Source organism: Photinus pyralis, unplaced genomic scaffold (assembly GCF_008802855.1).
Source record: "Photinus pyralis isolate 1611_PpyrPB1 unplaced genomic scaffold, Ppyr1.3 Ppyr1.4_LG1, whole genome shotgun sequence".
In the NCBI taxonomy this organism is placed as follows: Eukaryota; Metazoa; Arthropoda; class Insecta; order Coleoptera; family Lampyridae; genus Photinus; species Photinus pyralis.
Genome location: NW_022170249.1, coordinates 13431339 through 13575517, shown reverse-complemented (window position 1 = coordinate 13575517; position 144179 = coordinate 13431339). Strand labels below are relative to the sequence as shown.

The following is a 144179-nucleotide window of genomic DNA, read 5'->3' as shown; positions in this document are numbered from 1 at the left end:
CGTCGTACAAAATAATAAAAAGTCTGGTGAAAGGAGTTGAAGGAAACATCCGAGATGGCGATTCTTCTTGCATCTAAAACTGTTCTACTTGTGCGCCCTCTCTTGGTCGAAACACCATGCTGACCGCCGCTACCTCTTATTGTATAGATGTGTGGATCTGCCCTGTAAGGATCCATCCTAGTTCTGAATTTTGACCTAGGTAGTTGTCTTCTTTTCTCAAGCCACCCGTATGATATTGGTGTAATCAGCTGCCTCCAAAAGTACGTCTATGGCGCCCAATTTGTTGAGAGTGGGATCAGCCAACACTTGGTTCGTCCATCGATTGGTATAGAATTCGAATGGTTTCCTCGGAAGATCTGTGGTAGTCGTCTTCTAGACGTCCGTCGTTAGTATGAATGTGGTCGCATGACGTGGCCGTAGCTGGAAGGTGATTTTTGAGGTTGCCTTTATTGGTTCTGACCTCCGTAACCCGCTGATATCTGCCCGTACTGTTTGCCTGGGCAGCCTTAGCAATTGTGCTACCTGCTGGGTTATGCAGAACGCATGGATAACTGGTCACACAGTATTAAGAGGGCCCCAAAAGAGACCACATACGCAAGTACCACTAATACGGAAACCTGATGGTTCGTGGGCCAGATCTGAACAAGAAAAAGCTGATCTGTTGCCGCTGCACCTGACAAAAGCATTTATGCCCAACTCAGAAGCAGCAGATGTAGAAATAGATACCTTCCTTGAGGCTCCACTACAACTTTCACCCCCAATACAAAATCTTACAGTTGCTTAATTACGTCAGGAGATAAAATTACTAAGCAACAAAAAAGCACCAGGCTAACGACCTCATAACTGGGCCGATCTTTAAACAGTTACCCGAAAAAGCAGAAAGGCAACTACCCGCACAACTGAAGGTGGCGCAGATAATAGTAATTTTGAAACCAGGAAAAGCACCAATCTCATAGCAAAGCTTCTTAACCGGAGAGACATTATTAGGAGACTTGATACCAAAACACCAATTAATGGATTTAGACAAAACCACTCTACTATGCAGCAGTGCCACGGAGTAGTAGTGACATTATTCAAAAATCGAAAACAACAAAAAGTACTGCACTGCAGCCTTCCTAGGTGTTCGACAGGACTAGCCAAACTTAAAGCATTGGTCCCACACCAGTTTTACCTTCTGTAGTTATGTTCCAATCCTATCTCACCAACCGCAACCGCAACGCCAAATAAAATTCGGTAATAACACTTCAGAATTACATTCTAGACTAAAGATTTTAATGGTTTTTGCTAAGGAAATTTTTATAAGTATTTTTAAAAAATGCGTTGAAAGAGAAAAAACAAAATTCCGATGATGGTATCCAAAGAACTTTCCAGTAAGAAGAAGATTCACAGCAGTGGGGTTTCCAATATTTCGAGTGTAGGTCTTAGGAAGACTAGCCGATGAAAGTTGCGAAATAAATTTTTCAGGTTTTGCAAATATATTTTTCAAAAATGGACTATATTTCTAAGAAATATTTTCGATGACAATTTCGAAGAGGTTTTTTAGAAAAATTCCCAAAAATTGTATAGACATATCTACATTATAGCAGAAAGCCAGTCAGCCAAACATCCAGCCATAACGAATATAATAGCGTGTTTTTTTTTTCAAAAATGCGTTAAAAAATAAAGGACCCAAGACCCACACAAAAAACCGTTATCCGTCGTAATTAAGAATGCTCCTCCTTCAATTTCTGAGGAAGACATAAAAGAAGAACTACTACGGAAACAACTACCAGTGCTCTGAGTCACTAAGCTTGTAAATAAACATAAAAACCAATTCCCATCTGCGCTATTATCCCAACGGCAAGCGAAACAGCCAGTGAAATTTACAAATTAAAAAAACACCATGCCACTGTATCGTAACTGTTGAATCAAGAAAAAAACCGACTACCATACCACAGTGCCAGTGATCTGGTCATACGAAGAACTATTGTTCCGTGAAACCCCGATGCGCAAAATGCCCCCGCCCCCTACCGTGTCAATTGCGCAGGAGCATGTCCTGCATGCTATCGAGGATGCCCTCACCATCAACAGCTCCTACAAACGCGAGCTCTAATTCGAAACGCATGGAGAAGACCAAATACCGTGTTTAGTCAAGATAACAGTCAACAAAGTATAACACATTCAAGGCCTCCAAATAATTCCAACACAAACCCTCCTACAGAACCTCATCTCAAAAACACAACCTCCCAAAGCCCTTCCCTATCTCTAGTCTAGACATCATCCTTCAAATACTCCAACAACTAATTATCCCTTATCTACCACAAATCAAATCCTTTATACTTCAACACATTCTTCCTAGCATTATTAATGCATAATCGACAAAAATCTCTTCCAAACTTAACACTCCTAAACTGGAACTCAAATGGAATAAAATCCCAACGATCCCTCTCTTTATCTCCTTCCTAGCCAGATACAACGTGGACATCGCATGCATAACCGAGACGCATCATTCCGAAGGTGAAACACTTCGAATTCGTGGCTAAATCTCAAGAAAATTCAGGCCTTCCAAAATAAAGTACTAAACATTGTGATTGACGCACCCTGGTTCATGAGGAATCAACAAATCCACTGCAAACTAGGAATTTTTTAGAAAAACTCAAAACCGCGGACCAACTCATTCTCCTATTAGGATTTAAAAACATACACACAAGATTGAAGAGAAAACTACCCCAAGATCTGTACTCGGAAGACTTCAACCTTTACCAATCCACTATTATTCATTAACAACTAAACCAAACCGGATCAGGATCAACCCCAACCGATATCGAGGAGGCACTCGTCTCAAAGCCATTCGAAACATTAACACATAGGTTCATAACAACTCAACCGTGTATAACAATTTTGTCTGTTGATCTGGATATTAATAAATTTAAAAAAATATTCATATGCCATATAAATGAAATTAAAAAAACCTAAGGATGTATTAAAAGAACATATACTAGAATACTTTCAGGGACGATTTCGAAGGAGAAGTGTAAAAAATATTTTAAAGGAGATTTCGTGTCCTAGAAACGAATTTTGAACAAATGCCTTGGCTACACCGAGACAAAATCATTTTGACGACGTTCAGATTTCGAACGAGTGCCGAATCGTTCATCTGCCACCACGTTCAAGTTCGCCCTTTCAAGTTCACTACAAAAAAGGAACTGTAATCTAACAATTTTATTACCGAAATTCTTCAGCCTTTCCGATTGTGACTTATAACGCAATACACAATATGCACATAAGGAATTATCTCTCGTAATTTTGTCCGTAATTATCCCTACAATTGAATATGAAATCTTAAGTACAGGGAGCTTTGCAAGAAATTACAACCTAATTTAAATATGAAACGTAGTTTTTTAAGACATTCATTTAAATATCTAAGTCTGTCGATTTCGTGAGAACGGTTAACCCTCACCACCCTTTAGGGCGATAAAAATTTTGTATAACGTCCGTCTTAACAGGTTTGGTCAGTTACATATCATCGCAACATCCTTGGTCCAAGTCTAGGAGAAGCGAGATGGCTTTTAGTAAGGGATGACCGTGGGATTGCGGCGGCTGCTACCCGACCCGTTGAGGTCAGAGTTCGTTTTGACCTGTTCGTGCGTGTTCTCCTCTTGTTCCTTTAAAATTTTTATGTTAAATTTCAGAACGCGCACATCTGTGACATTATGAAAACGTAACGTGAGATCTGCTCAGTTTGCTTAATAATTTTAGTTATTTAATATGTTTACTGGGCGTCATAATTAAAAAATTACTTTTCAAGAAACTTAGTCTTGAACAAACAGCGTATAAGCAAACATTTAACTCGTTCATTCATGCATATACATTAGGAATATTTACAAAATATAAAATGTCGCTAATGAACGTTCAAACCCTTCTTCTTAACTCTTTTTAAATGTGCACGTTAGGGTAGTAGCCAATTGTCCTGCTCATTAATCATGGCGGGCCGGGGCACTCTTAAACGTCAAACGCAGTCTGGCTGAAGAGCCGCTTTGAGGGTTTCATCTAGCTAATTGGTGCCAAACGACGTTTTTAATTAATCAACATGTAATATCACGATGTTTAAAAGTCGCATGCAGTCGCGATTAGTTTTTTTTTCGTTTCTACAAATACGTCATTTACATACCCGTAAAATTTTTAAATGCGGAAGGGATCAACTAAAACCTGCCGACACGTGCCTAAAAGGTCATTCCAGAACGGGACCCTCTACCTTTAACCCCTTCGCGCGGGCCTTTTTCTAAGCGCGATTGTTACCTGACGCGTGGCCACATAAAATTAAGCGTGACACTTATTCCTATACGGGACCTTTTTTTAAACGAGTTGGACGTGTGTCGGTCCCCTCTTTCTAAACAAGTGGATGAAAATTGATACAATGCAAAAGTTAATGACAAAATCATGATATTTTGCGACTTGCGGAAGTAGTATAAGCCAACTTGTTAATGCATTTCCCCACTCGGCATTATATACGCAATAATATTGTAGCTAAAGTAATGAAAACAAAGTTAATAAAATGTGAGTGGTTGTATGTGGAGAATTAATGCAGCTACAAAAGTTTGTCTGCACTTACTATAGCCCAGTAGTTTCAGTAGCAATTACTGCGCTTAATGTTTTGCAACCAGGCCATTTAATTGTAACGCTTTAAGCAATAAATAGAAAACAATTACATTAAAAAAATGGGGAAACTTGTACAAGTTCAAAGCAAACGAACGAAGCATTACGAATATGGCTTCAACAAATAGATCGCAAGTTAGATTAAACGCAGAATTCTGCTCGATAAAGCTGCTGCTGGCTCTCATTGCCCCCGTCCTCACATTACCACCCCTGCAACCCCTTATAACCCGTATGCCGAATATCCCTGTATAACTACAGCAGCGAAGCACCCTTAGGAGCGCTAATATTCCCCCCTCGGTGCTGCCAACATTTGCACAAAATGAGAACTCGAGATGAGCTCGATTAAAACAATGGACGCTCTCGAATAGTTTATTATAATTAAATGTGTTACATTAGAATTTCCGACGAAGATATACCTTCGTTTGTGTATTTTAAAATGGACGATCTTCTGTTGACTGAAGTTTTGTACGAATTTTATCATTTTTTCAAATCTTTTGTAACGGATTTTGTTAAATTAGGACGAACAGTACCAATTCAATACATCAGCTTGGCAGAACGCTACCCTCCTCGGAACGGTAACGTCTATTCGTCAAGATAAATGATGAGAGTCCATGGAAGTTGGACTTACGCGCATGTCGATAGTGAAACTATGAAAACCGAGATTGATATTTGGGCAAAGTGATCAGTTATGGTTTGCAAGTGGAGATACCTCTTTGTGGTGAAAAAACTCTTTATGAATTACATGAAACTTTTCAATTACATTTAACCGAATTGTAGTTCAAATAGATATTGAAATCCTATATTACGTGCACGAAATCAGTCATCTGGTATCTGGTTCTTAAACTAGATGATTTAGTCGGCCACTAGTTAAAACAGAAACGGCTTTTTCAACTCTCATCAACTTCGTTTGTAATCTATTGCAATCAATTTCAAAGCAACAAAGAAATTATCGTCTTCAGAGTAGACCCCTTCCAAAAAAATACACTTACCCCAACCAATCAACCCAATCCTCAAAACAGCTTTTAAACGCGGTTTGGAATCGACTTCAGTAATCGCGGTGAATTCTCTTTTATTTAATCTATCGACTCAAAACAGATGCCTCGAAATGGTAATCTGAGTTTTAGAAAAAAAGAAATTCGTAAACCCATGTTTCATTACCAGTTACAATGCGTTTTATGCGTGTTGACTCGTTCTAACATGTCTTTAGCGACCTTTACGCAATTGAGTTTTTCCAAAAAATTCAAGTCTGTTGGCTCTAGTTATAACAAGTCTCTGACCATGAAGGACAAAACCAGCCCCCCAACCCTCTATTATACATATGGTGCAAGAAAGAAGGGCGGTATTTGGTAGTAAAAGTTTCTTTTTTTTTTTGAGTTGGATCCATCGTTCCTCGAAATGGGGGTTGAAATATATTATGTTATCAAAAATCTCTAAACCTTCCCCATATAGTTTTATTCGTTGAAGTTTTTAAAAATAAAAGCGACTATAGTTTCGGCGTACTGCCATCATCAGGCGATGTGAAAGTTAACAGGAAAACGGTAAATTACAAACGTTGAAGACGAATAAGACGAACATGTTGTTTTTTAATTATTAACTGGCCGAAGCCAAGTGAAAAAACCTGAAGGGTGGTTAAAACGGAAAGGTTGTCCTAAGTTTCAAGACGAAATTATTATCAAGCCTTGTTAAGACAACCAACTGGAGGGTTGAATTTTTACATTAAAGGTTGAAAGTTGGGTTAACACATTTCAAAAGAACGGGGGGAAAAAATGAACTTATAAAAGTATTGAAACTATTAAGATGACTACATATTTAAATTATTTAAGTAAAGTTTAAATTCGAGATCATGCAGACGGCATGTCTCGAAATGATGTCAATCATACCGTTTTCCTGTTAACTTTAAATGATCATTTCGAGACATGCCGTCTGCATGATCTCGAATTTAAACTTTACTTAAATAATTTAAATATGTAGTCATCTTAATAGTTTCAATACTTTTATAAGTTCACTTTTTTTTTCCCCCCCGTTCTTTTGAAATGTGTTAACCCAACTTTCAACCTTTAATGTAAAAATTCAACCCTCCGGTTGGTTGTCTTAACAAGGCTTGATAATAATTTCGTCTTGAAACTTAGGACAACCTTTCCGTTTTAACCACCCTTCAGGTTTTTTCACTTGGTTTCGGCCAGTTAATTATTAAAAAAACAACATGTTCGTCTTCAACGTTTGTAATTTACCGTTTTCCTGTTAACTTTCACATCGCCTGATGATGGCAGTACGCCGAAACTATAGTCGCTGTTATTTTTAAAAACTTCAACGAATAAAACTATATGGGGAAGGTTTAGAGATTTTTGATAACATAATAAGTAAAAGTTTCTTTTGTTGAAACCGATTACGATCGTTGAGACCTTTAATTAGACTACCTACCATGAAATATAAAATCAATCCCCCCCCCCCCCCCCTTTTCTATCAACCAATGATCTGAAAAAGGAGTCACGCAGTATAGTTTGTAGAAACCAATCGCTTTCGATAAGACCTTTCATTCGAATACCATGATGGGGTAGAACGTGTGCCCCCCCCCCCTTCATGTTTTAAGGTATGCGTATGCAAAATTGGTCGTCGTATGTAAAAATTATGCACGTTTTACTTTCAAAAACAGCATCTCAAGAAATAGGAGGGTTCAAAATCGCAGCAGTGGGTCCGGATGGACGGAAGGGCGTACAAAACCCAAACAATAGCAATTTTTTTAATTTTTAAGAAAAATGTGCCAAAAATTGTGCATTTGATTGTCCAACGTTCTACTAGGCTTTGCTTTTAATTAATTATTATCATAAAACCCCCTTTTAGACAGCGAAATTTGATGGCCGTCTGACACACCTTCAAGGTATAGGCTACCTACTGCAAAAAATTCCAGGACTCTAGGACCATTCCCCTAAAAGTAGTTCAAAACGGTAGAAGTGGGTCCGCACGGACGGATAGGACCTTAGAAACAGGTCAATGTGAACTCAATAGCCCCTTTTTTTAAAGGATTTACGGGGAAAATTTACACACACACTTTGTTAAATTATATATTAAATTAAGTTAATGATCAATATGATCAATTATAATAATAATAAAACGTGGCCTTTATGAAAGGTACTGAGGCGTGAGGCCTGAGTGAGTTGGATCTAGTAAATGTTAAGGCATGTACTAGCAGATTCGATTCTTGTTGTGAGTTTAAAGTTAGTGAGGAGAGTGTTGAGTATACCATATAATCGTTCAGGGTGATTCTTTGTCTCAAAAAATCACAAATATATCATTCAACATGTTTATAAATCATGAGATGGGATATTGTAATATACTGGAACGTATAAAGAAACCATAAATTATGTTCCCGTCCACTACCGGCCATGGCCCAGGACCACCACCAATAACAGCTGTAAACAATCAATTCATCCCCCTAAATACCGGCTTTATGGCTCAATGGTAGAGAGCGTTGGGCTATAAATCCGGAGGTCGGGTGTTCGAACCTGGGTTGAGGTGAATTTTTCATCTGTGGCAGAGATGGAAATTACTTTAGACCAGTTTGGAGCATTCTGCCGGCTACTCCGATTAGGTTTTCCTGCAGTTTTCCTAATTCGTAAGGTAAAACCGGAGTAGTATAGAACAACTTGAGACCTTCTGCAGAGGCACCTCGAAAAAGCATTATGCGGGTCACTCTGTAAATAAAATTATGGGTTTACATATACTATCTCTAGTATACCGTACCCTACAAACCTGTACCTCAGAGGTAAACTGTCCATTTTTCACCAAAAATTACTTTTTTGTACGAAGTCACATAAGTTTTGTTGTTCTACACGAAATTTATGGATTTAGTATTGTTTGATGATAAGCAACAGAGTTTGGGAGTTTTAAACAGTACTAAGTCGCAGTAACATTGCGAGGTAAACTGTAATAAGTGGACATAGTATCAATAGTTGTATTGTTTTGATGGACTTAGTACATTATAAGGAATATTTTTCAGGTTTTTTAGCGCATTTTTTAAGAATAAAAAAATGTGCTATTGTTTGCGTTTTGTCCGTCTGTCCGTCCGTCCGTCCGGACCAACTTCTGCCGTTTTGAACTACTTCTAGAGCCAAGGAATGTTTGCAGTAGGTAGCCATATACCTTGAATGTGTTTCAAATGGCCATCAAATTTCGCTGTCTTAAAGGCCCCCCCCCCCCTTCAATTATTTCCTGTGATGGGAGTGGAACTGGTTTTATCCTTCATGGTGCCCTAATGAAAGGTCTCAACGAAAGGAATTAATTTCTATCAACCCTAGTTCTCCTCCTCGACTTCTTATCGTGTTCTCTTATATCTCCAGAACGGATTATCGGAAGAGGGGACTCACAAAGGGCGATGGGAACATCTGCAAGAAATATATCCATTGGTGATGTCAAAACTTTAAGAGCGAATATCTCGAAAACGGTTTGTCGGAGGAACGTACTCTCAAAGGCAAAATCTGCAGAATGGAGTCTCGTAGAATTTTGAATGTATGCCAGGCGGTCTTTAAATGTTTGTGTGTAAAGAGCCTCCTCCCCTTATAACCCAACCATTTACTAAGCTAAATCGGTTAAACAAAAATGTGCTTTATCTGCACAAGGGTTGTGCACAATTTGTACTTGTTTATTTATTATTTTTATAATATCCCATTTATGGCTGTCATTTTTCAATTTAAGTGTCTTATTAAAAATCTGCTTTAATCCTCAAAAAATTTATACTTGTTTATTATCGTTTATGGAGGAAATTTTCTACAAAATGATGACCATTTCTTTCTTACAACAACGTGAATCGCTGAACAGTATTGATATATTTTTTAATTTCAATAAAATTATTGATTATCAAATAAATAGGTTTTTTTTTCTAATCTGAGTTGTGATTTCATACAGGAAAAAAATTCTCCACGCCCTGTATACATGATGAAACATGCTTGCTTCCCCTTTTCGAGCAGAAATGTATTAAAATTGGTTTACACATAATAATAATAAGTCCATCATTCGAAACAATTTATAAGAGGTAAACAGTACTAAGTCCCGTAAAACAAAAATTTTTGATAAAATTTCAAAAATTCGATCGTACATATGTAAACTTACTAGTTATAAGTAACATGGTTCTTCATGATGAAAGTAATCAAATGTATATGTTAATAAGGTCAAATTATTCCTTTTTGCTTCTTATAATGTGGTTTTCTGTAAACTTTTGAATTTGTGACTTAGTATACTTTACCTCTGAGGTACAGAAACGCAAAATCACTATAATCCTCAACATCCTCAACTCCCATATTTAACCAACAACCAAATGATGACGACTTCTCGTTTTGTAACAATTCCGAATATTGCCCCACCTTACCCCCTAAGGAAATTATGAATGTAACGGTCACAATTTTAGGAAATCTTAAATAAAACGAAAAGCATAGCAGATAGGTATATAGGGAATGCCATAATTGATTGATTGATTGAAAATAAAGCAGGTTTCATTTGAAAAAATCATCTTTTTAGGATGTGAAGTTATCAAAATTGACCATTAATTTTAAAACACCCTGTAGAAGGGCGATCAAAATTTAAATCATTTTCATGTAGCATCAAGAGTCAGTATTGTTGATTTTGGAAAACTTTTTGAAATTCAAGTCAACGGAGTCATAGGTACAGGGCCCTAAAGAAAATCAGTCAAACGTCAAAAATGTTGAAAATTTTTGAATAACTTAATAACTTTGACGCTGGGTAGAGGAAAAAAATGTTGTTGATGATGATTCCTCCGAAACGAAACTTCGTATTCACTCTCAACGGCGGTGTGTTGTAGAGCTCAAGAAGTGGCAATGAGAAAGTGTCTTTTTATTTATCGGTATTTGTTCAAATATCAGAAAAAAAATAAAAACAAAAAATCGGTTTTCTGGCATATCTTCGAAGTAATCGGAATTTTCTGGTTCTCGTTGCAGCATGATAAGAGCTGTTTAATTGCGCAACTTTTCCTACTAATTTATACTTTCTTAATTTCTCTGATTTTCCACAATAAAAATTACTAATGGGCACATGAATAGATGCATAATTTTACAATCTGCAAAACTTGCTGAGTAAAATATTAGAGGAGAAACTATTTCAATAAAAAAATTACCATTGAAGCACTTATGGTGTGTAAATCAATTTTACACCCTGTATGTATGTTATTGTTGAAACTTCCGCAAATGATATTATTTTATATTTTTATTCACTTTTTATTGACTTGAAAATTATACTACTTGCAAGATATTTGAGCTGTTGAAGAATGCCTAAATAATTTTGAATGGTTTGTTAAGACACCTTCTAGCAGCTACTTAAGCTCTTAGAAGAATCTATCAAAAATCATCATTTTATGGAACCTGTAAATTGGTTAATATAAGAACTTCTAAAGAAACCAAAAGACAATAACTCAAAAACCATCAGAGCACAACATTTTTATCATAATACAAAAAATAGCACACAATTTGCAGGAAATCGACGAAATTGAATATATATAAAGGTAAAAGCACGAAATACCGATAGTTCAGCTTGACGACCCCTATAAAATTGTCCACAAGCTCAGGTCGGCATATTTTTATATTTGTTTGTATGTCAATTTCAAAGCAGCGCATTTTTCTTGATAAAGCCAATGGACAAATTATATGTAAACCTCTCGCCAGGAAAGATTGCCGGTCACAGAACACTTGATCCCGGTCTAGAATCTATGTTTTTCTAAGGATGTGAGCGACTTCCGGGATAGTATCGTGTCAATGTTGAAGAAAAAGACTTTTCTTTCAACATTGGCACGATCCTATTTCGGAAGTCGCTGGCATCTTAAGAAAAATATAGATTGTAGATCGACACAAGGTGTGCTGTGACCGGCAATCTTTCGTGGCGAGAGTTATACGTTTGATTTGCAATATCAGATTTGAATTTTTGTGTTGCGCTGTACTGTAGAAACCGACACCTTCAAAATCACTTTCCATCCGTACTTGATTTATAGCAGACACCTTCGCAACAGCGTGAAACGTACATTTTTCACAGTAGGTACATTTCAATCGAAAAATCGAATATTGATAATTAACAGAGCAAAAGTGACCGTCGTCTTATGCAACACATTATGCGTATGTGTATCGTGCCGCATGCATAACGCACTAAAAATGCAGGGGTTTTCTAGACGCACTAAACCAGAATTTTTAGATCAATAATTGTCACTAACACCCCTTTCCTGTAGTGTACAGCAACATAAAGGCGCAATTTACCCACGAATCGTAAATGAAAGTGTCTCAATTTTAATATGGGTTTTTTTCCCTGAAACGAGCTTTACGTCTCCTGCACTCCTGATGTTTTTATAGGCGGGATATGCACTTTTTCCTTAAGACAGAAACTGTGACGGGAATTTTTAATTACGTACCTACATGTATTAACACTTTGTAGTGAAATTAGAAACAAAACTTCCCAGTAAAGTTGAAAATTCCGGAATTTAAATGAAAATAATTCATGACGTTACATTATTAAAATATGCATGTTGAGTTTAATGTAAAAGCTCGAGAGACGTAGTTCAAACTCTGACCGCAATGTCGCTATCTACAACCTCACGTTCGATTACTGGTCTATCGAACTATCTCTAGGGTAGTTTCAGCTACTCCGTCGTAGAGGGCAGAAACTATGCACCCGTACGTCGAACTGAAAAACTCTTTTACGACGGGAACGAGTTTTGGAACTTTTCCAGTATTGATTCCAAAAGTATTAATCCCATTCAGTAATAAATTGCATTTTTGTGACAAAGGCGAAAGAAAATATATACTCGAATAAAAAGCTCTTAAAATGCGTTTTCTACTATTCGCGTCCTTTCCTGGATTAAAACGTCCAGCGGTTTAAAATTAATGCCAGCCTTTTAGAGGAATTACAAAGAAGTGGTGGTCATTTTCGTATTTTCAACTTGACAATTTCCTCTGCCTCTTAAAAAGATTGATGTAGGTAGAATCCCGGATAAGTTTTTACGTTTCGAGTGATTTAATTACGTAGATGTAAAAATTGCTGCTGATTAAAACGATTTATTTATGTAACATGCAATCGATTTTGTAACCAAATCAAAATTTTAGGAATCATATCGTTTGTTTGTCGAGGTTACAGGTTTACTTGAATTCTCTTTCGATATGTAGAATCAGGGTCTCTCGTAAATTGCTGAAGTGAAAAAGAGGTAAACGGGGAATAATTATAGCTTTTAGAATTAAATCTAACCGAAACGGAATTGGAACTATAGGGAGCCCTACTTTGTTAGAAAAACTGTCTTACATCCTCCAATTTTTTTCCGTTAATTTAAATTTGGTGTAACAAGTGGAACTCTGTTCATCGCACGGAAAGAGCTTCATAAGATATTTTGAAAAAAATAGTTGGAAGGTAAATTTACAATACTCACTCACCGAGGCAAATCAAGGATTAGTTCTTAAGGAGCCAAAATTACGAATTTTTCAGGGCAAGCAAGCATTTAACAAATATTTAATTCGTGCTTTGGGGGTAAGTATGTAATAAATTTTGTATAAAGGCTGACTATTTTTAATTGATATTATTTTCCTTTAGGCGATCGAAAACTTCATATCTCGCAAAGGTATTTAATTCATTGCGGACTTGTAGAGAAGTATGGCCCTCTCTTGATTTGACTTTCTTATGTCTCATAACACACTTCGTAGCAATCACTCTCTAGGCGTTACCCAAATTAAATTAACCATGTGTAAAAAAAGTATTAACATGAGCGGGTTGTTTAGTTATTGTTAGTGCTAACGAGAATTAGGAGAGAAGGTATCAACTAATTGGGTTGTTGTTTTTGTTTATTGGAAAATTTAAAAAAAACATGTTAATGAAAATTGACGGGATGACAATACTTGGTTCCTGCTACTTGCAGCAATTGGTCGAGTCGAGAGAGAGGTATACAAGTCTGCGGAAAAAGAATCTGAAGGAAGACTATCCAACTTATGTCTTACGGATGGAAGGTGGTACGTTCTTCATCGAAATGAGTTGGATCTAGTCATGTTATATCTATTTTTGTACATTTTCCGCTAGGTATTTATGGAATTTTGAAGGATAGGTCAAATTATCACGTTATGAATACGTAGGTTTACCCTCATTACATAAAGGGGTAAGTTCACTCTTTAATTAGACTTTGTAGGTTATTTGAGAGGTGGTTTCTTTTTTAATTCCTTGCATTCTCTCAGAGAATTTGTAAGCATTTATCAAAACCTAGTGCTTCCTCATTAATGATTCACAGAAGATTCTTAAAATTCTTTAGATTTAGAAAGCTCGCACAGAAGTTTCTTAAATATTCGTCAGAGATTCTTCACACGTTTTACAAAGATTTTTCCGATCTCAAGGATCTTATCTTATTGATCCTAAAAAACGTCATAGAATAATTTTGGGACAATTGATAGAAATCCTAGTGCAACATTTCAGAGATTATCCCTAGACAAGGGATACCAACGATAATTTGTACCCCCCTCCCCCTAAAACTCGGAAAAATAAATGTTTTGAGAGAAAGGGCAAAAATAATTCTTGCAACTTTAACCTTGTGTTAGGGGTTCAGCCCCCACAGATATTTAAATGGAACAAGAGGTCAAATAGATCTTAATTTTTGAGGGATTTTTATTTACACAACCGTTTTTATTTTTTAAAAACAAAAGATTAATTGCGAAAAATCGCACTTCATAGATTATCAAAAACACTAACAAATGTATTGCCCGAAATGAGATCTACTGACTTTCATACAATAATACAGTCTTGATTCAAACTCAGATCTCTTCTGAAGCCTACAGGATTTATTCTCCGGCATTCCAAGATAATTCTTTGTCGTAATTCTACAAATTGTCGTTGGCATACCATGGAGAAAAATCTCTCATAAATCATTAACTTTTGCGAAGAATATTTGTGCAGTTACCCGCAAAAATAAACGTAAAAATCTGCAAAAAATATATAAAGGACTGACTACCTCTGAAGAATCCAAAACAATCTAAATAGTCTCTGAACATACTCGATAAACACCTGACGAGATAGAAACACATTATGAAATCATTCCTCACAGAGTAGGAATTTTTTTAAAGACATTTTAGATGTTCTTGATAAAAATCTTAGAAGGTTCTTAGATGATTAGTCTAAAAATAATCTCTAAACGGATCAAAATCATTTGAATAATTTATTAAGAATGAATTCAATAAATTGTATTTAGAAAGTATTTCAGCTCTGGTGACGCCTTTTGCAGGATGTTTAAAATAGTGTTAGAAAAAATACCCAAAAAATGTGTTGAAGTTAAAGCTTCTTGGAATCTCATAAAAAATCTCAAAAACTATAAGAGCAGCATTAATCTCATGTCAAAAATAGCACAAAATTAAAAGAGGCACGAAAAGACCAATTTTACAACATAGAATGTACGCTGAATTTGGAGCTCCGTTCTAATAGGTTGAATAACTCAAGAAATGAGTTGAAGGTGTTAAAATTTGACATATAGTCGGGGACACATTGTAAAATATCGGAATTCAAGAAGCAAATCGGGTAACAATTGAGCAAACGACTGATATCCCCTATTTCGACCCCGCTGAATCCGAATCTGCCGTTTGCTAAACCGAATTTTGCACCGGAAGTCGTGTATTCAAGATGGCGTCTAAAACCGGATGCGCATGCATGGTTTTTTCACCTGTGTCAATTAACGCACTTTAAACGTCGGGACGAGGGTTTTCAATGGTGCAGAGGTCGACCAAACACTTAAAATAATAATTCAACAACATTTTAATGGAGAAAAAATTTTGAAAAAACTTTATTTATAATTTTTAATGGAAATTATGAAAATTTTGAAGAAGAAATGTCATAGCGTATTGAAATACGTCTCACGTCACACTACCACGACAATTCATAAAATAGACTCTCCCCCCTCCCCTAACACTTGTCACCCGAGACTCGCCCCTCGCTTGGGTGACTTTTGAGCACGACAAATCCTGCTCTGAAACGCCTAAAGGAGATTGCCTCTTTAATACCACTTCAACACAAGTATGCCATGCAACTCTACCAAACGCTGCTCAACAATTCTGAGCCTTTTATTTTGGCATGAAGAAGAGATTCTGTGATTTTCTGTGTATCCCTGTCAAAAGCTTCCTGTGACATCAAATGAAATGTTTCCATCAAATGGAATAATGGTAATCTTCATTCGAAGAATCTGTCTTCTTACGAGACGGAGCCCCTTTTTGAAACAGATTTTGGGTTTGAGGTCAAAGTATTGATAAGCTCCACCACAAGGCAAAGTTCTTGTCCTCTTCACAGCGTTCCTTCAGAAAATTGCTCAGGCTGTCCCAGACTGTGGGGGACCGCAAATAATTTCTTATAGAGTTAGGATCTGTAGCAGCCAATTTGAGATCACAAACGCGATACCCATTTGGTGTCCACTTCCCCTGCTTGGTTTCGCTCTTGCTTTGAGCATGAATGTATTTCAGACAGCTCCCTCAATGTTGCTGGTACTTTCAGAGTAACTTCTTTGTAGAATTTTGCATCGCGGAGAAGGTTACTGGTATCAGCTCCGTGTCTTTGGAAAGTCACTATTAACTGCGGCCGCTACTAGAGTAGTGGAGGGATGGAGGTTAGAAAGGGAGGAGTGACTGACAGTCTATTTTATGAATTGTCGTGGTAGTGTGACTTGAGAAGTATTTCAGTACCTTATGTCATTTCTTCTTGAAAATGTTCATAATTTTCACTAAAAATTATAAATAAAGTATTTTCAAAATTTTTTCTCCATTAAAATGTTGTATTATTATTATAAGTGTTTGGTCGACCTCCTCAGCATCGAAAATCCTCATCCCGACGTTTAAAGTGCGTTAATTGGTCCACAGAGCTGAAAAAACCAAGCACAGCATCCGGTTTCAGACGCCGGCACCGTCTTGAATACACGACTTCCGGTGCAAAGTCTGGTTTGGCAAACGGCAGATTCGGATTCGAAATAGGTAGGGGATATTAGTCGTTTGCTCAATTGTTATACAATTTGCTTCTCGAAGTCATAGGGATGCCTTTTCTTGAAATGTGTCCCCGACTAATAACAAATAACTAAGATATGAATGTATGTGCAAAAGTAAAACACCAATAAACCACAAAAATATATTAAAATATCGAAGGAGTTCCAACAGCAAGGCTATCATCATCACCGTCGAATCACAAATGAAAGTGAAAGGTTTCGATGAATTTCTGGAATTGAACATTTGCGATGGGAGTTCCATAAATTTGCAGGTTTACGTCTGGGTGAGGGTTTGTGTCCTAGATTCGTAATTTGTATGTATAATAGTGTGGTAAGTTGAGTAGATTTTTGTTTGGTATTTTGTAAAGGAACCATGAAAACCATTAACTATAATTTCCAGAGGGAACAAGATCACGTTTTAGGTGGGTCTGAACCCTGCCTGGCCACCTCTGATGGCTACGGGCCTGACGCACCTACAAATAGCTAATGAAAAATCTTCGAGGATCTAGTAGTACTAGTAATTCCGAGGGCATTTATTTACATACCATCAGACTATGAAATTTTACCAGCAAATGTGTAAATATGCAATAATATGCGAAGTGCAGAGACGTGCACGAAAACACTTAACAAGTAATTACCAACCATAGGTAATGAAGGAATTTATTCTGAAAAAAAACACAAGAACCTCTTACAAATTTTAAATATGCAATTATTGAAAACCGGCAGTAATCGCTCCTTTTTTCAAAACACTTATCCAGTTTAGGACGATAAAATCGCTCGTAATACTCTTGAAACGGGAATAATCGACAGAAATTAAAAACGCACTACTACAGTAATTAATACGAAATTGTTTCAATGAAAGAGGAGAATATATCGATCGCCCCAAATAGCTCATTTTTTTTCGTAAAAATGGGAAACAATTTCCCTTACACCACGTCCTTTGCAGCTTATCAATATTGTGTTTGTATACCGTAATCTTCAAACGCCAGCAGGTGTTTTATTAGAAACCCATATTATATTTTTCATGTCGAATTCAGATAAGAATAGGTATATCGCTAAAGGCATTAAGGTGTATCTAAAGCAAATATTTTGCGGCCATATGGTAAATCGCACCGTTATCTTATTACGTTTCCCCTTTTCGAATCCAAATTGGTCCTTATACTAATAATATTGGAGACAATTTGTAATTAAATAGGGTAGGATTTTTTGTTTTTATTTTACTGTTAAATGTTTCTGATCGATAGGATGCGAAGCTTCAATACTAAGGAGGGTAATGAGTTTGCGAATGTATTGTAGTGCGCCTTTTGTGCGAATCCCACGATCTTACATTACAGATAAGTCAAGCATTCTCCCTTTATAAACTTATCGTGCCTAGTACCACATATCTGGTACTTATTTATACATGCAAAATTACGTTGGCACACTTTACGAATTAATCCGTCAAAGTTGCCCTTTCCACGTTTGATATTTACCACAAAGTATTCCTAATTACAGATCAGTTGACTTCAAGAAAAAGTCACTCTAAAGTCATTATCATCTCGTATAATATACCATTTGTACCGTAACATCTTAATTACCAATTATTAACCTATGTGTGTCTAACAGTCCGGAAAACTCACCCGACCAATTTACCAATCTCGAACACTAATTTCTTACCTAGACAATATCTCGAAGAAAAATAATAAAGATAATCGGTTGTGAACATTAAAGGAATAAAATCGAAGTGGATGAAGAAGGGGACGAATGGCTGTGTCAGATCAAAACGCCAAAATACGCATAAGCTAATAAACCATAAAGAGAAACGGATGTTTCTTTTACAGCACAGGTCGTTTAAATCCCGAAAACATCGCCATAAATCTGAACCATCTTGATTATTTGAAAGTTGTCCTCAATCCCGCATTACATACAATATATTTGATTGCGAAGGAATTTAACAGCGCTACATCAGTTTTGTTTAGGAATTTTATGTGAAGTAAGCATAAACATAAAATCTTTACAAGGTGCTCAAGCTCTACACCTTTTCCCTACGTTGATGGAATAGGGATTTTTTTTCTAAAGCGCTGTATAAGTAGGGGTGTACACCGATTAAATATAACGCCTTCTACGACAACTCCTTATAAAACTTGAAAAGTATAAAAGACACTGGTATATAATACGTAAAAAATGATAATTCTGTCCACCAGGTGAGTTTAAACTACGTTAAACCGACAAAAATTCATTACGCTCCGTATGTTGTACACCCCTACAAAATCGTTATATGTAAGACATAAATTTCGCCATATAAGATCAACAGCTCTCAGCTTTCGGATTTTATTGGCAACAATAATGGCATTAATTTCTTTTTTATTCTAACCAAGGCACTATAAGAAATTGCTTTCGGAGTGTAGGTTGATCTTTCACATAAACACAGTTTGACGATTTGTTGCAAACAACAAAATTATATAGTTCGCACTTAAATATATTCTTTTTATTATTAAAAGCAAATAAAACGAAAACGATATAGACCTTCTTTCGATTCTGTTACGTTCCCGCAAGCTATTACACTCCGAGGAAAATATTATTGGCCAAGATGAAGTGCGGGCAAAGCTTTGACGTTTTGTTTAGCAGGCAAGTATCAACGATCACTAATTTTGCTTAATATTCAAAACATATTGAATCCATATCAACAAAAAGACAATGTCCTGTACGAAACCAAAATCAGAGCTGGGCAAATTACGTAAGTATAAATCAGACTATTAACAAGCTTCTAGCGAGTTCATAATTTTCCGGTGTCTGTCCGTTGGCACGATATCTCGAAAATGAATGGACCGATTACGATGAAACTTTGCAGGTGGATTCTTTATCAAATTTGTGGATCGGAGTTCGTGAATTAGAAATGTAGGCCAAACAATAAGGAAGGCCCTTTTGACATCTCCGTTAGTTATGAACCCAATTGCCTGAAAAATGAGCAGGAGCTCGTGTACTATATTTGTTTAGTTTTTGATTTAGGTGACGGAATTACATGCTTGGTAATTGTCATAACTTATTCTACAATATCATTTATCAAATAATAATAACATTCAAAACAAGGAAGACGTTGAATCTCATACTCTAAAGACTCCAGGGGTGGACTTATCTCATTTAAAGCCCTCTCGATAGTATTGCAGGACGAGTTCATTTTTTGAGAACATTTTCTCGGAGGAGGCTAACAATACTAAATAGTCGTCTCTATTACTACTTTCACCAATGGTAGGGCACCAACACTCCATAGGAGAGAGGGGAGTTGTTTTTCGGAAAGCTGGTCGCCCTCATACTAGTAGTCAAGTATTAGCCGCAGCAACAAAAAATTCTGTTAATTGGTTTCCTATTTGGAGTGAAAAAAGAGTATTAGCGAGATGTAGATAAAGTGCATGTTACACATACTCGAGTATATGCAAATCTCACTACCAAAAATGATTCAATTTATTTCGGTTCGTGCGTTGGCAGTCCGTTGGAGAATACAATCACACGACATTGACGATACTTTATTTATTAGCCTATTTAATTTTAAGCTTCTACCTCGAAGGAAACCCAAGTGGAAAACTGATATATTAGCGGGATGTAAAGAAGTTTGTTTTGAAATTAAAGATGGAGATGGACCTTTTTGCTCCGTTTCAGCACGACACAAAATCAAAGAAAAATATTTTCATATCAACTACACATAAAATCGAGAAAAACAATAAAAAAACAAGTTGATTTTGAATCCAAATCATGGTCAATTTATATAAGTATTAATATAATATTGCAGTAGTTAAAACGCACTTCTCCGCCATTTTCTTCCATTTTCCAATCTGTATAACACATGCATACAGTTGATCGTTCCATCCTTTGCCCTTTCTTTTTTCTTTGCATTTTCTTTTATATTTTTTTTTATTCTCTCACCTCTTTCTCCTCTATTTCCGTTCTTTTTTCTTTCTCCATCATTTCTCTATATCTCTTTCTTTCTTCTGTACAGTCTCTGTCCCACCACTCCTTTATTTTTTCTCCCCCCTTTCAGTTATTTTCTTCCACTATTGCTTTTATATTATTCCACTCCTCCTCTGTACTGCCTACTATTTCTTCTCCTTGTTCCTCTAGTCTCTCTCTAGCTCTAGCTCTAACTGGACTGTGTCTTTTATCCATAACTGTATCTCCCTTCGTCATTGCATCTTTTATTTCTTGATCTTCGTACCTTCTCTTTTAGACTCAATTCCATCGATTGATGATCCGATCTATATCCTCCAGAATTTTGTCATAGGTATACTATTGTGTAATCAATTACCGACGTCCCTCTTCCTCCCATGTATATAAATGTCCCGGCCCTATCTCCCTCTATACTTCCGTTTAAAATTCTCCAACCTCATTTCTATGATAATTCCATTAACACTTCTCCATCTTTTTTACACTCTTTATCTGTTGATTTTCTATCTTGTGTTCCTCTTCCTATCTCTACCCATTTTCCTATAATTCCTATTCTGGAATTTAAACCTCTCCTCAATATCAGCCCCTCCTCCTTCCTTTCATCTTCCATCTTCCATGTTTTATCACTCTCATTTTCTTGCCCTCCACTTCTACTCGTCTGCCCTGTATTCCTTCCTCTTCTTTCGGTTCATCCTCCTATTCTCTTATCATTTTCATATGTCCACTCGTCATTTATGTATATCCCACTCCCCTTTAACTTACCCTTTCCCCTTATAATCTCCCTCTTGATTTCCATGTTAGTTCCGCGATTACTATACTTTTTATCCTTCAAATTCATTCTTTCCATCTCTACTCCTTACTCCCTTTATCGTTTTCTCTTTCTTATTTCTTCCTTTAGGTCCCTCCATCAATTTCTCCATTGCTTTCTTCGTGTTTTTCTGTGCTGTTCCTCTCAATTTGCTCCCTTCCCCTTTGTCTATTCCGCTCTCGCTCCTTTCTCTTCGCTTTCCTTTGTTCTGGTGTTCTTATAACTTTCTTGCTCCTTCGAACCAGTTTTCCTCCTTTGCGGCTTTCCTTTTTTTTATTCTCTAGACTCATCCCCTACTGTACAATTATTAATTATACCATTAGATAGCTTTTTTACAGACTTTTCAATGGTGTATCAAGTAGGGCTAGGGGTTAGCTATTTAATCTTTTTTAGTGAGTATGGGGGTGATATGATCTGTTGTTTATGAGATGTAATCTATTCTATTGTGTGTTTTTTTATTGTCGCTCTGTAGATGCTGCTGCTGATTTCTTTAAATGTTTGGTATGTGCAACTGAAAAAAAATCCAGTTGATTTGACATACGACATTCTACCGCCACCTAGCACCCTACGACCCCTTCCGTAAGGAGAATAACCTCCCTACATCTAATACAGAAAGTAGGGTCTTCTGCGTACTAAATACATTCCGCTGAATCATGCAAAAGTCGTTTACATACAAGAACCAAAAGCGGACCATGTGTAGATTCCTGGGAAACTTTACTGTGAAGTGTATGGTAATCGGATTTCCTTTAACTGCATTTTTCTGTATCTCAAATTCGATACCAGGTGACTCACACAAATTGATTCTGGTGAAAAATCCGCCGATTTGAACTTGTTTTGATGCGTCACTGGCAGACAATTCTGTTCTGGTTAAATGTAGCGCGCGCTTATCTGTTAACCTATTAAACAAATCTGTACGTTTGAATCCCGCTATGCCAAACCGGCGGATCGACCTCTGTATATGGCCAGCTAATAGAAAATAGCTGGCCATGCACAGAGAGGTATGCCTCTGTAATAAATCATATCAAACACACATATCGATCTAAAAAGTAGGGATCTGATGCGCTGGATACATTTTTTTTATTGTGAGACGGTCTTTTAGAGTATTTTTTACTAAACACAAACACAACTCTGATAGAAAATCAAGCAGAAGCAAAGTGAAGGCAAGGTAGGTACATGAGCTAACGGGACCTCAACGAAACAATCTCGGCTCGCGTACCTTTTTTAACGAATAGGAAACCCACATTTGTGTCACGTGCCACAACCACCACGTTCGTTTTCCGCAATACGTTTATTGATATTGTTGGTTATCGCAAGCATACTTTCGTACACGTTCTCTGTGGAGCGGTACATGTGTAAATTTTTCTATGCTGAAAAAATACTTTTTTAATCTGAAACCACCCATTCTAAGAAATACGAGAAAGTGGCAAAATATACGGATTTGTTTCGCAAAAACTCGTTAAAGAACGCCAACAGAATTACAAAACTGTAAAAGTAAGTACTCATTCAATCCTGCGTGTGGAGTGGGATTTGGGATTGATTCACTTAAATAACACAGCTAAGAATTATGTAAATGCAAAGGAAACTGAGGGTATATCAGACTTTGTTCCAAATTTAACCGATAAAAAAAATTATTAATCTGCAATCCATTTAGGTAATAATTAAGATACTTGATGATCCAGGAGAGGCGGTGTCAAGTGGCGAGACAAACCCCACATGACTTTAATACAAATTTATGGATCAGTATTTCATAATACCGATAGGGTAAACTTTGCTAAATCTACAAATTCCTTTGGTTTATCAAAAGTATAGTGACCAACACCTTAGGCACTTCGTAGTTGGATCTTGTGAATAGCCGTGAATTATTACCAAAACACAAGTTAGTTGCGAGAGTCCCTTGTTATTGGAATTAATAACCGCCTCCAGCCTGATTGTTTGTATAAGGTGACCACCCCTGACTTATCGAACTTTTCCAACCTCGCGTGAACGTTAAAAATTTCGGTCAGATTCAAATTATACGCGCAGGACTAAACGTCTGGGGTTGATAGATCCAAATTTTTATTTGAAATCTAATCAAAGTTGAGATAATCCCGTGGATTTACGACTCGCGGCAATTAAAACCCAACTGGACTTACAAGTCCAAGCTTAATACGCAATAAGTGCGACCAGCGACAAACTAAAACTGACGTCTATTCCAGTAGAACGAATCCGGGACTTCGGTAATATATGCATCGAGTATTAGTATCGTTAAATCACGCTACCTCCGCCACTAATTGAATGCAAATTCATATCGTGTCTGTATAATTTTATTTATTTATGTGGAATATTATTATTGCTGCTATGAATATTAAAATCCGACGTTTTGTCCAAATTTTTTATGACGGACCAATACCGACGTTGACATATTAGGTATCTAACCTGATATACCTAATTAATAAATCTATGCCACTTTAAGAGCTGCACGAGGCGTGATATTTTTGTTACCAATTTACGGATTGTATCGGTAATAACTAATATCTAACTTTCGTCTTTTTCCTTTAGTATTGTTCGTTACCTACTACGAGTTGGGAGAATGTAAGCTTAGAATGTCAGAAGGTATACCTCCCCTAAGGTCTCTTACACCATATAATTTCTCAGCTGGCCATTTTATTCGAAAATTTATACTTCCACATAAATAAAAAACCTTTTTAACGCTTATGGTTTCCCCCAATGGCTTCTTCTTTATCGATTTAAAAGAGAACGGGTAGACCGATAACGATGAATTTTTTATTATATTTGTAGATCGTGGTTCGTGAACTGACAATGTAGGCCAAACAATAAGGAAAATTCTTTTGGTATATCCGTTAGGTATATCCGCATTGCATAAAATTCAAACTGGGCATAGCTTTAGCGATATAATATGCAATGCCAAAAGTTGAGCCTAATCGATTCAGCATTCACAGTCCCTTTTCGCCATCTCGGCCAATTATGAACCGAAATGCATAATATTCAAACTGGGCATAGCTATAGCCATATAGTACGACAAGCCAAACTTTAAGTCCACTTAATTCAAAAACATACACTATATGGGATCCCGCCATTTATCGATTTTTTTGCACCTTTTTTTATAATATCGTCGGGGTGGCTTAAATCGTTCATGTTCTATAGTGTTAACATATATCAGGTATCCGTTAACAACTCGACGCTAACCAAGATGCCGCGGCGGCATTTATTGAACCTAATGTAACCTTCGGTTCACACAGTATGTCTGCAATAAAAGTACTTAATCGTGTTGATAACAAACAATAGTTTATGTTGAAATAAACGTACATTTTTCTTGGTACAAATCTATAATCTATTTGGGTGAAATCACACCTAAAATTATAAATCCCAAGGTAGTGAATAATGATGTAACTTTTGCCGCTGCCGAGTTGGTTTTACATTCCGCTTGGTATTCTTCAAACCCGACACTCAATACCTTTAAGTCGTTTGGATCAGCTTCACAGTTGGTTTTAACAACATTCACCATGAATGTGTTAACTGATTGTAAATGGCTAAAAAGATAGTTTACGAAATGTTCGCCCGATTAAACACACTTACCTACAGACTATTGACTTTTTTAACGAAAACACACCTTTGTCAATATTTTCTAATAGTTTTGATTTTGGTAGACAAGTTGATGCAAACTCCGTATTCATAAGCTGCAGAAATGGTGTTTTACATTTACTCTCAGCTAATTTATTCATACTATCATTGAATATCCAACTCCTCTGGATATTCAATGATACTATCTAAGAATAACTAGCATGTCAAAGGGCATTTAACGGCAAATGGATTTCTTACTTTGATAGTCTGTTGTGCAAGATTTATCTAGGATACGCTTCTGACCTCTCAAAATGAAATCTGGAAAATATTTTTCGTCTGCATCCAAACACTTTTTAGAGGCCTCCGCAAGACGTTCTAGACATTTTATAAAGCTAGCAGCATAGCGTGCGCAGTGACTATTTGCACTAATGTCATTGGAAATATTTTGATTGGCACATTCCATGATCTGCTGAGCTAACATCTAAAGATACGCATAAATCACTGTACAATTACTTAAATGTACACATTTACTATGATTTCAGCCGTTGAAGATGAATCGGCATTCTTGGTACATTTTTCTTGGAGTCCAGTTGTTAGCTTGGGCAACATTGACGACATGTCATCATTCAGTTGTGAAAAAACGTTGTTAGCTAGTAGAGGGGTTGATTTTTTCAATATGAAATTTTGATTTTTCACTCACCCAACGCTAATACTAGTAAGAAGGAGAACATTGGAAAAATCTTTTAAACACCGTCACGAACTTATCATAAATAAAGCAAAGTCTGTAGGATGTAATCACACACTCAGATATCGCTTATCCTGAGTAAAATTTCCCACTATCGATCTTTTTTTTACAAAATTGTATACCTAATTTGGATCTAGTTAAAATAATCTGTAAAAGAACTCACACGTCCGCGGCGGGTAGTTTGGGTTAGATTCACCCAGAAATAAATAATTACGCAGTAGACCGTCTCAAAACGGTGACTTTATTGCTGTTTTTCGCTCCACATCAACTCGAAACCTTAAAATTAAAATCTAAAATGTTAGGTCTCATGCTTTAAACCTTTATGTTAGGAGGGTGGTTGATACAACTGGGGATATCAATTTTGCTTTTGTCGTTGAAATGACACGATGTTATTTTGATAAAGATATCTGGAATTGAACCTTCCAGAGACGTATTTACATAATGAGGCATTGTTATATCTTTTTGAGGTACCTATAGTAAATTATTTTATGTGGAGGAGAAGTATTACTTTCTATGGTGCACAAATAGTAGGCAAGCCAAATAAAATATTCTATTTTAGCGCATTTTTTAAGGATTAAAAAAAACTGTGCTATTGTTTTCGTTTTGTCCGTCCGGACCCACTTCTGCGGTTTTAAACTACTTTTAGGGGAATTGTCTTAGAGGGTAAAACTTCATGGGGTACTCAAATGAAAGGTCTCAACGAAAGGAATTTGATTCTACCAACCATAGTCCTCCTCCTCGACCCCTTATCATGATCGGATATAAATAATTCCTTATATATCTAGAAGAAATATATCTATAGGTGATGTCAAAACTTTAAGACCAAATGCCCACAAAGGCAAAATGAATTGTCTGGACGAGGACTGAAGTCGAAGCGAATATCTTAAAAACGAAGTTTCGGAAGGAAGTACTCATAAAGGGCAAGCGGAACGTCAGGACGAGACATATCTATTTTATCCTTCTTGCATTATACACGGTGTTTCAAAAGAAGGTCTGATATTTTATTCACGTATAGTGCGCATGAAAAGAATTCAAAACATTTTAATAGGTCCATACACAAGTGTTTCAGAGTTGATTTTGTGTCTTAATTTCAATATTTTTGTTTTCCTACATTTGACCTAAGTGACTGAATTTGCTGTGTGCACATGGAAGGAGAACACGCATCTTCTTTAAGTATTTTACGTATTACGAAACATCACTGTTCGTTTGTTTTTAATAATGTAATTCTGCTCCTTAAGGAACACAAAAATATTTAAATTAAGGCACAAAATCAACTCTATCTCTGAAACACTTAGTTTACGGACCTACGTTTACTTTTTGACTTCTTTTCCCTCCGGAGACAGGAAAAGAGAAAGTAAAATTTGCTCTAACAATAATGTCAATCTTGGCGCCTACTAGTCAGTCAATGACCTAATATTTTGACGGTTGAAGAAAAAAGTTATTTTCATAGGATTCCTAATTACCTATCTTTCTTTTACCTATACCGCAACGCGAACCCCATTTCTTAATGGAGTACGTAAGTTATAATTAATTGGATTTTTTTCTGATATTGGTGTGAAGAATTGCTCTGCAATTGATATCCGGAATACAGAAGTTGCGGAACTATTGTTCATTAGCGACAAAGGCAAAGATAAGAAATTACAGTTAGTGATTATTAACTGTAGTTTCTTCTCATTTATCTTTCCCTTTGTCGGTATTATTAACGCGAGATTAAATTAGTTAATTTATTTATCTCGGCCTGTAAATGAAATACGTTATACTTTATAAATAATCAGCTGTGCTGAAGATTTGCATTTTAAAGAATTGGCAGTTTTATGCATTTAAATATGATTTGTGTATATGTGTTATTCCAAAGTTTTTATACCTGCTGGTGCCTGAGGATTCACAAAACTTGTATTCTTATTTTATTTATTTATTTTTCTGTCTATAAACGAAATTAGATAAGCTTATAAGTAGTCATCTGTGTTCAAGATTTGCATTTAACTAAGTGTAACCTTGCCCAGAATTGCCAGTTTTATGCAATTAAATATCATTTGATCACTTGTGTATATGTCTTGTTGAAAAGTTTTTGTACCTGCCAGTACCTGAGGATTTAGAAAGCTTGTATTCTTATTTTATTTATAGTTTATATTTTTATTTACTTTTTGGTATGACATGTGCACGCATGTGGCCCTGTGGCCCATCATTATATGAACTGTGTCAAACCTCGGTGGCTGTTTCACAGAAAAACCCGTTTCCCCTGGCTAGCCATGGCCAATTCACTTTTCCTTTTCGATCTACACCTTAGGACCGGTTTCATAAGCAGACGTTAAATGGAACTAAGGTCTCCTTCAGTTCAGGCTAAGGAATTTTAAAAAAAAGTTTTACAATAGCAAATATCGCACTTTAAATATAAAACTAGGATCACAAATCTAAAAAATGATCAAAGTCCTCGTGTGAGATCGAAGGGACTTCAGCGCATTTTTGTGTGGCAGATCAGTGTTTTATTAGCCAATATTGACTCCACCATCAATAAGATCTTGCCGAAAGCTACCACGTTCACTTTGTCGGTACCATTTTCTCACTTACCGTGCACTCGCAATTCGCGTTTGAAGTTTCGACTCCACCATCAGTAAGATCTCGTCGGGAGTTACCACATTCCCTTTGTCGATACACAGTTCCGACGTCCCGTTCATTCGTAATTCACATTTTGGTAGATTTCGCTAAAATGCCGGCATAAAATCGTATTAAACTTTTGGGTACTTCACATAGCTCGACCTTCTATTAGTGACACGAGAAAGAGAGACCGCGATTCGCGCTGTAAGAAACTTTTGGGCGCCCAAAGTCGACTACCCCTCGAAGCGCGCCGCGCAAAAGGTGGTTTATTTCGCCCCTAGGAAAAAAAAACTAAATTTCGCCACGCAGGAGTTGTGCGCGTTGACAAGATCTTCCCGACGACACCAATTTGAAAACAATCGGAGAAAAACTGTAGAAGAAGATATATAAAAACTGAAAAATCTCCAGGTTAGTATAATACGCTCGGGGATGGCGTCCAGATGTCGTCGACTACAAATCTGGTAGCCCCATCCCTAACGTTCTTAATTACACGGCCCCGATAGTTACATGTAGGTACACTCCTTGTCTTGTTACAAGCGTTTTTCTACGGGCGCGCATTTACTGCCAGCCAGCCAGCCAGCCAGCCATCCAGCCAGCCAGCCAGCCAGCCAAAGTGAGATTAAAAGCTACTTTTTACAAAAAAAAATTTTTCCAAAAATGCGCTAAAAATATTATGCGTTCCACGGAGATTCTGTCACAATAATAGCGCGAGAATTCAAGATCCTATATTAATTGGTGCACTAATACCATTTAATTCGATTCACATCCAGGCAATTCAATAGCCTTGAAAAGTCAACTAAGTGGTCATAAATACGCGACAGGAGTATGATATCGTTAGCAGGTACATTACAGGCTCGCATAAACCGCCTAAGAAACCCAGCATGTTTTCCAGAGAAACACGAAAAGAACATTAAGATGCTGCGTGGAAAATGTATTATGTAAGTCAACGTTTTTGCGGTTAGCTTGCATTCTTCAAGCTCAAGGTCACCGAATTAATCAATTCGAGACGATATGAAGCTAAGAGATCGATGTGACTTCTCAATTTGCATTTACAGCAGTTGACCAGTAGGTATTTTTTTGTAAAGGAGACCGAGGGTGACAATACAGTCCATGCAAGTGGAATTAAGTATACATTTTCTCCCCTATCTAATGTCTTCCAACCCCTTTGTCCACATAAATTGCTTGCTTAGTTCAACTACCCTAATTCTCAATCTGAAATTTGCATATTTTATAAGATCGAGGATGACCGTTTGTATTCTGTTACGGATTTATTATCGCAGTCGAAAAAAGTTATTACGAAATTGGCTCGTAAAAAATACGCATTGAATAATAGGGTTAAAGGGAAAAATGTACGTATTTGTCTTTGTAGTTGACTGAACGTGTCAAGTTTATATTGCTTGGAGGCAATAATCACTTTTTCAGCTCTTATTTATTAACCGAAATCAATGTTGAAGTATGGATGTATAAACAAAAAATAGCGTGACATTTATGGGCCATCAAATTCACTCCGAATTTTCACAGAATTTCCCTGAAACACAAATTTTTCCCTTATAACCTGTACCCTGTCATTTGCATAAGCAAAAAGAGATGGCTGCACAAAGTGCAGACTGATTTTTCGCGTCAATTTAGCTCGGAGTACATTCGTCATAGGAAAACGCGGCGCGCTGACGGGTATTATGTATAAAACTTGATCGAGGTGTACGACGCAGGGTTAAATCACTTTTATCAATTCTCAATCCCTGATTTTTCACATCCCATTAAATAATTCGAATGTGTTGATGGTCTCGAATCGCTCGCATAAATACCAATCTTGTGATTTTAAAAAAACACTTGTTGATATTAATTGTCCTTTAATTTTTATGTCTGAGGGGATATGATATTTCATTGTTTTATAACAGAAATTTACGACCCTTTTATATTAACAAGAGCATTTTTAAACTAGCTATTCGACAAATATGTGCCTATGTATAGATTTACGATTTTTTGTTCATATTCTGTCTATTCTTATTATTGTTGAGATAGATACTGAAAAGGTAATTCCGAAAACTGTCATCTTTATTATATAAGATACTCTCATGCTCAAGATAGATATGGTTGGTTGAAATACAGGGTTATGTAGAGTGACCCACTACACAATCGTCACCCAAAGGCTATTTCGGTTGCCCAAAAATGTATTTCAAATGTAGGTACCATCAATATTACAGTATTAACTGGATTCAAATATATTTATACCATAATATCCTACAGTATTTGTATTTGTATACAGAATAGTGGACCCAACGTAAGCCCCTGCGGTACTCCGCACTGGACTAAGAAAATTGTAGTTTTCAAGTTACCATTCATACTAGAAGATGTGTAACCAGTAAAGGGATCCGCATCAGTTACTGTTAACTTTGAGCTTCAATTTGTTTATTGCTAGCGAGTTCAATAACTAATATACTAATATACCTGACATGGACATTGGACAAGCATGACTGCTTCAAAACACGATCGATCAGGACTTCTGAAACAAAATATGTAAATTAGAAGATGAATACACTCCAGTATCATATATTGCACATTCATCATTCCTGTATAGGTACGTTCAATTGTTCAAGTTGTGATTGAGTCATTTTTATATTTGAATTTATACTTCCCAAAACACTAGTAACAAGGTTTCCCTAAAAAGCCTCCAAATAACAAAATTTTGATCAACTGAAACTAATGCTGAACAGGAGTGGTAGCGTTTATGGACGAAGGTACAATTTCTGCTTTCAGGTATGAGTTTAGGGCTCTGGCGGATTTAGGCTCGTACGCAGAACGGCGCTGCTGCAGAAAGTCGCAGCCGCAGGTAGTTCGAGACCATATTGATATACGGCCTTGTTTACGCTTGAACGCACAAATACAAAACGTAGGTTGCCGCAAATATGCTTGTCTGTAGGAGACGCAGAAGTTCGCAGAATTTAAACTTTGTACGCAGTTGTTTGTAGTCGGGCGTGCGAAGTGCGGAGAAAACCATCTGTTCCAAATTTCTCCTATATTTGTTAACAGGTCTTACTGCCCACCGTCGTACCCTCCTTTGAGTATGCAAGAGCCCCAACTCATTACTTAACGCCGTTAGTAACAGTATTTTCTTTAATTTAATTCTCTTCTTGTCTGCCATTGCAGAAATTAATCAAAAATCTGTTATTTTTCTATTCACTTAACCAACCACGTTATTTAACGACCAAAAGAGGTTAGGTTTTAATTGTCAATTTCGACACTTGAACACTGAGAACAACCAACATAAACAGATAGATCACTAGTACACACGGGGGCGTACTTCTGCAGCTGAAATTTCCACTTACTTCTGCAACGTGTGCATTCTGCGTACGAGCCTAAACCCGGCTTGATGAGGGGACAAATATAATAAATCTTCAACTTTAGGAGGAGAGTTATGCGCCAGAAGTATCATATTTGTATCACGAATACTATGGGTCTATTGGCTCTATAGAAAAAATCATTCCAAAAGGTCATCCAATCCAATCTGCAATTGAATATTGTCTACTTCCGGAAGACAAAGTTTGACACAATCTGTGGTAACATAAAAAAAATGATCAAAGTCCTCGTGTGAGATCGAAGGGACTTCAGCGCATTTTTGTGTGGCAGATCAGTGTTTTATTAGCCAATATTGACTCCACCATCAATAAGATCTTGCCGAAAGCTACCACGTTCATTTTGTCGGTACCATTTTCTCACTTACCGTGCACTCGCAATTCGCGTTTGAAGTTTTGACTCCACCATCAGTAAAATCCTTTGGGGGTTACCATATTCCCTTTGTCGACATCCACTTCTGATCACCCGCAACAATTCGGATTTGAAGTTTCGACTCCACCATCAGTAAGATCTCGTCAGGGGTTACCACATTCCCTTTGTCGATACACAGTTCCGACGTCTCGTTCATTCGTAATTCACATTTTGGTAGATTTCGCTCAAATCCCGGCATAAAATCGTATTCAACTTTTGGGTACTTCACATAGCTCGACCTTCTATTAGTGACACGAGAAAGAGAGACCGCGATTCGCGCTGTAAGAAACTTTTGGGCGCCCAAAGTCGACAACCCCTCGTAGCGCGCCGCGCAAAAGGTGGTTTATTTCGCCCCTAGGAAAAAAAACAAAATTCCGCCACGCAGGAGTTGTGCGCGTTGACAAGATCTTCCCGACGACACCAATTTGAAAACAATCGGAGAAAAACTGTAGAAGAAGATAGATAAAAACTGCAAAATCTCCAGGTTAGTATAATACGCTCGGGGATGGCGTCCAGATGTCGTCGACTCCAAAGCTTGTAGCCCCATCCCTAACGTTCTTAATTACACGGCCCCGATAGTTACATGTACACTCTTTGTCTCTTTACCAGCGTTTTTCTACGGGCGCGCATTTACTGCCATCCAGCCAGCCAGCCAGCCAGCCAGCCGACCAGCCAGCCAGCCAAAGTGAGATTAAAAGCTACTTTTTACAAAAAAATTTTTGCAAAAATGCGCTAAAAATTATGGGGCTTCCTTACATACACACATTTAGAGGCCACGTTTATGTTACATGCTATTTAATGTACGATGGATCAAGTCGAAAAAATTGTAACTCTCTAGGACACCGGAAGAAGTGGAACTGCTGTGGCCGTTAAAATGACAAAAATGCACTAAAAAGTTTATTTAACACATTTTTTTGGGTTACGTTTTTGATTGCACTATTTCACTATAGACCAAGAACAGAGGAATGGTTTCACCTAGGTGTTTGGGTATACTATTTCGTTTTTGTAAAATATTTTCAAAATTCCTCTATTGTAAAAGGACACACTCTGTGCCATCTCGAAGACAATTGACATTTGGGTGCTTTTCAAGATGAATATAACAAACCCAGAATTACTTTTCAAAAAATTCAAGTGCATTTTAGATTGACATAAAAATGCTATGAATTTCAACAAAATTGCTGATTGATGTCTCTTTAAACACAAAAACACACTGCACGATTTGAGCATAGGAATGATTTGAAGCCTTATGATTTTTTTCCGGAAAAGAATTGCGTTAACATTTTTTGTTACTCTGAAAATCTAAGTCTAAATTTGTTTTTTTTCACATTCAAAGAGCCCCAGATAACAGATTGGTCGACATCAGAATTAAAATTACACAATTGTAAAGAACACATCCAGAATCCTGGGAAAAACCGTTAGATATGGTTCCAGAAAAACAAATTAAAAAAGAAATGCAGCTTTTGGAGCTTTTGCAGCACTGACCTAAAACTTGCATACTTGAGTGTACGGTTTATAAAGGGCTAAAAAACTGGTGAGTTCCGGAACACTTCTAAATGAAAAAGATGTGAGAGCTGATCCAGCTACATAAATGCAAGTCAAAATAATAGTTTAAAGATTTACTTGAACATTCGTTTGACAATGAAAATAAATACCACTTCTCAGGTGTGAAATAAATTGATGTTTAATTATCCGTAATTTCATTTCATGGAAACTAGATTCATTTCAAATTTTTCAATATCAGACAGAGTGGTACGAGTACCGAAATATAATTAAGATTAATGTAACACGACAAGCGAGAGTTTTCTCCGCATTAGTATAATTATAAAAAAAGCGAAATGAAAGTATTAATAATAACGCGATTAAGTAATAATTTTTCTTAATTATTATTCTAAGCCCAACCTATATTGGTATTCAGCTGAATGCATTAAACCACCAGTTTTTACTTCATGGCACGCTAAGGGACCCACGCCTAGGACCAGCTCGGACTTTAGCCGCCGCAAGGGGCAAGAAGGCCGCTCCTCCGGCATCTCATGGGAGCCGCACCTTACACTGAAGTAATTTACTTACGCTAACCCTTATCTACAGTGTCATCTTAACATCCCATTCTTTTACTTAGATATGCAAAAAAATTCATTGATCAATCAGTCATAGCTTAATGAAACGGTTAAAATGTCACAGTGGGAAACGTACGATTAAAATTAATCTCCTTGGAGGGTTCGTAATTAATATTAATTACTTAAGTCCATTATCACCGGCGATAATAAAATACATAGCCATCACGGTTTTTTTTTCTGAAACCGAGTGAAGTCCTTGATGAGTAAACCGCGTAAGGTAATAAACCTAACATCTCAAGATTTCTATCTGAGCTATCACATTAAGATACATATCGCACTTCCATGTCCCTTTAGTTAATTAAATACCTTGTTGTTAAATACAGAACTGCTTATCGCTGCTCCCAACCAAGGCGAAACTATACGTCGTCTTATTTTAGATGGAATTAGGTTCGTGCGTGAAAGGGTTGTAAGTTGAAGGTATTGCATGACGGTCGATTAGGGAAGAAACTGTAGAAAATTATTCCTACAGAATCGATGGAAAAATTAATTTCCAATGGTATAGCAACGCTAACAATGACTGGTTAGATGGGGAGTTGTCGGATATGAGAAACAGCGAATTTGTTTTCCGTGAGAAAAATTAGTAACAAATAATGTCTGGCTGAAATATACGGTTTCGATGTCAATCTAGACGGAGAGATGTAAAGTGCCAAACACAAAATGGATTTAATTCGATAGCTCTTTCCAGGAAAAAAAGGTATCTCTACTTCGAAATTGTGACGCAAACACGAAAAAGTAGCCACGGAATTTATTCTGCTCCTCAAAGTTTATCATATGCAATTGTTAGCGATTTGTTTGTCCCTCCGTTACATCGTTCGTTCGTAATCAGGACCAATCACCCATTTTAGGATGTGTCCACAAGTTTCTTTGCAAATTACGTTTGCGTTTTTATTTTGGCGCCTTTTTATGATAGATTACCTTGATAGTGCCGTAGCAAAGCATTTTGTAAAAAAAAAAACCAGACTGAGTTCACGGCGGTCTTGTGCGTGCAAATTTATACATTTTCATATCTAGTTACACCAATAGAAGTTACGGAAGGTAAGAGACTTCAACTGCGAATCCTCGAAAAAGAGATACATACCAAGGAAATATGGACGGTGGAGACGGGAAGCATCTATCGCTGAGATGAAAGCTTCAAATGTATATACATATCTCGAAAACAGCGAATGCAAAGAAATGTCTTAGATTAACACCAGGACCTAACAACATACAAGAATTTACACTTTTTCGTCGCGTGTAATATCTTGCTTTGTCCTTAAACAATATACGTGGTGGATATTTTGTCTGGAACCTTGAAGATATCTTCGAAACCACACAATTTTAAGGAAGCCTTTATGGAATCCAAAATTTAAAAAAATTTGCTACCAATCTAAATACTTTAAAATCGTAGTCATTGACGTACATCTGCAGAGTCAAGGAGAGCATATATATTTTTTTATAGCAACCACTATTTTTTATTACATATTCCTAAAGTGCACACTTTTTTGGATACAGAAACGTAAAAAATTATATCATGTACATAAAAACTAAAATGAAGAAAACTAGTTGTTTTATAATTAATGTGGCATGTTCGCTCTCCCGATCTCACACCACTTGATTTTTTTATGGAGTTTAATTTTTGTTTATAGCCGCATTGTAATTTGTTTATTTTGTTTGTTTAATTGTATAGAAATTTCGTGTATTCAGCTAAGTAATATCTCTATAAATTTGCGTAATATTTAAATAGTTTATCTCATGTTTTCCTCCGGTCGTAGATAAGAGTTATCGCAAGTGCAGACTTTTTTGTATTTTAACCAAAGAATTAGGAACTGGAATCGAAGAGCGGACAAAAGAAGAAAATGTCTTAAATAGAAGAGAGGGCGTTGTAACGTGGCTTTTGCCGTTTGCCTTTGGCCTTTTCGCCAACACCGCCGCCGTGTTTTGGCCGTTGAATGGAGTCGGGCTCACTTGTTGGAGCCGTGCTCCGAGTATTTTTCGCATGTACTAAAGACTGTCAGTTTTTGTAATTATAAAGTGCAATAGAACAAAGTTAGTTAGTGGTTTAAGAGATTTACATACGACATTTAGAGGTGATTAGCCGAATTCGGAAAAAAGTTTAAGTATTACATTGAGACTTTATTGTACCTGTTTTGATCGAGCGCTTGCAGGTGTGGTATTTATCGCTGGCACTGTCGCCACTTTTTATTACAGCACTTAACGAATAAATTTGTGTTGTATTTAAATGAACCGTTTTGCATCAATTTGAGCCCAAATTACGATCCTGGATTTTAAGAGTCTCAAGTTATTGGTTTTTGTGGGCGACTTAATTTTTTTTTAACTAACTGGACACGTGTTTTGTGGATGGAGTGGCCGTTTACCATTTCACACAGCAGTATACACCACCAACCGTTGTGGAATATTTAAAGCCACGAATTCGAGGGGAGATACAATCATTCCATAGGTAATTGGTAGGGTCCAGGATGAATTTACTTGAAGACTGGGCTATTGTCAAACAGCCAATACAAAACAATTCAAACACTTGATTGATTAACAATCTTTTTATTTAAATTCTTTCGCTTCACGCCAAGTTTTCCGTTTCTTCAATTTAAGTAGATCGCCAATCCCAGGTTTTATTTGGTCTGCTTCTGCGTCCACGCCCTTCTGGTTTCGCATCCCATGTTTTCCTTACTGGTCTTTGTTGGTTTTTCTCTGTAGAGGTTCCCACGCCAGCTGCTTATCGTCTATACATTTTAGGATCGGTTTCTTCGCGTACTGCTTTATTTCTGACACATCTTGATATTCCTGTCACTACGCTTAGGTATTTCATCTCGATTGCTTGTATCTTCATTTTACTCCTACAATTCACCGAATTTCTGATATTCCGAGAATAACCTTAACCTCAATTTAAACGTTAGGTAGGTACATTTTTTGACAAAGAAATCTAAAGTTTATGGGATGACCATGAACCTAGCAGCAAGGTCAGCAGAACACAATCAAACATATTGCATAATAAAGCTCTAATTAAGTGCCCTATTCCCGAATCAAGTGCTCCTTTTTCTTAAAAATTATTACATGTCTGGCAGGTTCATATGAACTCAGCAGAACACTACTTCAAAAACCCAAGAAAATGAAAAGTGAACTAACTATAATTAGGTGCTAATTAGGTGCCCTATTCCCGAATGAAGTGCTCCTTTTTTTAAAAATTATTACATGTTCCGCCAGGTTCATATGAACTCAGCAGAACACTACTTCAAAAACCCAAGAAAATGAAAAGTGAACTAACTATAATTAGGTGCTAATTAAGTGCCCTATTCCCGAATCAAGTGCTCCTTTTTCTTAAAAATTATTACATGTTCTGGCAGGTTCATATGAACTCAGCAGAACACTACTTCAAAAACCCAAGAAATGAAAAGTGAACTAACTATAATTATGTGCTAATTAAGAGCCCTATCCCGAATTAAATGCTCCTTTTTTATTAAATTATTACATGTTCTTCCAGGTTCACAATTTAAAAAAAGGAGCATTTAATTCGGGAATAGGACACTTAATTAGCACCTAATTAGCACCTAATTAGCACCTAATTAGCATCTAATTATAGTTAGTTCACTTTTCATTTACTTGGGTTTTTAAGGTAGAGCTCTGCTGAGTTCATATGAACCTGGCAGAACATGTAATAATTTTTTAAAAAAAGGCTCATTTGCTAGGTTAATGGACATGTGTATGGGTAAAATGGTACGTGTGAGTAAATGAGAAATTGCTTTCCTTTAACAAATAAAAGAAACCGAGAAAAAATTAGCCGTCAAATTAGATTGGATCTAGTAATTACTAAACATAATGATTATAACTTACAACATATCCCCACACTGCACGGCCAATATTACTTAAGTTGTCTGATATCTTTCGCAGAAATGAAAAAAAAACCAATACACGATATCTCACTATAAAGATAAATTTTTTAATATTGTTTTGAAACCTTCATTCACTGACTATAAATATGGGTACTAGGCAGTTAAAAGCAGAGTTTACCCGTAAAAATGATGACAGTGTTTAGTCATCCATCTTATTGTTTTTAGGACAGAGAGTAAGTATATATGACCATGGTATAAAAACAAGTTTCTGATATGCCCTTACGTTGGAATTGAAGTAAGGTCAAGTGAAGAAGTTGGCTTAGGAATGTTTGCAGTCCTGCTTATGGAATTTGATGGGTCACGCTTACATTTCTTAAGCCTGATTCAAGACCGATGACTTAATTTTTTTTGCGATAGCCATCCCAACTTATTTACTTTTACCCCATTCAATTCCAATGAAGGTACGTCTGTATGCTTGTAATACAAGTTTCAGTACCCTAAGGTTAGCATTCATAGATCCGACATGCGCACCTTTAGAGTGTTTTACATGGATGAAATGTGCATACGGATTTCAAGTAGATAATCTCGGTTGCCCCATTTGTTCCTGTAAAGGTCCATGCTCCCAAACGCCTTGCCTTCCAACTGATTATTGCTTCGTACAGAGATCCAATGTGTTAAGTCAACCCTCTGTTGAAACATGTAAGTACCTACGCAATAATGATTTGTCTATCACTAATAATTGTACCATCAGGTAAACCATATTGTCCTGTAAACAGTTTCCCATTGAAGCAAGAACATGACTTGCCAATACAGTGTGTGACGAATGTATGCCCAGAAGGATTTTGCCACAATGTGCCAGACCTGCACTCATCATACTGCTGTAAATACGTGTAATAAATAGCCCTGTCTGGTAATATTAGGTGAAGATTTGGGTTATAATAGTTTTTAAATTATGTAATTGATGTCTTACCTGTGTCTACCTGCAAATAATATAGTACTGTATCTTAACCTTCATTAATTTGAAGAGTCAAAGGGTTATTGTTTTGATATTGAGCTTTACGAATAAACCAATATTCCTGGTGGTACCTAAATTGATTTGTACTGTTATTACTACCCTCGTATCTTCTCAATTTCATACGGGGTTCGAAATTGAGTGGCGCTCAACTATTGGTAAGTGCAACGAAGGACGAAGATCAAATGCCCAGAACGATGTACCGCTATAACAGATCTCAAGCTTGTACTTTCTTATTTAACCCTTAACTAGCGGCCGCAATTAAAAAAAGAAGCCCTCTTGACCATGCAGAAGTATGTCACTGATCACACATTTAAAGTACATAGGTTGGTAGCAAACTGTTTAAATTTTGGATGCCATCAAAAGCTTCTTTAAAAAAACGTTGTGAAAATATATTTTTCTACTCCTATGTTGTAAACATACCCAAAATGTCACCCTGTACTGCACGTCTAAATCGTTCATTATATCATACGGTTGCATAATGAAAATTAGAACTGTTACTTAATATATATATATTACGTAACAGGTTAAAGGTCAAACGCGAAATGTTAATTTAGTAGGTTGTCAGCCCTGCCTAATGAATGAAGTAACGTCAGATTTTGTTGTTGTAGGTTATGTTTCACATTTTGTAAACTTCTTTGAACAGAATTACTCATAATTTGTTTAAACATTGCCATTTGTATAAGAATGGAGAATGGAGCCTGTATGTAATTTATTAGCCGTGCCCAATTATTTTTCAAAATCGCAATGGGCTACTCAAGAATGGTTTGAAGCTGCGTTTAGTTAATTAAGCAAACTCTGTGGCTACTATTTTGTATTTTAGAAAACTACAATAAGTACTCGACGAATTAATGGATGGTGCCAATTACGACTTGCATAGAACACGGAATAATGCACTTTAGAATACTGGGTAGTCCGATGCTTCCTTCCCGGGAAAACTCGTTAAAAGACGCAGCGTTTTGAAGGCCTTAGTATTATCGATAGTTAGGTACCTAATACATTGGCAACTACAACAATAGAAATCGTTCAAAACTGTAATGAAAAAGAGCACAAACACCACCTGAGCTAGTTAGGTAGTAATCTTCAACTTCAACACTTGTATCTTGTATCCTATTGGCTATTGCATCTATGGTGCTAAAATGAAACTCACATTGCAGTAAGGAATAGGGATGTAAAACCCTGCAATACACTTCCAATCTAAGTAAAAAGTATTTATAAAATTCTTGCTCGCTGGCGTGCATTCATGGAATATAAGTGAGGTTACGTTGTATTTTGTATTCCTTTAAATAGACCATGACATTTGACACTTGACAGTTCTAATTTTTAGTTCGAAGTTCGAATATTTAGAACCAAATCAATCGTAATCTATCAATCTTTTATCAATTATATTCAAGTCGTAGAAAAAGTATAGTACATAATTCGAGTGCTAATGCCTATTACGCACTCGATTTTATTACAACACTCGCTCGCTGCGCTCGCTCGTGTCGCAAAATACTCGTGCGAAATAGGCTTCTTAGCACACTTATTATGCAATATACTTTTTCTACTCCTATGTCGTAAACATACCCAAAATGTCACCCTGTACTGCACGTCTAAATCGTTCATTATATCATACGGTTGCATAATGAAAATTAGAACTGTTACTTAATATATATATATTACGTAACAGGTTAAAGGTCAAACGCGAAATGTTAATTTAGTAGGTTGTCAGCCCTGCCTAATGAATGAAGTAACGTCAGATTTTGTTGTTGTAGGTTATGTTTCACATTTTGTAAACTTCTTTGAACAGAATTACTCATAATTTGTTTAAACATTGCCATTTGTATAAGAATGGAGAATGGAGCCTGTATGTAATTTATTAGCCGTGCCCAATTATTTTTCAAAATCGCTACTCAAGAATGGTTTGAAGCTGCGTTTAGTTAATTAAGCAAACTCTGTGGCTACTATTTTGTATTTTAGAAAACTACAATAAGTACTCGACGAATTAATGGATGGTGCCAATTACGACTTGCATAGAACACGGAATAATGCACTTTAGAATACTGGGTAGTCCGATGCTTCCTTCCCGGGAAAACTCGTTAAAAGACGCAGCGTTTTGAAGGCCTTAGTATTATCGATAGTTAGGTACCTAATACATTGGCAACTACAACAATAGAAATCGTTCAAAACTGTAATGAAAAAGAGCACAAACACCACCTGAGCTAGTTAGGTAGTAATCTTCAACTTCAACACTTGTATCTTGTATCCTATTGGCTCTTGCATCTATGGTGCTAAAATGAAACTCACATTGCAGTAAGAAATAGGGATGTAAAAACCCTGCAATACACTTCCAATCTAAGTAAAAAGTATTTATAAAGTTCTTGCTCGCTGCCGTGCATTCATGGAATGTAAGTGAGGTTACGTTGTATTTTGTATTCCTTTTAAAAGACCATGACATTTGACACTTGACAGTTCTAATTTTTAGTTCGAATATTTAGAACCAAATCAATCATAATCTATCAATCTTTTATCAATTATATTCAAGTCGTAGAAAAAGTATAGTACATAATTCGAGTGCTAATGCCTATTACGCACTCGATTTTATTACAACACTCGCTCGCTGCGCTCGCTCGTGTCGCAAAATACTCGTGCGAAATAGGCTTCTTAGCACACTTATTATGCAATATACTATTAGTGTTTCAGATAAAATTTTCACTCCGTATAAAGAAGTATAAGAATGTATAGTATACGGATCAAGGTAGATTTCGGCATCTGTCAAATTTCAACATAGTTGCAAAATGGTCTACAAAAGAAAGTTTCGAAACTGTATTTCAATCGTCACGCCCGATTTAAAGTTTAGATTTGTAAATATAAACTTATCAATCATACGATCAGCTTAGATATATTACTATTTGAAAAGCTTGCATCTATCAAGAAACGTGCTGTTACTATATTGCAAAGTAGGTAATTTGTATTAATCTTTCTCAAATTGACTTTCGTCCAAAAATAATAGGGACGATATCGATTGCTAGTGGAAAAATGTAATTCCCTTACACAAATGTTAACCAAAACTATAAGACAATGATTATTCTTTGCTTATCTAAAACTAAAATCTAAGTCAATCCGGCACGTAGACTGAGTGCACACGAATGGATTTATTATTTAGTAAGTCATTTTTAATATTATTTGACATTAAATATAGCATTGCCTGTATACAATACCATGTCTTAATGTATAATGTATGTGAAAAGCGATAATATCACCTGTAGGACATCATTAGGAAGCAGTTTGGATAAGAATTCCATTTTACGTTTGTTGTTACAATGTCGTTCCAAATAGCGTATCTTATCTGATAACTAAATACTTAATGTAAGTAAGACTGCCCACATTTCCGTCGCCGCTTTTCCATCTTCACCCGAGACTTTTATTTAGATTACCACGCGATCGGGCACGAAAAGTTAAATCGATTAAAATGCTTGCAATTAGTTTTGATGTGTGTCAGAATGCGTACTTTTTTTTTAGCAAATATGAGTTTAGTCACGCGTTGCCTTTGCGGGTCCTGCGTTACTATCACACCCTTTTTGTCTCCAAAGACTGTATGACAAGAATAACACAAGATTCATAATTCACTTAATGTGTTTTTGCTTATTATGCCGTCCATTATTTGATGCTTGTCTACGTTGTAATATTTTAGACTTAATTATTGGGTGGCGTTTTCGTGTCTCTTTATCTTACAGGGGGTAGTTCGCTATTCCAGAAATAAAAGATTACAATCCACGAAATCATTTTGTGTCATAAACCTTTACAGAGCATTGGCTAGTGTCATTATTATGTTAAAAAAGGCATATTACACTTTTTTTTGTAAATTTTAAGCATTATTGTCTAATTCTATATTTACATAATCGGCGAATTTTAATTAACGTTGTTAAATTGAAACTTATCAAGATATCGTTAGTTAGACGACTAATAAATTTAATCACAAGCAAAGATTATTTGTTGTTTTTCACTGGAATACGTTGCGGTATAGTGCTTTTTCATTTAGCTACTTTATAAGCCCCTTTATTGTTGCTAAGCGCAGTTTCCGAAATCTATTTTATTTTCCAAATCGCCTGAGTTGTTCTATGTTTTTCTTTCTTTCTTGTCCAGTGTTTCTAGATTCTAGATTAATTAATTTTATAATTTTACTGGTTTGATCATGGTTTTTATGTTGCCATCTTAGTTCTGTAGACGCACGCCACTGTATATAATTGTTAAACATAGAATTACTGTTAGAGTTTCAAATTTTATTACATGTTTCTAAGGTGATGTGTTTATAAATAAGTGTTGTCAATATATTTAATTATAATTGACGTGTTATATTTGCTACGATATATTTCATCTTAATATTTGTTCTGCTGAGACTTCCAGTACTTTATTTATAACTCCACTAACTCTAATAATTACTTATACATTTTTAATGATTTTTAATACAATAAATGGGTTTGGCATAACTTGTAAGGAAGCACCTATTTTCCGCCTTGAAGTTTCGTACACCGTATATTTGTGGAGTCGAACAACTCTGCTGAACACCCTGTATCTAGAAGTGTTTTAAGTTGGGCGCTTGGTTAAAAAATTGTCGTGCCGAAAGTGTTTAGGAGTTGAAGATTGCAGGTAAAGGTATTTGATTTAATTTTTAGAGTTGTGTTTCAGTCGCCGCCGCTACCGTAAACAAACACTGCATTCGCCGTCTGCAACCGTTCCCGTCAAGATATTTCAATTACCTTTGCTGAGTCCGAAACAAGATCCGAAAGCTCGTGCCATTTAGAAGATTACTAATTACAGATTTTTAGAACGTGACAGGCCGCACAATTAATTAAAGAAGTTTTGATTTTTGGATGCAGATAATATAATACGCTATGTTGGCTAGAAAAACCCTCCATGAAAGGGCGGAATTTTATAAAAGAAAGTCGTTTTTTACGGTGCATCCCATTCCAGCGATGTACATTCCAGTGACGTACACCCCGGCACCGATTTCTCGGCAACAACCCATCCCGGTCGCCAATACTATCTCGTCTGTCCAAGCCCATTTTCGTATTGTTTTTTTAACATAACTAATGATATACTTTAGAAACGGTTGTCACATTAGGTACCGGAAGTGTGGATTAACGCATTGTAATTAATTCTTAGAAATATAGGAAACCGAAATATGTAAGGAAGCTCAAATAAGCCGTCTTGTTTACACAATTGTCATCGGTACAAAGGACCCATTTTTAGAAAATTGTGTTTGTTCCCATTTAGTTAGATACCAGAAAACTTACCTACCTATACATGGCATTATTCAATTTGATAATCTAGTCTATCGAAAGAAAAAATCACAATATATAAAATAACAAATAAGAAAACTTAATTCCGGTGAATTGCTTAAATATAATAAACATGAATTTGTTTCATATGTTTACCGCGTCCTAAATATTTTCAATCTCTCCGATCGCAGAGTTCAAATTGCTGGACGACCGAAGCCGGAATGTTCATTGTTGTCGGGATTACCCATCACCGGCTTTAGGTCGCCGGGATAATCGAAGTCGGGAAATAAATGGCCGTAAGGATGGCTTATCGCCGGAAAATTGTAGCTTAATTTTGAGATTTTCCGTAAATTTGTTTTGCAGTCATACCGTTTAATTTTTGGTTTTACATTAACTTTACCGCACCGCTTTTACTTTTTCTTGCACAGTAACTTCCTGCGTCTGCTTCCCCGTAGATACCGCTAATTTGTGTTTTATTGCTTTAGTTCCCGATTAGGGAAACTGCTGTGCGCTTTAATTTTGTTTTAGCATTCACCAGTGGCCGGCCGTCCGCCGTTGTAATTGCTGCCGTAGAGTTGAGTTCTAATTGTATTTTTTTAGCGCTTTTATTAAGAATTAAAAAAAATTGCGATATTGTTTGCGTTTATCCGTCCGCCCGTTCTGCCGTGTTACTCCACTTTGAGTGGAATGGTCTTAGAGTCCTGCAATTTTGTGCAATAGGTAGCCTATACCTTGAAGGTGTGCCAGACGGCCATCAAATTTCGCTGTTTTAATCTAAGACTAATTGAATTTTTTTATTTTTTTTACGAACATTCCATTTAAGCCTTCAACATGCGCCCCTGAATCTTTATGATTATAGTGATCAATATTTCAAATAATTGAGGCCAGCGCGTGAGTATAGCTAGCGCTCAAATATTGACCAACATACATAGGTCACAATATTTGCTTTAATAAACTCGCGTTTGAAGTTTTTAATCAACAGATACACATGTCCCGTTCAGCGCTTCTACTTTACATTTGCAAGTTCCCTCCTTCGATACTACCTACTCGAGATACTCGCATTGGAAGGTTTGACAGTGGTCTAAAACATTATATATAACAAGATAACCATAGGGGAGACAGTTCGTTTTGTTATTTCCTCAACGAAATTGGTGAGAAACTATTTTGAGCAAACCTCTGACCTGACATGCGTCGCCATAAATCGGCAAACAAGACTCCGCAATGTCGTTTCGTGTCGGAGTAAAGAATTTTTTGCCAAGTATGAATGTCCTTTTCTGATGCAGACTATTGCGGTGAAATTTGGAATGCCTGAGGGGATAATTTCACCCCGTGAATCTATTTGCAAATTTATAAAACCTCACTGTCGAACATATGGGATATTGGATTTTTCGTGTAAAATATCTTCAGTTTTTTTGAGTCATACATTGTTAAATTACATTAGATCCTCTAGAACCTTAATTTGATTCACTACATCACTTATTTCAAAGGCCTAGTTCCGAGCGCAAAGTATTCGATGGCGAATACTCCCGAGGGTAATTTTCGAGAGCGAATAACACCAGCAGAATCTTCGAAGGCGAAGTTACCGGGTGTCCAATGGATGTTGATTAATTATTGTCCGATCAAAAATTCTATTAAGTTTTTCATCTTAAAGTTGCGTTTATGGCGAAGGTGAAGGTGAAATAAATACATGATTTAGATCGTTAGTCGCCAGGAAAATTATACAATTATTAGTAAGCACAAATGGTATAGGTACATGATTAATATGAAGTAGGTTCACATCTCAATTTATCAAAGGCATTCAACACGAAGATCGATACGTAAGACCTTCAATTTACACTAAAACTGTTTCAAAACACATTTGAAACTCCTGTAAGTTTGGTCACTTAAGATAACACAATGGTCTTCGCGGCTATGATCATTTAAACCCTTATCTTTAATCTTAGTTAATAAGTTTCTCCCGGAGAATTAAGGGTAAGTATTTGAGTGGCATTACAGAGTATGCAATAGGGGTTATGTTTATGGCGTACAATACAACAATTTCGAGATGCCTAATCGCGCACTTCGAGCTCCCGGCATTTATCTATAAAGAAGTAGGTGAGTGATTTTAATTAAAAATTTCAATTACTTTATAACGATCGTATAGAAAAGAACGCATAGTTAATAACCACACATGTGTGTACATTACATCTTAGCCCTTGCATAGGGTTAATTACGTCCGCAATTTAGAACGGAAAGAACTAATAATCGCTCTCCTCGTTTCATTACTGTCATCTTTAATGCCTGTATAAGCATCTTTCGCTTTGTTTCTCTGAAGAAAATGTGGAAGGATTACAAAGTATGTGCTTTGCATCTAACGAAAGGGTTCGAGAACAAGTTGATGCGCTTAAAAAACATTAAGTTGCCGTAATTAAAAAAGTATTAGAGGTACATATAGAGGGTAAAATTCGTTGTTAATAACTTTCGTCGAAACTTTTTCTTTGTAACGGCGCGCTCTATTAAAATGAGCAAATTTGTAGTCTAAAAATTCGATAACGAGCGCTAATAATTAACGAACAATCACGTTTATGCGTGTCGGCGGTTAAGCGTTAGAAATTGTCATGTGAGATTTTAAGATTGATATTTACTATCTACGTTATGGAGGAATATTAAAGTGCAATCGCATGATGTATTTCAATTTTACATAAAAGAAGAACAATACATATTTCATTTTGCGGACATGTTGAGAACTCATGCAACTTTTAAACCTATTTGAAAATTAAATATAACGCAATAAACTCAAACCGAAGGGGTCGGTATAGTACATGTAGCGGGAAATTGTGTGTTGTGAACTTTAATTACTCGTATTATTAAGTAAAGTGCAATGCTAGGTATTTTCATGTCTCTAGAACGTTCAGTCCTTCAAATCGATTACTGGTTGTGTCTAGAGTAGAAAGACGACACCACCTCCCACCACTTAATGTGGTATGGGTTTGTGTGTTTTTTTTAAATTTTTGAACTGTTGTAAATGTGTAGTATCTTATTTTTATCTAAAAATTTTAAATCCGCCATCGCTTACAGCCCTCATGCATGGGTGGTGAATCATCCCAAATAAACAATTTATATTAAAAACATACATGAACTAGTTGGCTTACGTATATTCTAGGCTGTAGAGGTTTGATCATGAAATAATACTGAAATGGGTAACATTTAAACCTTATACCATTTCTGCCATCTGAGTATCCAGATCATCACACCCGACCAACCTTTCGTGGTATCAACTGCTACTAGTCGTACAATTGCAGACACAAAACCACAAGTACTTCCAGAAGTTCGTCTTTATTCTAAAGCATTACCTAGAACAAAGAAGGAGGAAAGAAACCATAGAAACCCCGGAATTTTGATAAACACCCCGGAAAAGTAAGCCAATGAAGCAGAACTTATTCTAAGGAAAGAAACGAGGAACCAGTAAAACCTACCCGAAAGGTTTTAAGTCAAAGACTTGGATTTTGAAAATAACAAGACATAGTATGGTCATCATACTAATTATGAAAAAGATAACTTCTGAACCTTTCGTAGTAGACCATATTCTATGTCACGTACAAAAGAAAAATGGATGTGCTGCCAAAGATCTAAAAAATGGTTCCATTGCGAATATTAGAGGAGCTTGCACATAAGATATAAATATACCTACATATAAAAATAAACCGAGAAAAAAGTGCTTTATATTTAATAATTTAAAAGGCTTCAGTAATAAGGAAATAAAACTGGTACTATTGCTACTTTAATTATTGTTATATATGTTGATAATTCAAACAGAACTCCCAGTATATTTTTACCTATTTTTCTTTCTTGTTATATTTTTGTACGTATTGAGAGCAACATGTTAATTGTAATTCTTTGGTTTGTAGTTTTAGTTAGTTTTCATAAGTTAGTGTTCGTTTTTTACATATTTTCGTCAAAGATATAATAACTTACGTTCTTTGAAGCCCTGTAGTATGAAGGGCAGTAGGAGCACAATTCTGCGCATACACTAGCCAAAATGGCTTAAAAAACTCTACAAAAAAAGTTCATTACAATTGTTTTGTGAGTTCCTTTTTCTTGAGAAGTTTTGAATTGAAAAGTTATACTATTTATTTTGTTTTTCTAAATTTGCATTTTTCTCTTAAAATAAGCATCAGAGTGAAAAATTACAAAAAGATGTGTCTTGATGAGATCTACAAAAAAAGGCTTGTACACTTTTTGCGTCGGGTTCAAAATAATGGCGCTAGAAGGGCATTTTCAAGCAGTCGAAACACCAATTTATAGAAAAACCTTCTTTTGCGGTTTTCTGCCGTTTTTAAAAAAACAAAGAATGTGCGGTTAACATGTTTATTTAAAAAGTTTTGGGTAGATTTAAAACTGTTTCTCCATTACGAAGCAGCCAATATTTACTTGTTGAAAGGCCCTCGTAAATTTTGAAAAGATACCTCCATCTATTGTCGGAATTTTTACCACGCCATTTTAGCGCGATTTTTGGTTGTCGACTGTCGACCTTCATCTTCCTTCTGGTCTGTCGATAACCGTATGAGGATACACTTCATTAAAAACCAACAGCTGAGGTGTTAGTTGACTTTTAATTGCCATCATCTATATTTTATTTATCTCTGACAATTGGATTCATTAAATTATGGATTCTGGAATAATTAGTGAACGGTTCGCCTTTAACTCTTTAGAGAGGATATAATTACGGTTCTTTTCCTTATTGTAAGTACCGCCATTTGCATTTCATTTTCTTAAAATGTAAGTTTTCTTTAGGATCGGCTGTTATCTGGTATATGACAATTATTCCATCGACAATAAAATTGCTGCTCCATGTACAATTAGAGATATGTACATTTTAGGGTATCAACGAAGAGGGATACCTTTGATTTCTTTTAGGGTTCAAGTTCCGGCTCGACCTTTTGGTTTTTAATTTTAGTCTTAATTGTAAGTCAACGGGTCATGAACGAGATTTGATATGAAGGATCGATCCTTAACAAGGAGACACCTTCCGTAACTCTTTATCGCATTATTTAATAACTATTTTGCCCCTTCTGGGTTAAATGCTATCACATTCAAGTAATTTGTTAACAATAGTACCTATTTAATATCTTTGCCAGCTCGGTTAAGTTATGATTGAGTTTGAAACGTGAATGTTGTTGGTGCGGGAGACGTTGGCCGATTAAGTACCGTACCTGTTATAGAAGAGTAGAGCAAGGCCCTTCAGGCATTAGTATTGTATACCGAGTTCTATAGCTTGGGAGGTTTTCTTTCAATTATTTGCAGGTTTTGGATGCGAGAACTGAGCTCACTTCTTGGCGTCGACGTATAATTGATGCAAGATGCCTTATATGTTTTACTTGTACTTGGCTGTATACGTGCAAATTTTTGTACGGAATGTCAATTTATTAAATTTGTTTTAAGATCGAGTAATCAATTTAGTCGGTCATTCTTGATTGGGGGTTTGTTAAACTATAAATAAATATAAATATAAATCAATATTTTAAAAAAAATTCCCTCTTGCATACCCCATCGCTTTACACACTGTATAGTGAACTTAATAAGATTTGTGAGTAACGTAACTTATAATTTTGAGCATTTAGGAGGATTTTGTATTTTGTGTAATACACGATCCTATTGTGGAGACAATTATTATTTTGATATTGATCTTTAAGAATAAACCAATATTTCAGGTGGTATCTAAATTGATTTTTACTGTTATTACTACCCTCGCATCTTTTCAATTTCATACGGGGAGAGTTAAGTTAGAAACTGAGTGGCGCTCAACCATTGGTAAGTGCAACGAAGGAGGAAGATCAAATGCCCAGAACGAACTACCGCTGTGGCAGATCTCAACCTTGTATTTCCTTTGCTAGTTGGCCATTTATGCGGTGGGTTTGAGAAAACGCAGCACCAACTCTCTCAATCGTTATACAACCCTTAAAAAGTTAAAATGATACACGAACACACAGCGACTGGCTCATGATGATATCTTGGGGAGGAAAAATGTAGGTACAGTGATTAGGTATCGTATTCTGGGGGGTGTTGGAAGGTACAGGGCCCTCCATGTAGATGGGGGGTCCGGGGGGTCACCAAAAACCAAAAATCACTGTTTTATACATTTGTCAGTAAGTTTACCACACTTACATACCAAGTTTTGGTTTTAGATCTTAGATGTTCCTTAACACTTTCACACACTTTCTCCATGAGTTGACAACACTGTAAATTTTACAAGCAAAACCCTCTCAACCGAAGAAGGTGCAGCGAATTGCATATTCTTGAACAGTCGCAGGCGACGTCGCAGGACAATTTTATTCAACCTCGGACGGTGTTCTATGAACACTATAATATTGATCTTAGAAGGAGGGGGGATCTCCATTTCCCCTTCCCGTGGAGCCGCGTCAGTTAATAAAGGGGTTAGCAAATCTAGCAAATGAAGATAAGTGGTCGAATTGACAACCTTTGTCTTGCAAGATGTGGACGGTTGCCAGGGAGAGAGACAAAAAACAGCAACCGTAAAGAAAAAAACATTTTAAATTTGGTCTTTAGAAAATATATTTGAATAATAAAATAAGTTCAACCGACGCCAACGTGCGGCCGGTGCAGTTTACTTTCTCTGAAAAAAACGGTCAAAGTTTGGGAAAAATGTTATAACAGCGAAATCGTTAAAGTTAAGGGTATAATACATATGTTGCATAACAGTAACTTTCCAATTCTTCAACAGAGTATGGGATGTTCCATTTAAAAAACAAAACATGCGCCACTGGTGACCACAAATATTTTAGTAACATGTCGACGGTTATTGGCTTTTATGGCAAAGGAATTATGATCCGAAAGGTCTACACCCTGTATATTACGCCTTGTATACAAGTTGATATCGCAGTTTTCTGTAAATGTTGTTGCACAAACTGTGGGAATTTGCGCACAAATTCAGCAGTTCTTGTTATGAAAGAACTAAGAACAGTACCTCATGCATAGTATTGCTTTGGCACATGGAGTACTTTCTGTTACGGATCCACATTTACCATAGCACGGATGTCACTGGCTACATGAAAATACAAGAATTACATCCATAGTCGCATACTGACGAAGACCTTCTATGAGAATAACTACAGCTGAGTATAGGTAAAACGAGATTTAGCCTACTGAAGTATAGGAATAGACTAAATGTTAAATGTTGAAATTTGAATTTGTGTACCTATACAAAAAAGCAGATGTTAGTACCTTAGGTGAACGTCTTAAAGTTCCTATATCTAAGAGGGTGAATTAATTCTTGACGTGTGACAGACCGGAAATTTGTGCAACAAACTGTAACAACGCACGGGCCTGGGCACGAGTCGCATAAAATATTAATTGACCCTCTTCGTAAAGACGATTATCATTATAACAGAACCTTAACAAAAACTTACTTCTAACAGCTTAGCAGAAATTAACCAGAGTTATTTAAGATTATGACACAACAGGTGGAAGACGTTTAATAATTTTACAACTGCAATTAATACCCCCTTAAAACTTTTCTTAATTTGTAACTGTCACTAGTTCTTTCTATTCCTCGGCGGAAATGAAGATAGAGGTATTTCAGCAACCATTTACGAATGCAATTTATCCCTTACAGGGCACGAGGCAATCTAAGTGAGCGCACTGAAGGAGAACGTCTTAACGGTCGAGGTGCGTTACCATAAGGCTGAAGACTATAAAGCACCCCCGACCATACCTAAGATAAAAACATACGTTAAAAAGTGGGGATAATTTCAAATTAACGAACTTTTTGAAAACTAAAGAAGGTTTTCTTACATTCGAGCTCAAACTCAAAAAGACTGTGGTGTTTAGTGCAAAGGAATAGTGTGCAATAAATTCTGTGATCTAGTGATTTAGTGGTAAGTTTTCGTCGCTTGTACGCTCACCTGGTTTTATAAACGAGCTTTATTTGCTGATGTCCGTAAAAAAAAAAGTGTAATTTGCGTTAAAAGGGAGAATTAATTATTCTTATCTATCGGCTGACTTTACAATATGGTCGGCTACAGTAATAACAAACACAGTAAAAGAAACGATTAAATAAATCATAGAGGTGGACAATAATCGACATTCACACGTTGTGTTTATAAACAGGGTAAATACACGAATTTTAATAAAAATATTAATAATTTTAATCCATTGGATACATATTTTAAAAGCGTTTAGCACTAGAATGAAATAGGGTGTATTAATAGGTGGCACTCGCGTTAGTAATAAAAAGCTAAAATCGAAAATAAAAGAGCGAATTGTGCCTTTTTTATGTTTTTGTTTGCTGGTGAAGAACACCTGTTGTTACCTACGAGCGAGAGATCATTGATAAAAATTTATTACTGCCTTTGTGTGTCATTTTTTTTCTTATTAGTGAACGCTTTGACACAACGTGCGGTGAATATTGATCGATTTCTACTCGCCATAATTAAACAAAATAGTGTCTCCAGTAAACGGTGTTAAATAAAATATAATAATTTAAACAGTTCAATACAATAAAAGCTTTCCGTGTAAGTTAATTAAATAAAAAGGGGGCATCTGGTAAAGCGGCTGAGATATTGTCCATTGTCTATAAATTTACTTAGACGGAGGACAAGACTTAACCATTTCGTATATTTTTCGAATGGCCACTTAATGCCCCTAAATTCGATTAAGTGCTAAGTGTGTCAAGATTCAATTTCATGAGGCAAATTAAGTTGTACATCAATCTGTAGCGTTTATTTCTATTTCCAATTTAGAGGCGTCGTAATTTTCGTTGCCGTATACTTTGCCAGTAGTTCTCGTAGATCGCATTTTCTGGTAGAATTTGTGGAAAAAATTGTTTAAGGTTTTTCAATACAGGGTCTTCTGGCGGGAGAAAAGGCTTCGAGTGCAAAACGGAACTCAATATCATTTGCATGTATTGTCCGCAACAACTTTCTAAAATGATACAGGGGGAAATAAAGTCCTATTTTAAATTTTGAAATTATTAACTTGTAGGTACTCAACTTTAGACACGTGTTTTCTTTTTCTCTAATGTCCACAATAAAAGGTCATGGAAATCGCGCTACAGACAAGAAGGTTGGTTCCAGTTCCAGGCACACATCTAGACAAACAAAGCTCCTGTGAAAGTGGCAGCAACAAATGAGTGGCTCGCAAATGAATGAATATAGGTAATTTGTTTTGAATTCAACGTACTTCATTGCACCAAAATTCGTTTTCATTGACCTTTACATAGGTATTTGATAAGTCAAAATCCGAAAAACCACGCCTAACTTTTCGAAAGCCCCGAAAATCTCCGAAAGTTTCTTTAGAATTCAATATACCACAATGTACCAAAACCAGTGTTCAATTACGCAACCGCTTTTGAACAAACAGTGCTGTAGTGCAGCAGGGTCATGAAAAGAGGCACGTTCAAAACCATAATTATTGATAGTATAGACCTAACGTGTAGGTATGTACAACAAAAATTTACATTCAACAAAAAATACAAGAAAAGGTTGGCACTCGTGTATACCTACGGCTCATATATTTGAAAAGATAAAGCACACGATTCTAATTCTCATGTTACAAAATCATATGTAAAAAATGAGAGTTAAGTAGTAATCCCATTTTATAGGACCAAAGCGATAGGAATAAAAATTAAAGTCTTCTCCAAGAATTTTAACGCATTTTGCTAGAAACAAGTAAAAAAGGCCCTAAGGCGAGTAATTTCAGCGCATTTTCAATGCATTGATCAATACTTCCCAAAAGGTCACAACTATGTGCGCTATGTTTTTCTTTACTATCTATGGTTAAAATTTCATAGAAATATCTCCATAAATAAGAAAGTTAGCGTTGCACAGTTCCCGTTTGCGCACATTTAATTTATGCGATATGTTTGCTTTTACTAAAAGCGTCTATTGTTAAAATTTTAAAGAGATTTTCATAAGTGAAAAAGTTGGCATTTTGCAGTCTGCGCGCATTTGATTTTTACTATGTGCGATGTGTTTGCCTTTACTAATCACATTTGTAGTTTTCGATTTTTCCTACATGTAATACGTTTTTTAGACGTTTAGATACGTTTTACTACAACTAGAAAGAAATATCTTCGTAAATAAGGAAGTTGGTACTGCGAAGAAAGCGCATATAGACTGCGCATGCGCACATCTAATTTTAACAATATGAGATATGTTTGCCTTTAATAGAAGCATTTGTAATTTCAAAATGATATCCAGATAAATAAGACAGTTGACTTTGCGCACATTAATCTGATGTTTACAATATGCGATACGTTTGCTTACTGAAAGCATCTTTGGTTAAAATTTCAAAGAAATATCTCCATAAGTAAGAAAGTTGACATTGCGCACATCTGATTTTTACTATATGCGATATGTTTGCCTTAACTAGAAATGTCTGTGTTTAAAATTTTAAAAAAATATATTAATAAATAAGAAAGTTGATATTGCGCAGACTGCGCATGCGTACATTAATCTTTCAAATTTTTCTTGACTTTTCTAGGCCTGAATTGCTCCATTCTGAAGACTACCGACCATGTATATATTGTGATCAACTGATTTTAAAATCATTAATTTTTTCGAAAAACACACATTAGGTATATCTCAAAACGTAATAAGTTTAGTGATAGTATAAATGCCGAGCAGAACTCACAGCTTCTGAAAATCTTTGATACCACAAAATACAGAGTCAAACACCGTATCTTAATATCAGCAACAGTGAGTAAGCAGTTTGAATAACAAAGGGATAAAACAAAGGGAAAGCAATGAAATATATGCCCTTTGTACCTCCTCGCTAAACTGAGAAATGTTTATAATATAGATCCTAGAATCGTACAGTTGAATTCATGAAAGTTTTGCCCTGCGCCACTAATTTATGAACCAATTTCAAACGAGTTATCTCTATCACATGTCAGCATAATATGAACAAGAAGGAGATGGTAACAATTTGAAATCTGGTGATGTCAAATTTGTGGCCTTGATTGCTACATCTTTGTATAACTCTGATCAGTGGGATATCGTTAGAGAGCTAATTTTAGTCCGTTTAAATCATGTGATCAGATCCAAGTCAACATATTAATTTTTTTCAGCATTTTTTTTTATTTATTGTCCCTCTTGTTTTAGGCCCTCAACAGGCTTACGCCCAATTACAGAGTGATCCGCAAAATGCTTTCAGAATTAAAGTGAGAAACGTTACAGTATGACACACACTCCTGTGTAACGCAAAACCAGATGTATTACAAATACACAGATGGAGCGGCGGTTCAATAAACCAAGTTCTGTAATTTTTCGTATTGGCTAAAATAACAGAAAATTAAAAGATAAAGATAAAAAATTGAAATGATAGTAGAAAAATTATATATTATAAAGTTTAAAATATGATAGATCCTCCGATAAGCAGTGCAGTGCAGTGAGCTTTAAGGATGTCTAAAAGCATTTAAGGGCCATAACAGTCCCCACTACGTGATTGTTGTATGCAAGGTTTCGGCTTATAAGTATATAAGAAAAACAGACAAGGGTAACTAAGAAATTTTATTTTTAAACACCCTGTAATAAAATTCCTCCATTAAATGCCTTTTACCGTCCCTATCTTTTGAAATTAAACCCTTTCTTAGTTCCCCATTTGTTTGTGTTTCTCCTTGTACCTCTAAAAGCAGGATTTTGTATTCCACCAGAAACTTTTTCATGAAACCTTTTCCAGGATATAATTCCAGATCCATATTCCATGTATTCCAAATCCGTTCATTTATTAATTTAATCCATTGACAACCAGATACCAAAATTAATTTTCCGTTTCATCAGATAACTTTCCGTTTAATTCATTATTAATTTCTCACCAGGCCTGTTAATTTTTATTTAGTTTTGAGCCGTAAAGATAAATCCTGTAGGTTATACAAGCCTACGGACTTGGTAAACTGCAGTAATCGCTTGGGTTAACTCGATAGACCTGACTCGAATACGATTGACACAGTCCACCCTAATAAGGGTTGTTTCAATCGCCCGAAAGAATCTCTTTAAAGGGCAGACATATGCTAGGTAAATTCTAGCTGATCTTATTGGGAAACCAGAAGGGCAGTACAACATTCCGTTTTAAGGATAGTAGAGTCCCTGATTTACAACCCTGTGTAGAGATTCAGTATGTAAAAGAAGACAACGTGAAAGCATTCTTCCCATACTTCCGGAATGACCTACCTATTCATGGATGTAAATAACTGATTTAATTGAATTATAGCTAATGAATCGATACGAAACCACTGGATACACCACCAGGGCCAGTTGATAGTTGAATTTATTTTGTACGTACTTCCTACATTTGACAGCGACAGTAAAACCGTCGGCGGTGTCTACAGAACCAACTCCGTTCCACTGGTCCCGTTCCACCAGGAGATACACCACAAGTTGTCTAAAGTATAGTTTCATATTTATTATAATTTGTTATTTAATTAATCAGTCTTAAAACAATTCCGGCTTTTGACCTCTGGCCAGCCTGTACGCTATCAAATCTCCCAAAGCTTGTGTTTTCTATCTCTTTCTCCACTACCATAATGCACATCCTCGTTTAATAGTCCTCCGTCCTAGAGGAAGAGTTGGGGTATCTCGACAGCGAAACATTTTTGACTCTCAGTCTATGCGGGAACAAATGTTTGTTATAGTCCCCTCCACTACACAGTTTTTACATATTCTTTTTCTATAAAACTCTTTTAAAATTCCTCTCCCAAAACTAGAGTGCAATCAAAATTCTTGGAAAGCAGCAAAATAAGAAATTTGCAAAAAGAATTACGTGTTTTCGTTTTTAAGTTCACGATTACTATTACATTTCTCACTACACCTTTGGAAAAGGATGCCCCTGCCGAAGAGTTTTGACTTTAAATTCGAAAAAACAAAAGTGAAATGTGGAATGGAGCAGAGGGAGTAAAGGAATTGGATGGCACCAAGCAAAACCGAATAGCGCCAAAGGTTGACAACGATGTTGACTACAAAAAGAGCAAGGTGACACCTAAAAGGCTCAAATGGTGCTAAGCGTTGTTTACACCCTCGGCAACAGATGACATCGGTCAACTGATCCTTCAACAAAATTCCACAATATATTCCCATTTAACAAAACTAAGGAAAACAACGTGAATAGCATGTGTTCCAAACAGTTTCAAGTCCTACACAAAGCTGTTCAGCCCTTATAAGAAATGCATCATTTAAATAAAGTGTAACTATAAGGAACGTACGGCCATTGAATAATCAGATTCTTTATTCAATGTTACTACGGACAAAATATTCTCCCTCAAGAAAATACTCTTCTTGAGAAAATTCTAAATGGAGTTCGTTTGAAAGACGTGCGAAATTTAAACCGAATCAAACAAGAAAATTGTAGAAAGTGAATTCACATATTGAATTAAAAGAATTTATTAGAGTGAATATTATTGATATTTGTCAGTGAATAATCCGGAGCCAAAAAATACCTACAAAATTCATTTCGAACCTTTAAAAGCTCGTCGACTCGAAGAAAACAGGCTCCCAACAAGTAAATTAGGAGCGGTAACTTTGGTTTGGAAACTATGAAAAACCTGCTCTGAAACATTCTCAGTTAATTCAGGTGAAAGTTAACCAAACCTTCATCTCAATATAAAGTAAGGCCAATTAAAAGAACTATTGATTTTCAATTAACTACTTACATACGAAATAAGATAACTTGAGAGCCGGTTGCACAAACGCAGTTTAAACTTCGTTTATTAAGACATATGATTAGTGGAAATTTGACAAAACGTCAAATATCAACCAATCCTAAACCGTAATCCACAGGTTAATTCCAAGCTAGGTTTAAACTGTCTTTGTGCAACCGGCCTTAAAGGACCAATTTTCAAATGAGTATAACTTTTGTTTGTAAAGTGATTTTAAAAACCGTCCGACAATTTTGTTCCTTAATTCATAAAGCATGTACACAGCAAATTTCGTAGATTATCTTCATTTTCGTTATCCGGGCAAGAATTGTAGTAGTTTTTTTTCGAATTTTCAAAAACTTATTTCAGATTCGTGATTTGCTCATGTTCAAAAACCTCCAAACAAAATTTCGTTGAAATCAGGATTTTTTCGCAGCCCTATTTAGAGGTGTGCCCTTTCGTGGTAAGAATTTTGAAAACATTTTTACAAAATCGGAAAGGGCATACCACAAAACCTATTCAAAACGTGCCACCAGGCTTTCTAAAAATTAAACAAGAAATTTCGCCACTTCTTTGGCGGTGCTCCCAAGCGAAACACGTTGGACCCTCCGTTTATTAGGAAAAAGTGCTTGTTTTGATGACTTTAGATGATATATTTAATGTGATCTTCTTAAGTAACCATCGTTCCGTAACCATTTCTTTTAAAATGTTAGTCCTCAATCCATATTAGGCTACCAAAATTTCATAAAAATATTTAAAACCATATTAGAGATACCGCCTTGTAACACTTTAAAAACATTCACCCTGTATAGACCCAATTACGAATGGCGATATAATTGCGACACTCGTTACCATGTGTTTTAAACGATGCATAAGCTTGAACACTGATTAAATATCATGGTGCAAGCAGTTTTTTTTGAGTTGTTAATCTGAGGCAAGTACTTTTATGGGTAAACCGTGGTAGTAAGTGAATTTACCAGCGTGAGTAAGAGTGGTTTTACCGAAAGCTAACATCTTGGAACCGGTATAATGGAAGTGAGGGGTGAAGATGAAAATGAACTCAACAATTTGACATTCGCTCATACCTGCTGTCGAGGATCAATTCGTTAGGATCGAGCTTTCTTGAATGCGAGTTTTTCTGAGAGCGAGTTCCTGGCGTGAGAGGGGGGTGAAAAGAAGAATAGGTACATTTTTACCATCTTTTTCTCGCTCGTGTGTTGACATGAGAATCAAAAACTCGTCTGCAATTGGGTCTCATACTATAGGGACGTAAAGGTCCACTTTGTCGCAATCGACGATATATCTGATGTTGATGAGACTAGTTTCGATAAGAATGCCATCTTCAGGATGTATTTGAACACAGCAGATACTTTTATCCAAAAGATTGCACGAGAAACGCCACGCGATGTGAAGCAAAGGGTTAGATTTCATAATGACTTATGGGTATGACCATAATAAATAATTCGCCTTCACACGCTACGTATTCTACTCTAAAAAGGATTTTCTCTACATTTTATAAACCAGACAAAGCTGTAAGTGGTAGAAAATGAATTCGCGAAAGACTAAAACTAACAGATAGAGTTAGTGAATTGTGGTCTTCAGTACAACTATATCACTACAGTCACATCTTATTCGCAAAATTTTGGAGAAAATTAAAAATTTGAACAAATGCAACAGTTACATGCAACAATTCCGTAGCAAATAACTTGACACTCTTTGCATAAAACTAAACAAATAATTAAACAACTAAAAATAAACATTAGAGTCAGTATTTTATGTTTCAGTTAAATTTATCTGACAGATAATCTTTTATATAAATTTCCATGAAAATTGTCAAATACGAAACATAAAAGACAGGTTCGGAAACGTTTCCATATAAACTAATATATTTTTATACATTGCACAATTGCCCAAACAGTATTATATTATTATTTCATTAAGAGACTGCACAGCATTACAAGGTTTCAATTATTCTAAGAAGTAATGACAAGATAATAAGATTATGATATCACGTTTTGTATTCTGAAGACAATTTGGACTTAAATTCTAATATTCCTAAATTGAAATTACTTACAGATAAATTAGTAAAACAATTCTAAACTAGAAAAAGAACAATTTAATAAGTGGGATGTATTTGAAATTAATTAATTAATTCTGAAAGTATATATATAACTAGCAGCAATAGCTATATTAAAACGAAACTCAAACAGAGCTTTCGTCAACAGAGAATTTTTTTCTAATTTTTCATTAATATCAAACAGGAGAAAAAGTTTGACTAAAAGGACCAACCCTCATAATAACCACAATTAATTGCAACCCTTTAGTGTCTGTCGTATTTATCGACGGTATCGCAGTTACGTTCGAACTGTAATCGAAAAGCTTGCGTGAACGCGCTTTCTCCTGCTTTGTCATCTTCTCATCCTCCAATTGCTCAAATTTAGTTGGCGACGTCGTCACCGTTTTTCCGGGGCGCCAGTAGTCGGCATCCTTGGCGTCGCGACGCTGCTCATGCGTTCCCCCACTCCGCGATAAGGGCTGATAGTGAAGCAGAAGACGCGCATTCTCTACCATGCCCCCCAAGTGTGTTGATTCCTAAAGTAACTGTGTGCGCTTTTTTTAAACTTTTTAAGTATTAACGTAAGGTAAGATTTTTTTCTCTCTTAATTGTGCATGATTTTTATCAATTTTTTTACTAAGAAATCTTACGATAATTACAATGTGAATTCGGTGATTGTGGTGGCATCGCTATAATAATACAAGATATAGTGCAGTTTTATTTAAATATCGTTTCAATTATTTATTTCAGTCTGTGCTTTATTTTTGTTATTTAACAACTCTTGGAGATGACTTCTGGTAAGTGCCTTTATATTATTCCGATACATTTTTAAAAACCTATCTGAAAAATTCTCGTGAAACATAAAAGTGTCGAAATTGAAGTGGCGAAACGCCGGCCGTCGGAATTTCTGCATGAGCTTTTCTGAGCGCTTTGATAAAAAGGGTGACCGTCGCGGTTCGTCAGATCACACGCCGGTGCTTTTTCGGGTTCGTGTAAACATGAAACAATGGGAAAAAATGAAAGTTGATTGTGTACAATGGGAGTGGGGGATGAGAATTGATTGCAATCAATTTTTGATCACGTACGATGGAGTCGTACACAGGCGAGTATTATTTACCTATTGTGAGCACTTTCAAATATCATCAATCGCTTTAATTTGGAAACGAACTTTGATCAATCTTGATTTTTAACTCTGATTGGCACCCTTTTGTTTCATTTAATTATTTTTCTTTGTTACTCGTTTTTTTTTGGTATCGAAATTTTAACATGCGCGACTTACAACATTCAGAGTGGAAAACTCGATGTTGAGTATAAAAGGGTTAATTTCACTTTGACCTTCCAGGTATTTGCATTAGGATAGATTTTTCATGTTGGAGCTGTTCCGCGGGTGTAAAAAACTACCTTCTCTGATTGTATTTTCTGCTCAACAAAAAAGTTACTAACCGCGGGATAACAAAGTTATGAATGAGCGAATTAGTAAAGTCTGGATAGACAAATTAAAGTTTTAATTAAATTATTTTCTGTGATGTTTGTTACAGTTGCTTGCGGAACTGGATTAGGGTTTTTGTACGCGACGTACGAACGCGGGGTTAGTTTTTATTTTCATGAACGTGCGGGTGATCTTAAAAAATCTTAGATTCTTAAAAAAGTATCTTATTTACTGTCCTCCACCTCTTGCGGGGGCGTGTCGGAGGGGTGGGGAGGGACGCCGGCGCGCGACGCTCTCCTACGACGTCTTGTCGCAGTCGTCGGCGGGCGACGTGCAGCGGCGCCGTCGTCTTTCCCTAAAGGAGCGCCTTATATTCATGTCTTAGCTTGGCGCCTTCACTCCTTCGGTATCCTTCGTAGTGTAAGGACTTGTCCTGCGCAGGATACGGACGCTCTTATCCCGACGCTTGGCATCCAGTCGTGATATGACTTGGTAGATATTCGGACTTGTGAACTTAGACGTCTTTCAAGTGGAATTTAGTTATTCGTGTTGCTGTATCAAACTCTTCATATAAAGACAGTTACCAATTCGAATTATCGGACTCTTCGTAACAATTAATAAACTTTTATTCTAATCTGAAGTGATCCAGAAATTGATATGGATTATTTTTTTCTTGAAATCCAGGTAATTATTTCGATGTTGTTCTTCAGTTTGCATGGGAACTCCGACGCCTTTCCTGAAACTTCCGACGCGTTACAAAATGTGCGTGTTTGTTACGTGAATTTTTTTCCGTCGAAATAACCAAAATGACCACTTACCTTTTTTTGGTTCAACGGTTTTTTCACAAAGCATCTTTCTTTATTAAATTCATTGGTATCCGAGTTTTAATCCACAGACGAAACTAATTAAATGAAATGTCGAGTATCTCATCTGTAACAGATTCGAAATATTTTCTAAATGAAACTTACCCGCAATTTCAATTTTTTATTCCGTTTATTTCACTCAACTCGGATAGTGAATCGAATAAACTCTAAACATGAACTGACCAAAATCACATTGCCGGGAGCACACAATGCATATAAAGTACGTTAGAACAAACAATGCGCTTTTATTAAGTTCCCACGACTTGAATGTATATCTAGCATAAGGGCTGAAATCATTGTGCTGGTGACTAAACCCAAACGGTTGGGGTGTTAGTTTGGTTGCATATGTCGAAAAAATTGTAGCAAAAATGTAACTGATCGATTTTAATAGGGTAGGTCAGTGTCAAATACGTGGGAATATTAATGCAATTGAACGAGCTATTGTATTTAATAACTAACCCCGTTTATTGACTGATCTAATTAAATTTTTTTGCGGTTATACTACCCAATTTATCGGGTGTAATTATCAATTACCATTGTTCCCCCATTATCTGCCAATAAATATTTGAGTACTTGTAAAATTAACCATGTTTTATTAATCGTTTTACAGAGAGGGGGCTGTGCGATACAGGGATGTAACTTTTCTGTTAGGCAACACAAAATGCAGAAGCATGTGTTTAGTGCACTTCCCGGCGCTCAGATAGCCGCTTCGTTACAATTTCTTGCCATTAACAACGATCTGGCAGTTTAATGCGGAATCTACAATAAATTGGTACAATCTCGTTCATATACATTTCACCCCCACCTGTGCCTCATTAAACACAGATTATACGCTAATGTATTTCACTACACATGCAATATCAATCGACACAGTGATTCAATGACACCTCACCCCCTACCCCCAATGTACATAATTTGGTCACTAGTTTACACATTATGGTTAATTGCGGTCGCCCACAACACTGTTCATTTAACGTTACGCGCCACTACACGTGTTTACCACGTGGTCTTCGCCACGCGTACTGTTTGTCAAATGTTACTTTTGAGTTTTGACTTCCAACATTTTTTTCTATGCGATCTACTCTACGCGAAATTGGTTGCCTACGTTGCAAGCGTTCCGCAATCCATTGTTGTGAAAGGGTTAAAATTGGAAAGACAGGTTTTATTTTTGAAATAAAGTGCATTACAAACTGCTCCACGTGGTATTACTTGCAATTACCGGTAACCATTTCCGGATCGGAAATAGCTTACACCCTAGGCCCAATGCGCACACGCAACTGACGCAACTACCCTTAAATAATACATTGACCGCAGTTCATTACATTTAAATATTTGGAGGATTTAATAATAGACCTGATTAATTTTTCAACGCGCTGATTAATGGGAAAAGTTGGCAGTCAAACGAACCTCCAACCCCTCATCCACGAAAAAACGGAAATTTAACCCCGCAGATCCCAGAGTGCCGAGCTTCCGCGTCCGACGGACTTGTGTCTGTTTTCGTAAAGGCTCATGTCAAAAACTGTTTCTTTTCATTGGATTATGCCTGTCTTCAAATTGCAGAAAACCCAAGGGTTCCTTGTGATTTGTGTAATTTATTATCTACACAAAATTATGCACTATATTAATCGAAAGGAGCTCGATAGTTCTCCCTTTTTAATTTTTTTGTACTTTGTCATGTGTACCTATTACCCACTGTCGGCGTCGGTTATATCAACTAAACTCAATAGATCTGTACAAGAAGCTACAGTTTTCAGACGACTTATGGATCACATACCTTTTTGTACCATTTTAGTTCAACAAGATCTTTTATTAGGTAATTCAAAAACGCGCTTATGTAAAAAAACGGGGCATTATCTCGTTGATGGAATGAGGAAAATTATCCACGGGGAAGTCCTTGTCGAAAGTGATTAGTGTTACGAGCATTTAATTTCTTTTAATTTTTAAACATATCGCTAATTGCGAAAATGTAACGATAAGAGAAATAGAATACAGTGGGCGTAACATGTATTATTGTAAGAAGAAATAGAATCTCTAGCAGGGGAGGGCGTAATTAGGGCGTTTATGATTAAAATTACACAACTGAGAGACGATTAAGTTGTTCTTGATAAGGAAATTCTAATTAATTTCTCTTTTCAGACTAAGTAAATGGACTACAACTGGACAGCACTCCCGACCAAATAATAATAAAAGGTAAGCTGCAAGCTAAAAGTTAATCGCGTCTTTATTCAAAAGCGAAACAGTTGAATAAATGTTTCCCTTGTAAGAAAAACAACTTTTAAATTTTCTTACAGTTCGCAATTACCTTTAATTGCAAGTAGGAAACAATGCGACAAGCGAAGTTATTCTTTTGAGCTATAAGAAAGAATAACTAAAGTACCTATGTACTAATTAAGATTGCGGTCAGTAATACACTTCTGTATTCCATTCAAATTCTTATAATGACTTTTTTTCTGATTAAGTAAATTACAAAGCTGAATAAAATTGTGATAATTACTGGAAAAAAGTATAGAGCATTTAAAATCCATGTATACCTTTGAGGATGCAATTTTCTAAGTAATTTCTTTAAACGCTTTCATACAAAACCGTAATCTTAATACGCATTTACTTTACATTAAAACATTAATGCGGCAACCAGTAAACCTAAAAATAACTGTCTTAGTACGGAACTTAACTTGAGATAATTGACAAGGGTAATCAAAAGAAATGATTCAGGCATGTCTGCGCACACTTGAATTGATAAAAACTCGGTCTTTTAACGGAAACGGAAAATGATACTACTTATTTTTCATTAATGTGCCATAAGGAAATACAGGCCAATTCTATTAATAACAACAATCTAAATATTCACGTCGTTTTCATTTGAAAAACCCACCAAGATCTCTACTTTTTTAATGATGGCACAAGAGCTTCTTGGTTTATTAAAAAAAATTGTATAACGTGTGACATCTGAGACTAAAAATGCATCATTATAAATCCACGGAATGTTACGCAATTTCGTACTTTACTTTTCTCCAAGAACTAAATTAATTTTCAGATCATTCCGCATCTTCTCTGGTAGAAACGTTATTTTTTTTCTCTAAAGGAAACCAGCGCGCAGTTCGTTATAATTGTTTTGATTAAAAGAGTCCGAGGTTAATTAAAATAATTTCTAGAAATCATCCACTCGTTTATGTCACGCTCCATGTTTTTCAATTGGAAAATGAGATTTAATAGACAAGAAAAATGTACCTATGCATATTTCGGAAAGTTTTCCACATTCATCGTGTGCTGAGTGGCTGACCGCTGCTTTTACGTGTTCCTTTCAAGTTTTCCAGGTTTGTTATTCTATGATATAGATGATAAAATTTGAATGAACTCCTACAATGCTTTACTCTGATATACACTGAAAATGTACCGTTCGCTTGAGAAATTAATCTGCATTTCGCGTTGATGGCCCATTAAAATGTCATTTATTTCAAATAGTTCGACGTGTTTACACGTGTTACATCACATCGGCACCCACTGTATAAACCAAACCAACGTGATAGTTGTACGCATAGTTCCAATTAACCAGTTATTCGGTTAATCATAATTAAAATTGGAGGAACGTACCTACCTATTTATCATCGGTGTTTAGTGGGATTTTTCATTTCGGTTGATTAGGTACCAAAATAAAATTGCCTTGTAACAAACAAAAGCAATTGCTCTATACATTTAACTTATAAATTCCAATTATACCTAAATCGCAGGGATGAGAGGTGATCAAGAAATAGATAATCACTGAACTATTCAAAGATATTGTCAATATCTGAATAAAGTCATGTTAGCATCTGAAGCAAACAATGCCAGAATGGACGTCTATCATTATAACTAGGGAAATTATAAAATTAATTAACACAACTATTTTCCTTAATTTAAGTTTATCTCTTAAATTATGTAATATAAGATATTTATGTTGCTATATCCAAAAAAGTGCACTCGTTATGAATATGTAACGAAAACTTGTAATTGCCATTAAAAAACTATACCCTCCTTCACCATGCAGAAGTACGCCACTGATCACAAATTTAAAGTATTTGGATTTATACAAACTTTTCATAATTTTGTATACCATGAAACGTTTCATTGCGGGAAATCTTGTTTTGTGTTCCAGACAAAATGCCCACCCTGTATATTTATGTAGAATGTATAAAGCATTTATAAAGAATAGATATCCATTAAATAACCACATCGGTACATCCACGGATAGTTATATAAGAATTTTGTCTTGTTTTCGTTTTTAAATTCTGAATTCAATTGTAGGTATAGGAAGCTCTTTTTGTAACAATTTTTTTTAAGTACGCAACTTACCCTGATAGCTATCTTTTAAAGTATACAAAATTTTATTGCGTGAGACCATAAATCATAAATAAATATAAAAGATACCTTTTAATAAACGCATTTAATCAGTTAACACCATGATATGCAAAGTATGCGTGAATATGCTGATTTTGGAAAGAGTTGCAGCCCATTCCTAGAATTCAAGTAGATCTTCAACCTACAAAAAATATCAACCGAAGGGACGAATATCCTCTAAGAAACAATGCTGGAACTTTACCATCATTTATATGCAAAAAATTCATTTGTTCTCCATGGAACACGGAGTTTTGGACATACTTAGGGTCCATTTTAGTGCATACCAGCATACGTACTGAGTATATACTTCATCACTATAAATTCAGTGAGACGGGGCAATAGTTATTGAAAGGTTATTTACAAAAAGCGCATTGGCAAATACTTCACAAAGAAAATTAGCTTTCTTCAACGAATATTGATCACCTAGATCGTAACACTACACTAGCGGCCGTTTGCACCCTACAAATTTAAGTGGAGCTTAGTTTAAGGCTTAAGGCTTAAAATTCATGGTAACCATTGTCGCAATAATCGTTGCCATAGATTTTAAGCTAAGCTCCGCTTAAATTTGTAGGGTGCAGTCTGTAGTTCGACCGTGACCAAATTGCAAAAGAATTGATTTAACCGGTTTCTGCATGTAAAAAATGTGCTGCAAACGATGGAATAAAGTACCTACCATTTCATTCCGATGGGACCTTTCATTAGAATACCATTAACGTGTGTTCACCCCTGCGCCCCCCCCTCCAGTTTTTACCAGTGGCGGATTTACGTATAACCACACTAGGTACGTGCCTAGGGGCGTCAGCTTTAGGGGGCGGCATTTTTTGCACTGTATTTATTTTAGGTAACATTTTCAGTTTTAAAATAAGTCCCATAGCAAGTTACAAATGACAAACATTTTTAATTAAAATTATGCAATAAATTGGAATTGGTAGATAGTTTAAACAAAATGTAATTGTAAGGACCATAATCGACAATGCAAGTTTTGAGTGTGAAAACTTAATGTTAGGTATACTGTATTTCTTTTCATATTAGTTTTAAAAGTTTCATGTTATAATTTGATTTTTATTTTAAAATTTATTGCAATTTAAAGATTATTTTGGGGCGCATTTCTTTCAGTGTACCTAGGGGCGCAACAAATTTAAATTCGCCACTGGTTTTTACTATAGGCACCTCTAAAGACATGCTTATATAACTTCTGAAATCAATTGTTACATGTTAAAATTATGCACGTTTTACTATGAAAAACAGTATCTCAGGAAATAATTCATGCTCCCCCTCCCCCTTAAATTTTCTGGTCGTCTGGCACACCATCAAGGTGTAGGTTACCTATCCCAAAAATTCCAGGACTCTAGGACAATGCCCCTAAAAGTAGTTCAAAACTGCAGAAGTGGGTCCGGGCAGATAAACAAACCAACACACTGTCGGGCCGACGGACAATACGCAAACAATAGCATATTTTTTTTAATTCTTAAAAAATGCCCTAATGCATGTTGATGGTTGAATTACAGAAATGAAGTTAAAGTATTTTAGGGTACGTAGAAGAAAATTCATTTAAATCACTGTTCGTAACTTAGCTAGAGAATTTGAAATTTCACACATGTCCGTATTGAATTCGAGACTTCACAGCAAATTAGTAAAATTACAGTAACTGAAAAAGCACTATAAACGCTCAACTAATCTGCTAAAGCTAAACAAATCGGCCGAATACGTATCTAAAATAATTGCTAAGTTTTGTTTACACTGCTGTCAAATTTGTGTGTAAAGTGTGTTGCATAAATGTCAGGTATATCAAAGCATTGACTTGTAGTTGTACTATATTTAGGAATTGAACATATAGGAGATTTGCATGGGCTTTCTCATAATAGAAACAGCAATATTGCAAAAAGGTCAGCTATTCTAGCGAATCCTGCAGTGGGCGTATCACACTAAGTGACTAAAAGCGTAACGCCATCTAGCGATAAACTTCTAAAGCGACATAGTAATTTCCATCCCTCCCAATAGCACTCCAACTCAAAAATAGCATCTCTAAAGGACTGAATACGAGTGTATTTAGGTTAATATTAAACACAGATAAATTAAAGCAAAATACAAGTAAAACTACAGCCACAATAGGAATACAATGAACTCCATTTTCATAAAAAGAGTAGCACGCTGATCACGAAAAGCTCCTTTGAAAGAATAACACATTAACAAGTTGAGTGTACATCTTTGGACAAGGGAAACAATCCCTTTCCGAAAACCATGTGCCCACCATTCAACATATAACAATATTCCAGAGCTAAGGCAAGTAAATGTCCTTTTACGCTGTATCCATCAATTGCTAATATATAATAAATCAGTTTCTGGAAAATTCCCGAATTAGAGATACCCTACTTCAATAAGACGTTAAATAAAGAAGATACCATTTGAATGAGCTTTCAAATGGTATAGGTAGGTCTATTTTAATTGTTTAGGGTGTGATCAACCCGCCTGCTTAAAGAGCTTGTAAGTACCGAAGGATCATCGAGATCGTTTTTGGGTTGTAACTTTTTGGCCCGATACTCTACGTAGCAGCTGAAAAACAATAGCGACCTTTTTTATATCCTTAAGAACATGTGTCCCAATTTCCAAAGCGATCGATCCTTTCAATGTTATCGTGCACACGGACACACAGACGGACAGCAATACAAAATTATTAACGATCTAAAGGATCGTTAATAATGAGTCATGTAGGTACCTGTTGGCACGTATAGATAAATGTATCTTCTTTCCAACGTATCTCATTTCATGGAGGTAGAATGATAAAGTGAACGGCCTTTCAGTTAGTCGTTGTCGTTGCGTCGGCCAGAAACTCGGCCAGAAACGATACAAAATATCTTGAGACGAATGTTAAAGATGATAAAATCCAATATAAGACCATTGAATAAAGATTTATTATTCAGTGATAAGACTAAACACTTAGCACCAAGCAGGAAGATCAAGATCAAGCTCTACGTACTTATTGGATATGAAATCATATCTGTTTACTCCATTATCCGAGCGGTCCACGTGTTTTGACTTCTAGGATAGGTATTTCTTTGGACCAAAATTGACGATGGACCGACACATTCCAATCGTCCAAACCTAACATCAAGGGTATGTCCCAACCGACCCAAATTTAAGTCGCCAAGTACGACAAGCCAAATGTTTCACCGATCAGTATCTTTATAAAATTAGTGAGCAAGTGTTGGTTGTGATTTCATTATTGCCCCTTATTGACTGTAAAATAAAAAATAAAATGAAATTAAATAATTCGAGTTGTCTGCTTCGATTACTATCTATAATACGAGTAGGTAGGTGCATATAAAACAGATTAAAGTTTCAATGGAAATTATGTAAAAACAATTTGTAATTTAAATCTTTCAACCGAGCTGTATAATTTCAACAATTAATCACAGGATTCCAGGATTAAAGTAGTGTCATTATTGAATTACACAATAAAAGGGTTAATGGAAACATGTAAAAACCAGCATCTTTGATGTCACGTTGGGCCGAGAGTAATACTTTTATAAACGACTTGAATTGTATTCGACGACCATTGGTCTACCTGTTCTTAACATCATTGGTGATTTACGTTGCGTGACGGTAGGCGGTACAATGAACAAAGTCGCTCTAAGAAATTTTCCTTGTCTTCTCGAGGTTCACCTCTTTGACAAAGCGCTCAGAATGGGAGCGGATATCACTCAATCGGACAGCGCGCGCGTTGTAATCAACAGCAAGGACAATTCGATTTCTAGCGTTATTTGCTAATGTTAATCTGTATTTTTTTCTAAAGCAGATTACTTAAAACATCCTGATGCTGATGTCTCCAACGTACCGTGTTTCCTGTCCTATCCTACACGTACACAGGAAATTTGCATCTTTCAGCTTTCGTATCTCGTTTAATTTCTCTATTGTTAAACAAATAATTAGCGTTTTGTTATTATACTTACATTACAATGTGTATAGGACATGCACCACAATTTCGAGCGGGCCATCAAGGGTTAAATTAGTCCCGTGTTTTTTGGCGGAATTTTTTATCCGCCTGCAAATGCAGGTAACCCACATATAATTTTAATTACCTTTTGTACCGCAACTCACACATGATGTGTCCAGTTTCCGCGCCTGTTTTCAATTTTCATTTTCCCCATCCACCTTTACAATGTCACTCAATGTTTTCTCGCATTGTTCGGTCATTAAAATTTTACGTTCTTTAACCCGATTTGCGTACCTACTCAAAAATCTCTCGTGACGTGACCGCATACGGAAGTGAATGTGAGACGAACGGGTATGAAAATTTCGATATTGTTATCGGCGATGTCTAATGTTTTTCGTGACAATAGCCAGGAATCATAGTAGCTGGTCAGCGAGTACATAACCTTATTGTCACGGCACGCTGTGACGACGTAAATCGTTAATAATTAAATTGTAAGCTCTACCTCGATGCAAATGTGCGGGAGAAGTAATGTACAGAGTCATCGACCTTTAACTTTAAATTAACAGTTAACAAAAAAAATAGAGAAACTTCACTTCCGCTTGTGGCAATATCCATCACGGGCTTTTGTTCGAATTCTTTTTTACGGACTTAGTTAGCAATTAGTCTACCATCAAGGTTTATTATTACATTAGTTACAAAAAGTAGGTGTAACTGGCTTTGTTATGGTGATTGTTCGCATTTTCTTGTAATTAACCCTACTAAACATGGTGATTCGCTTGTTGTAAAGGTTGTTAAACCAATGGGAAGGTATACCGGATGACGAAGGAGTGCTTCTGTATAGTTCTTGTTGAAACCCATTTTCAGAATAGGTATTACCAATCTTAAATTCATGCGTTGGAACAGGCCTGACGAGAAGGGGGGGATTCCCCCTGGGCCCGGATTTTGAAAAGGGGCCCATTGCATGGTTTTTTGGGAATAAAATTTTTACATCCTTAAAGCATACCAATTTTACTAAAATAAAATATTTCATATTATGAGTCCTTGATTAGTAGAATAAAGTAATGTGGAATAGGTAAGTTTAAGCACAAAAAAGGGGCCCGTGCTTAACAACCCCCCGGGCCCCAAGTTTCTCTCTACGGCCCTGCGTTGGAAACATACTTACGTTAAAAGGAAATCTACCTAAAAAAAATTTGAATGTCGCAAGTAACCAGTAAAATGAGGGATCATAATATTTTGTTTGGAGGTAGATCCCCAATTATAGTCTCAAAATATGCAATTTTTTTCTCTCATATATACATATAGGGTTTTGGAATGGCGTTTGGGTACCCTTTCCGATTTGGTGCAAACCGTTCCTAAAATTCCTACCCCTATCCTTACCTAAACGGAAAAATTTGATACTTGAGGAGCTGATATTGGTATGATAAATTTCTTGAAATTTTACTCATTTTCGGTTCTTGTCCAAAAATGGCAGTTGAAGCTTTCGAATTTCTAAGAAGTTTAAAGTTCAGAGACCCTCAGGTCATTTTAGGTTGTGAATTTAGGATCAAAATCAGAAATACCTAGCGAAGTTCATTAGTTCCGTCCCACTTGCTTTGCTTACTAGAGATAAAAAAATTGAAAAGGTTACGCGTATTTTAGAACGTTTGAGGACGTAGCCTTCAATTAAAATAATACGTTTTTGACTCCCGATTTATTTCGAAAAAGGAAATAACAGCATTTATTTACGTTTAGAAAGGCTAGACCTAGACTGTTCTTTCAGTATTTGCGAAAGAAATTCTTCTGATTTACTTACTTACAAAACAAGTAACAAGTTAAATTGAACACAGTCTAAAATGAATTTATCTCAATAGCCTCATATGTGAACACATTTGTTTCCGAATGAAGATTAACTGCCAGATAAGTTTAAAAGCAACATGAACGCTAATAAACGATTTCAAACGAGCGACAAGTCCAAATGACCAAAATATCAATTAGTAGTTTAGTACCTTGATTATTGTCTACCTATTACTGAAAACAGAATTGGAAAACTCGAAACCATTCGACAGTAAATGTACATAGACGGACGGGCGAACAGAACACAGAAGTTAATAATCAAAAACCACAAATGTCATTAGCAAAGGCACATCGCACATAGTAAGAATCAAATGCGCGTGTTCGCCTTTGCTATTGACATTTGTAGTTTTCTTTTTTTACTACATGTGATTTGTTTTTCTTTACTTGAAGCATCTGTGGTTAAAATTCCGAAGAAATATCTTCATAAACAAGGAAGTTGGCACAGCGCATGCGCACATCTAAAAGTTACAATATTTAACAGAAGCATCTGAAATTAAATTTTCAAAAAGATATCTCGATAAATAAGTTGATATTGCGCATCTTACGCATGCGCACATTAATCGTCAGGATTTTTCTTGTCTCATGTGCCGGAGTTATAAGCTACAGAATTCAAAAAGAAAGAACTAAATATAATGAACACAGGCGCACGGATTTAAAAAGTGGCTGCAATAGCGCACCCAATCGTTCTATCTAAAAAATCATGAAAATATGATTATTTCGTGTTCTCTATAAAATACACTATTTAAAGAAGGTTCTAAGGTTTCGGAAAAACTTGTATTGTTTCAGTAGGTAGACACAAGTGGACAAATTATGTCCTTTTTAGCGCATTTGCCAACTCATGTTGGAAGGCGCTATTATGGACACTTTATCCGTCCGTCGATCCGTCTGTTTTCAAGATATTAGTAGAAAAATCTTGACGATTAATGTACGCATGCACGTTATAGACTTTTTACCACAGATGCTTCTAGTAAAGACAAGCATATCGCGTATTGTAAAATCAAATGTGCGCATACGCAAACTGCGCAATGTCAACTTTCTTATTTATAGAGATATTTTTTGGAATTTTAGCCAAAGATTCTTATAGTAAAGACAAACATATCACATATTTTTAACATCAGGTGTGCGTAGGCGCAGACTGCGCTATGCAAAGTTATAGAAATATTTATGCCATAACTTATTTCCATTATACATATAAAAAATTCGATACATCTGAATACCGAACGATCCTCGAGATCGCGCATCCATCATTTTTACAACATAACTTGATTCTTTCCCACAAGATCAGCATAGGTTGTAAAATAAATTATTGGAATTGGCATCAGATTTACTTTTATTCGAGGCGCCTACATACGAAATTTCATTTAAATACCTTAGCAAATAAAAAATCCGATTGCACATGCGCAAAACAATGTTTTGATTCGGCATTAGTTTTACTTTTAGGTGCGTTTGTGTCCATACAACATTTCATTTAAATATCTTAACAAATAAATAAATTGGATTGCGAAAATATAAAAGTTGGGTTGCGCATGCGCAAATTTTCATCGGTATTTTGCTTGAGGTTTAAGAAATACCTACTAACACAAAAAACCTATGTTCTTTGTAAAAAGAATGATAAAAGAAACAAGGTTTGGGCAGTTTTTGGGCTGTAACTTTTGGGCGCGTTACTCTACGTAGCTGAAAAACAATAGTGACCTTTCTTATATCTTTACGAACGTACCAACCCACCCTTGGCTACGTAATTCTATAAATCTGGGACTACAAAAACGTTGGAGATTGAATTTGAATTTTGAAAACAGAATCAAAATCGAAAATGCAAGAATGCAAAAATTTAAAAAACAAGATACAACATTGGTCACAGTAAATTCAATATTTAAGCTACAAGACGTTGAGTAAAAATTTAAAACTGAAGAATTGAATAGTTAAGACTTACGAGTGAGTGCCCAAAATTGACCGACTAAAAGTAATTTGTCAAATCACGAAATTATCGATCCGTAATTAGGTTCTCAGTCTGTCCGCCAGTCTGTCCGCACGATCTCTCACGAACAGAGGGTTCTAGGATTTAGAAACCTGGGATATACTCATCTTGGTCCAAACAAGATCTATTGATTTTGGGGTCCAAATTCACCTGATTCTTTTTTTTCAATTTTATATTAATTATAGGACATGCGAAAGCCAGAGACACTTGGCGAAAGCATGTAACGTCTACATTCTTGTTATATTTGCGAAAAGTTCTTACTCCACGATGCTTTATGATTTAGCGCATTATTGAAAAAAACGTGTGCAAATATCTTCAGAACGGAGTGTCGGAGGTGGGTACTCTTAAAGGGCGGAAAGGTCGTCTAGACGAGACGCATCCAGTGGCGATGTGAACCCTTAATTGTGAATATCTCGAAAATTGAAAGAAAGTACTTTGTAGGTACAAAGTGAAAAACAATATGTAGTGAGCTTGAGAAAAATTGACACACGAATTTGATTAACATTTAATTTTCTTGATTAATACACTCCATTAATACATGACCAATCAGCTGGGTTATCTGGGTTTCAAATTCTAACCAATCAGATGATTGCTAGCTAGCTTTTTATCAGCGTGTAGGAATGCGTAAAATATATAATTGTTGTGAAATTTACTGTCTTTTATTAAACTCCCTAAAATACACTCAATCTTGGTTTTAAATCAGGATAATTTTATTTTGAATACACTCAAATTTTGTTGCCTTCTGGAAAAAATGCAACAAAACTTTTGTGTAAAAATAAAATTATCCGATTAAAAAACAAGCTCTTGTATATTTACCTCCGATAAATATTTGTTGTATTAAAATTAATAATTTGATGTTATTTAACTGCCGCGAATGTTAAGAAATATTTCGGAGAATTTCTCTAAGGACCTGATTCTTCATGCATTATACAGGCTTATTCAAATTCGAGGGCCAGCATGGGGATCTCGAAAACTGTAAGAGATAGGTAGGTAGTTTAAATTTGGTAAAGTATTTTGATGCTTAACAAAATGCTGTTTTGAAACTGAACAAATTCCGACTACTTTCGGAGATATCCTTATTTTTTACCGAAGATATTTAAAAATATATTTCAAAACAAATGACACATTATTATGGTCACATTTTTTCCTCTACAAGTTGCTAGTTTTAAAATTTAAGTCTGACGTTTCGTCTCCGATTAACCATCATGAACTTTGTTTTTTCTTATGGAATTTAATTTTAGTTTTTTGAGTCATTTGATAGAGCATTTTTCTCTGATTTCAAAAATGTAAGCTATTTTTAATAAGAAATTAACTATTACTTACGTAACTACTAATTCGTAAAAACGCAAGAAACTACGAACCCAAGACAAAGTTTTTCAGGCAAAAAAGAAGTAATTTTAACAATATTTAAACAATTTTTTCAGTTCAGTTTCAAAACGGCGTATTGTTCAGTATCAAAATACACAACTTTACCAAATTTAAACTACCTTCGGCCTGTATAGCGTAGATTTTGAATGGCGGCCTTAATACCCTTTATAAATTGATGTTCCGTCTATGCAATGCGATTGGCTGGAGCCAGGATTAAATTACAGTTACTTGTTCAAAAATTGTACCAAATGGTGAAGGGAAATTGGCTTTTTCTTTGATACAAAGGCAATTTGATTAGTCAGTGATTTTTTGAATGAAAGATTTTTTTTCGGCATAGTCTCCTTTTAGCTTGATACATTTAATCCACCGTTTTTCCAATTTTTTTTCCTTCCAAATAATAGGTTTTCTCAGATCCCTCAAAACAGAAGATTGTTTCAGTGATTACCTCTTCATTCGATCCAAATCTCTTACCGCTCGGCCATTTCTTCAGGTTTGGAAATAGGAAATAGTAGGACGATGGGGGAGGGGGGGGCTACACATGTGTGCACCCCTGCATTGTCCTGATCGATCAGCATTTTTGTCATTGCCCAATGCGATGATGTCTGCTTGAAAACAGTATCATATCTATTGAAAAGCTCTGAATAATATTTGCCGGCGATTACCCTTTTAAAGATAATCATCTTCTATGTGAATGACACCCCAAAAAACGGTCGCCAAGTCCTTGTTGGCCGAGAGGTCCACCTTGGCCTTATTTGGTGCAAGTTCACCTGAAAAAACTTGATTGTTTGTTGGTCTTTGGTGTGGTGTCTACGGTACCGAAACGGCGTAAAATCTCGTTTTGGTCTCGGATTGAGGCTGAAAATCGCCAAATACTCCTCTGTAATGGTCATACCGTTGGTGAAATACAAACTAAACGGCCTAGCTTGCCTAAAATTGTGCAGTAGTCTATTGATAGATGGCAGTTGAGTGGAGCAGTGCTGAATTTAAAGTTACTGAGCTGGAAATTCAAAAAGTCATTGACTTATCAAACTGTCTTCGTATACGTTTAGAAGCGTTACAAAAAAATTAACGATTTTGGCAATTCCAAAATACTAAAATGCATAATCAATCTAAATTCCCTTGTACTTTAATTCGTAGACTTTTACCAAATTTTGTAAATACCACACCGAATGAATACGTTTCAGTACGAACGGGCAGACGGGCAAATCTCAGACAAAAGCTTGTTTTCGAGAAAATGTGCTAAAAGGTACATATAGTATCCAAGTAACCGGATTTCATTGCACTTCAGGAAGTTGTTTCTAGATCGTGTGTGCACGGCTTACCCAATGAACTCCAGCTGTCCAGTTCTTCCATACTATCTTTCGAATGAAGAAAACAATTTGTTTTTTTTTAATTAAAGATCCACCGCTTACTTTTATTGGAAAAGCCTTTATTTCGTGGGAAAACATATCATTTGTAATTAGCGATTTATGTTTAACAACACGAAGATGGATTATAAACTCTGAGGTGAAAATCAGAACAGGTGCTATTAAGATTCTAAGTTTCGGCGTTTTTCAAATCAAAACCATTTCCTGTAAGCAGGCTTTTTATACTAAAAGCCCTAAATTAGAACATCTTGGTCCTCTATGTTTTGATTTTATTTACTTTCCTCTGTTTTCTTTGACCTAGCGATTCAAAGGGATGCAATTGAATAAATCGTTTACTAAATACAAAACGCATCAATGCAGCAAAATCAATATCGTAATAACGAACACACTTGTCATTTAATATCCATACAATCATTTGCGAAGCGTCAATACACTTAAGATGAAAAACTTTTTTAATCTTGAAGACATATTGACGTGAGTTCCTGTTTGATTATAATTTTAAAGCAGATAAAATCGATAACGCTTTGCTAGAAATACATCTACGCAATACTACAAAAGTGAACTTTTAACGCTAAGAATACGTTAGTAGGCAGCAATTTGAATTTTTTTTCGAATAAGTTCATCACAAACTAAGTAGAGGGCGAAGTATGTTAAAGTACAGAGTATGTAGCATATGTAATAAGAACAGATGTCAGAACGGTTCTCCCTTGTTTGCGGACCGTGGCAATTGCCAGGTGGTAATTTCTTTTAAGGGAGGGTTACCTAGCAGATGCATGTTACCCCCTTACCTTACCCTTACTAGTTTTGCCAATATCGCGCGTCTGGTGTCTTACTACACAAGCCGACGAATTTTGTTAAGGTAACTGGATCAACCGCAAGGATCTTTTTTTTTTGCCAAACTGCATCTTGTTCAACAGGTGACTAGGATTCTTAAGGTTGACCTAGTTTGATGGTTGAATAGGTATTTATTAATTGCATTTAAGTGCTGTTATTCGAAGCATTTCCAAATTATTTGGTTAATAGGCATATTAGTTTCCTTTTCAAGTTTATGGTGTTTGAAAATTTAATGGGGTTGTTTATTGTGCATATGTGCCCAGGTATTTATCTCGCTCAAAGGAAAGGCAGGTGATGTGGAAATTAAAGTTTTGTGAAGGGGAGACTAAGAGGCCATACTGCACGTGCTTGATACTAATTTTTATTCCATAATCAATGTGTGAGGTAAAATGCGTAAGTAAATTATTTCCAATGAAGCGAAATTCGTCTGAAGCTGAACACGATGTGACAGGCATAAAACATTCTAAAACCACTCTGCATTGAATTCTAAAAGTAAAATGTCAAGTTTCTTTTTACAAAACGAGCCTCTTAAGGAGTCGGCGTGACATAATAATACAGAATTGCGCCCCTTTGTGCTTTGCCTTAAATTCGCCCACAAAACTACAATAAAATTAAAGATATCGCTCACGCGTATTTGATCGATCGCCTACAGCAAAATGGAAATTTGATATTTGTGTTTCTTTCAGTGTCGAATACGTCAATTTAAGATTTATATACTCCCAGTTTAGATTGCATCTGCTTTACTTAGTCCACAAACAAACAGAACGCGACCAAATGCTTCAAGATCATATTACTTTTGTTTGCAATGCATCTTTTAGGGATGCTTTTTACTCATTGTTAGGGAACACGCGTTTCGATTAAGTTGAACTATCGATACTGACCATAGGCTGACCACCGGTCGCCTTTGATCTACCTACATCAGCATCGATCACTAAATTTCTTGAGCTTCCGCTCTTGGTATGACGACACGGTCGTGGAAGGATAAGAGGATATCCGCTGGCGATGCGGTCCAAGGCGCTTTGAGTATCCAGGATTTACGCTGACGAAGTCATACCAATTCATATACTACAATTGAATATTAGTTGTCTTGTTATTATTGCATAACTTCCGCGATTTATTAGAGTTGTCATAAGTAATCATAAATACACGGTAAATTCCTGAGATACTGGCCTTCCTCTTTTGTTAAGTTCACCTTGATGTTTTTTACTCACGCTCTACAAAATTACACCGTAATTGGTGCCAATTTTGTTTTTTTAATTTTCTAAAGGTCATTCGAATGTGCTCGAAGAAAAGCCTATAAACTATTAGCACTAGTAGGTAGCTAAAAATATAAATTCGCAATTAATCCGTCACACCTAACCTGAGTCATCAAACACAATTAAGATTAATGTGCAAAATAATTATTCAACAAATCCGGTCTTCTTCAAATGAAATTCTCAAAAAGTGGGTCCTATCCAACAGCTCTACCTTCTCTGTCTGACTATATGCAGGAAACTACGTCAAAAAATTGGTCGAATAGAAAACAAAAACACCACACAGGACCAAATTTTTTACTCAAAAATAAAATTAAGCGCACCAAGTCCTAATTCAGATAGTCTTATAGGAGTTTGTTGGGTGGACTTATTATTCGGATTTTTTTGTCATTTTTGTTAACATTTTTCCTGGTGTGATTATAAAACCATCCCAAGGGTGTGAAAATTGTATGTGTAAATGGCGGTATTTTTTAAATGGATAGGTCTTATGGATAGGATCAGGTTCGCGTAAATGGGAACGTGTTTGTTGCAGACATTTGCTTTGTTCCTCTCTCATATGGAAACTAGTTACGCTTTTGATCATTACCTGCAAGAGTGAAACTTGCTTGACATTTCTTTATTTTTTAGACGTCTCTAACCACCTTTTGAAACTAGTCATGAGTGGGGTTGAGCAGCTATATTTTCCGCTCTTTGTCCACTATCTCCAAGAATTTATTGTAGGTGTCAGAATTGCGAAATACAATAAACACACTAGGATTTCAAAAAAGACGCCCTATGCAATTAATACCTCAGAATGTCGAAAAACTTAAGGCTAAACGTGCACTTGGAACGTGGTTTCAAATCTCATGAAGATCCTATAAACGTAAAATCAATAGATCTTTCTGAGACAGTCCGGGGTACTCATTCGAAAATAGCAAAATTACTAGATACAACTGTTTTAAAGGAAGAATGGTTGTCATTTTATTAGAAATTTCCCAAGATACTCTGGAGACCACCGAGGGAACTTTTTATTGCAGCGAATTTTGCTGTCCGGGAGCTAGGATTCCGAAGTAGATGTGGGCCAAAGGTGGAGTAATGAATCTCGCCACAGATATTTTTGGACCTTTAGAATGATTCCAAATAATCTGGGAGTTGAAATACTACTTACAATTATTTTTTCGAATTACTGTACCGTGAAAGCTAGACCCCTGGTAAATAGAGATTCACCATTTCCATTTCCAGCTTCTTTTCAGTTATTTTTATGGGGATTAGATATTTGTCCCTATACAACACAACTTTTGAAGAAAACTTTCCCTCAAGGAAAATTGGCTTTCTGGATAAACTACAATTCGAAATATTTACATTTGTATTTAAAGTTATTTTTAAGTCGTAATTAATAACTTCTGGAATATTCCGATATTTGAGTAATATTCCGTGGTTGAGACGCGAGTTTCCTCGAGGGCGAGTTTTCGTTTGTAAATCTTTCGATGCCAGTCTATTGGATATAAATGTTTCGGATCAAGTTCTATGGAACAAATATTGTGTGTCGGATTTTTTGTGGGATGACAAGATATAGTTGAGGCGAATCGCCAAATAATTTATTTGATGTAGTGCTACTTACGATGCTATTTATTTATTTGTTTATTTAATTATTTTTTTATTTATTTATTTTATTTTTGGTCTTTATTTTTAAATGGGTGGGGTTTCAACCAAGCCTGCTCTACCAACCCAGCCCACTATACATTTAAAAATAACGGGCGATCAAAAATGAGTTCCTATCGAGTCACCTTTGGAAGTTCATGTTAAATACGATCTCCCATGTAAACAAAAGTTCCAAAGGTGACTCGACAGCAACTGATTTTTGATCGCACAGTATCCGTGCCCGAATCTGGATTTGAACCAGAGACTCTCGGTACCCTACTTGGACATTCGCAATGACTCGGATCCCAGGAATATACATGGTTTGAATCTTAATTATTCTTTCAATTCTCCAATCCTGGGAGGCGAATGTTTCCAGTCGAGTATATCGATATATCGAAGTATAGGTAGGAGCTCCAACAAGTTAACCCGCCGCACTTTAAAAAATATGCAATGAAAATTTTTAAATAGTGCTGGGAGTGCGAAATTGTGCAAATTGTGAAAAATAGATTTTCTTGAATTGAGACGCAGGGGCCAATTTGACTTCCACCCCCCTGTAGGTACAAATTTCACTACTACTTTAACGAGTTGTACTCGATGCATATTGAATTGTGCCGTTCAAATTTTTGAAAATAGTCGTACGGTCCCTGAACTAAAATCTCGGGGGATAACTTGACTCCTAGCCCCGTCGTTTTTTATAGATATGGAATAAGTAATAATGGCAATCAATTGTACTCGATGCATATTGGATTGTGCCGTTCAATTGTTCATAAATAGTCTTATGGTACCCATAGCTCCCGCACTCATCTCGGGGATCTTGATTCTAAGCCTCCACGTTTTTTTAAACATTTTTCTATGGTTACTTTCTTATTTGTGCCCGTGTCAGGCACGAACTTGCCATTCGCAGTGCGCGCTCAAACCTTTGCTGAGCGAGCCGGGAGCAAACTCTGCGTAGCTAAGGAACGACCGCAGATTCACCCCTCTTCGTCTACGACCACGAACGAGAAATGAAATGAATATATTTTTGTAATATCAAATTCTTAAATTCTTTTTGCTTTTTTGGAGACAGAATATAAAATACTAAAAAGGAAAAAAATTTTAAACAAACTAAAAAAAACACTTTTCGTCAACAGAACACAGAATCTGAACTAAAAACCCAAAAATGAAATTTGAAAAAGTGTTGGGATCTTGTCAGTGTTCATATTTCTCGATTTATTCCTAAGATCCCAAAACTTTTTCAACAAAAATTTTATTTTTGGCTTTTTTAGTTCAGATTTTATGTTCTGTCGACAAAAAGTGTTTTTTAAAGATTTTATTTGTGGCGAAACCATACCCAGGTGTGGGGGGAATGCATCCCCCAATTAACCGATACAACGAAATGTTGACGGATCCTCAGCATCACTTTTTTAACGACCATTTATTTTAATCTTACAAAATACATTTTATAATTAACAAAAGTGCATCAAATTCATGTCTTGGGAATGAAGATAATGCTCTTTATCTTTTTCCCAACGATCTTAGTGCAAGAATATCGATTTTGACATGTTTTGATCAAAATCCATGTGGCAATCGGTCACGGACGGGCGGACAACAATACAAAACTATAAAGGATCATCGGATCCTTAATAATTGATTGAATCATTTAGAGGCGTGCTCAGTGGCGATTCTGATCACTGATTGATTACTCGATTTTTTTTGAACGGTTTGAACGCATTACGCATCGAGGAAATCTAGACTGTTGAGATTCGTCCTTTTCACGTACTAAAGGTAAAACCATTGCTTAAATACTTAAACAATGTTAAAACTAACACGGCATGTGCCATTGATATTCCTACTTAAGCGCATTTTTGATGTGGCATATCAATAAGCTTTCGAACTACGTGATCACCAAAAATGTATGAAATTTACTCCTTCGGTTTTGAGGTAATGCGTTTGGACGTCTTCCCAACGAAATTGATAGATTTTACCGGGGCCAGTTTCCTGGCAGACGAGCTTTCGGGGGCGAACCTTCAGGGTTCAGTTTTTTTGGGGCTGGAGAACGGATCGGGTTTTCTTGAAGGGTATATTCAGGAAGCTAGTATGTATTGGGAAGCACAAATTTTAAAGTGTATGACGGATGTATACTCATGCCAAATTTCCTGGGGCGTATCTTGAGTGGATTTTTCGCAGGTGGGAAACTTTTGAAAATAAATGCGTTCCAGTTACTTTCATTTTTATAAAATGGCAGCTAAAGAATACCGTAAAGCGTTCTAATGGGATCAATCAACCAAAGAATTAGCTTTTTGATTGAATCATGTTTTGGAGAGAAAATGCCTGTTTTTCTATTAGATACTTTTGCGTTTTCTGTGTGTGTGTGTTGGAAAAGGTGGTTACGATACAGGATATTGCAATTAAGAAATTGCGCGTCAGTATATAAATCAAACAATTAAGAACGCGGTTTATTTCTTTGAAACCGCAACGTAAACACTCAGCATTAATGTTTGTAGAGAGTAACAAGTAAGGTAAACAAGATAAATTTTGTAGAAAACTACGTGTTTAACATCAAAAAGCACATAAAAGACGTGTGTGAACTATAAAATACTTGTGCCCTATTATCATTCGCGAGCTCTCACCTACTTTCAACTTCATCACTGGGTAGCTTTAAACATGTGTAGTAAGGGTGCAATCCTATATGCAGGAAATTATAGTGTAAATTGTCTGATGGGATGTTTTTAGTGACGTCACGCTTAAGACGTCACTCAAGTGTTTACAAACAAACTTAACCTGCGATATAATCTTTACAAACCACTTACCAGCCGACAGATGTTTCCCTTACGCCCATTTATGAATGAAGTAAGGTGAATTCTTTTGTATGCCGTCGTCTTACCTGCAACAGAAAAAGAAGAACGTATAAACTTAATTTAATCAGAGGGAGATTGTGCTCTTTCGTCCTTTGTAATTGGCTACCTTCTTGATTAATTCTCGTGAATAGCCGACGATCTGAACAATTTGAAAGTAATTTATCGTTTCGGACACTATTTAATGAGAAACGTTGAAAGTTTAAAGATCAGTTTAAAGCAATCATGCGCACCCCATTAAACTATTGCTAAAACTAAAGGCCCGAGAATTTCCCGTTTTTGGAACGTTGAACCCGATGAATTGCACAACTCAATATATGCATTACCTTTGCAAAATTTATCATAACAGCGTTTTGTTTCATGCTAATGTTGAGAGTAACAGAACAAAGCCTTAAGATTTATTAAGACAGTTCCGTTCAGGAGCAATTTCGTGTAAGTGAATGCAAAACTATCTTACAAGCAGATTAGATGTCGCCACTAAAAGCTATTAATCATGGCTATTGTTACAAGAGTTCAAGTGACAATCTCAGCATCATTTAAGTGGCCATTCTAACACTTCCATCGTACATGCGGATTTTAAAAGATGGCCAAAATTAAACAGAGCAGCTCTACTGACCTACTCCGATTGTATACATAATCCACCCTAACCCATAAAATTCGATTTCTAAATTCCCCCTTAGACTAGAAACGTAGACGTAAGAGCTGAGCACGAGCCAGTAGGGTGATAACCCTAGAAAAAGAAAAGGGGACGATTGATGAAAAAAGAAGGGTGCTCGTATTAGCTGCAGAAAAGGAGGGGTGCCTTCTTTGTTACAAAAGGAAAATAAGTCAGCTGGCTGTTTCTGCACTTACTCTCCCCTGCCATAGATGCAGCTGTCTATCGTTTGGTACCTTTTATCCAGTGTCGGTTCCTGGCGTTTTCTTAAGACTAGGTCGTAAACCTCTGCGTTTCGGCTTCCAAGATGTACGACCATTTCTACAGGGCCTTTACCAGTTGGAGAAGTGCGAATCTCAACGTGAGTGCGTCAACAGAAATTCGCAATCAATCACGATGCGATCGTACGTCACTGGTTTCTACTCACAGTTTTTATCTCCGAGCTCACTTCAGAATAAATACAATCTAGTAAGCGCGTGTCGAGCACGGGCCCCGTTTTTTGACCCTCTACCAACAAAAGAAAGTCGCCCCCTTTTTAGAAACCTACTAGGATTTCCAACAATATTACACCGGGCTATAATCTTAATGCCTTTTGTTATGCAAATACTGTACGTACATCTGCCAGGCGACGTCATCATTGTAAACGTCACAAGATCGCTTCCTTAAAAGCACTCTAGCGTACCCTTACGTCACATGTAAGAAAACGGTCTCAAGGTTGTGTTATGTCCGGTGACGTCACTGCTTACGTCCTTCCAAGCAATTTCTTGCTCCTGCGACCGGAAAAAGCACCGTAGCGCGAGCGATTATTAAGACGATTTACCCCACAGTCTCAGTTTAAACGACGAGGAAATGCGATAAGAAAATCTGCTTGAAAGTAGACACCTGTTGAATGGAAAATCTTACAAGGGAGTTTATTACCCCCCAAGTTCCTTCTGAGGAGCAACAGTTGGCAGACTTCTCTCAAGGAAATTTTTTACTCATCCCCTATCGGAATATCAAATATTCGGGATATTGCGCACAAAAAATGAAATTTGGATGAACCGCGGCATTTCATGAATCGTTTGCAGAACTCATAATGGAATGCGTTAAATAATGCACATCAGTGAAAGGGTTTTCTATTTTACGGACAGATGCCAGGGCGAATATATCAACTGTCACGCCGCGCTACTCGTTTCGGTATTATAATTTTAAAAACCGCCGCTGCAGCTAAACCTTTTATTATTATTATTAGTATTTCGAGCAAGTAAAATAAAAATTGCGGTAACGTTTATAGATAAAATGCGAGTGCGCTTGCATCAATTATTAATAGACTTATTAAGGTACGATAAATATCACCTTGCATGCTTATATAGAGGTGTTTCCCATGTCTCTTACGGGCCTGGCGTGCATTATGGGTACACGCTACCGGAACCGTTTATTGTGTGCGCTACTTAGCTACTTCCGTTTAAGCTCAGAGTTTCCGCCACGCTACTTCCGTTGTTTTCTTATATCTAACCCTCACTTCTACAGGTGCGACTTAATTATTAGTTTCGTACCCTTTACTAATTTCTGTTTTCGGGCATTCATTTGACTTTTTGTCTTTCCTTTATTCATATCATCGCACCTTTATTTTTTAGAATGGTTATATGAAGGACAAAATGCATAATTAATTCAAGCGCGAAATTTTACGTCGCGGAAATTGAGGACTTCCCCCCAAAAAATTATAAGAGGATTTTGTAGAAGACATAATCCTCTACTTTTAACTCCTCTGTATAAAATATTCTAAGTTAAAATTAAAACTATAAGGAAAATCCACTTTCCTTTTTGTTGATAATAGTGCTAATCTGTACACGTGTACAATGCCATAATATTGGAAGTTACCCAATGATACCCAAAGGTTACTAAAATAAGACTGTAAGTTTCAGTTTCAATTTTTTCCAAGAAAGGTATGGTATGGTAACACACCGATCAAGTTGGAGAGGGTAAGCACCTTTTCGTTCACTACTCAGTTTTTAGAAACATAGCTGACTGAAACGAAGCATTTCATGAACGAACTAAATAGATGGAAAAAAGTGTCATCCTTTTTTTTTGGTAATTTAGTGATACAGAAAATAGAGAAAGCTGCTACAATAATAAAAGCAAGGTATTTGACATGACATAATACCTATTATTTTATTCACAATACAATTTTAGCATCCGCAGTACCAGAAGATCATTTTGGCAATATTTTTATGCTCAGTAAAACGACCTCTTTTTGCGATAAAATTCTCCCACTAATCTTTCATCTCTTTTGCTACGGCTAGAGACAACCTCTAAAACTTTAAATGGTGCGAAAGTAACACATCGTTAGAACGCCATTCCTTCCCAGAATGTTGAGTGTCAACCTCAATTTTTAACACATTTCCCAACGAAATTGGGTGCGCTATTGCAGTCACTTTCTCAATCCGACTGTCCGTCCGTCCGAGGCCTTAACTACTCCTACAGTTTTCAATATGTTTACTTTAGTTCACCCTTTTTGTATTCGCTTGCTTTTATCTATATCTCTGGCACCTGAGACAAGCAAAATCTTAATTTTTTATATACGGAAATATTTTTCTGCAATTTTAACCCAAAATGCTTCTAGTAAAGGCAAACATATAGCAAAAAAATAGTTATGCGCAGACAGCGCGATGCCAAATTTCGTGTTTATGAAGATATATTGTTGAATTTCCTGCTATTTCGCGCACCGATCGGTACAAGCGCCAAATCGCTTGGGTCGTACAGTAACGATGTGTCAAGTCTTCAAAGGATTTAAAATGTGCACAGTGTGATTAGGCAACGAACGAGAAATCAAATTTAAGGAGACATCTGAACTCACAATACTTCCAAATATTTAAAGTGTGCACAGTGTGCTGCTCAAAAATAAGTACGCAATAAATAAAAATATTTAAAGAGTATATATGTACACATTGTTGCAACAAACCTTGAAATTCTGAAACGACATCTCTTAAGATACAAGTTTTCAAAGGATTCAAAATGTGCACAGTGTGATTACTGATTATACAACGAGCTATGACCTGCAAAGCAAAGTTAAGGAGGCATATGTTAACTCACAATATTCCTTCAAATTTTTAAAATGTGCACAGTGTGATAGTGCAACACATTACTGCCATGTCCAGAAACCGCATCTCTTAACTCACAAAACAACAATTAAAATGTGCACAGTGTAATGGCATTATGTGGAAATGTTAGGCAATGTACCCATATACAGGGTGGTGACTTGCGTAACGCATCATAGGGATTTCAATGTAAAATTCATAACATGCGATTATTGGCTCCCCAAATTATTCTAGAGCAAAAATGTATTAAGGTTTTTTGTAGAAAAAAATTTTGTACGTCGATCAAAGGTATTAGTTTTCAATTTTTTGCATAATAAAGACGGAAAATTGGAAAAATAAAACCCGCATCTTTTTCAATAATCTGCGATGCCATGGAGTTTTATAATACAAAAACTACCTACGCCAATATCCGTCATGCCATGGAATGTCTGCTATAAAACAAATCAAATTCTATCAAAAAGTATTAGCGAATTCAACATAAAGAAAGACTAAATTACTAAAAATGGTTTCCTAATATAGCAATTTACAATAAATCTTCGAATAAGTCACCATTAACTGCAAGACAGTAACCAAGTCAATCATAAAATCCATTTCGAACCGCTGCTAATTGATAACTGGATATCTTTTTGTTTTAGAAAATTCCACGGCATCACAGATTATTGAAAAAGATGCGGGTTTTATTTTTTCAATTTTCCGTCTTTATTATGAAAAACATTGAAAATTAATACGGTTGATTGACGTAAAAAATTTTTTTCTATAAAAACCCTTTTTTTTGCTCTAAAATAATTTGGGGAGCCAATAATCGCACGTTATGAATTTTACATTGAAATTCCTATGATGCGTTACGCAAGACACCACCCTGTATACGAGGTACGCCGTGATAGGTGATACAACGTTTGTCGGTCTGCTATTATCTATTTATACCTAAATAAAAATGAATGTTTGCGTATCTGTCTGTCTCCCTCTTATGCCAGTCTAAACCGATCATCCGATTGCGATCAAACTTTAAGGAATGGTTGGACGTATACCCGCGAAACTTAGTAAAACACTTTCCGAAATTACAGGATTCTATTTTTTACAGCCGAAAAGAGCCTTGAAATCTTGAACGTAGGTTTCTTTGAAGGCCTTAAGGTATATTCAGAAAGAACTTCCCGAAGTTCACACGGGAACAGGGTACGGGATAAACGGGATTTCGCAAAGGCGACAAGAAGTTCCCCGGGACATGCGCAGTATTAACTTTCTTACTTATATAGAGATACTTATATAAATTTTAATCATAACATCCGCGCATGTGCAAACTCGATAATACCAAGACGCCACATTTTTTGCACTTTCACTTTCGAAAAATAAAAAGTGCACTTTTGCGCTCTTGATGTCTGTCTGTCCGTCTGTTTGAGTCACAAAGGCTCCGGAACTACACCCACTTACAGACTTGGTATTTGTGTCATACGATCAAAAATTAAAAATTATTGCATATTTGTATTCTCGTACAGGCATGAAATGTCCATAAGGGGTATTAAAATTTGAAAGTGAAAGTGAAAATTATTACTGCCTAGTAGACATTAAAGAACCCTAAAACTATTATATAAAGCTTTTTTGACACCTTGTATAGTTTTCTCGATAATCGATCGTTTCCAGATCAGCGACCCGGTATTATAGTCCTAGAGCGGGTAGACATTTTTGGAACGATATTTGGTTAACTTGGCCAATGCTTGGCCGATAATACCCAGAATACAGCCCTGGTTGGGAAGTAACCCTTACATTTTTAAAGATGCGAAATTTTTTGCAAAAAATATGCTTGAGACATTTCTAAATTTTTATACCTGTAAAGTTAAGAATGACAAAATAAATAAGCCAGATTATTTAGTCGGGCCTTAAACCTTACCAGGTGCTTGCACAAAATAAAAAAAAATCTATTTGTTTTCGTTTCCGGAAATGTACGTAATTTTTCTTGGAACACTTGCCAGAAAATTAATTCTAGTTGGTAAATTCGCTTGTGAATACCCTCACCTATAAGTCATGTCACTCTCAATAAACTGAATCAATATAGACAACAAACGACAAGGTCACTTCCGGTTGGCGAGTGAGTATTGACCAAAATTTAATCAGTTAGTCTCTTGACTATGACCTATTACTGAAAACAGAATTAGAAAAATCGAAACCGTTAGCGAGTTATCATGTACACAGACAGACGGACGAAAGTCCAAAATCATGAACGAGTTTTGTCGCTCGTTAATAAAGTGAATTTCCTGGGCAATAATCTGGCTGTTTATTCCTTGATCAAAAATATACCCCATAATGTCGCATCCTTAATCACTTGCCTCATACACGAAACAAGTTATAAATCAACATATGCATGATGAAAGCGCATTTTTGGTAATACAGATCAGTATTTTATTAAGTAGTAAAGTTTAAAATTATCGATCTCACAAGTAATCTAACTCAAAATAGACTAGAGTCTGCACATCTACAGTATAGCAGAAAGCTTTTAGTGAAAATTTGAAGTCTCTAGCAATTGTAATTGCCGAGATCTCAGCCGGACAGCCAGCCAGCCATAACGTTTTTTTAAAATGCATATAAACGTGGTGAAGCGTGACCCACTAAGTTGCATTTTCCTAATCCAGATAAACAAACAAAACATCTACAAAAAGTAAAAGTGGATACCCAAACATGTCTATTGTTGTTAAGTCACTCTGAGGATGGTGCAATGCAACTGAAGGCCAAGTTGGTTACTTGCAAGATTCGAAAACAATACAATGCAATTGTGCTACTATCAGAGATCAACTTGCGATTTACCGACAAGGTTCTTTTTACTGCTGTACATACAGGGTGTTGTTTTGGGAGCTTTAGTTAAACGTTTCTGGGAAAGTAAAATACGTAGGTTTTTGAAAATTTGTACTTAGGAGTTACTCTGAAGGCCGAATCGATGTAAAATATTTTCAAAATGGCCGCACTTCCGGAAACACCGGAAGTAGATAGTAACTTCGTTATTTTAAATGGCAACCCTTATTTTTTATTGCATTTTTGGATTCTATGTGAAATTTCAGTTCTTTTGATACCCATATGTCGATATCTGCCATTTATGGTTTTTAAGTTATTTTGACTTTAAGAAAAAAATGGCGGATGCAGATGGTACCTTGATAATTGATTACTTGAAAAAGGTTATAGTCATGGCAACCCATTTTTATCAGTGCATAGAGAATGAATAGGGCTTTCTTTTAGTGTACTTAAAAAAGTTAAGTTGCGTACAACCGCACCTATGGAGATCCAAATTTAAGAAACTTCAAAGTCTATAAACTCAGTTTTTTTAAATGGAATGACCATGTTCTTAATATTGCATGAGATAGAGAATCGAAATTAGCATATTTTGATATTACATGTTCCTATAGCTATCTTTAACAGTTTCTGATTTATTCCCATTTCATTGAATTGATCTCGGAATTGATGCAATTTTTTTTCGCATTTTCTTTTTAGTAGTTGGCCATGATTTTATAACAATCGAATTTTAAACAAATCAAGGAATGGATTCTTTAATACCACTGATTCTAGTTCTAGTCTAAATAACTCATTTAATAAGGATATAGGACAGAAAATTTTTGAAAAATCTAAACAGAGTCGTTCAACTGAATTTCTTAAACAACGTATAAGTCTGGAAATTAAGAAAGGTCTGTTCTAGCAACAATTCCATACCAAAAACGAAGTTTTTTATATTTTGCATTGAATTTATTTTGTTAATCTTGCATTTGCAATTCAATTCATTTTCTTAAATATTCTCTTCTAGAGCTTTGTATCACTTGTGCTTCAACGGTCATTAGGAGTACAAAATTTCCAAAATTCATACAATTTCGTTCTAGTTTTCGAATGAATGTACGGAAAGCACGCGCCGCGATTCTGCCCATTTCACCATAAATAACAATTAAATTCCAAAATAGGTAAAACCACTGCGAGTCATTTTTCGATTTTTGAAAAACTTATGTTAACCTATAACAGTGGGTGATGGATTAGTGTCACTAGAATTGTTTAAAATTCAATTGTTATAGAATCATGGCCGACTACTAAAAAGAAAATCCGAAAAAAATAGTGTCAATTCAATAAAAGTCAGAAACTGTTAAAGATAGCTATAGGAACATGTATTGTCAAAATATGCCCATTTCGATTCTCTATCTCATGGAATAGTAAGAACATGGTCATTCCATTTAAAAAAACTGAGTTTTTAGTCTTTGAAGTTTCATAAATTTGTGTATCCATAGGGGCGGTCATACGCAACTTAACTTTTTTTTAATTGCACTAAAAGAAAGCCCTATTCATTCTCTATGCACTGATAAAAATAGGTTGCCATGACTACAACCGTTTGCAAGTAATCAATTATCAAGGTACCATCTGCATCCGCCATTTCTTTTCTTAAAGTCAAAATAACTTAAAAACCATAAATGGTAGATATCGACATATGGGTATCAATAAAAGTGAAATTTCACGTAGAATCCAAAAATGCAATAAAAAATAGTGGTTGTCATTTAAAATAACGAAGTTACTATCTACTTCCGGTGTTTCCGGAAGTGCGACCATTTTGACAATATTTTACATCGATTCGGCTTTCAGAGTAACTCCTAAGTACAATTTTTCAAAAACCTACCTATTTTACTTTCCCAGAAACTTTTAACTAAAGCTCCCAAAAAACACCCTGTATATTCGAGATTCTTGGTTGTACCTCAAAAGTCAAGAGACCCGAAATTTTTCTCTTGGTTGTACCTCAAAAGTCAAGAGACCCGAAATTTTTGCATTAACCATGGTTCAACCTTTTTATTATACCATGGTTCAACCCAATATTTCATTAACAAAATGAGTGTATAGTATATAGAAACCTTGTTTTGAAAATTATTTAGAAACCGAAACCATTATAAACGGTTCGGTTTATACCCAAAACTGAAAACTGAACCATGGCCGATACTTTGTATGGATTTCGAATCCATCATCTATTTTATATCATCATCGATCGTTTTAATATCTTGTTTCCATAGAAATCAAGAATTAAAAGTTAATTGGTTACCTATTAGTATGTAATAGATACTTTTGATCAATAGTGTCAATATTTCAAAGTTTCACCTCGTAAACTCGTATATGTTTATATTTGTGTGATTCCCTTTAATTTTTATCCTTCCAGATAAATCAGGTTACTTAAACATCGGTACTTCCCAGTATATCCCACTTAGTTGAGCTCACGAGTTTGCATTCTTTGTGATAGTATCACATGAAATTGGGAGTCACCGTAAATAGTCGTGAAAAAAATTTCTTGCAGCACACCATCTGTACCAGTTGCAAAATATTCGATCAAAACATGTTTATTGAATTTTCAGTTCCTTTTGTTAGATTCGGGTTAACAGTTGGAAGAGTTAAGAAAAATATCTTTACCCCAGGTCAAAGACCCCGTATCCTTTCATTTTTGTTCAGGTAAAGAAGGGTTTCTAGAAATATAAGGAATGGGCAAGTTTGCCTAACGTAAAATTTGTAACTTCTGTAAAGGGTAATGTTTACAAGATACGCATCTGCCTTTCGCGCGGCGGTACATCTGCTTATAGTGAATCTTTAATTTCGTTTCTAGAAAATTACGAGAAAATGTTAAGAAAGACATCTGTAAACATTTGTTAAACACTAAGTCAGTTGTCAGTCTACCAGTAAATCACCCCCTGAATACCTTTACAAAACAACCTCTAGTGGTCTTTTACCGGGGCAAAGTATACCAATTAGAAGTATCTTTAGGTAATAATGGCTTAAAAGACCGGAAGTTGTAGAGGAGAACAAGGAAGTTTTAGCAAATTTCTGTGTAAGGACAGGTGAGGATTCTTAAGAATTAATTGTTAATGTAACATGCCATGGATGATTGTTGAAGTGGTTTATGGGAGTTTTAAAATTAAGAAGAGCAAAACCAGGTGGTAGGCGTGATGTTTGATCTTAAATTTGAAAGAAACTAGGGTTTTTGTTGCAAGTAACCGTTTATCAATTTATTGCAGTACGGCTGCAATGCAGTGCAAATTTTTTGATTAAATTGACATAAATCATTGTAGCAGAAGGGCTTATTATGTAGGTGAGCTATAATTTTAAATGCTAAGCGTAAATAACGGCGTGAGGAATATTTTAGACGTGTGTTATTTGGATATTGATATTACCTTTACGTAAATTATAAAGCAATTTGCGTGTGGAATATTATATGTCATCGGAATGACATCATAAAGCAAAACATACATATATGGCAAACGCTGAAATAAATGCAAATATTTGCATTCAAGTACACTGTCCCTACAAAATTACCGAGAATAACAAACCAAAATGAAAAATCAACAAATCGCTCTCAAAAACACCTATGTTGATACATGAAACGTAGCAGAAAAGCGTTCGCGATCAATCCTTTTTTCTATATCGATATTGGACGTATTAAGTGAGACGAAATATTTTCCGGTAATGTGCTTTATAGAAGGATGGAGGATTTTTCTACAGCCTGCTGAAAATTAACGCCGGTCTAGAATGAGAAAAATGCAACCCTATACAAGCGCATGTGCCGCTGGATTTAAAAGCGGCAATGAGGGAAAATCAAAGAGCGCACTTTTGAAACGATGACCGCTCGTTCGATCGATGTTTTATACCGGCTAAGCCCTGGCCACACCCAGGCTAATTGAATGATGACTGCACCAGACTCCTGAACTCATATTCTGTCATAATTTTTTTCAATAACTTCATCAACGCAACGCGACAGCCAAAGCTCGCCACTTCGATTTTCGAGACGTACCTCCAACTAAAAGTTTTCCTGCGCCAGTTACACAATTTGCCATTTGAGACTCAAAATGCAATTGTCTTCACTTTAATTCCATCAAATGCAATTTCGAGCACATTTAGGTACTTACAGTTCGGCATAGTTTTCAGAGTCCTCGTATGTGTTTTCTAGAGTATAGGTACGCGATTACGGCTGTTTAAAATTTTTATGCGCGCCATTGTGTATAAGAAAAAAGTTGATGTGTAAGATCATTATTAGTTGCAATTTTCGCTAATTATTTCGCATGTGTACGTATATACGTACTCTCAAAGTTACAAAAAAAAACGAATACGTTATGCGATGCTTTGCATTCACAATTTGCAACGAGTGAATCCCTATATTACATCATCAAAAATTCATCGGATGTTACCCGTCCGAAAAACTCACCCTAAATTAAAGATAAAAAAATTGTGCGAAAGTGTATTATAAATTAGTTACGAAGGTATCGCTTTGGCAGGGCTTTTTAATTATATTAGCATGGGGATTTTTGCCAAATAAATTCCTATTGATAGTTTTGGTGAAATAATCACTTTCAATGTGTCACAACTAATTAATGTTCAATTATAATAATAATGTTGCAAGTTTACCAGATGGATCACTACCACCACCAAGCATATCGTAATAAAAACTACACAAATAAAAAGAATGCGTAAAGGGCACTGTGAATGTTAGTCGATTAGACTCAAATTTTGGCATTGCGTATTATATGGCTAAATCTATGCCCATATTGAAATTCTTGCAATTCGGTTCATAACTAACGGAGATATCAAAAGGGCCTTCCTTATTTTTTCGCACACATAAACGTTTAAAGGCAGCCATACATTCAAAATAAATACGTTCTATCAAGCCCTTAGAGAAATTTTCCGAAATACTGCATTTTTGCTTTGTAGATGTTTTCACTGGAAGTTTTGACAATGACATCATGACGTCTAGATCGTTCAGACGTTCCACTTGCCCTTTATTAGCATCCTCTGCCGACACTTTGTTTTCAAGATATTCGCTTCGACTTCACCAATAGATATGTCACGAGCAGATGATTCATTTTGCCTTTGTGAGTACTTCCTAGTCTCCTCCGACAATTCGCTCTTGGATTAAGCAGTTATAACCAACCACGATAAAGGGGTCGAGTTGGTCGAAATTGATTCCTTTCGTTGAGACCTTTCATTAGAGTACCTTGAAGGATACATAAAACCAGTTCCTCCCCACCAACCCCCTATTTTTGTGAGGGGTAAAAAAGAAGGGCCGTATTTGATAGAAGTGAGACCTTTAATTCATGAAAGATGCCCCGTGGCCTTAATAATAAAAAAATAATAATAATAAATTCACTTCTAAAAACAGCATCTCAGAAAGTACTTCACGAGGGACCCCCCTCTCCCCCCCAAGACATCAAAATTTTATGGCCGTCTAGCACACCCTCAAGATATCTATTGCAAACAATTCCAGAACCCTAGGACAATTCCCCTAAAAGTAATTCAAAACCATAGAAGTGGGTCCGGTCCGAATGGATAGACGGATGAACGGACAAAACGCAAACAATTGCACCTGAATGAATTCTTTAAAAAAATGCGCTAAAAATAGTATTGATTTAAATGAAGGAATATGGTAGAATTCGGAGGAAAATTTAAAAACTTCTGTACCAGATAGCTCTGAAGATAACGAGGCCCCAATAATATCGATCACGATAACTTGTACCGAGAATATTTCTCGCCCCCTAGAGAAAGATAGTTACTGCATTGAGGTTCGTTTCGCGGCAATTTCAATTAGAAAACAAGGGGGTGGGCGAGTTCTGGTGAATGAATTTCCTGTTGAGAGGAATATTCTGGGGGAAATTGCGCGATTTAATATACTCCAGAGGCAAATATACCTCTCATGTTTATTTCGAGGCATAAGGCTAGTCCGGACAAGAATATCCAATGGAAAAATTTACTTGGAGGGGTGATTTTCTGGGAGTGAATATACTCGAGGAAATTTGATTTGTTTACTAAAGCTGATTTTCCGGCGAAAATTGTCTTAAATCATTTTCCAGAGATGTAAACATTCCGTGCCATGCCATTAAAATTTTGCCTACTAAGCGACGAAAAGTTTGACAAGTGAATGTTATTCAGGGTGTAGCATCTAAGACCCCTCGGATCATAATTTCTTTACCATAAAAGATATCGAACAAAATGTCAAAGAAAAATTGGGCACAATTATTGTCGCCATGATGTTTTTAAAATACTTCTGATCACCAGTGGCGTATCAAACTTATTTTTTTAAATGGAACACCCTATGCTTTATTGAAGAATTGGAATGTACTGCAAGAGTACGTGACATATTATACCCTTAACTTGAAGACTTTGTTGATATAACGTTTTTTTTACCCAAAATTTGACCGTTTCTCGAAATGTTTTTTTTTCAGAGAAAGTAAATCCTGTCGGCGGTCAAGTTTTGAATTGAAGCACGTGCTAAAACTTCGCCTACTTGCACATAGTAGGATAGATGAAACTACAAAATTTATACTAATACAAATTTGGCGTTTCGACTTGTTTTTATCTCCGAAATTTTCTTATAGAATGTGTGGTTTTTGGTATTAGTAGAAACTTTGTAGTTTCGGCTATCCTAACCGTAATTTGTTTGGGGGGTGCCATTTGAAATTTTAAAAAAATAGCGCCGACATCAAAATTTAAGAGAAAAGACTATCGAACGTACCACCATGATCAAATGGAGCATGGAATATTCGTGAAACAAAGAAGACCCGATGGTCTCTTTTGAAAGTCTTCTTCAGGACTTAGAGTTTCAAGTAAAAACGCAAAACCGGCGGTTCTAGGGGTTATGGAATCGCCCCAGTATGCGAGGTTTCCATTGATATGGGTATAATCAATCATTGGTTGATAGCACAGATATGCGTACTTATCTGTGATGATAGTGCGATGATTGTAGAAAAGGGAACTAATTTTCTACTGGGGAGTATTTCATTCCCCCCAGACTTCAGTATCATACGTATCGTTCTTTTTTACCTCTTACCTATCTGTCAAGCTGACGTAAAGTTAGCAGTACAACGATTTATGAACTAACTAGTACTGATACCATTGAAAAGCTCAAAAAAGCTTATGGATATTGCCATGTTTCTAATATGTTTGCTCTCGCGTGAAGTTATGGGGGCACTTTTAAATTTTATTTCTAATGTCAAAAAGGACTCAACAATTAGAGATCGCCTTGAATACGTTCAAAAATAAAATCGGTTCTTAATTTTTGAGTGTTTGTCAGTGTGACGTTAGTACTATAGTATGGAAGTAACTATTGAAACACAAAAATTAGGAACAGCACTGTTTAGAGCGGGGATGTCAGGTTTCTCTCAAGTCAATCTATCAATAAAAAGAGACGAATCTTTGAAGTTTCCTAAACTCCCATGTTCGTTTGAAGTTACTTTCATGAGGACGCTGGGGATATTGTCCTGTGGGTTCTGTTGGAAAAATACACACAATACAATGAATTTCTTTTTAGTGGAAATACCTGACATTAGACGTACTGCCCGCATTAAAGATAATCCAGATTGGTTTTTCTTTGTCTATGTTACTTTAATTAGCACCACATTACAAAAATCTAGTTGAATGTGTCACTTTGCTTCTTCTGGAGCTAATATTCCTATAGTCTATGGGCCAACTGGCTAAATTTAAGGAAATGGTATAATTTGGGGGTACCAATTTTCCTTTTTACCACGGTTAGACACATATATTAGGAAGTAAAAAAACCATGATTGCCATCTCAAAGTGGTAGCTAATAGAAATGGCGGCCAATCCAAGATGGCGGATGTTGAGTTTTATAAAATCAACTATATCTCTAGAGCTATTGGTCCGATTTCATCATTTTCTTAAATGAATAAGCTTTTGTGTGTGCTACAATATTGTCATAACTACCTTTTTCGATAAAATCAACAATTAGTAACTAATGCATGAAGTAAACGAACTGAATTTTTTTTAACTCTTAACATTTAATGAAAACTAAATCAACCCCTTCGTTACTTTCAAAAGTTTCATATACACTAAAACCTGCTACTTCTTCCTCTTCTTCAGTGACGTTTTCACAAGTTGGCAGTTTGCATGCGCTTGTGCACTTTAAGTTATTAGCATTACATAATGGTAGTTGCCAAGAGCCAGCTTGGTAATTCTACGTGAGGCGATATGGAAGCCAAACTTAGGGTTATCTTTCATATTTTTGCTGCTTCCGGAATAGCATCTCTTTGATTTTGACGTACAATTTTCCAATGTATTTTTTGTTTTCACATAATGTATGTCCAATTATCTGGCACAATATACACCTTCCCATCAATATTAACAAACTCTTCGCTGACGTTATGGCTAAAAGCCGTATTTGATCGTATTTATTGCAAGACAGTCAGTCTTGTCAGTTGTAAAGTTCTTGTTTAAAGTTAAGCGGAAACGTGTTTCACGTTTTTGCTGTGTTTATCGAGCAGGCGTCGCTTATCTGAAGCATTTCTTTAAGGTTTTCCCAGTACTCGTTAAAGGGAGTTTTTTCACCATTAAAGAGCCTTCACAGTGTACAACAGGTTATCCGATGTATCTCCTAGTTTAGTAAGACGGTGACAATTCTTGTAATGCAACGTTGTATAACACTGCCTAAGATTGCCTGTATTTTGGAGAGTGCAATTCACTAAAAGGTGAAATCTCTCCACATATGATACATATATTTTTGCATATTTTCACCATCTTCTTGATGTTTGGAAGCACTTATTTTATTTTAATTTTATTTCAATTTGTTGATCAGCTAAAGCTGTGAATACTTATATGCAAAATGAATATCGTTTATTTTTGGTTGTACTTCTTATGAGATTTTGTGTATTTTCTGTTTGCAACATTTGGGATTAAACCGAATTTATTTTTGCATATTTTAGGATGTATTTAAATTTTTGTTAGAGATAATCGATTTTAATTTGAATTTTTAGTACATTTTTGCGGATTTTTATAACGGACGCGATCATGAAACATACTGCAATAGCTGGAAGGAAGATTTATTGATTTAATTGATGTTTAATTTCATCATTTCCAAACTATTTTATCTTTCTCTTTCTCTACCGTGTTGATGGGTGATATTGTGGAAGGTTTGGAAATTGTTCCCAATAGTTTGTCGTTTTCTAATGCACCCATTACTTGTTGATGTAGAGAGAAGTTTCTCTGTTTAGTGCTTATAAATTAATTCTTAGCGACATGAGGCAATCATTTCGTGCAGAAAACATCTTATTGTTAGTGTTTATCGTAATTCCATTTTTATTAGAACATAATATGCAACATATACTAATTTTGCATATGTGTGCATATACATCAAAACTGTTTGCATATTTTTCACTAATATTCTGCATATATATGCGCATATTTTACCATTTATTGTTGATTAATACAGGATACAGGTAGTAAAGAAAATTCGGAAACAAATTTTTAAAAAAACATTTTTTTTAAATTACTTATTAACAGTTGATTTTATCAAAAAAGTACTTATAACAATATTTATAGCACATATAAAGAGCTTTCATTAAAAAAAAGAATAGTGAAATTGGATCAATAATTCCAGAGATATAGTTGATTTTATAAAACTCAACATCCGCCATCTTTGATTGACCGCCATTTCTATTAGCTACCGCTTTGAGATGGCAATCATGGTTTTTTGGCATCCTAGTAAACACGTATAACCACTGTAAAAAGGAAAATTGGTACCCCCAAATTATACCGTCATGTCGACTGGCCCATGGACTACTATAACGTTTAGTACAGGGTTTGTATGTTTAGAACATGTTTGTCAGAAATAAAATTAGTGCTTAATCTGTAATGAAAATTCTATTTGTAGATTTCTCTCAATAAGAAAACGGCAATCAGTATGCGGGATTTTCAAAAAATTCCATCATAAATTGGTTCATTCGCAGTTTAGCCGCAGCAGATTGTCTATAAGTTTGATTTCTGTAAGAAAAAGGTCGCAGCTTATCCAACGGTCGGTGTTTCATGTTTCTGAGCCTATGCGAATATACATTTGTTCCCTTAGGAATTAACCATCAGGTAAATTTAACGGCAATGAATTTACAGAAAAATGATTTTCCACATTTCCATAATTTTTTAATTCGGATTCCAAAAGATATTATGCATTCTCTACTACACATTTACTTTTCAATTGATTAAACAGTACAATAAGATAGTGGCGTAAGATGATTATAGAAGATTTCAATCTAATTATAAATTAGTCATAAAAACTCGATTGAGTTTGCTACAAATAGAGATTCTTAACTATACTACTATAATGGCATTCCAATAGTAAATAGCTCAGTTTTAGTTTCACATCGATACCAATTACAGAGAAATAAAAAATATATCTACCCCCTCCGAAGATCGATCGAAAAGAATTAACCATAAAATGTACTACTCATTATTTTTTACATCGATTTACTAAGAGGATTGCAACAAACGTAGATTTAGTTACAAAACGGAAACGGGTCGATTAGAAGACTGTGTGGGTGGTTCTGCATAATTAAAAAAATATTTTGAAGTTATTTATAGATTATAAAGAAAGAATCAAGGTCACCGTATAACATTTTTGTGATAAAATTGAAATTGTTGTCACGTGATAATTACAAGTTGGAACCTCTCAGGTGATTGATAAAGGATAATTATTCTTAGCCGTGTGATAGGTTGACAGCTGGGTTTCTCAACAGTCGAAGATACATGCAAGCTTACGTTTGTACATTATGACCTTTTCTCCCCAAAACTGATTAATTTCGCAATTTGTAGTGGATGGGGGTTACATCCCTAATTTAACTTTTAACATATGGTAGGTGAATGCCGCAAGAAGTATCGTCATCGTAGTAATTTATTGCCGGTCTTTATTCGGCACCACTTTCTTGAAGTTCAAGTTTCGCTTTGCCTTTGAAACTTAGCACCCTTTTAAGTCTCCCTTGAGGAAATGCATTAAAAAGAAGCTGAATCATACTTGGATTATTTCTTTGATGACATATTCGTGACTTGCATTATTGGCGTAAAACATATGCGCGCAAACGGATCAACCCTGTTTTGTACACAGTGCCACAATTGGCAGGCCCTTTTAAATTTTTATGATTTTCTACGGTGAGCTCGATTTTCTATAAATGAAAATGGAATGGAGGAGAAAATTTCCATCTATTTGGATTTCCCAGCACATCAAACGCGAAGAGAACGAAACTTTTTTCCAGAGTTCACTGAATGAGTCGAACTGACCCTTGCCTTGTTTTATTTAAAAAGTAAAACTATGAATGCCCTTTTCGCTGCCAGCCATACATCCTATTTCTAATTAGAATACATGCGCAAAGTGAACTGAAAATTAGTTTTGATCGTTTATAAATGCGGCCTTTTTTAATTGTACGTGCAATGATTTTTTTTCAATGGTAACTCTCGTTACGAAATTATGATAATGGAAGTTGACTTTTGTTCTGATTTGTAATTAATTTACCTGGAAAAAGTGATTCCGCTCTCATATTTGCCAACATTAATAAATATTTGTTTGTCATTACCAAATTAAGTGGATATTGCCTTACGTGTTTATTTTATGAACAATTTCGCGTTTTTTTTTGAGAGTTTAAATTAGATGTAGGATTTTTTTAGGAGATAATTTGCTGATTTATCAATTTCGTTCTAACCTAATAGTATATGAAGCCCTGTTTACCTCATAAAAGTACAAGAGCAGTAGCGAGTTGATGCACTTGAAACAAGTATTCTGGATTGTTAATAACTAACAATCGATACCTTGAGAGCTCATAAGCTGTGGTATGTAAGCAAATATCGAAAGCTCTTTTTGTCTACACGTGCGCTTTAATTTTCTAATTACTCGCATAAGAATTGAGTGGGAAGGGGAAAGATGGTGAAATGAAAAATTAAGCGGGATTTAATTCCTTTCAGAATGTTCAATTAATCGCGCGCCGATTAGATCATTAGCTCTTTACAGCATAAATCGCGGTTGTAGAAGCCGGGAAAACTAAGAAATGAGAAATTAACGTGGTAATTTATAATATGTAATACATCCTAGTGCACTTAACCTAAATATATTCATAAACAGGAAAATGAAGAAATAGGAAAATGGTAACAAAAGAAAAACGCAAGTTATTGCGTAAATAATCGCATCCACTCCAGGTAATTACACATTTTCCGGATTTTCACGAGCAATTCCTGCAAGACCAAATACAATAGGTCTCATATATACGTGTATAACTCGCTTACTCTGCATGAATATAAAGATGAAGAAATCACATTTTCCAGCACAGGTACGTCTCTCGTTCCCGTCATCCCCTTAAGACCACTCACAACCCTTCCTACCAGTCTTAACTGTACGGCATAAAGAAGAAAACGCAATGAGAATCCCTAGGCCCATATTTAATGAATACGCCGCTTTAAAAATTCTTTGCATCGACTTTTAACGTTGATGCATTGCATTGCAGTTACGTCTTAATAATCGTCGCCCTCACTCCTTTCCGATTAATTACTTAAGCGCTAGAAAGAAACAGAAAGGTAACTTGAGTTATTCGCAAGAAATTTGCATGAATATTAACCCAAAGACTTGAGACCATTGATTCACCGGCTCACGGAAGGGAACGAGAGATCAATACAAACTGTGAAACCCTTGTGGTGTGAGGCAGGTTAGGGAAGGTTTGCACTCGCTGCAGTCTTTACTTCCTTCACTTCCCCTTTAACCCTAAAGCTTCTGTCTTAGCTCACTGCACTAGATTTATATAATTATGAAAGAGTAAAGAAAATCATTTCGGTGTTTCAAACACTCGTAAGCGAAGAATTTCAAAAGGACGTAGTCATTAATGCTAAAACAAGTTTTCAACTAAATTAGATTTATTAATGTAAGATATGCCTACGTATCTCATCAGACGAGGACTAGACTGTTTTTCATTCATGCGAAATATCGATCCAAACAAACCCTAAGTAAGATGAAAAAAACATCTCAGACTACCCCTACGCAAGGGGTTAAGAGTAAAGAGCGTTTATGTTCCGTAGAAAATCGGAGGAAAAAATAGTTAGAAAACGGAACCGGAAACTGGACAACAATCACTGAGCCCATCTCCGGCGGCAATCACACCTTTTGACGTCACCTGGGCCTTCCGGTGGCGCATCGTGCAGCCTACTTAACGTCCAGATTTTTTTTGTTTATGCAATCGACACACGATCGGAAGTTGAAAAAATGTAATCCACCCGTTATGGTTCTTAACAGCGTATCTAGTTAATTTGCGTGAAGCCTAATGTACTACGTCGGGTTGGGGAGACTCGTGCCACTAAAGGTGACAATTATGTCGAGACGCAGGACGTTGACTTTTTTTCTTAAAGCGCGTTCTCAAGCATCAACCGATCTGCGTGAGATATCTCCTGGGCTCTCATCTTTGGATTGCTTTTTCAACCACCATGTCTCCGAAACGAGAAGGATAGGGTTTCCTTTCCGTATCCGTTCTATTCATTCGAAACAGTAGCATTTACATATCTTTAACCGGTAACAATTTAAGGTGACTGTGGGTGGCAGTGAAGAACTACCGCAATCAATCACATTTTTATTGTACAACACGTTATAAAGTAATCGATTCGTTTAGAGCTGCATGGGTATAAAAGAAACTTATCAACCTGCAAGACCCGGACAAGTACGTATTCGTCTCCCCATGTAATACATCTTAGAGGGTGAAGACAAAGCGAGAATGCTCAAGTGTCCGCTTGGGTTCTTCCGTCCCCAGTTATTAATATCTAAATATATGTCATTATAGTCTCAGTGCACGATCGCAAAGAACTTACACGTCTTATACACCTAGTTCGCACCGACATTTTCGTTTTTATTGGATTGAAGGTGTCACTTTTATTGAGGGGTTGCATAAACCTGACTCTAGGGATGAAATGACTTTTTGAAAGAAACACTAAACATTTTCAACTTTATTATGTTCTTGTGGCGGTTACAGACGTGGTGTAATGTCGAAATTTATGTTTCTTTTGACGATAAGATTTTTTATAGTTAATTTTCATGGCGCGCGGAATCTCGTTTTATAACGGCACTCAAATACCTAAAAGTACAACAATCTAAAATTTCATTTTTTTGTATAAGAGTAATCGTTGCGTGACTCCTAATTTATAAACCAGTAGAAAAGTTAAACGAAACTTCACACAATATACCCTCCTTAAAGGGAGTCCTTTTCTGAATTTCAGTTATATAAGATCGCGGGGTGAAATTACACCTTATTCGTGTCGAAAAATATAAGTTATGTGACCATCTTAAACGGTAAAACATCAAAAAATACCAAATCGTTACGTTCATAACGTGTAATTTGTTCTGCATGACATTTCACTTAATACCGAAATGCTTGTCAAATATTCAAAACGAATTTTATTTGATATCCTATCATTTTCGACTATACTTACCTACCCTTAAAACGTGTAATTCAATCGTCTTTTAAGTTTATAAATTAGTGTGTGTCTAAGTGAAAAAAATGGGGGCGACGATCGCGTAACAAGAACAATTTACCTCATACCCCCTAGGATGTTAATGTCTAATGTGCACAAAAAATCGTTAAGTAAATGGACGCTTATGTACAATTGAAATGGTACATTATTTTTAAAATTTAAAGGGCGTACTTAATTTTATAATCCTCTTTATTTGCATTTATGTAACTAATGCAATGCAGTATTACTAATGGGTATACATTTTACCGTGTATATGGTTTTTAATATAATCATCGGTTTGTGTACTTACTATACGCTTATATTTATCATCATCCAGCAGGCCGAATGTGTAATTTAATTATCTATACGTTCTAATAGCACGCGCGGGTTTGTTACATGTAACCAAATTTTTCTAAAATGAGACACAAGCTCGGTTTCAGCGGCTGCGCCTCGCCTCGTCACCTCGCTCAAATACCTGATGGGACATAAGACATTTGCAATCGAATGTGTAGGTAATATTCGTTAAGCTTATTCATTTTCTCAAAATGTTTTTTGGCACTCTTATTACGATGGAAAGTAAATTTCTGAATTACATATTATGTAGGGTGAGTAAGGGACATTGACAGCACTTGAAATAACTAGAGATACAGTGTGTAAAGCGATGGAGTATACAAGAGGGAATTTTTTTTTAAAATATTGATTTATGAAAAAAATTTATTCTTCATGATATTTTTTGCTTGCTTTGAAAGTACCAATAACGTTTCGATAATCTAAAATTTATTTATAGAAATCTGGAAAAATAATAAAATTAATTTTTTTATTGAAAGTTATCATTCTACATTATAATCAAGAGCGTATTGCTATCAAACCACAAACAATCGAAACGTTATTGGTACTTTCAAAGCAAGCAAAAAATATCATGAAGAATAAACTTTTTTCATAATCAATATTTTAAAAAATTCCCTCTTGTATACCCCATCGCTCTACACACTGTACATATAAATGCAAACTATTCTTGTGCTTTTTCTCGTATTCTTTTATGTCCGGTTGAATAGACAAATATCAAACAATTTCCGAAATTCGTTTTCCACAAATAACAAGTACCCACTGCATTCATTCCTGTTCTGACAAATTTCGTTCCTCGTCAGTTTTTGCTCTGGCGCAAGGAGCGGGTAAACACTAAACACATCGAGCAGACACTTTTTTCATGGCCAAATTTTCGTGCATATTCTTGATTATTGTATCGACCTCGGTTTCGACCAATATCTGACTTGAAAATAAGATGGGTCGATAGTATATTACACCTGGGTCGTCCTTTTACACCATTAAGGACATTAGTTCTCCAATTTTTGAAAACAAAAAATACTGCCAAACTTCCCAATGTTGTGGAGCCGTACAGAATTCCGTCAAAGTATTTAGTTTATTAAATACTTGAGACGACCTCCAATTAAATTTATGGGATTCCTAAAAATATGGTTTTGGATTACCTATACATTCTCAGAATACCAAAAAAAAGGGTTCGCCTGAAATGAAGCGCCACCGATGAGCTCATCTTCGTTGTCCCGATTAAAGATATATTGCTGTGCTCTCGAGCCTGGCCCGGATCCATCTCACGATTACCCATCAATGCCAAAGCGTTCAGCAGCCTCACTAATTGAATGGAACATGGTGTTTTTAAACGCACTCCCGATATGGAGAAACACTCCCAGAGCTACCCCCCGGCAGACATTCCCTTCTCCAGCCTGCACACGAGCCTGCTTCTCGGCTGGTTTTAGAAGAAACGATGATAGGCTGATAAAGGCCTGTAATCCTTCGCAAATCGCCATGTCATATCTGGCACGATCCGCCTTAGGTCGGTACACAATTCTCCTTCAGCTTTCGAGGATATACCATGAAGTCAGATAGTCTGTAAAGAGGTGCAAAAAATGCAAGAGCAGCGGTTTCAGACCCTTCTGCAATATTGCCGGGAATATCCCGTCCGGTCCTCAACTCTTAAATGGGCTGAACGTCTTGGGCGTCCATCTCAGAGATCTCCTCGGAAGCTACTTTTCAGTCGATCGGCCTTACACCGTCCCGGGTAGTTACTAACGTGCGTGTGGTAAAAAATACAATTGGTGGATAGTATGTTTTAGTTGAATTATGGAGTTTCGAGGTTTCAGATATCCCCTGGGAAGACTTGTAAAAGGCTCTTTAATAAGATTTTGTATGGTATACTAAAAATGAAAGGTCTGAAAGGTTTTTTCTTATAGAACGTGACAGTTCGATACTTTTTATAGTGTAGTTTTGTGATATACAATGATAACTAAATTAAGAGGTGCAGTGCAGTGTAGTATTCTAATGGGAGTTCTGCATAGCTTCTTCGCCAAGGTTTTGGAAGAAGTTCTGAAATATGCAAATCATAAGATTTTTGATTCTAGAAGGAAAATTGCATGTTTCATTCTAGAGCTCCAATTCCAGATAGACCATTAAAGACTTGTAAAACGGTCTAATAAAGTTCTGGATGTCACCTAAAAATAATAAAATTATGAAAAATTTTTATTTCTAGAAAAGAAGAATATCTTTTTGTAGACGGCTGCGGTGCTTCTTTAAATGTGATGTGATGAAAACACTCGGTACTACTTTTTGGTCAAAGTTTTGAGTTCTGTTTTATGAGTGAATTATAGTTTAAGCGCGGAGAAGTGTAGGACATTTTTGTAGTAGATTACTGATTAGAGTACTGACTATTATTCTAAACAGATCCTCCATCTCTATAACTTTTCAATGAAGCTTTGTTATGAAACTGGCGCTTTTTTCATATTCCAAAGTGTCAGGGAGATTTTGGTGTCCTAATTTGAGTTCCAAATAGATGCACAAGAGCTTTCCTAAGAACCTTATTATTAGAAAACTAGAGGATCTTTACTGTTGGCACTTTAAAACCCCTTATTATTATAATTGAACCCGAGCACTTTGGATCTTTGGGCCACCATAGCATTAATTAAATTTCCAAAATTGTGTAAAATTCGTCAGATAAAGTAGTATTAGCATTAACATTGGGATAGTAGAAAACATGGGTTACAAAGGGTTACCTAAATACGATATGACTCAAACTGTAAAAGTAATAGCGTTTCTTAGGGTGTTTGTCACATCGTCAAAGCCTCTTAGTCTTACAAAGGTAGGGAAGGTTAGAAGTAAAGGTACGATTCTGCTACATTTTCTAATATGGAACTATAATAGAGAATGGATTTTTTCTACGAAAGTGATGAAAGTCTTGTTTTCTGAGAAAAAAGTAGCCTTTGAAAGTAGGGTTTTGTCGCACTAGTGTGGAAAAATTTTTCCACACTTATTTTCCACACTCTTAAGTAAAAACAAAGATACCTTTTTTTTGTTTTAATGCCACAATTTACAATTACAGCTACTTCTGGCTAGTAATATTTAAATTAATGGTAAATGATGAACAGTTACTTATATTAACACCTGGAAGTAACGAATTTGACACAGAGCATTTAGAAGTTATTAATGTAGATGTGGACGCTGTCGAAGATGTGCAAGGATCATCTGGTTGACATGTCGAAGGTGTGCAAGGATCATTTGATTGACAAGCATTACCAATTATTTTGTTACATACTTCTAATTTGCCTTGAAGAGAACCATCTACGTATCCTTCCGCTACCGTCGACGACCGCCAGCCCCCATGACGTTTAAGACTCAAAAGGTCTGCTCCAGCATTAGCAAGTAGCGTTGCGGAGGTACGCCGAAAACAATGACCCGTAAAACTAGAAGCATTTGGCAATTTCAGGTAACTCGCAATTTTCTTAGGAATTGCTCCAAATGTATTAATACCCACAGGTTGTACGGTACATTTTCCCATTTTATAATTTAAAAAAAGTCGCGAAGTTTGAGCATTTTGAGGACGAAGCGCTTTATATTTCTGGTACAAGTGTATCCAATTCTCTTTTCCCTCCGTAACAGAAAAAGTTCTTGGAACATGCGTTTTGGAGTCTGGAATCGTTACGAGTAAAAACGTATCTTCGCCTTGGATATCGTTCACCGTCATTTTCGTCAACTCCTCTCGACGACAAGCCCCAGCAACTCCTAATATTAGAGCAACCTACAAATAAATTTCATTATTTGTGTGACATATAACAAATGTATAGACATGAAAAAATAGTAGGTAAGTATAGGTGCTTACTTTCATCATTAAAAATGTTTCATCGGGTGCTTCCTCTAAAAACGTTCTGATTTGTTGTCTCGTAAAAGTCAGCGATTTTCTCGGCTTGTGACCAACAGATTTACGTTTCAAAAACGATTGTAACTTGGCATACTTGGAAATGTCGACGTTGTCTTGCAAAATCAACATACTTTTCAACATGGAATACATTGACCACAGTGTCGATGATTTCAATTTTCCAGATTTCTCGACAAAATAGGCAAGCAACACGGTTTCTGTATACCGCTTGACTTGTTTCATTTTACACCAATTAAAAAACCTCTCTCGTTCTTTTTCGTACCGACTCTCGATTTTTCAGGCAAAAGCTCAGGCATAATTGATTCCGACATTGCAGCAACCTCAGGCGGAGTGCACATAAATTCATCGCCGCTCTCACTTTCTTCATGAACACTCATTTTCAGCTTTTAAATTCTTGTTTTACTGAAGAAATTGCTTCGTACAAAACTACATGCAAAATTACTAACCGGCTTTTTTATAAACAACTCGTTGGTAACTAAGACAACGTAGCGGCGTCACGAAGACTTGATTTTATATTTTTACAGATAAACACGAGAATCGTACTACGACTTGATTTATACAGAAATTGTTGTTTTAACATTTTGATATAAAATTTTTCTCTAAATCTTTAAATTCGAGAACTTTCGTAGAAAAAATAGTATGTAATACACTTGCGGAAAGGATTATTGAAAAACTTGTATGATTGGAGCACTCGCTAACGCTCGTGCTCCAACTTTCATACGCGTTTTTCAATAAAGCCCTTTCCGCACTTGTATTACAATATACTATATTTATCAGTAGTTTTGATACGTGATTAATCATTTTGTAAAAAAAACAGTTTCGTGTTAGAAAGAGGAAGTACCTTATCAATGTCTTGTGATTTACTATTTGGGAATTACGGCGGGGAAAGCCTAAGTTACAGTCGTAAGTTTTTAGTCTTACGAAATACGGTTCTTTTGTTTGAGGGCGTTATTATCTTAAGTAGCGGTAATTTAAACGGAAGCAGAATCTGTGTTTTAATTTGATAAGACAACTTCGCCGCGTCTTAATTCTCTCAACTACTCTCCACATGCGTGACGGGAATGTGGGAACATTCATCACCTTCCAGTTGGCACTGAGTAAGTTCTTTCTCAAACACCAACTGACATCCCTATAATTTAATAATCCAAATTTCAATTAGGAGCGGAGCAAAACGTCTTACTCATTTTAACCTAAATTTAGGTTGTAGCGCCTCTCTTGAAATTCACACAATGATAATTAGAACAATTAAGCAATTAACGCATGTTTACATATGTAACCTTATGAGAATATTAAGCACGGTGTAACAAATATATTCGTTTAAATGCTTCTTCCGTTTTTCTTCAATTCCAGAAGCCGGATGTGTACAGTTAAAACGAGTATGACGCGAAGTCATCACTTAAAACTATAATAAGAATATGTAACCGCGACCGCATTAAATGCGATTATTTTAATACGCGATAAACTTGGGAAAATTCATGTGTCGATTAGTCACTGTCTTGGGTGCTAATTTCAAAGACGCCGACGAGACGGAAAACCGCTTATACAAACAAACTCTTCGTGACTTACCGGTTATCATTCTGAAAATTATCATTTTGGGGGTGTTCAGCTCGCATGACCAACCGGAAGCTAATACCTAGCTCACGATCTGCAAATAAGTAGAAGAGTCGGTCACACAAACCGGAAGACCTCTCTCTATCTTGACTATTAACCCATATGCCACGTTGTTTACATATTTAGATAATTCCATAGGGCGCTCTCCACTTTTTTCCATAATTAAAGGTTGTCGGCCACCTGCCTACAACTACGCCAGTTCAACAATCTGTTGCTGTTTCTGCGGCATTATGCAATAACCGCCTTACACCCAAACAAAGTGACCAAAACTTTCCTTGTATTACCTAAACATAAACAAACTATGAAAAGATAGTATTTATCAGGAAACGTAAATAAAAATCTGGACTGTCCCCCTCATATGACTTTGCGTCAACCGATTTGCTCTCTTATGAGCCCATTTAAATCCTAACAAGTCAACATATTTAAATGACAATTAGCAATACCCCTTTTTTTGTTATTAACTTGTCCGGTAATCTTATCCTCACTCGCATCATTAAATTTTTATTTTTCTCTTGCACCGTTTCCTCATTACCATGACTTCCTTCGTCCTATATCTTTCTCAGCCGATGGGGTTGCCTTTCACATACGAAGATTGAACAAACACTTACTCGGACTGTATAATTACGGTAAAAGTAATTTGAACTTTACCTTGTGTGTACGCGATGTAAACGTCAATTTGTTTAATCAATAAAATGCATTTCTTTCCAGGTGCGCAAAACTTTTCACTTAAGTGTTATGCAGTATATGTATCTACCTATAAAGTTTTCTAAACTATTATTATGTGGGAAATTAACTTACTACTTTTGTAACTTTAATTATGTCAGCTTTATGGATGGAAACATATAATCGAAACACATTTTTATCATTCTAAGTGAAAACTGCAATTATAGGCTTTTATTCTAGTTCCTTTATTAAGGGTAATGAATGTAACTTTTATAAGCGTTTATCTTTGGAAACTGTCGATTTATATAACAGCTTATAAAGATACCAGTACAATATTGGATCTATAAAATAAAACTACTACGAGACACGAGTATAGTACAGCCCTGAGTACAGCATACTATTATATGAATTGATAAATAAATAGGTAATGCTTCCTTCTAAACATCGTCAAAGGGAGTTTTGCCGATTGCGCCAAAAAAATAAATAGGATTAACTTGTTGAGCAAATACTTGACCAACATCATTGACCAAGATTTATAGTTACATGTCTACTGTGTAAATGCGCTTCATCGTTATCCCAACGAAATTCCTTTTTGAGCAGTTCAAGATCACTCAAAATTGTAGCTCCACATCTAATACTATCCCATCAGTATGGATATGATATTATTTTTGATTTACCTTAATAATATGTCACCCTACTTGTCAATATTTGTTGCCGACGTGGCTTCATCCCTCCTACAGTGTTTTTGAAGACACTCATCCATGTTCAATTATAAAAGAAATGCAAGTAAAACTTGCTTTAGTATTCCAAATTTTATAATAAAACTTAAGATCAATCTAAGGAGAGTTTGTGTAAATAAATAAATATCTATTTCGGTTTGCTTTGTGTTTTGAAATAAATGCACGCAATCGCGCTTTTCGGAAGAAAACACCATAAGATTCCATTAGCAGAAGTGTGATAGATTGAGTTTAGTCTCTTTCTTACAATGCATTGACCACGATATTTCTTTACAATTTAACCAATAGTTCATACAACTCAATTGATTTTACCGCGGAGGCCTTAGTAATAATTCCTATTTTGCCATTTTATGACCCATCGAAATTGGATTGTTAGAGCTTGGAAGCTTGTCTCGTGAATGCAGTCCCTTCGGAATGAATTTCCTAGCTGCAATTTGACTATAAAGGAGTACGTAGAACGTAAATCTAATTTCTGAAGATTTTGAGTGTCTTTGGTTCGAATCCAGGTTCGGACATGGATATTTGTAAATGTCGGGAGCAGCTTTGGGTGAAACCCCGCTCATCTTTGAACAACCTTACACAATTTGATTTTTGTATGTGCTGTACAAAACTTTGAGCTTTAAATTGTTGTAACCACACCCTCAACTCGTAGTCATTGTAGTGAACATAATGACATAATGGACTAAATTTTAATTTGATCCAAGTTTGTCTCAATTAGGAATGGAATTGAGTCGAGTCGACTCGAACTTTTTCAAAGCTCGGCGCGGCTGGAAATTATGGATGTCCACCTCAGCTCGAAAAATCAGTTCAGATCAACTCAAAACTCGGCTTGTTTTCAAGCGCAGTTTCGAGTCGAACCGAACTAAGCTCGGATTCAAAACAATGACATTTACAATTGAAGATAGAAGGTTAAAAAACATTATCAATTAATTGTAATAATTTAACTAAATGTAAACAAAACATTATACATGGTGAACATTTTGCCTGGAACACTTTTTATGGTATCTAAAATTCTAAAAAGTTTGCTACCAATCTACCTACTTTAAATTTGTGGTCAGTGGCGTACTTCTACATGGTCAAAGGGGGCATTTTTTTAATACCAAACAGCAGTTTTCATTATATTATATTCTTAAAGAATACCCTTGTTTGAACATAGCAGCATATAAAACGTATTATACTACACAATAAAATTTAAGGAAAAAACTCAAATTAAGGAAAACAGCTTTTTTTAATTTCAAAATTTTATTCTTATCCTATTAAAAATAGATCATTCTAATTATATCTCACGAAAAATAGTGCTTTTCATTAAAAAAGTGGCCCTCTCAGTTTTGTAAATATCTATTCAACCAATATGTACATTTTCTTGGAATGTAGCTAATTAATTAATTTGAATTTAATGATTGCAACCCAAGGCCAAATTAATTAACACAACCGTTTTCGTTGATTTGGTTTTTCTCTTAAATTTGATTTTGTAATATAATAGATTGTTTATCTTGCGATATTCAATAAAGCCCCCCTTGACCACGGAGAAGTACGCTCCTGACTAGAAATTTAAAGTACGTAGATTGCTAGCAAAAATTTTTATAATTTTGGACCATAAAAAGCTTCTTTCAAAAAAATGTTTTGAAGATATATTCAGTGTTCCAGACAACATTTTCTCCCTGTATACTGTATAGGTATGGATATGTGTAAAAATAAACTCTTTTCTAAAAAGTAAAAATATTTTTAATAACTTTAAAAGTAGGTACACGCATCAGGTACCTTTAAAAAAGAAAATATTCCCCAGCCCAAGAATTGAGACACATAAGGCTCCTGGCACTCTGGCAGAGTATGTTTCTTTACTTCCGTAGCTCTCGGAGGAAACTGAAGTTGCTCTTGTTAGAGCCAAAAAGTGTTTATCCACTTAGCCTGGACACAGAAATTATTCTTCGTGATACTTCCATCATACCCACATAGACAAAAGTAACATTTAAATTCTGAATAAATTCATCCGAGCTGCTTGATAAGCTAGACCATTGTCTACCCATCAGCAGCATTGGAAAATTTCAAAAAATGTTCGCGAGTTATCATACAGACGAACGGACGGAATGTCCAATTGACGAGAATTGACCAAAATTTAATCACCTTGACTATTATCTAAATGTCCACCTATTGCTGAAAACAGAATTGGAAAATTCTATTCCATTCGCGAGCTGTACACAGACGGACGGAAAGTCCAAATTACGGAAATTTAATCAGTTAGTCCATTGACCATTATCTACCCGTTACAGAAAACAGAATTGGAAAATTCCAAACCGTTCGCGAGTTATCAAGTATACATATTTGCTTATAGTAATGTATACTGATTGCAAATAGAAATATAAAATCAAAAAAAAATAAAAAAATAAAATAAAATTTAAAAAAAAATAATCAAGTATACAGACGAACGGACAGAAGGTCAAATTGACAAGTAGTGACCAAAGTTGAATCAGTTAGTGCCTTTACTATTTTGTCTCAATGTCAACCTATTGTTGAAAACAGAATTAGATACCGTTCGCGAGATATCATGTACAGAGACGGACGGTCCGAAAGTCCAAATGACTAGAATTTTTTCAGTTAGTCCCTTGACCATTGTTTACCTATTACTGAAAACAGAATTGGAAAATTCGAAACCTTTTGCGGGTTATCATGCACCCAGACGGACGGACAGAAAGTCTAAAGCCTAAAATTTAATCAATTAGTCCCTTGGCCATTTTCTACCTACTGTGCTGTCGAGTCACTTTTGGAATGTTTGTTTACCTACAAGGGAAATCGTACATTACTTGAACTTTTAAAACCACCTCGACCGCCACTCATTTTTGGTCGCCCGTTATAACTAAAAACAGAATTGGAAAATTCGAAACTGTAGGCGAGTTATAATGTACACAGACGCGCGGACGGACGGCCAGAAAGTCCAAAATCGTGAACGCAATTCGCAATAAATCAGTTAAACCTTGGATTAATATGGAACTGACTACCCACATTTCATTCTTGTTAATATAGGTACCGTGTGTAAACCAAATTAGATTGTTCCTGCAGAATTGCGATTGTACCTATACCTAAATATAAAATTTAAGTGAGTGATATTATTACCTATATATAGCCAAAACGAAATGAAGGTTCGAAATAATATTTTCCTACTACTTCCGGTTTTTCTCAAGATTTAGAAATCATGGTACACCCTATATATCAGTGCTTTTTTAATTGTACAGGTAATTTTACACTTTAATTGTTATTTCCGGTAATGCATGCGAAGTTGGTCGGAAAATAATTAAATTTTATTTTTTAGTGAAAAAAATCGTTCCTCATTAGGTACCTACCTATAAGTACTCTACGTTTACTAGAGAACAATTAAGAATTAAATTAAACTTAGATATACTTAGCTAATTATTACCTAATTGAATAATTTAGTCGCAATTCAATTTTTGAAATTTCAAAAAAACAGGTATGATTACCTACAAATAAAACAGTGGGAAACACTAGAAATTTTATATTACAAAAAAAAATGAGAGAACCGTGTCATTATATAACAATTGTATACGTTAAAACCAACTTTGTGTTTTCTATCAATTGTTCGACCTAAGTATTAATTTGCTGAAACATTAACTACAAAAATTGGTCCATTTTATAAACCTTGAGGAATGAGGGACAACTTAACATCAGACTGGTTACGTGAAAATTTGGGTATTTCCACATGTTGCAGGGGCGACGCCGTAAAACATTCAGACCCAACTTTTTTAATTAATTATAATCGGTTGTGCGCATCCCTAGAAAGGAACGATCTGAGATGTCACCTAGAAGAATTACAACAAAGGGAACTGGAAAAAAATAGACTCTTTAAATGGCACGGAACAACTAATTAACTTAAAATCTCGATCGCAAAACGTGTATACTTTTGAAAGACGAGTTGTTATATAAAACTCGGAAAAACTTTATTAATTAGTGTTGTCTGTAGAAGACTTGCCACATAAAGCGCCTTTATTTCGGATCCTATTGTGCTTTGCAAAAAATGTCTTCGTCCCGTCGAATAGTTGCTGGTGGTAACGATATTTTCCTTAAACATAATTACGTAAAGCAATTGTTTAACCCCTAGCTTTATTGTTATCTAGCCTTATAGATGATGCCATATGGCACGTGAAGTGTACTTTACTGGAAATTCTCACAATATATGACCATCTGTTGCGAAAATTATTCATTCTTATCTGAGCTTGTTATACTTTTATCTGTTAATTACGTTTCACTTTTTTTAATTTTCGATAGAGGGACAAAAACCGATTCGCGATCGCGTGTTGTTAGAAAACGTATAGAAGTCGTCGATTTTTAAATGGTATAGGTACAGATTTTCTAGACGCGGTTTTTGTCAAACTGTTATATTTTCGAGGCAAACGCTTTCATGAACGACTTCTTTAGGTTTCGTACTACCCCTAACCAAAAAATTCAATAAAAATTCCGTCAATTACGGAATTACTTATTTAGCACAAAGTAAACATAGTTTAGTGTAATTTCGACTTTGCTTTGAGTGCGACACAAAAAACGGTCGCGATTCAATTCACTTTATGTGTTTAAAATTACTTTCGGTCATAATTTACTGACTGAGTTTACTATCTGACAGAAATTATTTATGTAATTACCATCAGAGTAATTTTAGACGTGGTTACTTTTATTTATTAGCTAAAGGAATATTTAATTGCCGTTAACGTGCGAATCATACCAGTTTATGTAAATGTTGAAGGCCGAATTAATTGAATTAGTTACTAATTTGAGCTAAATTTTAAGACTGCATGTCATTTTTGTTGCGAGCCGCTCGATCAACAGTTGTCGAGTTTCAGGTGTTTTCAACCCCTCGAGGACGCGTACGCTTTCGGGTGGCTCGCAGGGCTTTCAGTGCTAATATAAAACTTAATATAGCTTCGTTTGTTGCAGGAATTGACATGGGCGACTATTCTTAAAGTGGGGACTTATCATCTGGAGGGGGAAAAGGACGACCAATAACGCCGTAACTTATGATGTCATCGGAGGAGGAGACAGAGTTCGGTTTGTACACAGATAAACTCCTGAAGAAATCCAAAAGAACTAGACAACGCGTGGACGCCGGCGAGCCTCGTAATAGTTACTCTTCGATCCCGAACTTCAGTTCGAGACCGAGCTTTTTGGGCGGCAGTAATAATTTATACGGCGCGATTTTTACTCAACAGCAACATTTCGGTCTTTTTGGACCGGGGTTTGCACCCACTAAAATGCTAAACGAGTTGTTAGGTAGACAGAAGGCGGAAAGTGGTGCGGACGGTGAAGAAGTGACGAAGTTCGACGCTGTGATACGGTGCGACGGTAGTCCTCCCTCTGGAGAGCAATTAGCGCATCATATGCTTCGGGATATATTGCAGGGGCGTAAACACGAGTTACTGGTAAATCACGAGCACATTCTTAATAATAACAATAACGAAACGAAAGGCGACGCGGAGCGCGGCGACGTAGAAGCGGCTGTGGCTATGCAAGAGTGTCTCGCGGAAGCCGGTGTTGGTGAACGACAACAGGTCGATCTTATGGAAGACGCACTTAACGGTATGGAGACTGATTCGTTACCATCCCCGAAAGTTGAACCTCGCAGTCCCGCCAAACCCGAAGACGCAAAGAAGGCGCGTGTAGAGAATATCGTCTCAGGGATGCGCTCAAGTCCAGCTCCACCTCAGGTAAACGGATGTAAAAAGCGCAAGCTTTATCAACCGCAACAACATGATAGCACCGCCGATCGATATATTGATGACGAGGAAGAAGAAACGGAGCCGTTAAGGCAAAAGCAGGTGGAAAAGAACGCTCTTAAAACACAATTAAGGACAATGCAAGAGCAGTTAGCGGAAATGCAGCAGAAATACGTACAATTGTGTACGCGTATGGAACAAAGCAGCGAAGACAGTAGGGAAGTTGAGGAGATACCTAGTGATAGTGAACAAAGCAAACGATCTCCCATAGCTTCACCAGTTCGTTCGATAGCGACGCCGAATCAACCACAGCCAACCCTCTCCCAGCAAGTTAGTAAGCTTAAAATAAGTCCTCCTGGCCCACCGTTTCACAACGGCCTCTTACACGAACACCATCATCTGAGCAACGCAGCTGCAATGTACCTGGGGGTGAGTCAGAAGTTTTTACTAGAGCAAGAAGCGCGTATGGCGAAGGAGGCGGCGGTCGCGGCCGCTGTCTCCGAAGCACAAAGTCAAGCCCATCATCAGCATCATCAACCACCATCTAAAACCGAAAATATAACCGAAAGACTCAGTATGATTAAAAGTAACGTAACACCAACAGGAACTGATCTTGAAGGCCTCGCCGATGTTCTAAAAACTGAAATAACAGCTTCATTATCTAACCTGATCGACTCAATTGTCACCCGATTTGTGCATCAAAGAAAATTCAGAAGCAATGAGGGCACAGCCGCCGCCGAGCAGTTAAATAAGGATTTGATTATGGCGTCACAACTTTTAGATAGAAAATCACCTAAACAGAAACCGATCGAAAGGCCGCACGCACCGCCGCCTCCACCACCGAACAATCCCATGGTTAACGGTCACGGTAACTATCATCCTATAATGTCGACACATCATTTAAATAATCATCATAAATCGTCAGATCTTCCTGTACGGCCGCCGATGTTTCAGCCGCCTAAGCCTCCGGGTATTAACCAGGTGCCCCTGTACAGTATGAATCATCCGTTTTGTGTGACAAAACAAGAAAGCGAGCAGAACGAAGCGCTCAGTTTAGTCGTCACACCTAAGAAGAAGCGGCACAAGGTGACAGACACAAGAATAACGCCCAGGACAGTCAGCAGAATCCTCGGCCAGGATGGCATGGGAATGTCCCCGGCTTCTATGGAACCCACACCGTGCACGTCACCCAGGCCACCCCCTTACCCTCAGCCACCCCCACCGATGCTACCCGTCTCACTACCAACATCCGTGGCCATCCCCAACCCAGGCCTACACGAATCTCAGGTTTTCTCGCCGTATAGCCCGTTTTTTCATGGGCCAAGCCACGGGCACCACATGGCGATGCAGGTAATTATTGTAACAACCATGTCGTTCTCCATCAAATTTAAGCAAAACTTTTCAGACGCCCTCTTCACCTCCACGAATGCACAAGATGGAACGTGAATCGCCACCAATACACCACCCCCCGACCCTACTTCACCCCGCGCTACTAGCGGCAGCCCAGCATGGTGGCTCACCCGACTACGGCCACATCAGAGCGCCTTCCGGAGGTTTAAATATGGACAACGGTGATAGGAATTCGGATTGCAACTCGGGCGGCGACATATCCTACGACGGCATGCAGCCTACAATATCCTTTTTATGCAGAATTGTTAGTATTTTTCGACGTTTATATATTCAATTTTTGAATTGCTTGGGGGAAACTATATACACGAAAGTTTGTAAAAGTTTCGCGTTATTGTTTCTATTTAATGCACTCATAGAGCGAATAATTGCGAATCAAAGCTATATTAACGGTTACAATTCAATTAATTTTTTATTCCATACAAATCGGTACAAAAGCTTAGAACAATAATGGAACGCAGGAATGCAATTCCTGCATTTTTATTGAAACCAGATTAAACTTAGAGGTCTTCTTTTAGACCCATGACTTAAAGTTAAAGTTTTCGATAAGGCTTGCTTATCTAGTATCTAATTGTATTCAATCTGAATAAGAAACCTTATAAGGATACCAAATCCGTTCTATCTATAGGAAAAAAAATCTATACACCAACGTAGAAAAACAACTAAGTTCTTTGAAATAAAGTCGTTTTATCGACATGCAATTTCAACTTAAATAGAATTACAGGTTGGTGTTGTTGTAACGAGGATGTTATAGGCCAAAATGAATAATTTATTGTGAGAACTAGGAAATCGTGTGAACTATTGCATGCGCTTATTTTAAGAATTTGAATTTTGCATAGAAGTACCCCCAATTCAAATTAACAATGCAACGGAAAACCGAAGCGTGTCCTATTACAGTTTCTTTATTCGCACTTTAGCCAGAAGTTTCCTTAACTTCAGAGCACTCGTCAACATTGACACCTATGCATCTCAGGAAAGCAAAATTAATGTTCTTCTGGGTCCGGTATCCGAGCTCAGCGGTTCTCAAAATGTACTTCCCCGACATCAAGTTCAACAAAAATAATACAGCGCAGCTGGTCAAGTGGTTCTCAAATTTTCGGTAAGTCCAAGCTCTCTTAAATTAGACGATATTTTAGACTAGAAGTTATTTGGCGACACTGTTTACATGAACTGCTCATTTTGCCCAAAGGCCTACGTATATACACGTAGCGGTTCAAGCAACAAAGAATTCCCGTTTCATTTGCTAGTTTCCATGTATTCATTCGTTACCGGCTTTCAAATGAAAACTGCCGGAAAAGTTTTTACATGCATTCCCCCGAATATCTCTGAAAAGCGCGTGTGAGAACAAGAGATACAGTCACTATGACTCAATCAATCGAATACGTTTAAACCCCTGATCTGCCTCAACAATAAAAGTTACCCCCTACAGTATACGATTGTAGATAATATACAGTGCTCGATTAAAAAACGCACTCACCCTCCCCCCCTCGTTTTATGTTTCTTATTGTAAAAGCTACTAAAGTAGTTTTAATTACAGAATTTTACCTCGTTACAAAATATAATTGTTCTTGTGAAATTATTAATTTTTGCTGAAACTTCCAAGCACTAATTAAAAAACAGTTAATTGAACAAGCATTCAGCTTCTAAAGCCGCAACAAAAAATGCGCGGGGTACAATTTTTCATATGCTTCGGTTATCCTTATGAAAACTCAAACAAATAACACGCGTACTTAAATTTCCTGAACAATTTCTCAAAGATTTGTCTCAAGTTGTATTTTAATCTACCTGAAAGAATAGATACGCGCTTGAACGTAGTCTGAGGGTGGAATGATAAAATTGAATGTCCAGGCACTGCAGGAATTGCCGGAAATGAACGTTAGTAGTCGCGCTCTGACCACGGAACACCACACCACCCCGCCCTTTCCTGATGCACAAGTCAAATCCACCTTCTTGACCATGCCGTTACCTACCTTAATTAAGAGCGCTTGATTAACTTCCAATAATTATCGTCAATAAATGTAAATATACAATTTCCTCCGATTGCCTATTGTTATCGCGAGCTTTTTAAAAAGAAAGGGTCGTCAGAAGCACAGAATTTTATTCCACATATTCCTCAATTAAAAATAACTTAATTAAGGTCTTGAGACTAATTAGCGAGGTTAGCATTTTTCTTTGGCATCGTTATCCTTGTTCCCATGCGTGGACACAGTTAAATCTGTCCTTCTTTAGCTCATTAGCTTTGACGTGAAATTAGTCATTAAGAAGTTAAAACGTGTATTCATTCCTAGCCATTTTCTACTGAAATATGAGTTATAGTAAACAGGAAAATTAAAAAACTGTTTATCATTCTCTAAATGTGTGCGTGTATATAAAGACTTGGTAAACAAAGACTTAAGAAAATTGTAGGTGTTGCTACATTCTAATTGCAAGGATTTTCTTTCATAAAGGCACAGGTTTTACAATCATTTCATTTGTTTGTATGGATTCTCTAACTTTTTATAAACTGTTACAATTTATCTATTTAGTTACCCCAGTTTATTTTCCAGGAATTGGATTAAAAAATAATTAAATATGAATTTTTAGCTTTCTTGCGTTCTAGGTGGCTATAGCGATCACCATTTTTTGGACATTGTCAAAATTTCGTCAAATGTCGCGACGTTTTTTTTAGATCATTTTAAGCAACTTTTAATCAATAAAATTGTTTTCCGTCTGTGTATATGTATGTAGTACGTACGTACGTACATCAACGTTAGCAACTTTGCGAGATACCGGCTCGACGGATTTTGTTCAAATTTTGGGTTTTCGAAAAATAACAGGCCGGATTTTTGAAAAAAATTTTGGAGCACCGCAACGGCACCGAGCTTTTTTTAAATAGCAACGCAGAATGTTTATCTATTAAATTATTCGAAACACTTTATTTTTCTATGTACAAAAAATGTCAATCTAAAATTTTTTATTTTGTTTTCGTTAAAATATTGGCAGTGTACATTATTTAGGCATAAAGGATGTAAGGCTCTCAAAAACGTTTTCTTTAATATTTGCCTTTTTAACGCCGTGACGTCATGCAACTTTTTTTTAATGGCAACGCAAAATTTTTATCAAGATATAAGAAAAACTTGCTTCTTCTATGTACAACCTTCAAAAACTATAATGGATTTTATTACAAAAAACCGGAGAGAAAATGATTTCGTTAAAATTTTGGCAGTGTATATCTAGCATAATCGTCAAAAACAGGTTTTTTAATTTCTGGAAGCTGTTCTGTCAAAAATTGGCACCTGGTTTTAAGATTGCAAGCTATTGAAGATGTTATAGAAATAGTGTGAACATTCTTAAAATATAACATAATTCAAAGAAATAGGTAAAAATTCCTTCCAAGTTATATATATATTAATTTTTCATATCGGTAACGAGCTAAAGTTGCCTACGTTTAAGTAAAAAAAAGAAATATATAAAAAAAGTGAAAAATATACAAAATAATCCACCTAAAAAACGTAAACACATAATATACTCATAAAAAAATTATTGAATATTTAGATAGGCTAAAGTTCCCTAGGTTTAAATAAATAAAAAAGAAATATATAAAACAAGTAAAAAATCTACATATTAATCATGTTAATTTTGAAGAAATCGTTATTAGGCGTTTCCGTACCTGCTCATACACCCTTAACTGTACCTATCAAACGGATTAAACCTCTATGCGTTACACCTAAAAAACGTAGAATCAAACAAGGTGCCAAGAAAACTGGCAATTAGGGTCCCCAAAATTCGCGCACCGATGCCAATTTGATAAGTTGATTCTACTTTAAATATTCCCTCTATCTGTACCCACTTCCGACGTCCTGTTCACCCGCAATTCGCGTTTGAAGTTATGACACCACCATCAGTAAGAATGTAAGATTTTGTTAATTTCGATAAAAACCCTCCACAAAATAGTACTCAATTTTTGGAGCGCTTTTCATAGCTCGAGCTTCTATTGGCGACTGCGGTTCAAGCTCTAAGAAACTTTGGCGCCTAAAGACGACTACCCCTCGAAGACGCGCGGCTTACAAAAGGTGGTTAATTTCGCTCCTAGGAAAAAAAATACCGTCACGCAGGAGTTGTGCGCGTCTTTCCCACAACACCAATTTGAAAACAATCGGACCACATAGAAGGAGATAGGAAAAAACTGAAAAATCACCACGTTAGTACATCACGCTCGGGAATGGCGCCCAAATGTCGCCGACCCCATATCATGTAGCCCCTTAAAGTTAATTACACGGCCCCGGTAAGTACATGTCTTTCTGCGAGCGTTCTTCTACGGGCCCGCATTTGCTGCTAGCCAGTCAGCTACCTTTTTACAAATAAATTTCCCAAAAAGGAGCTTAAAAGAAAGCAATTTTCGTCAAATATGACAATGATGAAGAAACATTGGTCAGTTCAGTTGTATTTAATGGATATCGAAACTATTTACTATTCGATTCGATAAATTTCTTGCTATATTCGCAGAAAACGAAAAGACAGCGATGTAAAACCTTCGCTAATCGATTTCTACGAGTTTACGGATCAGTGCTATTGAATATGAGCCGGATCAAAAGTATGGTTTCGGAATACGAGCGGAGTGACAAAAAATCCCCCTACTAAAAATCGTATGCGATGCTTCGTATCTTGTTATGCATGGAAAGCGTCAACATGTTAATTTTTAAAATTTTAAAAACATACGATTATGAAACCATTTTCTCTTCCACCGCAACTCCCTCAAGATATTGACATCGAGTTATTGGCCCGTATGAATAAAAATAAGCAAATGTTTATACTTGCAAAATTCAAAGTAAATACTCGTAAGTGTTCCTTTATACTGGTTTGTTTAGCAGCGCTGCACTGCGTCCTGTCCTTCTGCTTAGCAGTGCTATTAAGTCACCCAATGCGAAGGAGCACTTACGAGTATTTACTTTGAATTTTTCAAGTATAGCATTTGCTTACTTTTATTCATACGGGCCAATGTTTAGATTTCTTGATGATTATGTAAGCTTTTGGGCGCAAGCAAATAAATCCTGCAAAATATAGATGGAAATATTTTCTAACACGATTATTAATTGAATTATCCTTTGCTAGGTAGAAAAACAAATTTAATCCCTGATAATGTATTAAAGAGAATATAAATATCTGACACAATTTTCTTCTTTTTGGTTTGGGAACCCTTCATTTTAGCAAAGCAACGAACAAATATAGCTATTAATTACACTTACAAATCCGCTAACGACTATTCTCTATAATAAATAATTGGTGCTTTACTTTTACCAGCAATTTATAATAATGCGAAAAGCAACCTTAACTGCTGTGGTTTTATTTTCAATTATTAAACTAGAAATAACCAAATTGAATATTAACAAGCTTCCCATTGTCATCCAGCAGGTTAGTGAAATAACAAAATGGAAAAATATTCACTTAGTCAGATACTAGAAACACGAAGGGTGCATTCTTACAAGGGCTTTATCATAACGGTTTTCGGCAATTGCCGTGAACATCTGCCCTTCTCGCTTATACCGGTATTGTTCAAACAGCGTGTGCTTTTTTCTATGATGGGACTCCTAATGTGTCCTATTTTTCTTCCACTTTTAGGGATATACAAACCTTTTTTTTTTGTAATTAATCGTGTGGATACTTTGCTTTATTAGATCAGTTCGATTGCAAGGGCCTATTAGACCTGAATCGCGGGATTTAATCACGCATTTATTTGTTTTAATACGAAACAAACTTTCAACTTTGTACATCCCTGAACGCGCGTCTTAAGGTTGGCACGAGCATTTCTTAAAAAGGGTCTTAAGAAAATCAAAGACGTTTTAACTTAGGGAGGGTAGATCAAAAAGCAGATGTTAAATCTTTTGTTATATTTCAACGTACTTTACCTTTAAGACGTTTGTGACCGCCAAAAGTAAACCGTTAAAACTTACCTGTGGGAAAGTGCAGATTTCTTATACGGAGGGTCCCGTGCGAATATTTTCTTGCATTCAACGCTTCAAACCAGAATTAGAATTTTTGAAAGTAGGCAGGTGTTTCATTTTAAAAATAAGTAAGTGTAAGAAATGCGGGCGTGAACCTAAAGCAGGTCAAAGAAAATCGCCCGTAGATTATTACAAATTATTCATCTTGCAAAACTTTCCCCTTTCATAGACGATTCAGAAAAATTGAAATGGTTATTCGATTATCGATTGGGCGGTATCCTGATTAAATTAACTAGCAATTATAGACCAATTGAACCTACATAATTAATATGACAATAGTACCGACCTGTTCATTATTTACACTCAGACAACTGTTGCTTTTCATTATTGATTCTAAATATTGAAAACCATCTAGTGCCTATTTGAAACTCGTAATTTTCTAATGATAGCGTTTCTTGAATTTGTGTAGTTCCATTGAGTTGTGTCATAATCGATATTAGCGAAGCAAAAACGTGTACTTGTAATTGAATTGAATGTATGTTTGAATGTGGCCGCACAGAAAATTTGAGGCATAAATATTTGTTATGGAAAATTTGAGAAAAACTACTTGCCTTTCCATCTCATGCGAAATGCGCGCAAACCGACTTATAAAAATTAATTTCTTCTCTTTTACAATCACCCTGTGAAAAGTACATCCATTCGTTTACCCCTACGCAATTCTTTTTCGTTTAGGATGTAAATAAAAATATGGCACATACACTTAGCTCTCTCCTAGTTAAACTGAATACGCCAAAATTTCAGTATTTATAAGCAATGAAAAAGTAAGTACGTAAATTCAATGGTTATGCTTATTATGAGACAAAAAGTTCGATGCCATTGCGGTGGTCCAACATTTTATTTCAAAAATCCGGCCTGTAATTTTTCGTCCAAAATTTGAACAAATTTCGTAAAGCCCTTATCTCTGAAAATTGCCACAGACGGGAAAAAAATTTATTTTTTATTTAAATATTTCTTTCTCCTGATTATCACTTTAAACTTTTAAACTGGCACAAATAGGTACCCCTTGGAAACAAAAATTTGAGAAGTTTTCAAAATTATCCCAAAGAATGCAGCACTTACGTAGCTATGTTCTCGTTTCCATTTAAGCTTCTTATAACAATCTCTTTAGGCTTGAAAATAACATTAAATAGACTCCTATTACTCAAAAACAAAGTACCTATAATAATTATTTTTTTTCTGTAAGCGCTTTCTGTCATTCTCTCCCTTCATTACTTAATCCTTTAATTTTTCCCATTTCGTGTTTTGAATAATCTTTTTCCGTTTGTAAAATATATTACCAGGGTTACATACTATGGGAATGGGAGTTTATCAAGCGTAAAACTGATCTTACAGATAAAACTAAGTAAATAATAAATCCCAATTTTAGTTCTCCACCTTTCTCCAATTGGTTGCAATTGAAGTTTCTCTTTCATCACCTTTGTTCATCTTTTCACAGAATCAAGTTTCTTTAAATAATAAAGGCCTTCTTAAATGCGGGAAAAATCCTGGCTGTGTCACAAATCTCACTCCACAGTACCTTTACACAGTCCCTTAAGCCATTTCCGGCACTACAAAATCAACGTTTTTTTGGTAGGTATAAAATTTGGGAATTTGGATTAAACTTACCTCCCAATGTTTTGTCTCCATAACATGCCCCACGCGTGGCTTATAAGATATCCGTAAAGACTCACATTGTAGAAAAGGTTTTTTCAGAATGACAGACATGTTTTTTTTTGGAAGTACCTACGTCGCTAAATAAAAGGTTGTGCATCCACAACATTTTTAAAAGTTATTTTTCAAGAACTCGTACTTCAAAATGGCGCGCCTGGAAATCTAAATGATAAAAAATATTCAGAACTGGATGAAATTTGGTATGTGGGTCTGGTGAACATGAAAATTTAAGAACCAAATTTATTCTTCGAAAATTTTAAAAATAACGCGAAATGAAATTCGCCCCGTGTTAGTGAGAACGTCTAGCGACGTTTTATTCCATGGATGGAGTGTGGCAAGCACTTCTCTGTATTGCCGTCTATTATTACCCCCAGAAGGAGTCTTTTTTTTGTTCAGCCAAGAATTTCGGTTGAATTCAGATTGTGAATAGTTTCGCTAGGTTGTTAGTTGTCTAGTTTAGTTTTAGTAATGACATTTTTTTTTATTTTTAAAAACCCGACACTCTTTTAGAATCAATTAAGGGTGCACCAGAATAATTTTGACTTCACACTCTGAAAGAACACAGCCAAAACAAAAACGAGGACACTTTTCAATAGCAATGAAAATACTTCGCCGAAAAAGTACATCACTGCGCAAGAGCAGTTTGCGACACGAATTCTGACGACAGACTGTATTCTTGGATACTGCAACTCGTATACAGTATCCCCGTGTAAAAGAGCTCTAATGTGACATTATAGTATTTTACATTATTAGCCAGGTAGGTGAGTTTTTACTGGCGATAGGAGAAGTTGACTAGCGAGCCGTTAGGCGAGCTTGTCATCTCCTAGAGCCAGTAAAAACTATTACCTGGCGTATAATGTACAATATTTTATTTGTTACTCATTTGTAAACAATAGTAAACGTAAATAATTAGTTCTTAAATTAATCTTGAAGAAATGTCTAAAATATCATGTTATCCATGTAACAGAGACTTCGCATTAATTCTGGCCAATGAAATTACTAGATTACTAACTTGTAAAATTTTTACAGGTCTGCTGTCAGTTTTACAAGTCTGCTGTCAGTTTTACAAGTCAGTAGCGTTTAAACATGACGTTTACCCGTTTGCGTTTTGTCTTGTTAATCAACGTTTACAACTGAGTAACAAATAAAATAATTTACTGTTTCCATAGCAGACGCAGATTATCATTAAAAACAAATTCGTGTAGAGTTGTTTGCCTATTATTGTCATCTATTCCATGCATTTGATCCATTTTTTTTAGTGCACTTTCACTTTCAAAAAATCAAACGGGCACTTGTTCGCTCTTGATGTCTGTCTGTCTGCCTGATTCACAAAGACTCCGGACTTACACCACTTAGACATAGACTTGGTATTGGTGTCATTCGATCAGTAATTAAAAATTATTTCATGTTTGTATTCTCGTTAAGGCATGAAATGTCCATAAAGGCTACTAAAATCGAAAAAACAAATTTGAAAGTGCACTCTTCTCCTCTTGCTCTCAAGCGTCTTAACGAATTTTTCAAGTATACATAGCCCATAATATGTATAGGTACATTAAAAAAAAATGGCTGTATAAAACCTATACAATTTTATTTTTGGTAGGTATGTCATGATCCATACTTTCTTGAGATTTTGAAATAAGTTAATTATTTCATGTTTCTTGTTGTGTCCAGCTTCCATATACTGGATATCTGCACTAGAACTGTCAAGATAAACACTTGTATTTTCAATTGGAGCTTATTACGTTGTGTATACTTTTACGTATTATCGGTATTTTGCATTCCTTTGTGAAACTCTTCCATATGCTTGAATTTATTACAATATAAGTATATTAGATTCCACGTACTTAAACACTGTAAATATGACGTTGTGCCGTTTTTCCTCAATGTTATTTAAGTCGGTAAAATACATAAACATAGGTAATAAATGACATGTTATAACATGAGACCTCATTTATCACCAGAAACTCACGCTACCCAAACTTTAGGTACGCATATTAAGCGATGAGCAGGTTTCGTTAATGGTAGCTTCAATTCAATCAATTTTAAAAGTAGCCCTTTCTATAGGCTTCTAAGATCTTTTTTATAATAGAACATAACATTGAGGAAAAACATCCAGTACAGTTTAGATCATGCAATTTAAAATGTTGCTAATTAAATCTCAAAGTAAGTCTGCAGTTACATGCAAAGAAAAGACTGCATTTTACCACCCTCAGGCGCATAACCTCCCACTGCAAGAATATATATTATAAAAACATCGGACGCAAAAACTGCATCAAAGTAACCACCCTAATTAACGACATAGGTACACTTTTCATTGTCTCGTAAAATGTTCGTAGATAGATTCGGAGACGATTGTTCATAATTAAGTAACGAAGGTAAAAACAGCGAAACGCACTTATAAAAGCCTATTTATTGACATCTACGGTGGTAATTCAGGCTTCAAAAACGAAGAGGAAGAACAGTTGCTAATTTAAGTATGCGAAACACTTCTGGCTTGTTAAAAAAAGTCGTGGAATTAACAGGTTACATAATATAATGGCATCTACATCGATAAAGTGGCAATTATACTACGATCATATCTCACGTATTGCGTTAAGTTAATGTACGAGTAGTGTGACGTATCAGTTAACACTGCAGTTCATCTCTTATTCTCTACATTGCAAAATATACACCTACCAAGCCAGCTAACTGTAAATCGCATCACCTGATAAATGAGCAACGGCCTCTGATTTTATATAATTCTAATTGTTGTTTTTTGGGGTTTTAAATATAATTATTTTGTTTCCAGGGAGTTCTACTACATCCAAATGGAAAAATACGCAAGACAGGCAGTATCGGAAGGGGTGAAAAACGCCGACGATTTACACGTCAGTGGAGATTCGGAATTGTACAGGGTGCTTAATTTGCACTACAACCGAAACAATCACATCGAGGTATGGGGCTCTCAGGTTTGTGGCTCTGATATTTCTCGCAAGTCTAATATCACTGCCAAAATTATTTTGCGTTACCTTTCGTCGGACGAGAGTCTTACGCGCGGTTTGTTTTCAGGTTCCGTCGAGCTTTAGGTTTGTTGTGGAGCAAACGCTTCGCGAATTTTTCAAAGCAATCCAGGAAGGTCGCGATGCCGAACAGTCGTGGAAGAAATCAATTTACAAAATAATTTCCAGGCTGGACGATCCGGTTCCCGAATATTTTAAATCTCCAAATTTTTTAGAACAGCTCGAGTAATATGTTACCTCAGGGTAACGTACTGCTTTATGGCGAGGGACGGTTCCTTCGCCAAATCTCTAGCTGTATTTCAACACCACAGGTTGCTAATTAATCGTGACGGCTACGTAAACGGCAGTTACGGTTAACCAACGAATCGGTGACGTGTGCGTTAGTTAACCTTCCTATAAACTGTCAACGCTTTATTGTTTAGTATTTTGGAACTAAAGAATGAGTTTGAAGATGTTGAAGATTCTCTTACGTTTGAAGAATTTGTGCGTCTTCGGGAACATTCTGGACATTGTTATATTTAAAAGAAATGTGTTAAGTTGACAGTAAACAAAAACTATTACGGTTAATCTTGCCTCAGGCTAACGTTCGTCTTAACGAACAGTGAAACATAAGATTTATAATCAATCAATTATCTCAGTGATTACAGTTGATCATTGAAGTCATTTTACCTGATAGCATTATTAAGGTCAAGTCCTCAGTTCGTTTATCCAGCAGTCGGCAAGTTACATATCTGCACACTTCGTTTACTTTTGGCAAATTCCTTTCGTTCTTTAAGTCGCTGTAAACTGTACCGAAACGTTTTTAAACCAACCTCAGGCACTTGTAAATAGTAACAATGTATATATTATACTATTTATAAACTTTCTTAACCAAAGCTATTATTTTTGCTAGTCCACGACTTAAACGTATCAAAACCTCGGTACGTTTTGGTTGTAATTAATCTTATTCGAATTTGACAATAACTTGAAAAAATTTAGGACAGTTTTGTCTTCCTAAGTTCTTTTGATTTCGTTTACTGCCCCGTTTCTCGCTTATATTAAATATAAGTGATGAAACGGCATTAGTTTATAGAATGCCTGTGAAATTTATTAAATTTCACGAGCATTTGTTTTAATTTTTGTTCAGTTATATTAAATAGGTACGCGCCCTCACCCCTTTAATTTATTACGTGTACTAATCGATGCACATTAATTTTTTTGTATATATTTATTTTTAATATTAAGTTGTAATTAAATTGTGGACACCTCCTTTAGTTTTTTAAGTTGTACCTACGTTCAGATTAATCTTATTTATTTTAAATATGTCTATTTGTGGGCTCCTGCCTGTTTAATATAATTTTTTAATTTAGGAAATTTTATTTCACTTAGCACCAATTTTAGTTTAGACTGTACACGATCTCGCAAACACTGTGTGAGGAAACTAGTCAATAAATTAATTTGTTTGATTTATTTTTTTTTCTTTTCTTTTGTAGCTAGATACATGATACAGTTTACAGGGCAAGCCGATTAGTTTTAAACTGGCGAAAGCAATTTACTCAATGCACTTTTGTATATAAATCCGCAATGTATTCCTTCTTGTCCCGTAATACGGTAAAAAAAGACAGCAAAAGGTTCCAAGATAGTTTGATCCTTGCCTGAATGTACAGAAAATGTGATTTTGCTGTTCCTATATTACGAAACTGCCGAAATTCTAAAGACTGCCGTTCGTTTATGATTATTTAGATTGTTTTGAAAAGTTAATGGGATCAGTTTCGTTAACAAAATTAATCGTTTGGAAATTTATAAAGAAGATTTGTTGAAGATTTTGTTTTAGAAATCTTGGGACCTAAAAGTTACGAAGAGTACCTTACAAAAATACGTTCCGAAAAAAATATATAATTATATGTTATAAAGTTAATAAATTTTAACGTTATCGTTGTAACGTACTATTGGCGTTGGCTTCCAAAAATAGTAGCCGCTTCTTCAAAAACCAATGCAGCGATTCACGTTTACTTCTTGTATATAGTATATAACCCAATGCAACAGTCAAATTAGTTATAGAAATTGCACATACTCGATAATTAATTTGTAACATAAATAATAGCGAAGTAGGCTGCACAGTACAAAATTTAGAAGCCAACGTCAAGGGGCGAAGGGAACTTGAAGCGAATACCCGAGTGCTTTATTTTTGAAATTTTTAAGCTTAGTGCAAAAATCCTGCAGATATAACTTGACTAAGTGGATTCATTCTAATAATAAATAAGAAGAAACTTCTCAATGTTTCGCAATAACAAAACGAAATGGCGGGCGAATAACACAATACCATCCAATGCAATCAGGTTACTTCTTATGAATTATTATAATTGTCCCGAAAAGTTTGACAAATATGTAAGACCTCAAAATTACTGTTGGATTTGACAATTCCTTATTTTATACTCAAATCCAGTTAATCAGACCTTTATCGCACAAACATTTGCAAGTGTAACTTGCCTCATTCAATGACTCATTAATCGCAAGATGGCGACTCAACCAAATGAATTGTTAAAGACAATTCGGACAGATGAATTCAGAAAAGGCCTGAGTAAGGTCACGGAGGAACTACATTTCTTTCTGGATGAGACTGTAAAGTAATTTTTGAGGTCAATCCAAGCAGTTCCCTCACAAGGGATCCATAGAATAGTGATCCTTCCTAGGTAGGAATCCCCTCAAATGCATGCCCACTCCTTCGTCTTATTTTACTGCAGTAATTTATGATGTTTGGCGGTTTTATGAAAATTTTCTGTTCAAATTTGTGTTCGGAAGCTTAAGTTTCAATATGCACACACATTCAGGAATATAGTTGCTTAATTTTCACGTGCCGCTGCAGGTGACAATCAAGCAGATTGTTTTGTTTTACAGAAAGAGATGAATATCATTAACAGGCTTCAAAAAAACACTGTTCGGAAAACGTTTAGGTCACCGGTTCAAAACAAAAAAAATACTAAAAATATCACGAAAAAAGTACAAGCTTATTTTAAGCACCTCTGCGCCTTAATTAAAATTTGAAGCAAAATGATATGAGTGTGTATAACCAAAATCTGCCTTATTCTATTTTCTTATGACGAAAAATCTCCTACCGTTATAGCGCGATTATTTGCTAGTATATATAAATATATCGTTCTTCATCCAGATACCGGCGATTTTTAACCATTTTTCATTAAGGTTATCAACTTATCTAGTCCAATATGTAATACATAGCATTTTGTGTGAGTTGTAGTATACATGTACAATTGTTGGTAAAAAAATCGGGTGTCTCCGTTCAATTCGTATTTAGTTACTCTTTTGGTTTACAAACTACGTTACGTTAACGTTATTGTTACGTTGCAGTGTAGTTTACTAGGTGTTTATATACTCGGTTAAGGTAACCTGATTTACACATGAAACATTCTTACAGTTAATGAAAGGAACGAAACTTTTGCAATTGTGTATAAAAATGTTGGAATTTCAAAATTTTATCTGTAGACAAGCAAAATTTATATATCCATGGAAACTTTGTAGGCGTGGCTCAAATTATATCTTTAATAAATTATTTTGAGAATATTTTTATTGAGGCACTACGTTTATGGCAAAGATTTTTAGATTTAAGCGTTGTTTAGGATTTAGTGAAAATCAAAATTTAGCGCGTATTTGAATGTGATAACCATTAATAAACTACATAGAGACAACGTTAACAAGGAAAGTAAAGCATGATTAATTTCGTCACACCAAAATTTTCATTTTGCGACAAATTTTGTATTAAAGAACGTTCTCATTATGAAATAGTCCTTAAAGAGCCACACAAAAACTGATGCAATAGTAAGCAATGAAGGCAATTATAACCAATATCTATACAGTTCTAGAAATTTCGACTAACCGGAAACACTTTCACATTTAAAATTTACATTGGGCCAATTCGTCCGTCAAAAAAGTGCCTTCAAATTTGTTTTTACGAAAAAAAAAATTACAAAGTAAGGGCCCTAAATAGACACAATGCCCAACCAAAGCGTTCTTTAAGACACACTTTGCCGGATGTACTTTTTCTCGGTTTGATTAAGAGACACCCGATATCATAATTCATAAGGTTATTTCATAAATATTATATTGTTATGCTAAGAAGCTAAGCCGAGCTGTCCTGAGCTTTGGTAAAGCTACTACTATTTGTGGTATATAGTAACTTTGAACTAGAAGTAGATAATAATATAACATACAGATCGATGGTTTTAGTTACACCCATGTTACAGTTTACGTTAACTGTTATTGTTATTCGTTAAACTCTAAGGATAGAAGTGGGAACAAATTTTGAAGCTTAAGTAGAAAGAAAACTATACCGATGCTTAAAACAAGTATAGATAATGAGGCACAGAAATCTCAGGCAATAACACTATAATGTGCCCGAAACTGCAACACAACACAATTTAAACGGCCTATTGCTTTTCGAAAATTTCCGTATGGTATAGCTTTCAACAAAAAAAGTGCAATATTTCGAAATTTGTTCCCGAATTTATTCCATAAAGCCCTATTAAGTTTATTTTCAGTCACCAGATGACTTCTGTCTTCCTCGTTCCAACTCGACAACGATTCCTATGACAATCGTCAAATATAACCACTGGATTTTAAGGATTTTGGCATCAAAATTTCCGGAAATATGGCAAAAATGCCGTATGGATATATTAATAAAAGAAATGTACCACTCCTTTGGCTATTAATCACCATTGAATTTAGATTAAAATTATTGTTAACTCAAGATCTGTTTGTCTGTGGAACGCTCTACGAAGCCGTGCTGATTATAATGGCGTTTTTGATGTATTGTGTTAATGTAATTTGTTAAGTTATGGTTTTGTAGTTACCTTCCGTTGTTAATGGAGGTTGTGCCGTGGAAATGGGTCTATTCACTATTACAAGCGTTTTTCCATGTTGCAACCTCCATGGTGCGGACTTCGAAAGCTTGCTCGTCATAATGTCAGTGATCGGGAATCATTCTTCTCTTATCCAGAAGTATAACAATTGGTATATTATCCATGTACAGAAATGGTAGTTATTGTAATAAAATATTAGTGTAAGATGTGCTATTGTAACATAAGAGAAGAGTGATGATCAAGAAAGCGATGAGCGTGGACGAGGTCTGTGGTTAGATCAATTGTTACTAATGTTAATTTGGAGGCAATGAATGAGCGGACAACTTGAGTTATAAAAAAATTTGGTAAAAGCAGTGGTTAGTTGTCGAGTGCGTTAGGTCATAGTCGCTGGTGCTTTTGACCACCGCCACAGCCACAGGCTCCGATAAATCAGTAACTATTAAGGTTAGGCATCGCGTAAACGATAGAGAATCGAAATAAGATTGTATATTTAGTACAAAAAAACGTGAAAATCGAGATAGCTCAAAATTTATTTCGTTTCGCGCTTCCCGACGGCGGCCCAAAAGTTTATATGTGTAAGAATTTAAAGTATTTTTATATTTATATTGGTGTGAATCAAAATTTGGTATGGACAAAAATTATTGTAGAGTTTTTAGGTTTATAAATTTAAGGAAATTAACGTTTAGGAATTTTTAAATAAATTTGTATATAAAAATTTATATATAATATATAGTTGGCCGTTGGCGGGATCCGCGCCTTTGGGAAGTGTGTGAATGAGGCGTGGCGACGCATACTATTATACTATATACGTACAAAGTACTCATAGGTGTGCGAGCAGCACCTTCCAAACGTTGCTTTTGTTTTATTTAGCGTGTGCAGTATCCATGTTACATTAGACAATTTTACTATTTGGTGTACAGCAATTGTTTCGACTTCCAGCAAGCTATCGCTTAGTCTGGTCGATCGAGATATTGTGACTGTGTTTTCATTGAGCAGCATAATAAATATACATTTATTTGGAAACACTCTGCATTTATCATCACCCACACCTTAACCTAAAAAGCTAGATATCTGCAAAAACCCAGTATTGCGTGAAATTCACCGGAGTCTACTACAGTCAGTCTCGAGTTCTTCGCCTAATATAAATCTTGATGGGACGTAATATTATATACTGTGGTTTCACTGGCGTAATTAAAACATTGCGATTCGTGACATACATAAATAAATGCAGCAAGTGACCAGTCTAAAGTCCTAATATTAAAAGCCAAACATAATGAAAACTGTTTGCTGTTGAATGGATTAACAAAATTAAAGAAAAAGTGACTGAGGGCATTGGGTGGTTTTCATGGAGAAGACTTCGGTTTCCGAAAGAACAAAATCCAAGGGAGACCCAAAGAGCTTAAAAGAAACCCTGATCTAGATTTGGGAAATACGGGGAAATCCAGAGAAATTCAAGGGGAATAACAACGTTAGTTTGTCTCAGTATATTAGACATTTACATTTTGATGGTGATAGTTACATTTGTGAACAAAGAGGCCGTCCTAATTACATTGAGACATTCTTCTATCGTACGGTCTATTGATTTTCTTGATTAACGGTATAAGGTGCCAATGGCGACTGCTGATTCCATGAACGCTTCGAAAATGAGATATGTTTGGAAGCTAAGAGTGAATTTCCAAATACATCCATTTTGGATTAAAATGAAACGCCCTGATTAACATTGTTAGCAAGAAAACGGATGGGAAGCGCAATCATTTCTAAGAATCAAGCATACAGTCCATTGGGGTTTTCTTTAAAAGAAGTTTAAGGAAATTGCAGGCACCCTCATCGATGTTTACAACGCTGTGAAGCTATATCTACCCCTCCTTTGACTTGATGTTGTGCGTTAATTGCAAAACAAGAGGGGCATTTGGCGAAGACTTGTCCCGAATCACCAAACTAGACACAGACAGACCCTCTAATGGGAAGCCGGGCACACTCGAACGCCCTGAAATAAATGTTGCTACAAAACTGGAGACCAGAAAACAAAAGCATCGTTTTACTCGGATCATCAGCCGAATAGGAGGAAACCCTCTGAGCGACAACTCTTACCAATGCTCTACACTTCTACAGTATACATCCTCAAATGATATCAAACGACCACATATTTCACCTAAACTCGACGTAAACACGAGAATTTTAACTTAGACAATGAAATATCAACGGGTTTTACGCCAAGCAAAGAGTTTCTCGAGCTACTTATTACTTATTAGTAAGTCAAACTGCGATTGCATCTGTCTATAAGAGACAAATTTTAAAGAAGAATCATGTGCCACAATCCGAGGGGAGGAGTAGCAGTATATGCCAAGGATAAATGGAGCATAGTCTCAATACGTCCCTAGAACCCTAAGAGTACAATCAGCCCAACCGATGACTATATGCAGTGTGTATCTCCCAAATAACGAACCACTTCCTCGGACCACGAAGAAGTTATAAACCAGCTCCCTGGACTATTAATTCTCTGTGGAGACTTTAACCCCCATAAACCCCCATAATATTTTATGGGGGTCTGATACCAGCGACCAACGCCGCAAAATTGTTGAAAAGTGGTACAACGACCAAGATCAGATCAACCTCCTTGATAGAGGCGCTAGTACCCACCTCGATGGCATTTGAGACCGTCACACCTCCATTGACCTCACTTTTGCATAATCTAACATTGTCATTGACCTCACGTGGACAGTTAATTTCAACAGTGACCACTACCGGATAATTAACTTCATAAAGGCTAACGAACGTATGCCAAATCCAAATTACTCTCCAAAATGGATAATAAAGAACGCGGACTGGGAAAAATATCGGAACTGCTTTGCTAAACAAGGCGAATGATAAAACAGAATCCTTCTTCGATGTTATCCAGCAGCAGCCAACGAATCAATCCCCATATCTTCTGAAAAAGTGATACGCAAATTGTTACCTTGGTGGAACCCTGAGTATAAAACACCTACTAAGGACGCTAAAAAAGCTTTCCGCAATTATCGAAAGAACCCCAGTGAAGAAAATAAGATCCTCTTAAAAAAATAGTGCTGTAGCTCGTTGTACGGTTAAGAAAGTAAAAAGAGACAATCAACAAGATGTCGGCCACTGCGTGGAAGTCAGAATCATTTTCGGAAAATGTCCTTACCTCCATTCTTTCCGAACATTTAATATACCCAGGAAGTCGCAGACCTTTTGAAACATCTGCCTTAAACTCAAGTGACTTTAGGGTTCATCGGAATAACCCTAGCGAAACAAATCCTCAGCATGATCCGATAAACGATTCAGTCTGTCTTTGTGGAACACGCCACAACACCAGTCCAGATCCGGCCAGCATTCCGCATGCATTGATTAAGAATTTACCCCACTCGTACCTCGAATTTACTGAGAATATTCAACTGTCTTTGAAATGCACACTCCTTTCCCCACCAGTGGAGAGAGGCCACCGTAACCCAATCCACAATCCGAATAAAGAACGAGCACAAACTTCAAGCTATCGACCAGCCTCACTTAGCGTGTATCCCATGATACTTGTGTAAGGTTGGGGAGAGAATAGTTTTCCGGCGTCTCAGATGGCAGCTAGAAAAGGACATCTGTTAGCACTCCATCAGTTCGGTTCTCGCAGCTTCAGATCAACAACTGACTACCTAGCCGATATTAGTACTACCCTTGCCAACCACCCGCACCTCCTCTTGGTCTCTCTGGATATAGAAAAGGCGTACGAAACAACATGGACCATTTAAGTCATCAAGATCATAATGTCGGGCAATCTCATAACCTTTATTGCGAACTTCCTCAACCGCTGACGCGTGAAAGTGAGAAACAATGGAAGGCTGTCCACACTAGTTTCTATCAATGGGCTACTCCAGAGATTTGATCTCAGCGCCATTCTGCTCATCGTAACTATCAACCATGCTCTCAGAATCCTTAAATCCTCTTGTCACGGGAAACGAATTAGCAGATCAAGCCGCAAACGCTACGACGACGATATATGATCTGCCGGATGCACCTCTTATACTACATGAAAAAGATGATCCACAAGGAGACCCTGAATTATTGGAACAGCATATGGTTACAAACACATATTTGAAAACCTCTATAAGTTGAGCCAACTGTCAGTAGATGACCCGTATACGCATCGGCCACACTAATCTCAGTCATTCGTTCTTTCTATCTAAAGCGACCTCTATTCAGTGCTATTCCCCAATATCTGTGAAGCACCTTCTGGTTGAGTGAAACTACTACCAGCAGGATCAACAACAAGCAGGAATAACCCACGACCTTTCAGCAATGTTGGCAAACTCCGACGATTGCAGAAAAATTATAACCTCTACCACAAACATATTAATGTACCAATTAATTTAACTTGTAAATATGTTGTCTATGTTCTCCTTTCTAAAATATGTTTTTTTTTTTAGATGCGCTGATATTATATACTTATAGTCGCTGATGAAGGTGCCTTGTAAATAAAATTAAATAAAGAAAATGTTGTAGCGCATATTCTATAAATTCAGAGAGACATCGGGGGCGCCACTAGCCGCCATCGAGGTGCCATCAAGCCGACAATAGACTATCGGCGATAAGGAATGAAAGCAGATGCGAAATATGATACGCTTTCTAAACTATTCAAGAATGTTCCGTGATTTTTTCAAGATGGATTGTGTTTAAAGACATTCTCAAGATCAATATCGCAGTAAAAACATTTTTCTGAACAGATTATTTATTGCATAAGGATAGGTAATATTAAATAAACTTAGATTCTTCCGTCGTTTTCATGGAAACAGTATTGTTTGCTGTTCTGGACTTTTATTTCATGTTCCGCGTCCGATTTTTAATTAGAATCAAAGATCTCATTACAATGAACAATCATTTGTTTCACTTTATCTACTCTTGCGGTTAACAATAGTACATTATATATCAAGGTAGAGAAGTACAGTATTATTGCCTGAGCACCAAGATTACATCCCGAGGCGCGCGCCGAGGGGTGTAAGGTGCGAAGGCAATAATAGACTTCTCTACCGTGGTATATATACTATTTTTTTCACTACTAGCACTTGAAGTCCTCTAAATTAACATATTATATTGATAAGAAAGTGAACGGTTGGACAGAATTTTTTGTTTATTAATTTAACATGTCAATCAAGTACGTAGAAGTACAAGTCAAACAGGCCGTATTTTGTTCTGTCATTGAGATACTTTCAAAGAGTAATTTCGTTCGAATTTTTTCAAAACGTGATAATTTCAGGTATGTAATTTCTCTGGAAATGGCGGATGGTGGCAATTCTTCATTTTAGAGAACTTGTCAAAACGTTTATTGAGCGAAATTTCGGGGTGTGTTTTCTAAAAGTGACAGCGTGACAGTTCTCATTATTGACTACTAGTTAATAATGTCCACATTATTAACCACTTTGAACAAATGCCAAGAAAGCCTACTTTACAAGTGGAAAAAAGGTTAATAATCATGTCATCAGACGCTAGTAGTGAAAAAAATCATTTTAACCACTCTTACTGCTAAAGAGAAACTTCTTTAGCCTACTCACTCAAAATCACTTCACTTTAACACTATGTGCTGTAGTGGTAAATAAACAGTGGCAAAAGTAATAAAAGCGAAGTTGTATAACGTTTATTATTAAAATTTTTCTGTGGCTATCGATTTCGGCAAAAATGCCATCATCTGGCCTAGCTATAAATATATCCTGTGTTATAAAAGATAAACTTAGAACTGTGCTTACCGTCAAAAGTTTAAAGGGCAGCGTATTTATATATTAGCATGAAGTGCGTGTTACTGATGGAAGTGGAAATGAACAATGGCAATGTATGAAGGAGCTCTACGGTGAATGTGAAAGCCGATGATTTAGCGATTAACGATCGAAAGTAATTTTAGTAATTGTCCCCCTTCCCCCAGCTACTCGCGTTTAAGAGGATACCCATACATTTTCAGATCTGCAGATTGTATTACTCTCTGTCTCTGTCTGTTTCCAAAAATGGTACAATGAATGAATGATTAGTTCAAAGGAAGTAATCACAGTACCAAGAACTTTAGATGAAACCAAATTTCCTTGGGGGCGAAAATTCCAGGGACGAGGCGAGAATTTTTTTGGAGAATGACTTTTTGGAGACGATAGTATAGTCGAACTGTTTCTTCAGAATCGTGTTGTCTTTAATGTGGAAAGCGAATTTTCCTAGAGAACGAAAATGCAAGGCGCAAATTTTGTGGAAAGGTGGAACCTTCCAGAGATTGTGAATTCGGGAGAATACCTATTCCGGTTACGAATTTCCGATAGAACGATTTTATATGCAATAAACCTCATTGATGAACTTGTAAAAATTACGCTTCTTTGAACGTTCGTAAAAAACTCATGGCTAAACGTTCGGCTAATTAGTCCCTGTACATAGAACGGAAAATATTGATGTGCGATTTTAATCAACACGTGATAGGTATAAATAAATTCCTCAACGACCACAAGGTGAGGCGAGTGTGAATTAACGATGGCGTGGTCGAGTCACCTTATAGGAATATTCCTATGATTGATGAAATTGTATTTTGATTTACTGCTAAATTTCCAAGTCCGTTGCAGTGCCAAAAAGCAAACAGACCCTACCTATTAAGCACGATTTAAAACTCACTCATGGGAACCTTTGCTGTGGCAAAAATTATACCAAAGATCTAGGTTTTCCTTAACGTTAAGTATTACTTTCTTTTTATATAAGCAATTTATATTATTTTGCCAAGGAAATTTGGGTTCTTTTACCATACGAGCAAAAATAAGTTTTTACTTTTCTCTTAAAACAAGCACGACAATCATTTGCAAAAACAATTTGCTAAATATTTTAGTTTAAAAACGCCAAAAAGGACTGCTTTCGCTTCGCTATCAGATTTTCGATAAGAGGACATACCTACCTGTAGACATGTTTTGCACTTACCTTAAACATTTAAGACCCATCAGATCCAAAATTGTAGAAGGGCACTGCACTGCACTCGCGCGAATAAATGTATAGTCGTCGCGTCACGTTTTATACTCGAATGGTAATTTTGATCAATTTTAAACGCGTCTTATCGTCATCGCGCAACGGGCGTGATAAGAACAGGTTCAATGTAAATATCAAAAAGCAAAAATATTTGCCATACGACATTACATTTCCCAAAAATTTTAATCAAATCAAATAGTTATTTATATAACAAGAGCGCGAAGTTCAATTTCGCGCATTGAGACTGAAGGTATTTTGACGAGGCGAAGCCGAGTCAAAATATCAGTCAAATGCGCGAAATAACTTCGCGCTAGTGTTATATACAATATTTTTTCTACAACTGAACCGATTGTTAATTAAATTTGCTGTTTAAGTTCAACTTTGTCACGTGCGCGAAATACTTTTTTTCACTGTTGACGATTTCGCGCACGTTGTCAAGAGCAACCTTACTTATTAATTAACAGTTTAAAAATCTAGTACTTCGCGTTTCGAAATCCGTCAGAAAATGACAGGTTTTTTTGACAGTTGTAGAAAAAATAATTTTTGTCTCCTATCTCAGTTTTATTATAGTAGTGCACAATCGTTAATGTGGACCTTGTTCACCTTATTAGACGCGTAAAAATAGCATTCGGAATTCGGAAATGTATTAATTCTAGCATATAAATTGAAGCTGTGTTCTCTAAAGACTTGCTGAAACTGTAAATTTCTTCATTAATTAACGCCCATTTGTTTTGTTAAGGTACCTAAGAAAAAGAAAACTACTGCGCAACCTTTGTGAGGAATCAGAAGTGTTCGAACTTCGAAGGAACCTAAAAATTTTGCGTGCTTACGTGATCTTTATGGTTAAAGCTGAAAAAGGAAGAATAGAGGGACGGCAAAAAAAGTAGGGGGAGCGTAATGGGTTGTGAAGTCATCTATAAGATGATGATGTCCGGAAGCTGTGTGGGATCAAGGAGCGCCTAAAGTTCTCGATGGCGCCAAGTGAGACAGAGTGGAGCGAGAATAATTCACAAAGGAATCCCAAATGCTCTGATAGGGGACAGCCAAGTAGAATACCGTCAATGAATCCTGCTTGGTATGGTGGTGTCTCTGGTATGTGGCTCTCTAAGCATTGTAGTAGGTTGGCCGCATATATCTTGTAACCCGCGCTGCATAGCGAGATTCTTCTGCAGTCATCTGTTCCTTGTGGTGACCTGATTTTCGGGATGGGGATCTGCACCGTCTGCTGCCATTCCTTAGGGACCAAGTTTCTGATCCATACCTCCTGTATCAATGCATGTAAGTCCTTTATTAGCCATTCTGAGGCGTATTGAAGTAATTCGGCCTGGACTCTATCCTGTCCTGGCATTTTCCCCTTTTTCAGTCTTCTTAATATCTCCATCATTTCTTCCACCGTGGGGGTGGCGGGAGTGGCCAGTGGTCGTCATACGTCATTAGCTGAGCCTGTTATTCCTGTTCCTCCTTCAGGAGTTTCTCCCACGCTGTCATTGGTATATATTTTCTGTTTCCCCTTGTTTCCTCCTTTTGTTTCTTTAATGTGATTATACATTTGGGCATTCCTCTCCATTGGTCTGAGCTTGGCGATGTTTTCCGCGAACTCGGCGAATTCCTTGATTTCGTGTTGCTATGTCTCCTCCTTAGCTTCCCTTAGCTCTTTCTTTGTTTCAGGTTTGTGTGGGTTTTGCCCAAACCTCCTGGTTGCTCTGCTGTGAGCGTTTCGGCGATCCTGTTCTAAGATGGTCTTCCTCCCCCTTTTTGCTTCTGATCTCTGCCTGCTCCTTTCTGTACTCCTCCCTTTTCTTCTCCACTGACAGAAGTTTCACATCGCACCATTCGGTTCTCCCGCTTTGCTCCTTGTCATTTCCTTCCTCCTCTTTTCCTCCCACCCCTCTTTCCTTTCCCACTTACTATTTTGTGGTCCGATCCTTTTACGGATCCTACTGTTTTTGTCCATATGCCTACTGTGTTCGTGATGCTTATTTCCTTTGATTTCGTCCTTATTATGTGGTCAATCTGCGATTCAGAGTTTCCCCTCCTCCATGTTGTCAGCGCCGTTTTGGACTTGCTGTGGATGTGTTTTCCACCCTCAGTCCATGTAGGTGTACCATGTTCCTAAAGGTCACTGCGCTGCTGTGGCATACTCGAAAACCTATTCAAAGACGTGCCACCAGTCTGTCTAACTCTTATGGTTGCTAAGAAAAAAATTAAAGAAGAAATGCAAATTTTACCACTTTTGTGGAGGTGGCTTCCAAACGAAACACGTTAGACCCTCGGTTTATTTGGAAAAAGTGCCTCTACCACCCAAATGTTTTTACATACATGTAACACCATGTATTTCAACATTCATTATGAATCAGAAGTGTCTCGAGGTCTGTGTATCTGTATCTGTACCTATCTGACTTTCAGATTCAGAGGGAAATTTGTTTTTCTAAAAAAAATTTACTATATGCTCCAAACTGCGTTAGACTTTCAATGCATGCTCAAACTATTTAGCGCCCGACCTATTTAATCAATTTTCTATAAACATTAACTTACACCGTGAGCGTGGTGTATTTATTATACACCATGACAGTGAGTCAAAAAGTTATACTTAGTATAGCGTTCTAATTTTTCGTAGAGTATGTAAATGCAGTAAATTATTCGTAAATTCAGTAAACATTAATAATTTATGTAATTTTTGTAAATGGTGTACAACATTTTTCTAAGTGGTCAACCCTTCGGCAAGTACTGATCAATTCATGGAAAATTCGCCAAAGTTACTCGCCGCAAAAACGTTGTTTTCTTTTTTATATATTAGATTAATACA

At 36.1% G+C, this 144179-nt stretch overlaps 2 protein-coding genes and 1 long non-coding RNA gene across 11 annotated transcripts; 2 read left to right on the top strand and 1 right to left on the bottom strand.

The window, feature by feature from the left end:
• Nucleotides 1-38182: 38182 nt before the first annotated feature.
• On the top strand, nucleotides 38183-38991 carry LOC116174821. Its single transcript, XR_004146172.1, has 3 exons — nucleotides 38183-38400; nucleotides 38456-38638; nucleotides 38691-38991. It is a non-coding gene; the product is annotated as an uncharacterized LOC116174821 (long non-coding RNA).
• A 13047-nt stretch (nucleotides 38992-52038) lies between these two features.
• LOC116174645 (homeobox protein prospero) lies at nucleotides 52039-135381 on the top strand. Of its 9 annotated transcripts, XM_031492632.1 has the most exons (8): nucleotides 60411-60481; nucleotides 64324-64377; nucleotides 116724-118367; nucleotides 118425-118849; nucleotides 118905-119153; nucleotides 119824-120005; nucleotides 129326-129485; nucleotides 129586-135381. In XM_031492632.1, exons 3-8 carry the CDS (start codon nucleotides 116804-116806, stop codon nucleotides 129763-129765), a joined length of 2760 nt encoding a protein of 919 aa, XP_031348492.1. In that variant the 5' UTR covers nucleotides 60411-60481; nucleotides 64324-64377; nucleotides 116724-116803; the 3' UTR covers nucleotides 129766-135381. The 9 variants fall into 9 exon arrangements, with proteins under 9 accessions (XP_031348468.1, XP_031348474.1, XP_031348492.1 ...); XM_031492608.1 differs by lacking the exon at nucleotides 60411-60481 and adding an exon at nucleotides 52039-52086 and having other exon boundaries at nucleotides 116724-118849; XM_031492643.1 differs by having other exon boundaries at nucleotides 116724-118849; nucleotides 118905-119132; nucleotides 119851-120005; nucleotides 129326-129470.
• LOC116174753 lies at nucleotides 107924-108926 on the bottom strand. The gene is made up of 2 exons (XM_031492733.1): nucleotides 108715-108926; nucleotides 107924-108633 (listed from the first exon to the last, which is right to left on the bottom strand). The coding sequence occupies exons 1-2, from the start codon at nucleotides 108901-108903 to the stop codon at nucleotides 107938-107940; spliced, it is 885 nt and encodes a 294-aa protein (XP_031348593.1). The 5' UTR covers nucleotides 108904-108926; the 3' UTR covers nucleotides 107924-107937.
• Nucleotides 135382-144179: the final 8798 nt, after the last annotated feature.

What these genes read in the sequence shown, in the direction of transcription:
- LOC116174645 (XM_031492608.1), top strand. Translation starts at nt 116,804, where the DNA reads ATGATGTCATCGGAGGAGGAGACAGAGTTCGGTTTGTACACAGATAAA. An exon ending in GGCACCACATGGCGATGCAG is followed by an intron (nt 118,850 to 118,904) that starts GTAATTATTGTA and finishes AAAACTTTTCAG; the next exon opens with ACGCCCTCTTCACCTCCACG. An exon ending in TCGAGGTATGGGGCTCTCAG is followed by an intron (nt 129,486 to 129,585) that starts GTTTGTGGCTCT and finishes GTTTGTTTTCAG; the next exon opens with GTTCCGTCGAGCTTTAGGTT.
- LOC116174753 (XM_031492733.1), bottom strand. Translation starts at nt 108,903, where the DNA reads ATGTATTCCATGTTGAAAAGTATGTTGATTTTGCAAGACAACGTCGAC. An exon ending in AAACATTTTTAATGATGAAA is followed by an intron (nt 108,634 to 108,714) that starts GTAAGCACCTAT and finishes ATTTATTTGTAG; the next exon opens with GTTGCTCTAATATTAGGAGT.